This window comes from Dendropsophus ebraccatus, chromosome 6 (genome assembly GCF_027789765.1).
Source record: "Dendropsophus ebraccatus isolate aDenEbr1 chromosome 6, aDenEbr1.pat, whole genome shotgun sequence".
NCBI classification, from domain to species: Eukaryota; Metazoa; Chordata; class Amphibia; order Anura; family Hylidae; genus Dendropsophus; species Dendropsophus ebraccatus.
The window spans coordinates 36,087,310-36,209,205 of NC_091459.1; the positions used below are offsets into that span (position 1 = coordinate 36,087,310).

A 121,896-nucleotide genomic window follows, 5' to 3' on the forward strand; every position below is an offset into this window, starting at 1 on the left:
ATGTTTTCCAGACAACCTTAGAGCTTTATCCAAGTTCAGCAGCCCCAGCTGAACAAATACCGAACGTTCGGGTTCGGATCGACTCGAATCCGAACCCGGTTTGCTCATCTCTAAAAAAGGTACTATTTATTACTTATATAAACTGCAGATGCTCTTCCGTTCTACAAGGAAATGTATGTTGGTCTCTAGATAATCCACACATATAAACTATTCTCGTTTTCTAAGTATGAGCCAGCACAGGAAAATAAATCGGCAGAAATGATTGTGCTTTTATTTGCTGTTTTTGAAAACATTTTGGAATTTTTTTTTTGTTGTTATTGAAATGTCTTAATTCCTGGCATCACACCTACACTACCCCCACGTCTGTGTGGCTTCCGCTACTGCTCTGTGTTTCTTAGTACCCCAAACAGCAGGCTTGTGTAATGATGGCAGATTAGACAACGATCTATGAGACATCAATATCACATTGGTGACGAAGCGTTTGTCATGGATGTTGTTATTTTTGTCTTGTGCAAGGAATTCGCTGTCGGCTTCTTATTATGTAATCCCGTTTATGTAATTCCATACTTGCTTGATATTCTGGAAAGATTTGAAAACAGATCTGACAAAGCTTTTGGAAAAGTGATAACAGCAGCTTTTTAATGTCTGGTAACACTATAAATAAATCAGTGGAACAAATGAGCAACTCTGAAACTTCTTATTTGTAATCACATTCCAATTAGCTTAATGCTTTTAGTGTTCGGCGTGGTTACCGAAAGTTCTACCACTGAATATTACTGTACATGAAGACAACTTCTTTCCATTGGACCTATATTAGGGCGCATACACATTATAAAGAAGAAATCTTCCTCTGAGGACCCCCCAATAATCCAAAGCAATGAACCCCTTACAAAAGGCATCTGAACCCAATAAGTGTCTCTCATAACTCTGATGAGGTCAAAGTTTGGGTGGGCACACTGTTAGCAGGTCACATATTTTGGCACATTGTTAAAAAAGCCCTTTAGTCTTCTGAGTTAGATGCCTTTTTGATATGCTTGAATAGGTAAGATGGCTTGGCCAGTCTTATTAAGGATCAACGAATGTTGATGGGAGTTTTGAAAAGTAGATTACGTTTATGTACCAGCAATGTGGACTCTCACCTGCTTTAATCTGTTTAGCATTGGCTAGGTTGGGGTGCAGACTGGTTTCTACCCTTATCCCAGGCCAGTAAGTTGGAAAAATAAGGAATCTCTGAATGATCCAGACCACCAGTTGAAATTTTTGGCATACAAGGAGTTTTCACATAGCTGAAGTTCAAAACATCTTCTCTACTTGTATCTTTGAAAATGTCTTTCACAAACTGTTGAAACACAGGAATGGCATCCCAAGATACTTATTGTGACCTTCCTGGGTACTGAAGGTTGTTTTTCACTTTCCACATCTGCATGACGTTCCAATGATTGGCAATTTCCTGGTGATTAAGTAACTTCTTGAACGTTTGGCGTTACTGGTGTCTACATTAGTTGGATGCCGGCCAAACGAATCCTGTAAAAGATTGATACAGCCTTGTATCCATGTTGTCCAGGCAGCCCTAGGGTGGCATCCCACTTCTGGATTCAAATGCTGAATGTTTGGGTTTGGAGAATGTAGCAGGTCCGCTCAACTCTATCAGCCAAGTTTATGGATCTCTAACTTTGTAATGTATGTTATGTCTGTGAATGGCCCCCTTCCCCGTGCCCCACCACCCCCACCCGTGTACCCGGAAGTGTGGTGCGCTATACATACCTGTCACGTGCCGACTCATCTCCGATCTTCAGTCAGTGATTTCGTCTTCGGAATCCCTCCGAGCGTCCTGAGTGCCGGCCGCCCTCTGCCGTGTCATCGGCTGCCAATCGCGGCTGAGCATCTGATGACACTGAAGGGGGCGGCCGGCACTCAGGACGCCCGGAGGGATTCGGCCGGGCCGTCCAAAGACGACATCGCAGACTGAAGATCGGAGACGAGTCGGCACGTGACAGGTATGTATAGCGCACCACACTTCCGGGTACACGGGTGGGGGTGGTGGGACACGGGGAAGGGGGCCATTCACAGACATAACATACATTACAAAGTTGTATAACTTTGTAATGTGTGTTATTCTGTGAATAATTGTTTACCGCCGCACTACCCCTTTAACTAACCTTAGAATGTGGCTTTTTTTTAATTAAAAAACACTTCCCTTTCTAACCTTATTTAGTCCTTTAACATATTTAAAGGTTTTAAATTATATCCCCCTTTCCCTTCAGACTATACAAATTTAGACCTTTAGGTATTTGGTGACTCATTTTAAGGCCCTAAATCCTTCTCTCCTTAAGTCTTTACTAAAAAGGAACTGTAAATATAGAAGACATAGAAGCTAGGAAGTTTGGTTACTGCAAAAACTAATCAGCAATTTTTGTGCACAAGCCCTATTGTTGCAACAAGGAGTTCCGTGCATGGACCTTGTTCTATGGGAAATTTCAGTGGCAACCCAAAGTTTCACCATCAGTTGGGTCTGCACTTGGACATTTCAAAGGTTGCACTGTGACGGTCATTCTTATTTAAAGGTTTTATTATGTCTCTACTTCTCACTTCTTTCCTCCAGACAACTTATGGATCTGAGCTTGGAACTATCCTATTTAACATGTGGTCTACACTAGCGAGTACTTGGATTAAACCAAACAAGTTTGAACATAACTACGTCATATGCCTGATTTAACACTAACATATCACTTCCTTATAGTTAACACCACATAGAAAATCCTCAGCACTGCCCAACAACAAGCGCTTGTAAACCACATAGTCATGTATGAATAGTGGCCAGATGAAGCATGCTACTGGTGGTGCTCAAACATATGAAATAGTCCTCTTGTAGAATCCAGTACATAGAAAAAATAGATATGGCACTCACCAATTGTAGCAAAAAATTCTGATTCTTTATTCTTGGTAAAGGAATAAAGCATCTGAATTTTTTGCTACAATTGGTGAGTGCCACATCTATTTTTTTCTATGTACCAGATTCACTTTCTTATAGATTGGCGCTCTTTAGATTGAGCCTTTCCATGAGCCTTATGAACGTGAACTGTTTCATCATTTAGCAGCCGTTGATCCCGTTGCATGGATGGCTAACAAGCATTCTAAAGAAATAAACTGTAGTAATTTTTTTTTTCAAATACTGCAATTTATCTAAAATGTCTGTGTACACCCAAGCCAAGTGATAGACAGTTACCAGTTCTCATTTGGAGCCACTGAAGATATAAAACCATTGGCTGCATGCTCGAGTCACATAAAGTAAAACTGCATGGTTACTTTATGTTGTTTCCTGGGGGAAGGGGGGGTGGGGTTGGATTTTGCTCATCTCTCCTAATAACCAAGTCCCTTGTCTCTACTGTTCCCAGTCACGCAAGAAACTTTCAAGGACTCTTTGAAATGGATTTAACTCAAGTGACACGCACTGTTTGCAGAAGATCCCACTTAATACGCTGTGTGGCTTTGTATCCTTTACTTCTATTACTTGCATTAATAACAATAAATAGCAATAATAAAGGTCAATGTATAAGATATCACCCCTAAAGTGGTTATACATCGAACAGACTTTTGAACATTTTTTTTTTTTTTTTCATGTTCAGAATGATGTCAAAGCGATCCGAAAGCAGATGCTGAGCTTTCACTAACACATTTGTCCGAGGCGTGGGAAGCTACATGTCAAAGTTTCCTTTTAATTAGTAATTATTTTCAGATGCTTTGGCAGTACATTAAATAAACCGTTCTAAAGATTTCAGACTTATTTTTTTCTTCTTAAAGAACACATTGACTGTAATGTGGGAATTTCCTTTACTGTGGTAGACTACTATGTAGAGCACACAAGTCGATGATTTCAACTAGAAATATTAAATCTCAGATACTAGTTAGGTACCTGAAATAAGCTTGGCCTCACTAGATCTTTAAAAATATATGTATATTTTTTTTACTAAATCAAAGTAGAGTTCATTTGTAAAGCTCAAATAAAAGTGGGTGTTGCTAAAAGTAGCCAATCAAATGTCAGCTCTGTTGTTCTTCTAGACCAGGGATGGGGTAACCTGCAGCTCTCAAGCTGCTTAAATACTTCAATTCCCACCATGCAACTTTGGCTGTCCAGGCCTGATGGAAATTGTAGTTTTGCAACAGATGAAGGGCCACAGATTCCCCATCCCTAGACAATTATCGTAAATGCCTATTTGAATGTGAACAATGATTGCATGTATATCGCCATATATGCCAGTCATTGTATTAGTAGAAGCAAAAAACAAACGGGGCGCTTCCTTGTGTAATAAATTAAAAACAATAAGTGAGAAGTCTGTATTAAAACCACTCACCGAGTGGAGTTGTGCTATGGGATAGGCACAACTCTACAGTAGGCTTCATAAGATATACACTGCAGCCAGGTCGGGGCACCAATAGATTGAAGTGTGGAAGTGCAGCAATAGTGATCCAGATAGGACCAACGGACCAAGAGTTACTCGTGAGGACCAGCGCAGGTGTGAAGTTCACAGGAGTGTTCAGCGTGCATTCATCCTTGATGACAGGTATCACGCTATGACCAACTTCACTAAATGGTGAGTTTATTTGCAACTAGAGATGAGCGAACCTCGAGCATGCTGAAGTCCATCCGAACCCGAACGTTCCGCATTTGATTACCGGTGGCTGCTGAAGTTGGATAAAGCCCTAAGGCTATGTGGAAAACATGGTCATTGGCTGTATCCATGTTTTCCAGACAACCTTAGAGCTTTATCCAAGTTCAGCAGCCGCCACTAATCAAATGCCAATCGTTCGGGTTCGGATGGACTCGAACCCGGTTCGCTCATTTCTATTTGCAACGTATTTCGGTCAGAACGCTTTTCAAATAAACTCACCATTTAGTGAAGCTGGTCATAGCATACCTGACATCTAGGATGTATGCACGCTGAACGCTCCTGTGAACTCCACACCTGTGCTGGTCCACAGAGGTAACTCTTGGTCCGTTGGTCCTATTCGGATCCCTATTGCTGCAGTCATTGTATTAGGCTTATAGACCAATGAACCTTATGATGAGTGATGGAGCCTTACAGGGATGAGAGTTAAAGTCAATCTTGAAATTTTATAATATAGAGCACAGTGGTTAGCACTTAAGCCTTGCAGCACTAGGGTCCAGGTGCAAGGGCAACTTCTGCAAAGATTTTGTAAGTTCTCTTAGTGTGTTTCCTCCAGTTTCCTTCCACACCCCAAAACATTAAGATAGGAAAATTTAGATTGTGAGTAGAGATGAGCAAATTTACAGTAATAATGAAGCAAAGTGATTCATTATCTCTGCAATCTGCTCATGAGCCTGCTGCCTTTTAACTCTGTGCCGCTCCTCCTTGGTGTTGGGAAAAGCTGGATCCAGTCCTGGGAAACTGGGAGAAGCACCCGTGAAGGAGCAGCACTGAGTTAAAAGGCAGCAGGGTGATGAGCAGATTGCAGCGTTGCTCATCTCTAATTGTGAACCCCAATGGGGACAGGGACCAAAATTGACTATGAAACTATGTTGTGCGCTATACAAACAAAAGAATTATTATTAACATAGAAATACTTAAGTATGGCATGGTATCTAACATTCTCACACAAGTAGGGGTAAAAATTGTGACCTCCAAAATCTACCACTATAGTATCTCTTTGTACACATGGATCATGAACATCAGAACCTACCGAATCTCCAATTTTAGATTGTAGAAGGACTTCTAGGGAACAATATGTTGCCTCAAATGGATTGCCTTTGGGTGCACTTTGTGCATGGCCAAGGGGGTGCATGTATGGAATATCTGTGTGCATGAGCCTTTAAGGCCCTATTACGCAAAACGATTATCGTCCGTTACATAATAGAAGGCAACGATGCGCCGACATGAACGATGTCGGCTGATCGTTGCAGTCGTTTCTCTTTCAACATGTTGTAAGGCAAACGACTAATATAGTAACAATTTGCTGCCATCGCCCCGTAGAATAGGAGCCGCGGCAGCAGACCGCTGCTATCTGCTATGGGCTGCCCGGACGATCTAGTGATCACCCCGGCAGCACCCCGTTCTCACCTGCCCACTGACGACGCATGCAGTAGCGTCGGCAGCAAGCGGGGAACGAGGAGCAAACAAGCGCTAACCGTGCATATGCTCCTCTCAGTAGCCCCGTGTAATAGGAGCTTTAATCTCACTGCTATTGTTTTAGGATAGATAGTGCCATTATGCCTGTGTGCCCTCCAGTACATAATTGAGTGTTAGGTTTAGCCTCAGTGGAGTGTTTAATAAGAAGTGAAAACACAGCAATATTAACAGCTCAAAAATCACAGTCAGCAAAAGTTCAAAGCTTGGCTTTGTATATTCACCAGAGGGATGCAACCAGTTTTTATAGCATGTACATAATTGGTATAATTACGGAGCCCATATCTTAGAGTAAAGTAATGCTTCTATAGTAACGTACTCCCCCCCCCCCACACACACACATTTATAACTGTTTCCAGCTTTGTAGAACAAAGGCAGCTGTAATCAAAAGGGTTGCTGAAAGGTGAACACTTTCCCTTGATTACACAGTTGGCCACCTAGGACTGATTTATTCAAATTTTTTCAGACATACAGAACAGTGATTCTTAGGGTATGTTCTCACTACGGAATACGAGAGGATATATGATATTCTTAAGCTCAATCCGCCATCCGCCCAAAGAACTGACATGTCAATTCTTTAGGTAGTCGGCAGATTGAGCTTGAGAATATAATTGAGTCAATGGGACAGGCGGAACATTCCCCGCCACACGCTCTCTGCTTGAAATATCCACTTATATTCCATAAAGGTTGTTTCGAATAAAACATTTTTTGTGAAGTTTTTTGTTCAAATTTTTAAGCCCAAACCAGAAATTTATCAAATTGAATTAAACTAAATTAAAATCTGCCCCAACAAAGATATGAGGGGGGGGTGGGGGGAGCACAGAAGATGCATACGGGCCTAGGTACCCAAGGCAGCTTACATGCCTGAAATATAATAACAGTACTATAATTGACACAAAGTAGGTGGGAAGGCCTGTTATCTGTTATGTTTTTGCTTTAGGCTACAGTTACAAAGGCTGACTTCCTATAGAACATAATACAACAATATATTTAGCAATTAATTCCTCTATTTCCACTTATATCTTGTAATAAAAATTAGGAGTTAAAGGGGTTATCCAGGGTTAGAAAAACATTTCTGTCCTCAGAACGTTTGTGGTATTACAGCTTGATGAAACGGGGCTGAAAAACCCAAACCTAAAGGGGGAATTTATCATTCAATCTAATAACTGCGATTTGTCTGTGTGCCGTCTTCTATTGCAGGGTTTTTGTGTGAAATTTATCTGTGTGTTTATCTATATGTGCAAAAAGCTTTGAGACATTTTACTTTATAAATACAAAGGTACATGAAAAGCAAGTACAACAGAGAATATTAGTGTAATTAAAAAAAAAAAAAGAAAAAGCGCAAAAGCAAATGATAAATTTCCCCCAAAAGGATGACAGGACTGGTGCAGTTTTGGGACAAAAGAGAACACTTTTTTCCCCAGTCCTGGATACCCCTTTAGGCATTCTCCAAATATGACATCGTAACCTGATTGTATAAGGTCCTAGCACTCATTCTTTCATACCTTCTGCCAGTTTCTCAGATACCTGGGCTGGCAATGTGGAATGGCTTGTGGTAAAGTGGTAGGAATGTGCACTTTTGATTTTAGACTAAGGGTACTGATTTGTTGTCTATAACACCACATTCACTTCAGCTCTTAACTCCTCTCACACAATTGAACACACAGACTGAAAAACAGAAAATAAAAACTCAAATAAGAAAGGCCACTGGTAAATCCCCAAGGGAGACTTTAATACATACAAAAAAGCACATTTAAGCAATTTTAAGGCTGCACACACTAAACAGGACCACTTCATTACTTTCATACCTTGTGTCCTGCAAGCACAAAAAAATATTACCTGTCAGGGACGGGGAGGCAGGGACAAGACACGACAGTGAGCTCTAATGCTGGACCCACCAACTGTCCCTACCTACTTGCCTCAACTGTCCCTAGGTGGCTGAGGACAACCACAAAGATGTTCCCTGTGCTAGATAAGTGCACACAGAACAAGACAAACAAATAATATGGGATAGTCAAACAGGCAAGGTATACCACGGTATGAAGCCTAATAGCCAGCGCTGAGAGACTGCCTCAAGCTTTCTTTTATGCTAACCAAGAGCCCGGTCCGGATCCCCATTGGACCGGCGCTCTGATCTTCCAAGTTGCAGACAGGCAGAGAAACCAGTCAATCACACAGACTACTCAGCTGCATAATCAAGTCCAGCAGAACCCAGCTTAACTCCTGAATTGCCAGAAGCGGAGAAGCAATCGTGTGTGGCACACAAAAGCAAACATCAGGCCCAGCTCACACCAGGCTACTGCACATTCCTGAAATTACCACTTTAAAGGGGAAGTCCTGTGAAATAAAACAAACAAAAAAAAAACCCTAAAAGGCAGGGGATGGAGGAAAAAATAAAAATAAAGATAAGACTAAAGTAAACTTACCCATCCCCATATCTCCGTTGTACTGCACCCCCCTGCCTTTCTTATTTTTTTATTTTTATTTTATTGTACCTTCACCTTTAAAACTTCCCCTTGGTTCCCCTTCTCCACATCACAGCTGAAGACTTGGCCACATATGGTACCTGACTGACGTCAAAGAAAATCATCCTCTGGAACTCAGTACCCATAACAAACAGACTCCCCCCCCCCCCCCCCCCCCACACACACACACACCTTGGAAGCCTTTAAAAGCAACATGAAAAGGCACCAAATGAAGAAACCCTCTGCAGACAATCAAATATTCCTAGTTTCCAACACAGTTTATTTTTTTTTGTTCCGTTATATGTTGTTGACAAAAAAGTTATTTTGCTATGAAATTCATTCTCACAAGGTCAAATCTGACCGTTGAGCAATATAACCTTCATTTGAAGAAACATCTGTGTTGTACGGAAAGAGATTACCTTTTTAATTCTGATTAGTAGAATTCTTTGTTGTTAAAGGGGTTATCCAGTGCTACAAAAACATGGCCACTTTCTTTCAGAGACACCACCACTCTTGTCTTCAGTTCAGGTGCAGTTTGCAATTAAGCTCCATTCACTTCAATGGAACTGAGCAGCAAACCCCACCCAAGCTGGAGACAAGAGTGCTGTCTCTGGAAGAAAGTGGCAACGTTTTTGTAGCACTGGATAACACCTTTAAGACAGAAGAAAAGCAGGAATGCTATCACAATGAGAACAATTTGCCCTAATGATATCAGATTGGTTAGTAAGGTATATGAAAGGGGCCTACAAGACTGATGTTTATGTTGGGTGGTGGTGTACCACTGCCTCCTGTCAGGTTTGATGAAACACATCTACCACACTTTAACAAGGTGCATTCAGGTCGGATTAACAGCTAATGGCTGAAGGAGATGTAACTATTTAGAATACGTTATATCCGCTTCTCAAATAGTGAAAAATGATTGTGCTGATCAATAGGTAGTGCTCTAACTAAAAAAAAAACAACTGGTGTAACCTCCCCAGAGTAACCAATCACAGTTGAGGTTTAATTTGGTGACAACTTGTTATGCTATAAACCCTGAACTGTAATTGGTTGATATGGGCAAATTACATCAGGTTTTGTTTCATAGATCGATAAATCTGAGCCACTGTTTGCTTTTTTTATCGTACACCATAGCCTTCACATTAGGCGTGTCAAGGTTGAAGATGTTTTCCAGGCAGGCATTCCAATGGCCTCTGGTCCCAGTGCTCATCACTTCCTCTAATGTGTCAACACTGTAAAAACTGCCGGCTCACACAGTCAATGGCTGAGGTGGCCCACTGTTCAGTGACTAGTCGAGTGGTCATTTCCTAGTGTCTACACATCAGAAGACGTGGAGATCAGTGTGGACAATACAGAGGGAATTCATTCAACATTTCAGGTAGAACAAGAGTGTACACATCATAGAGATGGCAACAGTAGTTGGTGACTGGCCCATTCAAGAATGTTGGTGGCTCAGGTAGGCTTCTACTTCAGCCCCCATGGACAGGGTGGATCTGACTATGAATTTAGAATATCATTTTCTATAAAACCAACAAGCTGTACACAAATGGGTGAATCAAGAAAGGCTGTATCTGGAACAAACCTTGCAAAAACTGCAGCAAATATTAAACCTCTTGCATGGATGGTGTCGCTCAAGAGGAGTAAACTCAACAAATAGGGGTATCTTTTGGAGATGGGAATACCCCACTCACTTGAGTGTGCACTAAGTTCCAAACTGGGCCATTAGGAGATCAGGCACTTGGGACATTTGTTCTCCAAAGAGGTCTATTATTGTTGGGTGGATCGGTCAAAATGGTCTGGTTACGCAACGTTATCCGAACCTTTACCTTGGCTGCGGAAGTTGGATGCCACCCTAGGGCGGCCAGGAAAACATGGATACAGCCTATGGCTGTATACCCAAGTTTTCCAGGACTCCCAAGGGCTGCATCCAACCTCGCCAGCCACCGGTATATAAATGCCCAGTAATCCGACTCCATTTGCACTCATCTCTACTGGTTATGTACCGTATATAGATTATTCTAATCCTTTTCATGTTCACATTCGTTATGTATTTATTTGTAGTTTCATACATTTGGCAGATTGGGGGACGACTTTATACATTCATGTAAGTGGTCTAAGCTCTGTGGCTCTTCAGCTGTTTTGGCAGGACGTTCTGCAGCCTTTTAATGGCTGATTAGTATTGGTATCCTGCCACCTGTCAATGTATAAAGGCTTATTCCTAGCCCAAAGAGAAGCCAGGTAAATACACCATACTCAAACTTAAATGATCACAAGTCGATATAAGCTCTATTACATGATGGATGGCTCATAGACAGACAAACAAAGAACGTCAGGAGACTGCCAGAACATCTGTGAGTAATGGGCAAAAGATTGAAAAGGTGAGTCCTTTTTTTTTTTTTTTTCAGAGCATTTTTTTCCCCTTTTAGAGCATTTTTTTCCCTTTTAGAGCATTTCTCGCTCATTTTCTTTCTTTTTTAAAACTGTCAGACAGCCCCCTTTAATACAGTTACTGCAGTAAGGATTCAAGGATACACAAATTTATATTTTTGAAAATATGCCACGAAAAAAAAAATGATTGAATGATTGAAGAGAGAGTTGTGAGAATCTGCTGTTAGAAATTTGATGCACAATTTACATACGCCTATAAATATATTTTGCATTCTGGAAAAGAAGCATAGCAATAATAGATGCAACAAAATGTAATACACAGACAGCTGTTTCATTACAGACAATTGAAAACGTTCCCTTTCTAATGAATGTAAATCATTGTAATAACAATAGTATGGGATATAGAGATACTTTTCTATTGATGGGAACCAGCAGCACAGTATAGATCTACTGTGCAGACCGCGGAAAATGCTGCGGCGGCAGCAGTAGCTTTACAAAGGGGAAAAAGATGTTTTATTACGCCGTGCAAGGCAGGGAGTTGGCCAGCAACTGGTCTTCTTGGCGGGGAGCAGCTCTCTGCCTGTCTGCGTGCTCTGGGGGGATGACTGACAGACAGAAAGGCCACCAATGGGTCTCTCTGCCTGTCAATCATTTCCATAATGCACGCTGTCAGGCAGAGAGCAGTGACTAGTTACAGGTGGCTTCCCGTCCAGATGACTAGTTGCCACCTCTCTCCTGGCCTAATAAAATATTGTTTACCCCTTTGTGAAGCTACCACTGCAGATGTGGCTGGTGAGCTGCACAGTAGATCTATACTGTGCTGCTGGGAACCATATCAGCACAATCACACGAATTGGTTTCCTTTGAAGTGTTACTGTCGTTTTTTTTTTGCAGAAATCAATAGTACAGCCGATTTTAAGAAACTTTGGGTTTATTAGACAAATATGCCATAATCTGCATTCAAAAAGACTTTTCCCAGCCCCCCCCCCTCCCTCTCTCTTTCTCAATCACTGCTCATTATCAGGAAATCTCGACTTTTACCTCAGTCAAGCCCTGTTTAACCTATGGAAAGGGGAGGGGGGAGGAGGGAGATTAGTCGCCAGCAGAGAACAAAGGATTACACAGCGGGACCTGTGTGAAAGCCGGTATTCAGAGGTCAGTGCTGACTTCAGAGGAGATAGCCTGGTGATGTAGCTGTAAATTAACTCTTTGTTGTCCTGTTTTGGTGCCTCATCTCCCTCAACCCCTCCCCTCCCCATAAAAGAACCATGAAGACAGGGGGGAGAGCTTCAAACTGCTTTTTCATGATAAAAATTCATTTTTCGCCTAATAAACCCAATTACAACGTTTTTTTAAAATCGCCTGTACTATTGATTGAATAAATAAAAAATGAAAGACAGTGACACTTTAAGCTTACAGCAAAGAGTCTGGTTATGTTCCTTTTGGCAAAGTAAGTGGAAGGTACTGAGGCAAGTGTAGACCAAGATATACAAAATATGTCTTACAAAAAATAGGTTCAGTATAATGGAGAGCCACATAAATGAGCAAGTAAAATAACAAAAAAGTGCAAACACAACTGTAGCTAGCGCATCACATTTTTTATGTTTGTTTTAATATAGCGGCAGACAATGTAACTTCATTGTTCCTATGAGCAACTGCATCACAGTTTACAAGTTAGGTTTTTTTTTGGTACATCAATGACTAGGAATTTTTTTTTGCAGATAAGTGCCATTTTAGCCCATTGGCTGTGTCTGATATTAGAACACATCTGTATTAGAAGAGTATTCAGGGTTTCTTAAAAATCGTAAATTGCTGGGGCAGCATAAAAATTGAAAGATGAATAAAAGAATAAGCTATACATATCTTCCACCTGTTCCCCCACCACCCATCTCTTTTGCCTGCTCCTAAAATGAGGGCTCAGAGCAGGACCTGCCTGTTTAGCCAATCACTGGCCGAGTCAGGATACAGCTGCAGCTAGTGACTGGCTGAGTAGGCAGGTCCCGAGCTTAGCTCTCATCTGAGAAGAGGTAACTAGAGGGCAAAGAGATAAATAGGAGCTACAGGGATCAGGGGTAGGTACAGTAGCTATATTTTTTTCTTTCTATTTCTATGTGGCCTAAGCATACATTTTAAATATAGATAAAAGAGATAATTTATTTTATTTTCAAAAGGATGGATCTGCAGTACTAGACCTTCTTTCCTTAAAGGGTTACTGTGGCAAAACAAATTATTTTTTTTTATAATTCTTTCATAAAGTTAAATAATTTTGTGATATATATATATATATATATATATATATATATATATATATATATATATATGGAAATGTCATTTTTAGCATGTTTTCATTGACTGTCAACAGTAAGGGGCTGCCACCGAGGGCTGTGTTGGTAACTGCAGTGCTTCAGAAGCCCTGGTCCTGGAACAGCTAGATATACCGCATGCAGCAGTAGTAGCAGAAGTCACATGCAGAAGTTTAAGCGATACCTAACTGTGCTTCTAAAGCCCTGCAGTTCCTGACCCAGGCTCTTGACAGCAGAGTCAGTGTTGGCTCTTTCTACTGCCAGTCAATGGAAACATGAACAAAAAAAAAACCTCTAAATTTAAATTTTCTTGAATGAAGTTGCATAACTTAAAAGAAATGTAAAAAAAAAAAAAAAAGTTTGCCGGAGTACCCCTCTAATATTATCATATTATCATCCAGGATAATCTGCTTTTCAATCTATGCTTTTCTAGACCTTAATTTTGTTGTCATTAAAGGTGTAACACAAATGACAGCATGTTCCAAGTAAGGGTTTATAGACAATAAATAACTATACAATAAATGACAGATTCAGAGATTGTGGATATGTAGAAAATGAAACTTTACAAAGTAGAATAATTCTGACGTTCTAACTGCAGGGCAAGTAACGGGGTATCTCCATTTCCCACTCAGTAATAAACTTATCAGTGGTGGTCCTACCAATGATACCACCACTAATCACGAGAACGCAAGGAAGTCCTCTGGGTCCCAGTGGTTGGACTCCCACCAGTCAGATTTTGTCTCCAACACTGTAAATAGGGGTATGTTTCGGAGATGGGAATACCCCACTCACTTGAGTGTGCACTAGGTTCCAAACTGGGCCATTAGGAGATCAGGCACTTGGGACATTTGTTCTCCAAAGAGGTCTAATATTAGTGTTGGGTGGATCTGTCAAAATGTTCGGATGCCACCCTTGGGCAGCATGGAAAACATGGATGCAGCCTATGGCTATGTTCACACAACGTAAGTTCCGTGGGAATCACAGCCGTTCTTACAACAGCCGTGATTCCCACAGAACTTACATAGTGCTGCCTTCTGAGGAAATCCCATCCGGAGTGTACACACATAGTATACACTCCGGCTGGGATCCCTAGTGGCGCCGTAAAATACTGACATGTCAGTTTTCTGCGTCCGCTATTCATTGAATAGCAGCCGCAGAAAACCCTGTCAGTGCACACTGTGGAGCGAGCGGCTCCGGCCGCACGCACTATAGTGTGCTGTGGGGAGTTCTGATGTGGGCGCGCACGGATGCACAAACATCAGAACTCCGTGGCACTAAAGATCATCCAGCCGCTACTGAATGATCATTTCTGAGATCGACCGTTCCGTGTCACGGAACGAGTGGTCTCTTACGTAGTGTGAACATAGCCTATGGCTGTATGCCCAAGTTTTCCAGGACACCCTAGGGCTGCATCCAACTTCTACAGCCGTAAGGAATCAAAGGCTGAGTGTTCTGTTTTGGATAACATTGCCAACCCAAACATTTTGACATATCCGCTCCACACTCTCTACCTCTTGGAAGGCAATGTTTCTTGGCCACAGGTAGCAGCAACTAATGCACACCAGCACAAGGGATTTATCTGACAGATTTCTGAAGCCAAAGACAGGAATAGATTTGAAAAGAAGAGAAATCTCAGTCTTTCCTTTATGACCGGTTCTCTGTTTATAGTCTGTTCCTGGCTTTGGCTTCAAAGATCTGTCAGATAAATCTCTCTTTGTAAACGCACCATTAGTCTGATCTAGATTTTTTCATGATTTGCCTGTGACTGGAGCAATAAATGAGCAATACGTCACTTTACACTTCAAAAAATTACATTTCCCTTCTATGGCAAGGAAAACTATAAAACTTAATGACGACTGTAAATGTAGTTGTATAGTTCTTTTACATCTTTCACATTGCTAATTATAGATTATTACCATAAATGCAGTAATAAAAAAAATAGTAGTCCATTCAGCTTACAAGGTGTTAAATGCAGGTTACTGATGGAATCGGATAAATCTGTATTTCAGGTTATATTTTAGGAATGAGGATGCTTGCTGTACACTTCTGCTGTATGATACCTAGAAGTGTATTGTAAACAGGTACTCCGCCAGCACTGAACAGCTTTGTTGTAAGTGTTTAGTAAAGCTGAGACGCACATTTACTGCAGTATTCAGAACTGACTTCTGCATAACAAAATCAGGCCAATAATTTTTTTCCCTTTTAATATAATACTAAACCCTGGCTGTACAAAGTAAATCAGTGGGGATAATAATTCAACACATTTGCTACCATAAACTAGAAGTGGGGAGGCACATACTGTCCCTGGCTCGCGAGTACGTCTGTTTTTGGCTAGGACTCAACAGAAAGCCTCCAGAATATTCTCCATTTTACATGAAGCTCAAGTGGTGGCGGAGCAAGAAACACTTCAAGTTCTGAGGACAATCTGACTTCTTGTTCTCTGGAAAGCGGCCCCGCCAACCAGCGAAGCCATCGTAGAACATCCTGTCCAAGTGTAAGGGTCTTTTTTTTTCCTTATGCAAATCTTATCCTTCAGTCAGTGGGTTGAGGAACGATAGTTATGTGGAGAAAGTTGTCCGGGTAGCTGAAATGTTCGCTTAGCCATTGCAGTGGGGTCTCCAACAATGGTTCTATGCCATGAATCATCACCTGATATTTCTTTTCTCCATCTAGAAACAAAGACATTGAAATAAAGTCATCAAGTAATAAAACATAGGACACAAGTTGGACATAATGGTAATCATGTATGAAAACTAGTTTAATAGAAAAAAATTAGATCACAATGCATAAAACTGAAATGTATAGTTTGTAGCGTGCGTAAACTCTATAATATTGCACTAAAAGTACTACGAACCGAAAAAAAACAAAAACAAATGGTAAATACTAGAGTTGCACAAACTTCAAACACGCTCGGGTTTCTTCGAACAAGAGCACATGCCGAGTGATCGCTAGATCGTCCGGGCAGCTCATAGAGGATAGTGGCGGTCTACTGCCGCCGCTCCTATTCCACAAAAGCGACGGCTGATCGTTGCATTCTATTCCACGGGACGATTATTGGCCGTAACGGCCGATATCTGCTGAATATGGCCAATCGATCTGTGGAATAGTGCCTTAAGACTAAGGAATGCAAAGATGTTGGCACCCTGGAGTGGCGGTGCTTGTGGATGACCCTAAAATAATTGTTAACTCTATATTCGTTCACTCTAAGGTGAAACACAAAATGCCAAGTACACTGGGTCTTAAATATAACACTGAATACGAGATTCATGGCAGCTAGATTTACAACCAAACTAATTACTTATATAGGTTCACACAAACTATAATCAGTACAATGACTCCACAACAATTTTCTTATGATTTAGCTAATTTTAAGAACAATTATAGAAAAAAAAGAGTGTTTGTGACTCAATGATGACCATCTTGTCATGCCTTACAAATTCATTTTCAATTATTCATCTGACAGTCTCCAGAACTCCAACTGCAGGGGCAAAGATGCACTGTGAGCTGTTTGGTTAAAAGGGCTGAAAACTGAAGCTGAGTCACTCTGTCTGCCCAAACTCCATGGAATGCTTCCTCGAAGGAGACGTCTCAAGCGCAGTATACACAAACTTCATAAATCACATTCATTATTGGGAAAAGTTATTTTCCAGTGGCTCTGGTGCAATTAAACATTCATACTAAAAACCTTAATGGACAGATAGATGCGTCCAGCTCCCCAAAAATGTATAATGCACATTCCACAGAGCAGACAGATTGGGAACCGGGGTTAGGAATCCATCTCAGTGACTTAAAAGGCATTATCTTTATAAATCTGTTGTGGTTTTTAACCACCATTGCTGGAGAAGAGACACTTTATTTTTACCTCTCTGCTGGGACAAAAGCAAATTACATAGAGGAGACTTAACGAAACACAAGGCTAACCCAGAAGAAGAGATCTCAGCGCTGGAAACCACTACAAAACTATCCGTCTCTTTAGTTTTACTTTCTATGAGTATGCTACTACAAAGTACACTTCTGGCAAGATTTCTCCCAAATTTTAAATAAAAATATTGTATCTTGGAGAATTTTTTTTTAAACTGATCAATATAACAAAAACAGCTACAGTAATATTAGACCTAAAATAATACTTACAAAGCATTTATTTCTTATAAACTGGTGGAGTCCATAAATCACCACTGTGTAGTACGGATCCTTGTTTGGGCCAAACAAGGATCCGTACTACAAATAGTGACGTCACTCACCTCCTCAGTTTAAATCAATGCTAATAGGAGTCTTGTTGATTTTTCAGAGCGTTCCACCAGCAGGGGCGCCTCCACAACAGATTTTTGAACACAGGACTCCAAGGGGACTTCAGTACGACATCCAACAACTCAATCAGGAGCCAATGAAAATCCCCACTGCGATCGCTATACGCAATACAAGCCGGCAGGTATTCAAAATTATTTCTTACCGGCAATGCATGCAAGTGTATATACAGGGTGACAACTGTTTTAGCCTCTTCCTTTTTATAGTCAGGGGACCAAGCTGTATTTGCGCTGAATGCAACTTTATTTTTTAAAAACTTTTATGCACTATGGGCCTCGGGCTTCAGTGACCCCTCTCTATAATTTTAGATGGTCTCCACTTTGTGGCTAAGTTGCTGTAGTTCCTAAACGCTTTGACTTTTCAAAGATACCACTCATAGGTCATTGTAGAAGCAGTGCCATCCTATTTCTGTGCCATAAAGGAATTCAGTGAACTGTTTAGAATGACCCATTCTTTCACAAATGTTTGTAGGGCAGACTGCATTGGTTGGTGCCAGATTTTATACACCTGTGAGACCTCTTATAATACCTGAACTCAATGATAAAGAGGTAGCATCCTACATCTGTCTATGCAACATATTTTGAAATTGGTACTCTAACATCAAAAGTGTGTAAAAGAAAAACCTTTGATACATTCCCTATACTAGGAAGTTATGGAACCTTTAATTTATTAAGTAATTAAAGCTTTATTTAAATAAAAGTAGAACCCCCTTTAAGTACAGTAAAAGAGGCTAAAAATACTTGTTCTCACATTCTATCCAACAATTAAATGACAGATGACCCCTGTTAACAAGGATGTTTTGTTTAGCTTGGCCAAACTTACTTGGAAGTAAAATCATCATTAAAAGATGAGCAAACTAAACTTCCTAATCAAAGATTTGTTCCAAACTTTGCAAAGTTCGGAACAAGTTCAGAAAGATGGCACCCGCACACCTAAAAATCACAAAAAAAAAAAGTTTTCCTCACCTGCCTGTCCTCCCCCGGGTCTCCTTTTTTCAGCCATCTCCAGCTTGTTTAGCCAATAATTGTCTGCAACTGGGCAGCACCGCGTGGTCTGTCACTACTGTCTTGAGAGTGACAGCCCACTCAGCCAACCACTCGCTAAATAGGATGGGACAGCGTTGTGGCCAGTGATTGGCTGAGAGGGCTGTTACTCTCATGAGATGAGGAAATTTTTTGAACTGCACTGCAATCATTTAGCTTTATTTATATATATATATATATATATATATATATATATATATATATATATATATATATTCAGATTTGCAAAGTTAGTTTTTTTTTGGCTTTTTTTATTGTAAATATTTTACAGTAAGTTTGTAAATGCTTATGTTCAGGGGTCACACAATCCCTTTACCAATAAAATATCTTGCCAATTAACGTGTTTCTTTTATCCTTAGATCTGGGTGACGCAAACAGCCAAATATTTTTGAGGTAGTATGATGCGGCATAACGTGTGTAGAATGAGGGGTGGAAGTTAAAGGAAGACACACGGCTTGGTTCTGGTAAATGAACTGAACTGACGAAGCTGTACTGAGGGGGTGTATGGAACAAATAGTAGGTGGTATGTACAAAGCCATGAGTTAGCCGATTAGTAAAATATCTTCTAAAAAATAGGGGTAGTAGTAATAATAATAATACACTATCATGAAGCTAATTCCAAATAATGAACTGGGCTAGTTGCCAAAAGAAAGTGCAAAAAGCAATCTGCACATATATCATCTGCAACATAGATCATCACACTTAGCACAAAACAAAATAAATAAAGATCTGTTCTAAAAGGTTGACAGTAATGGTCCAAGGGTTAAACTTAGTTAGTATGTATTCCTCTAACCGTGGTTGTAAGAGTCATTCATCTTAAACAGTAATTCCTTGTGAAAAATTAGATAGCACATTAACCCCTGAAGGGAACCTGTCACCACTCCTGACCTCTCTGTTTTAGTAAATACTTCCCCATGAAATAACAATTCTGCAAACTCTGTGCCATTCCTGTTATTCCTACTGCAAATGTATGGGTTTTTACTAGAGATGAGCGAACCGGGTTCGGGTTCGAGTCTATGCGAACCGGGTTCGGGTTCGAGTCTATCCGAACCCGAACGATCGGCATTTGATTAGCTGGGGTTGCTGAACTTGGATAAAGCTCTAAGGTTGTCTGGAAAACATGGATACAGCCAATGACTATATCCATGATTTCCACATAGCCTTAGGGCTTTATCCAATTTCAGCAGCCACCGCTAATCAAATGCCAAAAGTTCGGGTTCGGATCGACTCGAACATGCTCCAGGTTCGCTCATCTCTAGTTTTTACCAGTTAGGGGTTTATTTTTATCATTTTAAAAATGTATATTTAATTTTTTTTTCCATTCACATTACTTATTCTGCTACAGATTAGGGGACAAGTGTTGGAGTGCTGGGACCCCCACTAATTATAAGGACTGACAACACAAATTGTAAACAGCCATTGGAAAACTGTTATTGAAGGGGTATTCTAGGCAGGCAAAAATTAACCTTCCCCAATGCACCATCCTAATACCTGATTTTGTCTAATAAGCATGTGTTATATGTATGGCGCAGTTTCCCTGAATTTTGCCCAGACACTTGCTCACTCTGGATGCACAAATTTAACTGATCTTAATCCTTTCCATATTAGAGCAGTCCTCCCCCCCTCCCTCAGAAACAGAGGACACATGGTCGTTGTGTCTGTGGGCCAGGTTAGATATACAATGCGCTAGCTAACCTGGCCCACAGATGACATCGGAAAAACAATATGCCCCCTGTGTAAGTAATTAACAAGGCACACAGCATGCCCGGAAATGTAGTTCCCCGGGCAGCACCCTATTGGAAGTCAACGAAAACCACAGAAGGGACGGTTGGACAGTGTGGAACTGCAGAAGAGGTGTCAAAGTGACTCTGGGCAGCGGTAAATGAACCCGCAGGAGTTTGGGAACTGATTCTCCCATCCCCCGAGTACCTTTAAGAAAAAAATTATTATATATATATTTTTTTATTTGTAGAAGCTAGGAGAAACTTACTGAAATGGCACATGTGAAATACTTGAAGTTGTGATTAGTGATTAGGGCAGACATATTGTCGACATCTTGTCTTTGATTCCTTTATTTTCAAATTCCTTTGAGGCCTAAGACTAGGTACACACTGCGTTTTTGCTGTTCGTTGAACAGATTCATTAGTAAATTTTACTTTTAACGTACAGAAAACAATGGTCAACCATGTTTTTGTGTATCTGGAGGAAAAAAGAAAAAGGATCCGTTCCAATACTTTTTTTTTAAATGGAAAAAAATGGATCATAACTGATGGCCCACAACTGCATTCGTTTTTGCATTTTTATCCCCATGAAACGGGAAGCAAAAATGCAGTGTGAACCCAGGCTAATAAATATGCTTGTTATAATAAAGATTTTTTTTAAATTGGATAATGAAGTATTTGGCTATGTTCCCACACAGTATTTTTGCTCAGTATTTTGCAACCAAAACCAGGAGTGGACTAAAAACAGACAGGTTATGTTCACACACTGTTGAAATTTAGTGAATTGCCGTCATTTAATGGTAAATAATAAGTCATTATTTTAAAACAACGCCCATTGTTTTGAAATAACGGCTGTTATTTGTCGTTAAATTAAAACCATCCACTAAATATCAAAATACTTACTAAAATACTGAGCAAAAATACTGTGTGGGAACATAGCCTTACACAGTATCCACTGAAATGAAATGGGCAGCTATGTGATACATAGACACATGTAGTCTTGTTTTCAGTAGCAATAATATATAATGTATCTGAGTAAAACAGGCAGAAATACCGAGCGGAACGCGCATTGCAGACTCCAAACAGAATCCCGCCTGCCTCACTGTCTCAATGTGATGTCTCGCACACTTGTGCTCTCAGCTCAAAGAATTGACATGTCCATTCTTTGAGTGGAGAGCGGAGGTGCGTGAGACATCACATTGAGACAGGGAGGCAGGCGGGATTCCGATTGGAGTCTGCAATGTGCATTCCGCTCAGAATTTCTGCCTGTTTTACTCAATGTGAACAGGCCCTAACCCTAGATAACAGAAGGATTTTCTTGCTGGCTTTCTTTTCTTAGTAGCTAGCCTGACAACATGTTAGAATTAAAAAGAATGTTATTACAGTGACGGTATTACAGATACATTATATATTATTGGATAACCTATAAGGACACAGTGCAGGGTAAAATAGAGATGGGTGATGCTCCTAAAGCCATGCCTAAAGTATATTCAGCTAGACGAATGGACTGATCTGCAAGCTTTCAAACTATGAGCAATAAACACCTTATTTCCTAACTGAAAGCAATTGTGGATTCCTGAATATTCCATTACTGTGCAAGCTTTCCTAATCACACAATACATTACTGTAGAGCACTTGCAGCAGCTACTACATGCAGAGATATGGTACTCTGTTACAGAGGAACATGTATAACATATAAGGTAATGTTTAATTTTCCAGTTGCTTGGTCCCCGAGTATAGGTAGAGTATGAAAGTAGAGAATTAAAGTTTACATTTCAGGACGGATGAAAAATTGTGCACAAATACAATACTATAAGAAAGATGAATGATACTTTTCTACCAGGCCCCGAAAACTAGATTCTGCAGCGTTTATATAAATAAAGGAAACTGTTAAGAGAAGAGGAAAGTATACTGAATTACTTCTTTCTCAACAGGTCACACAAGACAATTCCAGTTCCTGAGGTCAAAAGGAAGATCCCCAGGTCCTTTCCTCTCTGCAGCTTATGGCTTCCCTAATGTAATCTGCTAGGCCGGGCCATTTAATCACTGCCTTGTTTGTGCACACACTGTATAAAAGACAAATGTCAGGATTACATAGTGTCAAGGCTCGTGCATTAACCAGACTTTCTCACTGCTTGGGATTGGAGGTTGATGACATTTAGGCAGAAAAACAAGAGTCTGAAAGCTACCTTTTAAGCACATTCAGGCCAAAAAATATACATCAAGAGACAAAAATCTAACACGTGGGCAATAAGCATTTTATGGGAATAAATGCTCCTATCATTGTACAAAAGGTGTGGTAATGAAAGGTTACTTATTCATCTATACAAACCTTGTGTTACAGCGGCACCAAAAAAGTAAAAAAAGAGAAAAAGTTAAAGAACAAAGAGATTCTACAAGGACAATACATTTATTAGTGCCCTTTATGGTGAGGTTACTGTCTCTTAGGGCCCAATTACACAGGACGATTATCATGCGAAAAATCGTTATATAGTTCGAATTTAAACGATAGTAGTTCTGTGTAACTGCAGGCAACGATTGAAAAATCGTTCGCATGCCGTTGATTTAGATCTAAACCTAAAATTATCGCTAATCGTTTGCTGTAATTCCACATTCGTTCACTCAGGTTCCGCACTTTTCCACTAATCGTTCAGTGTAACTGCACATTGTTCATTGTTTTGCTGGGATCAGAAGGAATAAACGATCGCAATAACAATCGTAGTAACGTTCGTAACTAACGCCCATTGTTCTGTGTAATATGGTGAACCTCGTTGGCGATCGTTTATCGTTAATCGGTAAAAATCGCTCTGTGTAATAGGACCCTTATTTAGTATGACAGACGTCTAATCTTGTAATAATTAGAGATGAGCGAACCTCGAGCATGCTCGAGTCCATCTAAACCCGATCGTTCGGTATTTGATTAGCGGTGGCTGCCGAAGTTGGATAAAGCTCTAAGGTTGTCTGGAAAACATGGATACAGCCAATGACTTTATCCATGTTTTCCACATAGTTTTAGGGCTTTATCCAACTTCAGCAGCCACCGCTAATCAAATGCCGAACGATCGGGTTCAGATGGACTCGAGCATGCTTGTAATCTCTAGTCCGATTGTTCGGCATTTGATTACCGGAGGCTGAAGAAGTTGGATGCAGTCCTAAGGAGTCTGAGAAAACATAGATATAACCATAGGCCATATACATGTTTTTCTGGACTCCCTAGGACTGCATCCAACTGCTTTAGCCACCGGTAATCAAATGCCGAACAATCGGACTCGAGCATGCTCCAGTTGCGCCTATTTCTACTTCAGACAATTAGAGAACAGAATAATAAGGAACATTAGAGAGCTGTCTGAAGATATTACATGTCAGTGTAATCATTATCACTGCTGACAATATCATCAAGATGGTAAATGCCCACTAGACATGGTCCACATTAGGTCCGACTAATGGTGACCAGATGAATAATGTAAAATTATAAAAGTTTTTAAAAAGACCCAACGCGTTTCGGAACCGTACCGGTTCCTTTTTCAAGAGTCATATAACATTACAGGAGAGACACACAAGACAACTTATCAAAAAGAAATAGTGATGTCAATAAGATAGGTGGAGCTCATCCACCCATCAGGGTTAAGTCCTAAAGTGCTTCACAAAACATATACAGTTAATGGGTGGAGTAGCTCCACCTATCTTAATAATAATAATAATAATAATAATAATAATAATAATAATAATAATAATAAATTTATTTGTATAGCGCCAACAGATTCCGCAGCGCTTTTTTTCTATGCATACAGTACAGAGGTACATAATACGCAGTTAAATTGGAATAAATAAGAACATAGTAAAGAAAAATAACAAAAATACAAAATACAGAGTATAGACGAGACCTGCTCGTTGGAGCTTACAGACTATAATTTTCATAGACACCAGGCATAAGTGCTTTATTTGTCCATGGTCCAGCCATTGTACATAATTAGAATTACAGGATGAGCCAGTAACAACGCCAACGTCTGATGCAGGTAAACATATAAAGTGCAGGAACCGTCAGAGATAGAGCAAGGGAAACAACAGAAGGGGGAAACAGTTTAGGGAACGTTATAAGCGAGCCTGAAGAGATGAGTCTTCAGGGCACGCTTGAAACTGTGGGTATTGGGTATGAGTCTGATGTGTTTGGGTAGGGAGTTCCAGAAAATTGGTGCAGCACAAGAGAAGTCTTGGAGGCGGGAATGAGATGTTCTGATTATGGAAGATGTTAAGGTTAAATCATTTGCAGAGCGCAGAGCACGGGAAGGATGGTAGGTGGAGATGAGGGAGGAGATGTATGGAGGGGCAGAGTTGTGGAGGGCTTTATGGGTGAGGGTGAGGAGCTTGAAGTGGATTCTGGATTTAATGGGTAACCAGTGCAGTGACTGGCACAGAGGAGAGACATCGGTATAGCGGCTAAAGAGGAAGATGAGTCTGGCTGCTGCATTCAGGATAGACTGGAGAGGGGAGAGCTTAGACAGAGGAAGACCGATTAGTAGGGAGTTACAGGAGGCAAGACGGCAATGGATCAAGGCGACAGTCAGAGTCTGAGCAGTGTCAGTGGTGAGGAATGGGCGGATTCGTGAGATGTTTTTGAGATGGTGATGACAGGAGCGAGTAAGAGCTTGGATATAGGGAGTGAAGGATAGATCAGAGTCCAGCAAAACCCCCAGACATCGAGCTTGATGCACAGGAGTGATGCTAGTACCACAGACTGAGAGTGAGATGTCGGGTTTAGGTTTGTTAGAGGGAGGAAATACAAGAAGTTCAGTTTTAGAGAGATTAAGTTTGAGAAACAGAGAGGTCATAGTGTTAGAGAGAGCGGATAGACAGTCACTGGTATTTTGCAGGAAGGCAGGGGAGACGTCACGGGAAGAAGTGTATAACTGGGTGTCATCAGCATAAAGATGGTATTGGAAACCAAACCTGCTAATGGTCTGTCCGATGGGGGCTGTATAGAGGGAGATGTTCCTTTTTGGTACAAGTTGTGTTGTGTGTCTCTCCTGTAATGTTATATGACTCTTGAAAAAGGAACTGGTACGGTTGCAAAACACGTTGGGTCTTTTTAATAAACCTTTATGGTTTTACATTATCTAGTTACCATTAGTCGGACCTGCGCCTGGATCCCCATTGTTGGGGTTTGGTGGTGTTTTCCTTATTATTCCCTTGGTGGAGTTCGGGACGGGCTGCAATTGACAGGTTTATACTTTCCATGCTATTCCGAGAGTTGTGCCTCCTGTTTAGCACAACTCTATCAGGTGAGGGTTACCATATTCTATCCCTTCACCCCTTTTTCCAGCTGATCCACACCATGGAGCGCTGTCCCTTGTTTTTCTTTTTATCCTTCCAGATTGACACCAGGATCCTCCGGCATAAATAAGTGATTTTTACTACGATGTCAGCTTAAGTTGTTACGTTTTTTTATGTTTTGGTCCACATTTTACAAGAAACCAAAGAAGACCAATTTTGGTCCACATTTTACAAGAAACCCAAACCACCCAACAAATAGCATCTTTAACTAATACAGTTCCAGACCTGTGCCACTTTTATCTTGCATCATCCCAACCCACTCTCTTTCACATATCTGGCCTGCTGCAGGTGTACTTCCACAGTTCCAAGATGACTTGTGCAGCATTCCGCTCTGAATCTATTTTGAATTTGGCACAGCATTAGGCTTTTGAGCGCCTGTTCTATCCACTCCCCAATGTGTACAGCTATACCTTATAAGACAGAACTTTTCCATAGTTCCCATCTCCAGTGAGAGACCCAATCTATGGCTCTAGACATGACGTACACAGCCAAATAAAACTCATGTAAACCAAACAAGCATATGAAAATTTTGTTTCCACATTTAACCATTGACATAAAACATGGTTAAAATAAAGCACTACTGTTACAAGGTCTCCCTCTCTTCCATGAATTTTGAAAAGTCATCCTACAGTATTGTACAGTTCTCTTCAACTTTTCTGTATTTGCAAGCATGTTAAAGTGCGTAAAGATTGGCTGATAACCATGGACTCCTAACGGTATAATCCCATGACCAGACATGGTTGATAAGACCGCTTTTCCCAGGCTTAACCACCAGGAAATTCCAAGCTGTGGGATAGTTAGGTTTTAATATTCAGTCATGGGGAAACTAGTCACTGATGGTTACTGGCCTAGGCTGGATATTGCTCTCTGTGAATTACTAATAACACTATTCATTCTATTCATCATACGTTTCAAGAAAAATATGCTGGCATAAAACAATACGTGTTTCTATACTAAAGCTCTTCCTTTGATTAAAGGGTCTGCTGCCAAACTATGGGCAGGCATGAGCACCCTCAACAAAATGCTCTATTATATACTCTAATGGCAAACACATCTCTTCAGAAGACAAATTGTAGGTGACAGTAACTTAGAAAAATGATTATTGTGCATAGTAATGCACTATAATTATTTTTCATCTAACACCACGTTATGCTTTGAAAAAAGGGTTGTCCTACAAGATCCTCTGGATAGGGCATAATTAATAGATCATAGGAGGTCTGCCCGCTGGGATCCTCTGTGATCCCAAAAACAAGGCGTCAACTCACCCCTCCAAATGTGAGCATGTTGTCCGCCGCTACATTAATTTACCATGGGAACTGCTTGAGATAGCCAAGCATTGTATTTGTCTATCTTTGGTGGCTCCCACAGAAAATTAATGAAGTGCCGATATGCATTCATGACCATCATTCCACTCTCCAGGAAGACTTGGGGGGCTGTTCTCAAGATCGCAGGAGGTTCCACCAGTTGGATTTCCCGCAATAAGTTAGGGGATAGCTTGATTTTGTCACCAAATTCCCATAATTATGTGGCCTGGTAACCATTGGCTTGACCTTAAAATGTAAAAATACTACTACTACAAAATAATAATAATAATAATAATAATAATAATAATAATAATACAGGGCATAAATCAGTAAGTGCAATGATATGGATACTATAAAGCTTTATTATCCATATACATCAATTGCACAAAGGAGTTTAAACCTGAAGCCTTCTTGACGTTTTTATATCTTGAATATTACAATTGTAATTAAATGTATCAACAAAACAAAACAAAACAAAAAAATCTATAAAACTGCCATATAAAAGAAAGGTAGACAGAGTTATTCAGACTATTTCTGGTATTCCGAGAATCTACTGATGTCATCAACAGAAACCTTTACCTGGCTCAGGTGAAGCCAGGATTACAGACAAACCCTTTGTGTGAAGTAAACAGTTTCCATCTTAAAAGGAAAGCGTCTCAGACAGGGGCAATTTCCTCTAGAGTTTCTCAGTCATAGCTGCTCTCAAATTCCACCTTCTATTATTTTCTACCACAGTTATTACTGGTTACTGGCCCTTTAAATTACCTAATTAAGGCAAAATGTAACTTGTTCTGTTGTTCCATACATTCATGAATGAGCATTCTCTATTTTTATAAATGTTAAATGAATATTCATCCAAACTAAAAGGTGTTCACACACACATACGATAGCGGTTCTGTTGGCTTAATGTTTGCCACACTCCTGTGGAATTAAAGGATTGTTGCTTTAAAAACAACGCGTCTGATTCTGCCATATCACATATCACTGCAAACACATTTTTCCCAAAGAAACTATGTTCCTTTGACTTTTATGAAACAGAGGTGTTAACACCATACAAAATCTGTGGTTGTTTCTGCAAGAAAGCAGCAGTTTTTCGAAACTTAGACAATCCCTTTTAGATTTTGGTGATATACAGTACACCTCTGAAAGCTAAAATATTTGCAGTGGTAAGCCATTAAACTGTCCTGCTTTCTGGCTTATGACCTACTGTACCACAAAATTTTGGATACCATTAAAAACACCATATGAAAACAAGACACGCACAGGACAGGATACTATTATAGTTGCTGCAATAAGAATACACAGTTGTATTAGGCTATGTTCACACGTTTTTTTCAGCTCTGTTTAAAATGACATCCGTCATTTTGAGTCTTAATTAACGGACATTTAGCAGCCTGGTCTCCCCTTAGTGTAATGACTGGTGTTTGTACATCATTGTAGTTTGGGGTTAGTAATTGGCCTTTGGGTGCGGCTTAATAAAAGTCCATTGAATTTAATAGTAAAAACGGAGAAAGAACGGTGAGAAAAGAAAAACCCATAGTCTCACTGCTCTTACAGTAAAGACTACCCACTTTTGCTGGTGTAGAAACTTGTTTTCCTCTAGACGTAGACGTAGAGGGTTCACCCTGGTTACACATACAGTCCTGGGTACAATAGAGATCTCTGTACTGCCCCCTAAATGGGGCTGGAGTATTAATCAAATTTGTTTAATTCAGTCATTATCGGGGGTCACAAATAGATTTTTTTTTTTTTTAAATCACAAATTCAATGTTCAAAAAAGAGCCAGGGACTGCGGTGCCACACAACCCAATCTTAGCAGTGCAGAAGCAATGAAGCAGAAATGTCCTGTGTCACTCTGTTTAAAGGACAACTCAAGTGAAAAGCTTTTTCCCAGTAATTGAAACACATTACAAAGTTATATAACTTTGTAATATGCTTCAATCACCTATCTGCCCCCCTTCCATATCTTTTCCCCCCTCAAACCCCCACCAGAAAGTGAAGTAAAACTCATTCTTACCTAATGACTGTTGACCCCAGGCTGTTCTGTGGCAGCCATTTTGTGACAATGACATCATCAAGGGGGAGGAGGGTCTATGCACTGTTAGGCCAGCCTCCTTTGTCAGATGACTCAGGTTGCTCAGCTCTGATTGGCTGAGCAAGCTGTAAGTTCTACAGAGTCAGTTAGACATCACAGGAGACAAAGTGCATCATGGGAAAGCCCAAACTAGGAAGTGAAGAATAAATGAAGACACCGGCTGGAGTTGTCCTTTAATTTTTTTCTTTGCTGCAGCATGTAGGCGACCCAAAGTTCACTTACATACTGCAATACAGGAAGGGTTAAAGAGCAGAACACAAGCAGATTTTAGCTTCATCCCTCCGGGACTGTTCCTTTAACCTCTGTTCTTGGGATTGTGGCAAGTTAGAAAATGTGCGGTCAGGGAAAGCTGGGTTGATTGCAAAAAGTTTTGTGTAGGTAGCAATAAAAAGAATGTTTTAAACAACTTGCTAAATGAACAGCACATTTACTGGTGATAGTCGCTAACTATAATATCCTATAATTCACACACACACACACACACACACACACACACACACACAAACACACTAAGGACCCAATGGTACATTCCAATCCCTTTACTTTGTACTAACTAGTTTGGGCCTAAACATTGTAACACATGAGAGATTAAACAAAAAACAAAACAAAAGAGGGGCACTGCTCGCCAAGAAATTAAAGGAGGTGATAATATTCAGATCTTCAAACAGAGGGGATAATAAAAGCCTTCTTTCATCTGCCAAAGAGGAATATCTTACCTCTTCCAAATCTTCAAAGAGACATGTATAATAGCTGCCTTTTCATACACATGAAGCTGCAGGTACCTTGTCTCTTTTACCTCTTCTTTGCTCCACCCCTATGGCCTGTCAATTATTGACAAGAAAAACCAAGCTTGATCCCCTGCACGTTGCTTTCTTCTATAAAGTTCCAATGTTTTGTAAGCGCTAGATTCCTAAGTGTCTGTGGTTTTCCCTATGTCAGGCCGCAGACAGGTGTCTTTGCAGGCACTCTCATTATCCCTCCTCTGTGCGTGCCGCCATACAAAGTGATACTTACAGACATAAATAAAAGCTGAAAAGACTGTTTTGGAGACTGATTTAACAAACATAGACCTCATACACCAAGTACTAGTTAAAGGGGAGTTATGAAAAGGTCCCCTATCCCATTTACAGTTCTTTGTATATGGAGCTTAAAGGGGTAGTGCGGCGCTAAACATTTATTGACAAAATAACACACATTACAAAGTTATACAACTTTGTAATGTGTGTTATGTAAATATAACTGTGCTCAGCCAATCGCGGCTGAGCAGCTGATGACACGGCAGAGGGGGGGCGGCACGAGGGACGGCTGGAGCAGTTCGGCCGGCCTCCCAAAGATGACGTCATTGTGCCAAGATGGCGGCCGGGGATCGACAGTAATGCGGTGAGTATAATGCACCACACTTCCGGGGTGGGGGGGAACACGGGGAAGGGGGCCATTCACTTACATAATACACATTACAAAGTTGTATAACTTTGTAATGTGTGTTATTTTGTGAATAAATGTTTAGAGCCGCACTACCCCTTTAAAAAAGAAAGTTAGATGTCCTGAACAGACAACCAATTCATCCCAATAATCTTAATCTATATAGCATCAAGATATTCCAGTGCTTTACAATAGAGGAAGTAGCAAACAAGTAAAATGACAAGTAATCAGAACAACTACTCAATAATAAAAGTTTATGGCTGACAGAGACAGGGCCTGAGCAGCAGTTTTCCTGTATGTACAGTATGTATTATTGAGTAGCTATACTAACATAGTAGCCCAGATTTACTAAGAATGGCTTGGTTATAGTTTTCTGTCACATGCAGAGGTTAATTATATCTTAGGAAACCCAGAGTAAAGAGTTTAAAAGGTGATAGTAAAATTCTTCAGCTGGTAGGGGTGGCGGGAACATAATCAACAATCACTACTTACCTATCCCCATGCCTTTTCAGTGCTGGATTGCCGCTCCTGGACTCCTGCGGGACACTACTTCAGTCACTGACTGGCTGAGCATGCAATCCATCAGCCGGAGCAGGTATTTTCTCCCCCCCATCCCCATCCCCCCGAGTGACGACATCAGAACTCTGGGGAAAAATTCCTTCCGGTGACCGGGTGCTTCGGGAAGAGGTAATTAGTGGTTGTTTATTATCTTACCCAGATAGCTGAGACATTTTTTAACTCGCTGGACTTCTCCTTTAATATTTCTCCGGACAACCTTTTTAAGGCTTTGAGATTAAGAGGAGAAGCATTTTACACCGCCATTAAGGTTTCTCTTTTCTCAAGTCTGCCATACTGCCGAAGAATACTCCATGGGGGAGATTTATCAAACATTTCCACTTTTCATTTTCACTTTCCAAAGAGTCTGTGAGAATGAAAGGGGGACTCTGATTGGTTGCTAGGGGTAACTGAGCCAGTTTCACTTTACACCATGTTTAATAAATCTCCGCCTATATGTTTAAAGTTAAAGATTATAGGTGTTATCCAAGACTAAGGGGAAAAAAAGCACCACACCTGTCATTATGTTTTGTGTAATATAACAATTCAGCTCTATTCACTTCAATGGAGTTGAGTGGCAATACCACACACAAACTGAGGACAAGAGTGGTGCTGTTTCTGACAGAAAGCAGCTTTTTTTTCAATTCAGCATAACCCCTCTAATTAGGTAAAAACCACAAAAGTTCAAACTATCAGCAATATAAAAAGAAACAGCTACTAAATGCAAACACTTTATCAACTGTAAATGATATATGTAACTGAGGACAGGCTGCACTCGTACCTTCAGGTGTGACTGCTGCAGGACATACTTCCTTTATTAAATCACCAAGCGTATGTGGCTTCCCATCATTGGCAACTGGCCGGAACAGCTTTTGCAAAAAAGGACGTTCACTTGTTGTCTGTAAATAAAGTCGGAGAAATGGTTAGTTCTACTATATTCTAATGGCAATGAAGATATAGATATATTTATCAAAGCAAGAACAGGCGAATAATGGAGCAACCCCCACAAGAACCAATCAATGTTCTGCTTTGTTTTTCCAAAGTTCCTCTCAAAAAAGTAAGAATCTGACTGGTTACTATGTGTCAGACAGAGCTGGCAGCAGAGAGCACTGGGTCAGACTGAAAAGAAAACAACATTTCCTGCAGGACATATAGCAGCTGATAAGTATGGAAAGACTTGAGATTTTTAAATAGAAGTAAATTACAAAATTAATATAACTTTCTGAAATCAGTTGATTTGAATGAAAAAGCTTTTCGCTGGATACCCCCTTCCCGCCGAATCACATACCGGAACGTCCAATTCTGCATACATTCCTACAGATGGACGTATCGGTACGTGACAGGGATGACACGGGCGTAGGAGCCGGGCACCTGACGAAATCAGAGCCAAGCCTGGATCTCGGCAGTTAACCCTATAGGTGCTGCCTGCGATCAGTGCAAATCGCAGCACCTATAGTGCTAAACGAAGGGAGAATCCTCCCTTCGTTCCCAGTCAGGGCTGTGCATTGAGATCGCACAACCCTGATGGCTGCTGTGACGTCAGGAGGCTTCCCCGAAGCCTCATGTGTCACAGCTACGGAAGCTGATCAGCTTTGCCTATTACAGGCACATTGCATGGCAGTGCAGATTAGCACTGCAATGCAATATGCCTGTCATCAGGCAATTACATAGTGAAGTCCCTATAGTGGGACAATGAAATAAAGTGTTAAAAAAAAAAAAAACACCAAAAAATATTGCTAAAGTAAAATTCATATATAATCCCCATAGCCCCTTATACAATAATAAATGTTGGTAGATAAAAATAAAAAAGTACACATATTTAGGATCGCCATGTGCCTAATGACACTGGCAATAAAATTATTACACATGGGTGACCCCATAAAATTTAAAATGAGAAAAATACCAATTTTGTCATTTTTTTTCATGAAAAAATTGCATTTCTTTGCAAAATTTTTTTTTGCATATTGGCCAAAATTTACTCCTAACCTAAATTACAATACGTCACAAAAAACTCTCTCAGAATCAGAAAGAAAAGTTATAGCATCACGTAGCTACAACCGCATTGAGATAGGTTGGATATAAAAAAATTGTCTCTGGTCCTGAAGGGGTTAATGGAGCTTGTTTCATGCCGTTAGTGAAGTTCATACCCTGTGCTTCTCCTGACCGTTTTAGAGATTATGGGCATCTGAACACTCGGATCCCAACCAATTAAAAATTTTTTTTTTCTAACGACAAAGACACTTTAAAGCGACTCTTTACCCAAAATCTACCCCAATCCCCTGACAGCTATCAGATAGCTGCTTTCAATCCGAGATCTGTCCTGGGGTCCGTTTGGCAAGTGATGCAGTTATTGTTCTAAAAAACAACCTTTAAACTTGCAGCCCTGTGTCAAATTGGCACGGCTTAGAGCACCCATGGATTTCAACACCCCTCCGTCCCTCCTCCCCACCCTCATCATTAGGAAAGCCCCTAGAACAGGGGTGTCAAACTCGGGCCATTCAGCTGTTAATAAACTACAATTCCCATTATGCCTGGACAGCCAAAGCTTTAGCTCTGGCCGTCCAGGCATGATGGGAATTGTAGTTTTTTAACAGCTGGAGGGCCTGAGTTTGACACCCCTGCCCTAGAACAATTTCTCCTATTCATCACCTGTGTGAGCACTGCACATGAGCTGGATTGTTAAGGCACCTGTGCAGTGTTCATACAATTAAGGAATAGGAAAAATCCTGTCCTGGGGCATTCCCAGTGATGAGGAGGATGGGGAAGAAGGATGTTGCAATCCTAGGACATAAACACTCTAGGGCATGGCCGTTGGGCACGGGGCTGCCAGTTTAAAGGTTGTTTTTTTGGACACCTGCTGAACGGACCCCAGGACAGATCTTAGATTAAAAGCAGCTACTGTAGGTACAAACGGTTTGGGGAGGGGCAGATTGTGAGTACAGAGTCGCTTTAATGTGAGGGGCAAACTGATTTCTAACAAAACCGTATTTCTTCAATGGGAATCCATTTCTCAGGAAAAAGATCAAAATCATTTTATCAGTTAGTAATCTCACTGTGAAAGGGAACCATCTAGGAATGAGGTTTCTGTCTGTCTAGCATCTTTTCAGAGGATGGAGGGAAGGGTACTTGTTTGATGTGAACGTGTTTTACTATGCATATTATCCACTAAATAAAAAGTAGACACTGAATTATGAAAAAATCTGCCTCATCACATAGTGATAGTAAAGTATACATTTCCTTATAAGGATACAAGGCCTAAAATAGAAAGCATATGCCACTATAACTTTTTCAACCAGAGAACTCCCTCAACTTGATCATTTCTGCCTACACTTCTGCTTTAGTGATGTTTCAGGTTATTTTAGATTTTTTTTCTAGAAGTATAGACTGACAAAGCAGTAAATGGGTTTTCTGGGAATTTAAAGGGACTCGGTCACTAGGTTTATGCTGCCTTATATGAAGGCGGCATAAACTAGTGATATAAATGCTGAACATATCGGTGTATTACATTCTCCTTATATGCAGAACAGAATTCTTGAAACACCTCTTCCCCCCGCCCTCCAGCTGTTGATTGACAGCTGGCTGCCTATACACAGCATGGATAGATAACTGCCAATCAGCAGCTGGTGGGTGGAGTTTTCTGGTTCTCATGAATATCCAGGACTACTGAGCTCCAGCTCATAATGGAGCGGATAACTTATCCTCCAAGTTAATCAGGAGGATATCTCTGAATCAGCTGCACAGAACAATGTAAGTGATACATCATTCTGTTCAGCTTCTCTGTCACTAGTTTATGCTACCCTAAGGTAGGATACCATAAACCTGCTGACTGAGCCTCTTTAAGATTTAACACGAGAGATGAGCAAACTTCAAGCATATTCAGGTTCGTTCAAACCCGAACTCTCAGTGTAAACAGGGTATGTGGCCGATAGCAATGTATTTAAATGGCCCCACAAACAATACAAGGATCATTCGTGCGGCCTTGCCACTGGATTCCTGGTGCCATGTAAAGGCACTACAAACAAGCACCCATCTTGCTTTCCGAACTTGAACGGCCAAAGGTTGTTTAATGTAAAAAGGCGTGAAAGCGGTGGTAAGATATTTGGTGACTGATGTAAAAACTCGCTGGCTCACGCTCCTTTGAGTTGCCTCTTTTTGGGCAATTCTAGGTGCGGCGCTACAGTATCATCAAAGTATTTTACATACAAAAAAATCTGTAAGAAAACGTATAGTAAACAGGCTGGTAAAATAAGATCCTAGTAATGTAAAATATTTAAAAAGGAAGGCTGAGGTGGACAGGTAGTTATAGACACTTGTATGCTCCACCTTTGTAATAATATAATCACTAAATTGCTTCCTTGTACGTCATACTGAAAATGAATAGAGTGGAATAAAAATCTAAACATGTTTCATGAAAGCTTCGTTGCAATGGACGTGAAAATGATTGTGACTGACATGTCTGGAACATGTCTAATTTTTTTTTAAAGCAATTTAAAGGGAACCTGTCACCCCCCCGTCCCGACCCCCCGTTAGAGCCCCCTATACTCACCTAATCCCGCTTCTGGAGGTGGTCGGGTGATGAAGATCTCAGCCGCTGCAGCCCGGAGAGCGCTGAGAGATGAGTCCAACACCCATAGAGAATGACAGGAGAGTCCAGCGCTCCGTCATTCTCTATGAGCGTTGGACTCATCTCTCAGCGCGCGCGCGCCGGGCTGCAGCGGCTGATATCTCCGTCACCCGACCGGATCCAGAAGCGGGACCCGGCGGGATTAGGCGAGTATAGGGGGCTCTAATGGGGGGTCGGGAGCCTGTCACCCCGGCACGGGGGGTGACAGGTTCCCTTTAAAAGGAGTCATTTAAAATATTAGAAATGACATATGGTAAATAGTATTGTAACATTGTCTGTAAAGAGAGCCCCAACAAAGACCAAACACAGGAAGTCCCGGCCATCTCCGCTCACAGAGAAGGCAGTCATGTGATTGATGGACACATTGATCCATGACACACTGTACTGGCCAGGACGTCCCACAGTTAGTCTCTTTTTTTCAACCAGCACGAAACTAAAAAGCTGCCCTCAGGAGACTGGACCTGGATACAAGTAAGTATAGCTTTGTTTTAAAGCATGATAGCTAAAACAAAAAATTATAAAGAATGTAAACTGCAAACCTGCTTTATATCAAATCTAATGTAAATTTAGGTTTTGAAAGTTATCTAGATCACTTTTATTTCACTTTGTTTATATCTTTATGAATTAATTGTTTGATGAACTACAATCATGCACACATGTATATATACTGAGCTCTTGGAGCATTTTGAATCACTGCTTGAGAAAGGCTACACATTGAGCCGAAACGTTGCAACTGGTGTGAATAAAGTGTGAATTCTTTTTGGAAGTGCGGTCTCCATCTTCTCTTTGGATATTGCTGTAATTAAAACACATGACAAAGTTATAAAACTTTGCAATGTGCTTTAATCACCATTTTGCACCACTTCCTTATGCACCACTTCCTTATCGACCACGGGATCTTCTGCTACCGCCATCTTTGTCAATATCATCACTAGTAGAGAAAGGCTGGCCTAACTAGTGTTCTTTAGTTAGGTCAGCCCCCCTCTACTATGTGTTCAAATGACTCACAGCTTGTGTGAGTGTGTTTTTTTTATTGATGGAGCTGTCCTTTAAGTTAGCCCTTGATGTTTGATTTGAAGTCTGGCTAACAAATGGTGTTTGTGTCCAATTCATCCCAATGGAGTTCAATGGGGCTGAGGCCACAGCTCTGCACAGGCCACTCTATGTCCTTCACATCAAACCATTTCCTTATTACTAGTGATGGTCTGAACCCAAACGCTCGGCATCAGATTCCCGCTGTCTGCCCGCTCTGTGCAGCAGGTGGATACAGTGGAGGACCGCCTGGAAAACTGGCATACAGCCTATGGTTATGGAATCATTTCCGAGGGTTCGGATTCGTACGAACCTGACCTGAACCAGGTTCGGACCATCCCTACTTACTACTCTTGATCTTTGCACTACGCAATAGTATTGTGTACATGTACATGCCTTGTACACTATACAGTATATTTTACTGAAAAAAAGAGTGCATGGGGAAAAGCTTTTCCTGAGGCTGTTTTTACACACAGATTTATCTGACAAATATTTGCAGCCAAAGCCAGGAATGGATCTTAAAATTAGAGAAGAAATATTAATCTGTTTATAGCCTGTTCCTGGCTTTGGCTTCAATTATCTGTCAGATAAATCGGTGTGTATAAACACAGCCTTAGTTTAACCGCATAGTGCTGCATGCCTAAACTAAATGATACCACATAAAGCCAGGTATATCAGGGAGATTTCCACAATTGCTACAAAGGAAACCATAAACAATGCCCACCTGTTAGAAAGGAAAGAACAATTCTGGAGGTGTTTACCACCTCGGCAGCCCTCTAATTACATTGTTTCACAGGCCCTTTAAAGGGAGAGAAGGATTACATCTGTAATCCTAGAAGGGCATGCAATGTATAATAAGTATACGACACAGTAAAAGAAAAAAGGGTTCTGCTTGGAAAGGGTACCATATTGTACTTGTAAGAACTAATAGAGTTATCATTATCCTAATATTTTCAAGCACTGTACCATGTCTATTGGTAATAATAAAGGAGAGGCCAAAAGAAATATAAAAAAATAATAAAAATACTGAAATTTTACAATACACTACCATCCAGAATACATGTGATTTGATGTGTAGGAAACCCCAGACCTTGCACACTAAACTTAGCTACAGACTACACTGTGCATGGCTCAAGTAGTAACCTACAGAGCAGAAACAAAGAAAAAGAGAATACGCTATGGAGAGAGAAAGGAGCGCTGCACCTCACACCTATGGCTGACACTAATGCCTCTCGGCCACATTTAAAAACCAACGCCAGATGGTTGGTATATAATTTGATCAAACCATATTGCCTAATGTACCACGTGCAGGTCTCCTGGTTCACAAGTCCCTACACTAACTCAACACTGTCGGTCAGTGAAGCAAGTGCAAGCAGGGAAGGAAGGCCATTGAACGGCCCTTCAACCCCAATGTCACAGGATAAAACCCCAAGGGCCCCCCCAAACCCAGCAGGCACCACCGGTGGCGAAAGCTGCCACCAAGCAACACAAGCGTGAACAAGAACTTACTACTCACCATTGCTCCGGCAGGTAGAATGGGAAAGATAGGAGGTACGTGCCATGTGTGCACAGGTGCCTCCTGCTAATTGGGGTCACATAGGTCTTACCTGGAGGAGTGCTAGCCACTCAGAAAAGGGAGAAAAGTAAAATACTACATGGAGAGAGAAAAGAGCTGCTGCACCTCACACCTATGGCTGACACCAATACCAAAGAAAAAGAGAGTAGGAAAGGTTTTTTTTAATCTTGCATGTGCCAGTGTAGTTACACAGCAATATTACCTGACCATAAAAACAGCAATAATAAGTTTTCATTTATGTAGCACTAACATACTATATTTCTGCATTGCCCGATATAGGGCCGTGCAAGGACATGACGGGCACTAATCAGCGAGATCCGTGCTTGTTTGCAGTGCCTTCTGAAGGCACAATCAGCCAAACTACCTGGACTCACAAATGATCCCTGCAACATTCGTGCGGCCATTTAAATATATATTATGCCAATAAGTATGTATTTGTGGAGTCAGAAGACCTTAAGTATATCAAGCAGCAGATGTCAAAGGTGAAGCAGAGCAGAAAAGCCGACAATATCCAGCAATGCACACAAAGAACGAGACCTAAACTCACTAATGTTTACTTGCTGCTTCAGTTTATTGAAGTCTTCATACGGGGAGGGTAATAGGTGGAATAGGTGTGCGTGTGTAGCCTGGTGACAGAGCGTTTTGAGTACACAGCTCCTGGACGAAAGAAGGGTATATAACCGAAACAGGTTGTCACAAGGCTACACGCCCACACCTATTCCCCTGCCTGTATGAAGACTCCAATAAACTGAAGCAGCAAGTCAACATTGGTGAGTGCAAGACCCATTCATTGTTTGCATTGCATTTGAATATATTGCTGTCGGCCGCGGACTATATTGATATATTTTAGTGTGTTAGATGCAATCAGCCAAAGGTGTATTTTGCTCCTCACTGACACTGTTACATGGGCTGATTAAGAGTTTCTAGCCGAAATATGGCCATGTAAGGATTGCACATTTTATTAGAAAATAATAATAATAATAACAATAATAAAAATAAAAAAACTTACATCTAAACCAATATGATAAATAAAAACTATAGATCACAGCAAAGAAATGTATCCCCCCCACCACCACACACACTTACACCAATCAGTCCTTTGTTGTTGTTTTTTTAGCAATACCTAACTCCTTAAAGTAACTAAACCTCCAGCAATTCCTGACTTGGTAAAGGCATTGTAAGTAAGAAATAACATTGCAAAGATCTTCTTGAGCCAGATTTTTTTTCTTTTAGCATAAAAAGCTGTACACTGACGTTATTGTCCACAACTGTGCACCAGATCAAACCGTGTTCTCTTCTGCAAGCCATATATCATCCTTTTTCCTCGAGCAAGGAGAATAAAATTAAATTCCAAAAAGAAATGAACTTTTATTAATAAATGAAGAAATTAAGTATACAGCATTACCCTGGCCTCATAAAACCGAAGACATAACTATCTGCAGTATGGACATATGGTTGCTTTTATCATCACAGCTACAGGGCAAGTATTCGCTGGTGAAACCAGGATAGGGTGTATTGTTAACCCTTTAGCTGCTTATTTTAAGATTCAACTTTTTTCACTTTGCTGCTGGGGAGCAGAGACAAAGAGATGAGCAACCCTTAGGTATGTCTGAGCCCAAATGCTCGCCATTTAATTACCGGTGGCTGAAGAAGTTAGATGCAGCCCTAGGGAGCCCTTGAAAACATGGATACAGCCACTCGTATATTTTCAATTAATCACGGCCGTTCTTGCAAACTGCAACACCGTCCGCAATTAATTGAAAATATACATTGCATTGAAGTCTATGGAATCCCGGCTGGATTGTATGCACTCTGGCCAGGATTCCTTATAATTACAGAGAACAATTATAGTTTAAATTCGAATTATAGAACGATTTTTCGCACGATAATCGTCCCCTAGTGTGCCCTCATCTTGAAAGCAGGAGACACGAGTTTTGTTGCGGAACAAAGCACCGAGCTTGCGTACAGCCCCTCCATTCATTGTCTATGCAGCTGGAGATAGTCCAGGGACTCTTTGATGAAAAGTCTGGTCTAATTACAAAGCAGAAGCCACAAAGATAACAGTGAATTTTCACAAGCAGTTTTACACATGTTGCACAGTATATCAAATGCATTTGAGAATTTATTTAACTGCAAAAAAAAACATCAATGGTGGGAATGATCCGTGTGTAATAAACTATATTTAAAAAGGGAGCAAAAAGGCTGATTCAGCAGCGAGACAAAGCAGTGAAACTTACATAAATGAAAAGTTTAGCATTCCATGCTCCTGTTGAACCATGTCTAAAATTCCCACAAAGTATTACAGTAAACACATGATGATTATCAGTCATCGCTCTCTAAGTAAGGAAGTGACACAGGATAGTGATTCATGAACGACCCTTTTATTACCATGCATGTGATGTCAGCAGAACTGGATTGACATGGAGGATGGATTATGCTTCACAGTAGCTTTCTCTTCCGTCAATATTACACTGCTAGACAGCAGTTTCTCACACAAAAAGACGTCATAGACACATACACCCGATCAGCCATAACATTAAAACCACAAGCCAATATTATCTTGACTCATCGCTATTTTTTTCCCTAACCGTAAGAAAAGGCTTTTAAATAGCTGACGTGATAATACAGAACCCCTGTATACTTAAAGAGAACACATATATTGTCATTCGACTTGTGCTGGAGATGCAGCTCTGCCCCCAGCTCACTGCCCCACATCTGGTATTCTTGCCCTAAGCTGGTTACGTTTCGTAAACAAGTCACAAAATTAGACATATGCTCAGTCGACATCCCTCTCACCATCCCTACAATTCGGTTGTGGCTAAGCACTGCTCCCTCAAGGTTGTCTGTCTGAAAACATCCCACAATCCGGCAGTGGATTTAGAAAATAGACCCATCAAGAGCTACATTTCTGTCCACATAGAACTACTGGATCACCTACTAGAAATTACTTAACCCAGCGGCCTAGCTCCTGTGACACTGAACTAAACCCATCTATTTCATCTTTATTACCCTGTTGGAATCTTCATTCATTCATTCATGAATAATAACACTATCAATTTAGAGTTATACCACAACTACATTAAAGGAAAAGTCAGGTGAAAATTTTTATTTAAGTATTGTATTGCCCCCCAGAAGTTATACAAATCACCAATATACACCATATAAAATGGTGATGTCACGACCCGACTCCCAGAGCTGTGCGGGCTGTGGCTGCTGGAGAGGATGATGGCAGGGGAATGCTCAGTGTCCCTCCAGTGTCCTGTGTCCCTCAGTGTCCCCCTGCCATCATCCTCTCCAGCAGCCGCAGAACGCACAGTTCTGGGAGTCGGGTCGTGACATCACCATTTTGTCCAGGAAGTGACATCACCATTTTATCCAGAAAGTGAAGCCTTGATGTAGTAGTAAGTGCAGGGAAAAAGCACTTTATAAGCATTTCCCATAATATGTGTATATTGGGGATTTGTAAAACTTTTGGGGACAATACAATACTTTAATAAAAAAAAATGTTGCTGGACTTCTCCTTTAAGAATATCCTCTGCAGTGTTTTTCACCGGACGCTTTGATCCAAAGGTTTCTTTTATACCTCGGTTAATTTATTTATTTTTTTATAAATTTTACTCTTTCTATACAAACTGCATGTTACAATTTAGAAAAATTGAGTGTGATCATGAAAGGTGTCAGTCTTGCCACAGCGAACAAAAGAATTAATAAGTGGGCCTTGAAATAACAATGGAGGATCAACTTTAAATCTCCAGCTTGTAACCTAAACCATTCAAGAGAGAAGATGAGGGTGGCGTAAAGCTGATCATGTAACTATTGAGTTACCAGTAAAGGTGACTCACTGGCAGGATGTGACGGATCCGGGGGATTAAACTTACATGTCCAAAGACAGACTACATTATATGCCACCTTTTCAATTAAATGTTTAAGAAGGGTAATAAATTATTGATGTGGGAGTGATTAAAAAGTAAAAACCAAAAATCTATAAAACAGTAATAAACAAAGTGATGTCCAAATATAGAAATACTTAACACATTCACATATAAAGGGGGACGGCAAATACTGTGCAAGTGATATGGATCTATAAAAACCTCATACGCTTGATCATCTTTCTCTATACAATTCAATGCAGTTGCAACTGTTTAAAGAATTTAAAGGGTCCTCTAAATCTAAACACATTTGTCCACCAAACAATGCTGCTGGACCGGTCTTATAATTTACCTTTTTTTTTTCTTCTTCATTAGCATCAAATAAGTCTGGAATTCTACAATCTCAGCACAGAATTAGCAAAATAATTAGAATATGACCTTGTTTATATGTCCTGTGTGACAAAGATTATGAAGCAATGCACATGTTCTTTATAGGTGGAGGGTGAACCCTCATGATATTTTCCTCGAAAGAACTCAAGGGAACATCGCAATCATTTTGCATTTACAATTTGTCTTCGAACTAATATAACTTTGAACTAATAGGTAACTTTTAATATATGAATTAGAAAACAATTTAGAGCCTATACCTACCTGTCCCTGTTTCCTGTTGTGGGTCTAAAGTTGAAATGGAGGCTCTGCAGTCAGTGGGGGACACCAGTGAACGCAACAGGACACAGATTGCGTGTGGAGAGGTAAGTATAAGTTCTTTACTATTTTCTATATCCCAGCAACAATATATTAAAACTTACCAATTGCCGGACGCATAAAATATTATAGATCTCCACAGTTAACATGTCAATCTTGCGTGTCATGCTCTTAAGTGGGTACTCCAGAACTTTTTGTATAATGCTGCCCTTATAATACAACATAATAAACATCCTATTCTTATCTGCTTCCCCCAGTGTTTTCGGGTCCCCGGCTGACCAATGCCACTCCCAGGATAAACTAACAGTCTTAACAGTGACAGCCCGCTCAGCCAAAGACCGAATGAAATGGGACAGCACCGCAGCCAGTGATTGGCTGAGTGAGCCGTCACTGCGGAGACAAGTTCATCCCGGAAGTGGCATCACTCAACACGGAGACACGGGGGGAGCATGATAAGGTAAATATAACATGTTTATTATGCTGTACATAAGAGCAACATTATATAAAAAGTTTTAAAGTTCTGCAGTAACCCCTTTAATGGTAAAGAGTTGACAGAGGAATTGAGAGACACATTTATTATATCAGATACTTGTCTTCTCCTGAATGTTAGAGTTAAATATTATCATCAATTCTTAGGGTCCTATTAGAAAACGCATTAGATGCAATGTGTTTTCTAATTATCCTTATCCCATTGCATGTCTTCACTCATATTTTTTTATTTATTTTACACTGGACTATTATCCTTATTTCTGTACTCCTGTCTCTCTTGAGGACCTGATTCCCCGTTATTTGTCTATTATCTTCTCTTCTCCTAGGGTATAGGAGTTTTTCAGGTTCACCTAGTCAGGCATCATTTGCAGTTGATCTCACACTTTTCTCTTTGTTTCCTATTAGAAAAAACGATTTTTAACAATTAACCACAAACTATCACAAACACGATTGTTTATTGTTGAGGGGTCCTCCCTGCTGATTTTTGGCCTTTGCAAAAGGACTCAACTCTAAAATGAAATTGTCCAATAGAGAAAGGTCTGTTATTCTCCTGAACACTGTTATTACAGCTTTTCTATATGGAACAGCCCCCATAACAACAGCTCTTATAGCAGTATTCTGGGACTACATTTAAAGTGAATTGTGTACATCTGGTTTTACCCTATTTCTTTCTAGACAACATTGCTGGACAGCTCTTCACCTCATAAACTTCAGCAACAACTTAATTCCTGGGAAACAACTCACAGCGATCTCATATCCTTAAGAGTAAAGAAGCCGTCATAGTGGGTCCTTATTCTTAACACCGCTTGTTGTGATTCATGCTTCCCAGAATAGGCAAAAACAATGTTTGAGGTCAAAGTAACTTTTTTACTGTAAGACAATGCTTGTAATATACAACAGGGAGGGGGAAAGTTGTTTTTTTGGGTTTTTTTTTTTTTGCTAAGAGTTATTTAAATATTTCTATTATCATTCCCCAAAAATTATTTAAATGATTGACAAAATTTAGTAGGCTAATTTTAAAGAGACTCAGTCAGTAGGTTTACGCCTCCTATGTAAAGGTAACACACACTAGCACCAGAAAAGCTGACAGAACGATACATCACTTACATTGTTCTGTGCAGCCGATTGGGAGATATCCTTCTGATTGATGAGGACCGCACACTAGTCCTCTCCATTATGTGCATGTGCTCAGTAGTCCTGGATATTCATAAGCACAAGCACAGTCTGCCCATCAGCTGCTGATTGGCAGTTGTGTGCCTATACTGTGCATATACTATATAGACAGGCAGCTATCAATCAGCAGGTTGAGGGAGTGTCCCAGCACGAAGCCAATTCTCCTGCATATCAGGAGAACGATTTAACAGACTGACGTAAGCAATAGATTGTTCTGTTCAGCACTTCTGTCACTAGTTTATACTCCCTACTGACTTGTCAGTGGAAGATGGAAAAAAAATAGAATACAGCAGCAGAGAGTGGAAAAGAGCAGGCGGCCCAAAAATCGGAAGGGAATGTCAGAGAGACATATGACAAATTTTAAACAGTCCGGGTCTGAGTATTCAGACTGCGACTGACTAGGAGAACGAGCTGGAAGAGGTACGCGCGCAGCCCATTTATTCCCAACTCTCTACATAACCCAGATGGACTTCCAATGCAAGTCTATGTGGCCATCTAGGTTTAAGATGGCAGGTAGAAAAGCAAGCGGCCTACTGATTGGTAATGGCAGTATTAGACTGTCCGATCACTATAGTAAATTAGCGCTGATCTGCTAGATCGGCACTCATTTACCGAGCCTATTATTGTGCACCAAGGGCTGTATACACTCACCGGCCACTTTATTAGGTACACCTGTCCAACTGCACGTTACCACTTAATTTCTAATCAGCCAATCACATGGCGGCAACTCGGTGCATTTAGGCATGTAGACATGGTCAAGACAATCTCCTGCAGTTCAAACCGAGCATCAGTATGGGGAAGAAAGGTGATTTGAGTGCCTTTGAACGTGGCATGGTTGTTGGTGCTAGAAGGGCTGGTCTGCGTATTTCAGAAACTGCTGATCTACTGGGATTTTCACGCACAACCATCTCTAGGGTTTACAGAGAATGGTCCGAAAAAGAAAAAACATCCAGTGAGCGGCAGTTCTGTGGGCGGAAATGCCTTGTTGATGCCAGAGGTCAGAGGAGAATGGGCAGACTGGTTCGAGCTGATAGAAAGGCAACAGTGACTCAAATAGCCAACCGTTACAACCAAGGTAGGCAGAAGAGCATCTCTGAACGCACAGTACGTTGAACTTTGAGGCAGATGGGCTACAGCAGCAGAAGACCACACCGGGTGCCACTCCTTTCAGCTAAGAACAGGAAACTGAGGCTACAATTTGCACAAGCTCATCGAAATTGGACAGTAGAAGATTGGAAAAACGTTGCCTGGTCTGATGAGTCTCGATTTCTGCTGCGACATTCGGATGGTAGGGTCAGAATTTGGCGTCAACAACATGAAAGCATGGATCCATCCTGCCTTGTATCAACGGTTCAGGCTGGTGGTGGTGGTGTCATGGTGTGGGGAATATTTTCTTGGCACTTCTTGGGCCCCTTGGTACCGATTGAGCCTACCTGTGTATTGTTGCTGACCATGTCCATCCCTTTATGACCACAATGTACCCAACATCTGATGGCTACTTTCAGCAGGATAATGTGCCATGTTATAAAGCTAGAATCATCTCAGACTGGTTTCTTGAACATGACAATGAGTTCACTGTACTCAAATGGCCTCCACAGTCACCAGATCTCAATCCAATAGAGCATCTTTGGGATGTGGTGGAACGGGAGATTCGCATCATGGATGTGCAGCCGACAAATCTGCAGCAACTGTGTGATGCCATCATGACAATATGGACCAAAATCTCTGAGGAATGCTTCCAGCACCTTGTTGTATCTATGCTACGAAGAATTGAGGCAGTTCTGAAGGCAAAAGGGGGTCCAACCCGTTACTAGCATGGTGTACCTAATAAAGTGGCCGGTGAGTGTATATTGCTAATGATATCATACAGCCCTTGCTTTAAAAGTTTAATATCAAAGTTCATACATTACCTCTCCACGCTCCCCAGTGTCTTGCTGTTTTTTCCCTGCAGCTGCCGATGTAACTGCAGAGCCGCTCTCTGAAGTGACAGGTTGCTCAGCCAATCACTGGCAGCGGTGGTCCTGTCCCGGCCAGTGATAGACTAAGCAGCTTATCCCTTTGGAGCAGGCATGTCCAAAGTCCGGCCGGAGGGCCATTTGCGGCCCGCGTTCCGAACTTTTACGGCCCCCCAGGTATCCAGCTTGCTATTACCTGCCTGTGTTATAAAGCATATAGCATGTAAAATGGTCGGCCCTCGCACATGTTCACTTCATCAAATTTGGCACTCTTCGAAAAAAGTTTGGACATGCCTGCTTTAGAGAGTAGCTCTAAGGTTGCACCAGAAGCTGCGGGGAGTGGGGAGAATACACTGGGGAATGTGGAGAGGTAATATATTAACTTTATTATTTTCTTTACAGATTCATTAGCAGTCAGGACCTAAAGACACGATCAGCTGATGATCGTTGTCTTTATTACATGGAGCGATAATCTGCCTGATTTGGCAGATTATAATTCTGTGTAATAGGGCCTTAAGGCTAAATTCACACACCTGTGGTGCAGTCCGCGACCGCGGCCCGCACTATAAACGTGCATATGCGTAGTGACCCATGCTTCACGGAGCACTACGTTCACACTCCATTGCCATAGCAATCCGTTCAGCAAAAAGCGGTCCGCATTACATGTCCGTTTTTTTGCGGAGCGCATCGCGGCCCTGTATACACGTACGGACGTGTGAAGGGGGCCATTGGATAACATTGGTGACTGCGGACAGAACAACGGATGTGTGAATGTAGCCTAAGGGTCCAAACATCCACACCCTGACCGATACACGTTACTTTTTTTAATCACCGGAACTCTTAAATGTTTTTCTAATTAAATGTACATTTGGCTCAAAAAGACATTTTCAGAAGGAACATAGGGTAAAGATAAACAAAATTGTAAAAACCCTATATCTTAGGAATGGAGGGATGTATCAATGTATCTGATGGAGAAGTGCTATTTATTCAGAAAGTCTTGCATAGGTTTAGTTCAACCAATGGATAAACCATTCAGATTTTGAAGAAATCCACTCTGCATCAAGAAGGTAAAGGCCATAGTACACAACTAGTCTGCTTTATCGGCACTAAGTTATAGAGCCTATTACACGTCTCGATAACTGTGTTTTCTTTTAATCAGCCATCAGCAGCGTATAGCAGTCTCCTATTACGCAGAAAGATGTGCAGCCAATGGCGGATTATTTTTTTACATGTTCAAATGTTCGTAAGATGATCGCTGGCTCTGTTACAGGGGCAGATATCAACCTGATGTGGCAGATAATCTCTCCGAGTATTAGTGTCTCACATGTACAACATACAAGTATAATCTCAGGTGAAAGTACTGTACAGTCAGTGATGACTAATGTACTACTGCAGGGGTTCTGGCTCTTTTTAGAACTACTCACTGGTTAGAAAAAAAAATCCCACAATCATTGTCATTCAGGCAGAAAAAAAATGTACAGCCTAACACACTGCAATGACCAAGCAAGTTTTAATAAACTAAAAAAAAAAATCCCATATTGCTTAAGATTCCCGCAGTGGTAATGAGTGAGTCTGTGCACTCAGCGTAAGGTACAGTGGTTCAGTTTTTGATGTCTTGAGGAACCGAGGCTATAACACACATGCAAATACTCTCACAAGTGAAGACAGGATAAAGACCAAGACACAAGTCAGACTTTTATGGCTCACCTCATACGTGACCTATATTCCTTTATAGTTGTAGAAGGGGGCCTGAGCACAAAGAAAGCGTAAAACCTCCACTACAACGCAACAATTTAAAATGAAAGTATATTTCTGTAGAAGCTATAAACCTTTCTAATATAAAATGGTCTTTGATGTGTTTTGTTCTCACTGGTACTTTATACTTAGATAAAACTAAACTATGCTAACCACTTCAAGAACAGATGTGTGTGCTCTTTACGTAGCCCAAACAAGTTAGCATTTTTGCTACATAGATATTATTCCATTACAGTACTTTCTAACAAAAAAAAAAACAACAACCAATTCACCTTGAAGAGGAGAAAGGAGAAGTCTAGTGAAAATTTTTATTAAAGTATTGTATTGCCCCCCAAAAGTTATACAAATCACCAATATACACTTATTACAGGAAATGCTTATAAAGTGTTTTTTTCCCTGCACTTACTACTGCATCAAGGCTTCACTTCCTTCATAACATGGTGATGTCAGGACTCGACTCCCAGAGCTGTGCGGGCTGTGGCTGCTGGAGAGGATGATGGCAGGGGGATGCTCAGTGTCCCTCCAGTGCCCTGTGTCCCTCAGTGTCCCCCTGCCATCATCCTCTCCTGCAGCCACAGCCCGCACAGCTCTGGGAGTCGGGTGGTGACATCACCATGTTATCCAGGAAGTGAAGCCTTGATGCAGCAGTAAGTGCAGGGAAAAAAGCACTTTATAAGCATTTCCCGTAATAAGTGTATATTGATGATTTGTATAACTTTTGGGGGACAATACAATACTTTAATAAAAACTTTCACCGCACTTACCCTTTAAACTGCATGAAAACGACTGCATAGTCACAGTCCCATTCCCATATACCCATCAAGCAAAGTCAGCTGAAAAACGATTAGGGGGCATTCATACATTCCCAGGCACAGTCCGTAAATATGGCACAACTCCCGACATCATCATTCATCATGATGCCTGGAGCTCTGAAACAGTTCAAATCTTTGCATTACTGTACTGACATGCTGTGTCAGTACATTAGCGCAAAGATTTAAGCGGTTCCGGAGCTCCCGGCATCATCATTATGTTCCGCAGTACACCGTACGCATTAACAGACGGTAGGCGGAACATGTGAATGCCCAGTGTACAATAATTTTTGAGCACAGCGCTGGAGAGCAGTAAAGTGACCACTTTTTTCCCTTTTTTGGACTCTCCGCGATTTTTTTCCCCCTATACTGTGGATAGGGGATAAGTTGACTTTTTTTTATTTTCCTGGAATCCCTCTTTAAAAAGAGAGGCTACAAGGATCCTGTTAGAAAGCGAGAGGCTGACTATAAATAAGAGCTGATCTCAGTGGTCTGCATAGTCTACAAAGCCTTTACTATTTAGAGAAGCAAAACAACTTGAAGTTATACTTGCTATGGCAAGTTCTGCCATAGCAGAAAAATGAATTTATAAAATACCAAGTTTTATATGGTTTCCTTTAAAAATGCCTACTTTTTTTTTATAACAGAAATAATACATTCTTCTCTATTTTCCTCTTATTATGTCTGTAAAACAATGTAGGTCAAGAAAAGGGTTAGCCATAAAAGTTCTGTAGTTCTCGCTAAGTGGCTTGTCCTCTATGCCGTCTTCCGTTACTCATGAGTTCTGTTCTTTCATAAAATTTGCATATGAATTCAGAAAAGTTTGACAAGTGAAAGGTCACATATTAGAAAGAGACATATGAAGATAGAATACTTTAGTAGCAGAAAAGAATTCCATTAATGGCAGATGTAGTCATTGTTTGTACCTTATACAACTGACCATACACATTTACATTAAAGTCGTCCACACTGGCTGACCAGCTAGACCAGAGATAGGGAACCTTCAGCCCTCCAGCTGTTGTGATACTACAATTCACATCATGCCTGGGCAGCCAAAGCAAAGCCAGAAATTTGTAAGTTACTTTTATGAAAAAAAATCTCAAGTCTTCCAGTGCTTATCAGCTGCTGTATGTCCTACAGGAAGTGGTGTATTCTTTGCAGTCTGGACACCAGGAGAGGTTTTCTATAGGGATCTTCAACAGCTCTGGACAGTTCCTGACATAGACAGAGGTGTCAGCAGAGAGACTGGAAAAAATACACCACTTTCTGCAGGGCATACAACAGCTAATAAGAATACACCACTTTCTGCAGGGCATACAACAGCTAATAAGTACTAGAAGAATTAAGATTTTTTTTTTTATAGGAGTAAATTACAAATCTCTGACACTTCCTGGCACCAGTTGATTTGAAAGAAAAAAAAAATTGGTGAACCACCCCTTTAATACTAGTGACTGACATGAAATTCAATATCTACTGTACTGTAATTCACATAGTGACAATAACAGGGGGAAAAGAAGAGAGTAGCTAATACACGGTTTATGACCTTGAGATAAAAAAAAATAATGAAAAAAAAAAATAAGCAGCAAACATGTGGCAGGCCGTGCGCTATTAATCAACTCCTGTACTCTGGAATTAGTAGACATTCGCAGACACTTCCTATATGTTTGCCATATTCCCAGACCATGATGTCATATCCCATTTTCTCATTGTCCTGTGCCACAACTATCTGTATACAATTTATTTTCAGACGTCTGATCAGATATTAGGTGCTTTCCAATATAACTCACAACTCACAGAGTGTTTCGTCTTTCAAATAAGGTTACTGCTTTTGAATAATTATTCTTATTCTTTCATATCTAATACTGTAATGTCCTATAAGAATGTCTTTCACATAATATGCTCACACAGCTTACTGGGAAAGAAATTTTTGCTCCACAAATCAATTAATTAATGATTTAATGTTGATTTTATTTTTTTTTAAATCAACAGGTGTTTTGTTCACAAGTAGTATATAGAGATGTAGCGTGTGTTAACTTGAAAAGGGATAATTTTAACCCTGGCTATGTGTGTGTGCGTGTGTGTGTGTGTGTGTGTGTGTGTGTGTGTATAGCTATTAGGTGTCCCCCTTTCTGTTTAAGGGCGGGTTCACACTACGGAATTCTCGCGGACAATGTCCACGGAATTCCGTCAGCTGGCCGCCCGCACGGGCACATGCTTTTCCGCCGGCTCCATAGACACCATTCTATGGGCCGGCGAATTCGGCGATCAGCTGAAAGAAGTGACATGACACTTCTTTCAGCGTATAGGGGAATACGCCGGCCCATAGAATGGTGTCTATAGGGGCCGGCGGAAAGGCGTCCAGATGTGCGGGCGGACAGCTGACGGAATTCCGCGGACATTGTCCGCGAGAATTCCGTAGTGTGAACCCGCCCAAGCTGTGGACCAGCTAACTCTGTGCCGATATTTGGTCTTCTCTCAGTTCAAAAGAAAAGATCAACCACAGGTGGTCCCAGTCCCTTGCACGCCAACAGATACGGCTTAGTATTGATACTCAAATTGTTCCTCAAAATTTGTGGTATTGAGCTTCCACAAATTAGGGAAGACTTTTTAGATGATTTTTGTAGTGTCTGTAGGAATATGTCCACATTCGTTCAGAAGAGCACTTCCGCTCTTCTTCATCCGAACAATATTTGTTGGGGTTCTGTGTGGGACAGATGAAGCACACAACCACAGACTTTGCTTTGTGCACTGGATAACCCCTTTAAGTCTTTCCTGATATGTTTTATGCCTGACATCCCCTACCATTTTTGTAGTCCGTCTTTGGACCCGTTCTATTTTATCAATGTCCTTTTTGTAGGTGAGGTCTCCAGAACTGGACACAGTATTCCAGAATCCCCCTAAATCCTTCTCCTCTGCAGTCTTTGCTAACATAGAACTGCCGATATGACACTCGGATACAGGATTGGATTATCATATCGTCAGATCTGCGTTAGCAAAGAGAGTGTGTGTGTGTGTGTGTGTGTGTGTGTGTGTGTGTGGGTGTGGGGGGGGGGGGTGACAGTATTACTTTAAACATAAGTATACATACCATACATATGGTCACAGACAGAGATCAGGCTAACAAAAAAAATCATGTTTCCACCCTTTTACACCCACAATATATTCTAAAACAGGACTGACAATATAAGAGATCCTGAGATTACGCGTTTTATTTCGCAATTCTTCCGACACATAGTAGCTGCTCTGTCAAGTTGTCCTTTATAGTCTGCCTATAAAGTTTGGGTTCTATGGTCCAATCCTTATGGTCTTTGGCAAACTTCAGCCTGGCTTTCCTTTGCTTCTCATTGATGAAAAGCTTTTTTCTAGCGTTACATGACTTGAGCCTAGATTCTAGGACACGGTTACGAACTATTCTTGCCGTGCACTTCACCCCAGCTGCCATTTCTTTTGTAGGTCACTTGATCCTGTGGTTGCTGAGTGACATTCGACTAAGGGCCCTATTACACAAAGCGATAATAGGCCAAATCAGGTCGAATGAGCCAATTATCGCTCCGTGTAATAGAGACAACAATCATCTGATGAAACGATCATCGGCTGATGGTTGGTTTAGTTCAGGCTAGGCGTAATAGCGATGCACGGCCTATGGCTGACGATTGCCCAAACACCTGATACCTTAACTCTTCCCACTCCTCGTCTATGTGGCTGCAGCCACTAAGCGGCCTGTCAGCCTATCAGGGGCCGCGGCGGTCCCGTCCTGTGATTGGCTGAGCGGCCTGTCAGTCGACAGGTTGCTCAGACTCTGCTGCTGCCGGGAGCAGGAAGCTGTGGAGCACAGGAGAGAAAACTGGGAGCAAGGAGAGGTAAGGTATCAGGTGTCTGGGCAAGGACCGCATGGACATCGCTAATGATGTCCATGCAGCCCTTACTGCCTGATTATTGGGTCGTCTATTAGGTCCAGCAAATGAGCGCTGATCCAGCAGATTGGCGCTTGTTTACTAAAATGATCGGGCCATAGTCAGTCCACGTAATAGGACCCCAAGAAGCAGGTCATCCTGGTCAACGGAGAGTTACTTTCGCCCCCTGCCGGTCTATAGCTTTATTCTCCCCAATGTCCGCTGCTTGACCTTGTTGTAATGAACGGCAGTCTTCGAAATTGTAATGATGGAGGCAACATGACCCTCATTATCACTCTGGTAGTAAAGCCAGAACTGAGTGCTTCTTTTCCCCACTCAAGACTTTACTTTTCAACTCCTTTGGCGTGGTTATTTTTTAATTTACTTTTGGGCTACTCCTAGCACTCGTTTTGCCGTCCAGCTCGTCCTACTGCAAGAGGATTGTGAAGACCACAGCAGTGTTTCTTTATACTTTTCCTCGTTAAATACGATTTGGTTCAGGTGATCACTAATCAGAAGCACTTTAAGTAGAATGAGGTGGACTCTTGAATGGAATGGCTATCAGACATGTAGAGATGCTGATTTTTAGAAAACTGTGCAGTGGTCTCTTAATTGTTGCTAGAGCTGTATACATACATATATTTTTAACTTTAACAGCCAGAATAAGCATTCACTAAAACTTGCCAATACTAAAGGAAACATAACATAGTAGTAAACAACAAACATCTGGACCAATACTAGGAGGTAAAAAAATGGAAGGTAGAGATACACAAGAGTGTTCAATATGAGAACAATATTCAGCAAACTGAAAGAGTAACATCAGAACTGAAATAATAATGACACCTGGGTATGCAAATACCTTGAATACTAACATAATCATACAGGTCAACGCAAGCTACAAGAAAAGGTAGAGAAATACTAAAAAGAACGATGCTATTAAATACAGCTGGTCTGGTAACAAGTATGTGTATGAACGGTTTCATCGTCAAACGCTCTGTTTCCGCAGCAGTAAAGACAGTGTTTGTCCTTAATCCATGCAGTGCAGATGTGCCCTCTTGAGGCAACAATGAGCATTTTGCAAACTTCTATCTTTGTAAAATTATACTTAAAGGGAACCTGTAAGGGGGATTGACTCTACTAAACCACTACTACACTGCAGACTTTATGAACAGTGCACCAACCTTGTCTTTATCTTGATTTATGGTTAATGCAATCACCCAAGAATAAAGTTTTAGAGGCATTTTTATCAAGGGTTTTTTTTTTTTTTGCTCTTTTTACTGGCCAATATTGAGCTTTTGTGCACAATGTATTTTTTTATGTTTGCTAGATTTCTAATTGTTCAATTGTAACTTTACTGCAGCCCATAAAATGTACCACTTGCTCAAAAAAAATGCTCAAATAATACATTCCCGCCATTATTTTTTCCGCACCGCACGCAAATTAACCCCCTCCCACTGCTGCACAGTAAATAAAGTCACTGCAGCCTATGCCCAAGGCTGCAGCAACGTTAATTTACGATGCAGGATGACACAGGCACAGAAGCTGTGCCTGTGTCATCCGTGGCAGGTCCCGGCTCTCAGTGAAAGCAGGGTCTCAAAATGGGGTCAGCGAAAGCGGGGTCTAGTGCTTACAATTTCACCTATAGATACTGCATTCGGCATGACCACAGCATCTATAGGGCTTCGGACAGAGAATTCTCCCTCTACATGGAGACCTTATGATCCCATAAGCTTAAGTCCAAAACGACCTGGGCATTGAAGAATGAATGACCCATGGTCGTGAAATGGTTAACTATGCAGGCATCAGAACAAAAAGCAGAGTGCACTCAGTTATATCACTGAACATGTAATAATACTCAACAGGGAAGATTCATGGCTGTCAATCATGCCTGTCAATCATGGCTGCTGAGCAAGGTTGCATTCTCTGGACAGTACCTGTTATGGACAGAGGTGGCAGCAGAGAGCAGTGTGTCAGATTAGGAAAAATACACCTCTTCCTGCAGGACATATAGCAGCTGATAAGTACTGTGAGGCTTGAGATTTTTAAATAGAAGTCATTTATAAATCTGTATAACATTCTGACACTAGTTGATTTGAAAACAAATGTTTTATTCCTCTGGGAGTACCCCTTTAAAATTATTAATTATTATTCTCCAGTGATTGCATACACATTAAAACAAGCTAAAGACAAGGTAGGTGCACTGTTAATAAAATATGTAGGGTAGTTGTGGTTTAAAAGCGTCAATCCCCTAATACAGTGCTTCCCAACCTTTTCCACCTCGGGGCACCCTTTGGAAAAAAACAAATTTCCTCGGGGCACCCCTACTAAATAATGTTCTACAAAATAAGAAAACCGTCATACAGTGACTCACAGGTGACGTCTTCTTTGATCTGAGGAGTCACTTTCCCTTTTCCTCTCCATCCAGTCCAGTCCTCCATGATAATTTCTTCCAGCTACTTTTCATCTCTTCAGAACCTGCGAGACAAACAATTTAGGCTCCGCACATTTCTAGCAACTTCCTTTCCTTTCTCCCTCCTGTAGGCCCCCATAGTAACTGCGCTGTTTGGTGTTATGTGCAGTAAAGCGACTAGGAATGTGGGATGCCCCCTGTATGTAGGATCCCCTGCTGTGCCCCCATGAGCTAATAACGCCCCCAGAGGTGCCCCCATAAACTAATAACGCCCCCAGAGGTGCCCCCATGAGCTAATAATGACCCCAGAGGTGCCCCCATGAACTAATAATGCCCCCAGAGGTGGCCCCCATGAGCTAATAATGCCCCCAGAGGTGCCCCCATGAACTAATAATGCCCCCAGAGGTGCCCCCATATACTAATAATGCCCCCAGAGGTGCCCCCATATACTAATAATGCCCCCAGAGGTGCCCCCATATACTAATAATGCCCCCAGAGGTGCCCCCATATACTAGTAATGCCCCCAGAGCTGCCCCCCATATACTAGTAATGCCCCCAAAGGTGCCCCCATATACTAGTAATGCCCCCAGAGGTGCCCCCATATACTAATAATGCCCCTAGAGGTGCCCCCATATACTAATAATGCCCCCAGAGGTGCCCCCTATGAACTAATAATGCCCCCTGCTCTGCCCCTAAAAAAAAAACAAAAAAAAAACATCCTACTCACCTAATCCACGCTGTGGCTGCAGGCAGCAGCTCTCCTCCTCCTCTTCTGGCTCCATCTTGCGAGCCGCGGGGACGGGACCTCCGGCAGGCGTGATGATGTCACATCATCACGCCTGCCGGAGAGGTCACGTCCTGGCCTCCCATAGGCTGCTGGTATGAAGTGCTGGCAGCCTATGGGAGTTAATGTAGGAGCAGGATGATGACACTTCCTGCTCCTACATTATGCTCACTTTAATGTTCCACCCGCTCAGATTGTGGGCGGAACATCAAAGTGATCTGTGCATCCCGAGAAGCTGCGCGGCCGCAGCTTCTCGGGATGCTTAAAGTGACAGCGCACTTTTCCCACCGGGATCCTGCGGCACCCCTGGCGGGTTCTCCCGGCACACCAGTGTCCCAGTTGGGAAACGCTGCCCTAATACATATATTTTATATTTTTTTTTTTATAAAGGGCATAACATTTCCCAAAAAGCTCTACAGATGCAACGAACCTAAGGTCTTACAAAAAATATTACCTAGTTACTTCTAGCGTCAAGCCACAGAGGAAACATCAAAACATATTATCCAAGTTCAAGGAAACCACCTGAAATCAAGTGCCATGAAAACAGCATGTAAACACTGTTAGGATGTAGCCTACAGTAACCATAAAGGAAATTAGACGTGAGCAAATTTACAGTACAAACAAAACGACTCACTCGGCAATCTGCTTATCAGTCTTCTGCGTTTGAAGTCCATGCCACTCTGTGCTGCTCCACCCCGGGTGCCTGGAAAAGCTGGATCCAGTCCTGGGAAACATCTTCCAGGACTGGATCCAGCCTTTCCAGGCACCCGGGGGAGTGGCACAGACTTCAAAGGCAGCACGCTGATGAGCAGATTTGCTTCGTTTGTACTGTAAATTGCTCATCTCTAAATGAAATCCATCAGCAGGTTTGGTCATCCTAACCTGATGAGAGCTCCTTACTGGGGTCAATACACAGGGGCACCATTAATAGTGCGATTCAGTGCACAGTTTTTATTTAAAAAAAAAAAAACTGATTTTATTAATATGTCCATAAGAAATCAAAGCAAAGGAATCCATTAATGAAACTGATCACATTATAGACCTGACAGACAGTTTAGCTTCTTATTACATACAAAAAAACGCAATAAAAACGCAAATGTGGAAACACAGAAGAAATCCATATAATCTGGGGAAATGAATAAACTAACAAGCCCCACAAAACAAAGTGAAAAAGCTATTTAAAAGTTTTGTTACTGATCGGTTTGGCTCAAAATACGGGTGTAAATGTTTTGAAGCAGCGAGTGGTTAACACCTATTAAGAACATGATGATTTTTCTTTATAAAGTGAAAAAGACTGAACATTACAAAAACAATACTTTTGACTGTACGATAAACCTGCGAAGTGCAAGTGGGCAACTGCTTATACATCAGGTAGCTTTCATGATAATAGCTGCAACTTCCGTTCCCAATTAATCATTAGTTTCGGTTTGAGTAGATATTTTTGCCATTTAGCAAACACATCAGCTCAATTATAATTCCTTATACGTCGTATCAAGATATTAAGAGGGTTCATCCAGGCTTACAAAAAAAAAAGTCTTTCTTCCAGAAACAGCACCTCTCCTGTCCTCAGGTTTTGCAGCTCCGTTCTATTAAAGTAAATGGAGCTGAACTGTAATACCACACACAACCAGAGGAGAGGGGTGGACGTAGCTGTGCTTTTTCCAAGCCTAGATAACCCCTTTACAGTGCGTTCACACGTACAGGATCCGCAGCAGATTTGATGCTGTGTTCAGTTATTTAGTTATATTGATATCAAATTTGCTGCGGATCCTGTACGTGTGAACGCACTCTTAAAGACCTACAATGGATAGGCTAGAGACTGGGCTACAACAGAAACTGAAATCACACAGGTATAACAGAAAGAGCAGGGGGGAAAAAGCAAAAAACTATATATCTCAAGTGTGACTAGTATATAATGTTAATCATATTTATTAGAAACAGGAAAATGTACATGTTTTGGGGCTGAGTGGGGCTGCAGTACTCATTTTTAGGGGTGCCCAGGTGGCAGCATCCTACAGCTAACTCCCAGCAACTGTTGTGCGCTGCTAAGGCAAGTAATACAAAATTGCCAGAAGTTCCATAAAACTTCAGGGAGTTTGTTGTGGGATGCTGCCACCTGGGTGATATGATAGCCTTTAAAAGCTGAAATACTCATTCCTAAATTCCCAACACCTCATCCCTACGTACTCATCCCCTAGGAGGGGCAGAACACCTGTCAAAATGATGGGTGTTCTGCTCCTCTTTCAGGATATGTCACCTACATCTTCTGGCTGTGTCTTCTGCTGTACTGCAGCCTCCACTGATGCTCGCCCATAGGAGGCAGAGGTAATGATGCTACTGCATCACCATTAACTCTTTACTCACAGTGGGCTTGGCGCTCTGCACCTGACCTATAGAGTGTAAATACCAATTCAACAGATTTACATTATTCCATTATAGTTCTTGAACTGCTCAGGTCTGGAACAACCTCCCAGAAGGGATTGTGTTCGATAACAGAGGTCTGAGTGTAATCCCCCAGAATAACACAAAAGATGTATCCAATGATACACCCTGGATAAGTTAGTAAGTATCTTCAGTGATTTGCAGTCCAGTCATTTTTGTACATGTGCTTTTTTGAATTTGGAATCTGAATGGGCTTCCGAACATGCATTCTCCCCACCACGTCACAACTATAACTGATGAGACAGAGCTTCCTGCTGCATCTTTACAGCCCCGTCTCCAGCACGAGACCCAGCATAATATAAGTCAATAGCTTAGCACTGGGTCTCACATTAAAGATGGGAGCTATGCTGAAAAATGAGACATTACACTATCATGCATAGTGCTGTACGGCAGTTTGAATTATCCTATTTATATTGAAACTAGTATGTTATACTGTGGCTGTGTTTGTGTTTAGTGTTGCAATGTGTCATGTGATACTTACCTATGCCCATGTGACGTGTAGCCTCACCCTGTTTGGGGCATTCCCAATTTAGTGATTCATGAGGGATTTGGCATATATTCTAGTTCATTTCATTGTGCAAACATGCTGCCATGATTAGGGGTTACCTGCGAAAAGCGTGGCCTGCGATTTTACCTATTTTTGTATAAAGACTTTGGAATTTTTATGGAAGCTGTGGATCCCCTTCTCTATTCTTCGTGACTATAGGTTATCTTTTACATTACATGGGTTATTACAATTTGTTTAGCAGGACAGCTAGGGCTGTAAAAGTACTAACTGTGCTGTACTCTCCAACATAAGTCCTCTGTGCTGCCCTGGTGGTTCTGTTTTCTTACCATCATGATGTCTTATCCCACCACTTCCGATCACACTGCAGTGGGTTCCAAAAGGCATCGGCAGCACATCATGGAGGCAAGTAAACAAAAGCACTTTCAATGCAACGTTCAAAATAAAACACTTACCTGGTATATCCGAAAGGGTATATAACGAAAGCCTCCTTCCTCTGGCGAATATTCCATAAGTTTTCGATTTATGGCCCAAAACTGGTCAAACTTATCTAGGATGCAAAAAATATTTATATATAAATATACATATTGTTTTCACTCAATCGGAAGTTCTACTGAACTATGGAAACACTATGACAACACTGCTAAACTGAAATAGTTTCTATTAAAAAGCAATGATAGATGTCCAAATACCAGGACACTTTATTCATTAGAATTACAATACTGTTCCCGCATGGTGAAAGGCGTAAATTAAAAAAAAAAAAATCAAACACCCGGATTGATGAGTTCTTAAAATTATATATATAAGAAAAAAATGCATACAAAGCAATCAAAAATTTTCTTTACACCAATATGATACGAATAAAAACTAGAGATCTTGGCCCAAAAAATGACACCCCAACAGCTCTGTAGGTAGAAAAATAAAAGCACTATGGCTCTTAGAAGGCGAGGAGGAACATTGCATTAATTTGACCCGGACACCTGAACATCAATGACCTTGGTCATGAGGGGGTTAAAGTGGCCCGATGGTCACTGCATATAACACAAGCTCAAGAGCTGAATCCGCTCTATATGCAGTGATTGTCAACTGTACGTTACAGCTGACACCTGTCTGTATACCAGGGACGGACTTTAATCTAATCCTGGGAGGTTAACCCTGTGCATGGTGCAAAAAAAAAAAAAAAAAAATATTTTATATATTATATATTTATTTTAATAATAATACCAAAACACCAGAATTGCAAAATTTTGGTCATAACATCAGATAAAAAGCAAACAAAATGTCCCATTTTTTTCCATGATAAAATGAATGAGGTCATTGAATAGGTCTATTTGTCCCGCAAAAATTAAGCCCACCTATGGTTCATTTAATGGAAAAATGTAAGGTATGACTCTTTGAATGTGAGGAGTAACAAATTCACAAAAAATCTCATATGGGGAAGGTATTTCACCGGTTCTAAGCTACCAGAGAGAACCTGTGAATGCCCCCTTATACTGTTTGACTATTGCTGGTTAGTTATATCATGATACAAAAACAAATCTGGAGTGATTTATCAAGGTATCCTTATACATGTGTTTATAACATCAGTATACAGTATTTTGTAATAAAATTAACATAAACTAAAAAAAAAAAAAAATATATATATATATATATATATATATATATATATATATATATATATATATATACACATATACACACACACACACACACACACACAGTATACATAAAAAAAATTCAATAATCTGCGGGTTACATTAGTAAAAACATGAACAAAAACAGAACGAGACAAACAAACCAGAGATCTTAAAGCAGCCCATGCTTTGTCATACCGTAAAGTGTTTGTAAAACCATTTCTAATGATCTACAGTAATGATGAATCAGAGCCACATAATAATCGGAGTACTTACTGCTAAATAAAAACTATACGGGGGTGTTTGAAATGTCAATTTTAGTTATGTTCACTAAAAATCATGACCAAGCTTTTTATGAACTCTGAGACGCCAGAGACATTCCTTCCTGATGAAGACTGTAAGTTATTCACACAATGAGGTTGTATTATAGATGTCCAGTATAGTCGATTTATGGACAATATGAATATATTAGTGTCAAATAGAATAAATTCATATTTAGCAATCATTGTCCGGATCGGTCATAAAATGTTATTTTTGTTGCTCTATATAAGCCTACAGTGTACCTGTCATTAGAGAAACATTTAACATCACAGAGATATATAGCAAAGGTTTTGATCTGTCAGGAGACTATCCACCCTTCAGGAAATCGAGCAGAGAGTCTCCCCAAACACTTTGATAGGGACTGCTGGATAGAGATCGCTGCAAGGCAGGGAGTGAAACTCACTACTGTGTGCTTCTCCCCGCCTGTTCTCCTGGGGGGGTTGGGGGGGGGGGGTTCTTGGCAGTGAGAAAAGGTGGTGCCTGTGCCACACTTAAAGGGGTTGTCCGGCAAGCAGAATGCAGCTAAAACCTTCTGCCTGCCGGTGCTAAAACTTTTTCTCTCCCCCATTCCCTTTCAAGTTGCGATCATTGCATGGACAAATCATGCAGCATGCGATGTCCACTTGCTACACAGTGTTTCCGCAATATCTGAGAAAATGCAGCTATTTGACATTGCGTTTGGGTGTTTTGCCCACACACAATGATCGCCCTGCCCCTTCATATTTTGAAAGCCTTACTTCCAAGATGTAAAATTCCAAAAAAGCGAGTGCCAGGACGCAGAAGGCTTCAACCGTCCTCTGCAACCTGGACAACCCCTTTAATATTTCAGCAAATGTTATGTCAAGTGCAAAAGCTTCAAGCAGGTGTGTGCTGCATAGAGGTTTCCCATGAGGGAGGCAACTGGCTCCAAATGTTTATGGTGCAACAGGACAAGGACCCCAAACATGCAGCCAATGTCATGAGGAACTATCTTTAGTGTAAAGAAGACCAGGGAGTCCTGGAAGTGATTATATGGCCCTCACAGAGCCCTGATCTCATGGGGTCTGTCTTGGATCACATGAAGAGACAGAAGGATGGGAGCAAGCCTACATCTACAGTTCTCCTTGCCGAGGTCGTTTAAAAACTGGGTGTTCGTATATCTAGATTACTTGATGCTGTTTTGAAGGCAAAGGGCGGTCACACCTAACAATTATGTTTATTCACTTTACATTTTGTTGATTAGAATAAGGAGAGAACTACTAACTCTTCTATTTTTTTAAAAGAATTTTCACTTATTTTTCCACACCTGCCTAAAGGTTTTGCACATTATTATATTTAAGCATTCATTTCTATTTATTGTTGGATATCACAACAATAAATCGAGGCATAACTGCTATTTTCCTAAACTGCACCTAAGCAGGGGTAAGAAAGTCACAAAACCACATCCTGTAGGTAACAAGTAGACATAACCATAAGAAATAATACCATGTTGTTAGGCTGCGCTCTACACACGTAAACCAAAGCTTTCGACAAAGGAAAGTACTGTATGTTTTCGATTTGTGTACAGAGTGTTTTGTCAGCATTAACAGATTTTTATTTGCATTCATCAAAAAAGAATTTCACCATGGATTATTCTGTCAAGTGTCGCTGTCGTTTAATTTAAAAAAAATTTCCAGAAATCAATAAAACAGGTGATTTTAAGAAACTTATTTACAGCTACATCACTGGGCTATCTCCTCTGAAGTAAGCACTGACCTCTCTGACCTCTGAATAGCGCTTTTACACAGCTCCCGCTGTGTAATCCTTTGTTCTCTGCTCTCTGCTACCAACTAATCTCCCTCCTCCCCTCTCCATAGAACAGACAGGGGCTCGTCTGTTGCAACAAGACGTGATTTCCTAATAATGAGCAGTGAATCAGAGAGGGGAGAGGGGGGGGACCTGGGGAAAGTCTTTTTGAATGCAGATAATGCCATATTTGCCTAATAAACCCAATTAAAAAGTTTCTTAAAATCGCCTGAACTATTGATTCGTGCAAAAAAATTAAATAAAAAATACGACAGTGACAGGACCAGGTCTTACTTAGATTGCTACTTGCTGCAGATTATAAACTTTTTTAAACGAAAGAGAAGAGCATTCCCCGCACTAACAGCAGGTTAGAAGACTCTGACCCATGTTCTCATAGAGCGCAGACCACTAAGTATGAAGTTATAAAGATGTAAATTAGGCAGTTTGGTTCATTCGGGGTTCAAATGAACTAATGAGTTATATACATTTACAGTGTAATTCTATATAAAAAAATATCACGTCTTCCAGTACTTATCAGCTGATGTATGTACTGCAGGAAGAGGTGTATTCTTTCCAATCTGTCACAGTGCTCTTCTGCTGCCACCTCTGTCCGTGTCACAAACTGGACAGTAACTGTCATGGACAGAGGTGGCAGCAGCGAACCCAGTGTAAGACTGAAAAGAATACACCACTTCCTGCAGGACATACGGCAGATGATAAGAATTGGAAGACTTGAGAATTTTAAGAAGTAAATTACAAGTTTATATAACTTTCTGACACCAGTTAATTAAAAAAATTGGTTTTCAATGGAGTTTCCCTTTAACCTCTTAAAGGGGTTGTTCGGCGATAAAAAATTATTCACAGAATAACACACATTACAAAGTTATACAACTTTGTAATGTATGTTATGTCTGTGAATGCCCCCCTTCCCCGTGTTTCCCCCCACCCACGCTAGACCCGGAAGTGTGGTGCATTATACTCACCGCATCTCGTGTCGTCCACGGTCTCCGATCGTCAGCAGTGACGTCTTCTTCGGGAGGCCGGCGGATATTTCCGAGTGCCGGCCGCCCTCTGCAGCGTCATCCGAAGCTCAGCCGCGATTGGCTGAGCATAACTGTGCTCAGCCAATCGCGGCTGAGCGGCTGATGACGCGGCCACGTCATCAGCTGCTCAGCCGCGATTGGCTGAGCACAGTTATGCTCAGCCAATCACGGCTGAGCTTCGGATGACGCTGCAGAGGGCGGCCGGCACTCGGGAAGATCCGCTGGCCTCCCGAAGAAGACGTCACTGCTGAGGATCGGAGACCGTGGTCGGCACGTGACAGGTAATGTATAGCGCACCACACTTCCGGGTACACGGGTGGGGGTGGTGGGACACGGGGAAGGGGGCCATTCACAGACATAACATACATTACAAAGTTGTATAACTTTGTAATGTGTGTTATTCTGTGAATAATTTTTTATCGCCGGACAACCCCTTTAAGGACCCATGAAGTAGGGGTACATCATGGAATCCTGTCACTTAAGGACCCATGCCGTACACGTACGTCATGGAGTCCTGCAGTGCTTTGAAGTGAACTCAGGAGCTTAGCTCACTTCAAAGCATGTGGGGAGCGGCTGCTCTATGCAGGCAGGTCCTCACTGTTAATGACGGGCCACCGCTGTGCTCCTGTCACTGACCGATCGTTGTATCTGATTGCCAGAGGTCTCTTACCTTCCTCCCGACAGTCAGATCGGGGATCACTGTATAGAGCCTGCACAGGCAGGCTCTATACAATGATCGCAGATTACACTAATCAACGCTATGCTAAAACACACCATAGCCCCTACCGCAATAAAAGTATACATCACCCCCCTTTCCCATTTTATAAATAAAACACATAAAAATAAAAACATAAAATATACCGTAGCATGCGTAATCGTCTGATCTATTAAAATAAATCAATATTGTACCCGCACGGTGAACGGCGTAAACAAAAAGCAGTAAAAAAAAACCGCCAGGATTGTTTATTTTAATTTTATTTTATTTAAAATAAAATAAAAATTGATCAATACATCTCATCTACACAAATATGGTATAAATAAAAACTAGAGATCATGGCGCAAAAAAATTATACCCTATACAGCTGCGTATGTGAAAAAATAGAAACACTATAAGAGTTAAAAAAGGGTAAATAAAATAGTAAAACATTAGAAAAGCTATATAAACTGCATATCGCTGTATTCAGACTGACCTATAGAATAAAGATAAAATCTCAGTTTTACTGTAAAGTGCATTACATAAACACAATTTGCAATCCCAATTTCACCCATAAATGATATTTTGGGGGTTCCGTCATACATAGTATGGTAGATCACCTTACAAAGTTCACCTCTTCCTGAACAATACAAGCCCTTACACGGCCCTGTAGCTGGAAAAATAAAAAAGAGTTATGGCTCTTAGAAGACAAGGAGGAAAAAACGAGAAAAAAAAACGATTTTGGGCTGTCCTTAAAGGGTTAATTGTGACTACTTTTGGTTTATTTTCTTTACATATGTGCTTTCTGTGCTCGAGTCAGAAAATGACCTTTGCTGTGTAAACGTCTATTCAGTCTCCTTCCCCCAGTTCTGAGCTGCTGCTTTCTGCTGAACACACGAAATACTGTGTGTGAGCCTCTCTCTCCATCTCTCTCTCTCTCCTCCCTCTCTTTTAAGACAGCTGATGTAAACTAATGCCTATCTGTAACTTTACCTAAGATTAACCCTCCCAGCATTACAAAGAAGCTACAAAGTTGCAGATAAAGTCTTCCAGGGACTTCTTTAGGTGGAGACAGAGAGAAAAGCGCAAACACAGATTTTTGTGTCTTTAGCAGAAAGCAGCAATTCAAAACTAGGAAAAGGAGACTGAACAGCTATTAACAAGTATGGAAGGGATTGTTAATCTCACCATGAGCAGCAACATATGAGGTTATGTTTGAGTGGAATATCCCTTTAATGTGTCACATAATGTACTTGAAAACCTTTACAAATGATTTGTGGTGTGGATATATAAGTTAATATAATCAAACTTTGGTTTGTTTGGGGGGAGGGCGGCAGTTTTTTTTTTTTTATTGGTGCCATGTCTTTCTGAACAACATGTAAGTTGAGGCATCCGTCACAGTGACTGCAGAAACTCATTTCAATGACTCAGAATTCAGAATATCCATACGTAAGACAAATGGCTTTGATCTCTGAAAAGATTGGAAGAAATACAATAATAAGATCATGTTTGTGTGCGGTTATCTAAGGCGGGGTTTCCTATTGGTGCCAACTGCAAAACAATCCTTATGAACTAAAATCAGATTGTTGTGGAAAGTGAAAAAAGGCTGCAAACAGTTGCCTATGTAAATATTAGGGTTTTGTGGGCTGCAAACTCCTCTAATGCCCTCTGGCCGCTGCTGACAGCTTTATACCTGTGTGGGGTAATAGGTAGAAAGCTTGTCAGACCATAAAGTAAAAACATTTATGCGCCATCACTCAAAGTTAAGGCCCTATTACACGGAACGATTATCGGACGTTATGCTGCGTTTTTATGAAGCATAATTCGCCCAATTGATCGTTTTAACGATTTTGAAGCAACAATTTGGTTTTTATAACGATCAGCGTTTAGACGAATATATCGTTAGAAAAATCGTAAGAAAAATCTTTAATGCAATCGTTTTTAAGCCCACCTTTTACATAGGGTGAAACTTTGAAAGACTGTTTACACGAAACGATCTGCGAATTTTTAGCGACCGATTTGAGAACATGTTGAAAGATCAAAATGAATGATTTTTCGCTCATCGCTTGATCGTTTGCTGTGTTTACACTAAACAATTATTGCTCAAATGCGATCGTTATTGCCAAAATTCAAACGATAATCGTTCCGTGTAAAAGCAGCATTACGGCAAATAATCATCCTGTGTAATTGAACACAACGATTAGCCGACATGAACAATGTCGGCTGATCGTTGTTGTCATTTGTCTTTCAACATATTGAAAGACAAACGACTCGTATAGCAGCAATCTGCTGCTGTCGCTCAGTGGAATAGGACCGCTGCTATATGCTATGGGCTGCCCGGACGATCAAGCGATCACCCAGGCAGTGCCCCTGGCTCTCACCAGCTCGACGTGTGTAACAGCGGCGGCGGCAGCAAGCGGGGAACGCCGTTCATGCTTGTTTGCTCCTCACAGTTGCCCCATGTAATAGGGGCTTCAGAGTTGAGTGAACTTTAAAGGGAACCCTCCACCATGAAAATGCTGCCTAAGCTATCGGAATCATGTTATAGAGCAGGTATAGCTGAGCAGATAGATAGACATATTCTATCTATATGCAAAAAAGGGGTCTATGGAGTCTCAAAACATGGGAATATCCAGATATCCCTCCAGAGAAGGAAAGCCTGTTGCCACAGGGTGCCTCCCAGTGGGGAGATCACCAAACCACCCTGATACGTAGCCCCTTAAAGGGAACCTGTCATCCCCCGTGCCGGGGTGACAGGCTCCCGACCCCCCGCTACAGCCCCCTATACTCACCTGATCCTGCCGGGTCCCACTTCTGGATCCGGTCGGTTGACGGAGATCTCAGCCGATGAGGTCTCAATCACCCGACCGGATCCAGAAGCGGGACACGGCGGGATCAGGTGAGTATAGGGGGCTGTAGCGGGGGGTCGGGAGCCTGTCACCCCGGCACGGGGGGGGGGGTGACAGGTTCCCTTTAAGTCCCACTTGGTTGCGAGTATTGCAACATAAATAGGGAAATACCAGGGTGGCCACTTTTGCGTCAAAGTCTAACGAATATTGCGACATGACAAGGGTTACCGAGGCCAGGCATCCATCCACAGACAGCTGTTTTGGGGTATTTGGCCCTTGTCAGTGTGGAGCAGGCTACCAGGGGCTACCTGGTGTAAATATGGTACACTAGTAAAATATAGTATGAGAACTGCTAAATTTACCCTTTACATCTATGAAGAGACGTCAGAATGCAAAAAGGGATGACAGTGTCACTCTAATGGTGCTGATTTGAAGTCGCAGATTCAAAGCAAATCAAATCTGCTGCATATATATATATATATATATATATATATATATATATATATATATACATACACACACACACACACACACACACACACACACACTCGATGCTTTAGCATGGAAACATCAAATAATGATATCTGCTGCGGATCCTGTACGTGTGAACGCACCCTAAAGAGGTATTCCAGGAAAAATCAACTTTTCCCCTATCCATACAGATGGTATGGACCATTGGACCTGTGGAGAGCTTCGACCTGTGGATAGGGGAAAAGCTGATTTTTTTCCTGGGAATCTGTCTCTAGGTTTATTATGCCTTAAATGAGGGTAACAAACTAGTGACAGAAATGCTGAAAAGATTAGTGTATAACTTACATTGTTCTGTTCATTTGTTCTCCTTATATACAGGTAAATGATATTTTCTTCCCGCACCCCTCCCCCTGCCATCCAGCTGCTGATTGACAGTTGACTGCCTATACACAGCAAAAGATAACTGCCAATCAGCAGCTGTGGGTGGAGTTTTCTGCATCTCATGAATATCCAGGACTAATGGGCTCATGCACATAATGAAGAGGACTACTTATTGTCCATGTTATTCAGGAGGATATCTCTAAACAGCTGCACAGAACAATGTAAGTGATACATCAGTCTGTTCAGCTTCTCTGTCACTACTTTATGCTACCCTGAGATAGGACACCATAAACCTGCTGACAGAGTCCCTTTAATTCTACTCCAAGTGAATTATCAAACTTTAAACCAGATAAGTGTTTCCATAAATACAAAAATTATATAGAATCATGTATTACTGATATAAAAATAAAGAAGATCACACACATTTTTCTAATGAAAGTGTCAGTCACGGTAAGGAAAGTGACTATCACCAGCCTGAAATGATTAAGATAAGAATGGGAGACAGAAAATCCCCAGACATGAAAACAGAGAAGGCATGATGTCTCTGTAGTCACCGGAGTACTTGTACACTTCAAAATGAAAATAAATCACGGGTTACATGACGTCATTATACAAACTAACATCAACGTGGTTGCTTTAATGTGAATAAATGCAAATACCACATTCAAACAAAATGTATCCCCCCCCAATACACAAAATCGAACCACATAACATAAATATTAACAATGACTTCACTCTTGACCGACTCTAGTTGAGATATTTTCCATGTTACAACATAGTAATCCCTAAAACAAATGCCGAGGTGTGCATGGTCTTCTATAGGTTAAAGGCAACATATAGAGCCATATTGGCTCATAAAGAGCCAAAGCAGAAATTAGTTATGAGACAGAAGGTTAAAGGGGTTATCCAGCGCTACAAAAACATAGCCACTTTCTTCCAGAGACAGCCCCACTCTTGTCTCCAGCTTGGGGCGGGGTTTTGCTGCTCAGTTTCATTGAAGTGAATGGAGCCTAATTGCAAACCGCACCTGAACTGGAGACAAGAGTGGGGCCGTCTCTGAAAGAAAGTGGCCATGTTTTTGTAGCACTTGATAACCCCTTTAAAAAGAAGACACCTGTGCCATGGAGGACAACAATGCACAAAGTTTAATATCCACAACACACTACAATTCTCTACAGGAATCCCCACTTAAAGACGTTGTCCGGGCAAAATTAACTTGCCCCCTATCCACAGGATAGAGCGCTGGTGGCCGCATACCATGTCCGCTTGCCAGTTATAGAGGGAACCTGGGACATGATGTGCAAGGCCTGCTGTCAGTCAGTGGCCAAGATGGGACCTCGCTACGGACGCTGACTGGCTGAGCGGTCCTGGCACGTTAACGCCCTGGTCCCCTCTCTATCCGGAGAGGTGGTACGCGACCAGCGCTGAAGTCAGGAAGGAAAGTCCAGGTTTTTCTTGGCACAAAAATCCACACAGCCCAGAAGTCTCCTATAAAGTGTATTTATATTTATTATTACAGTATTATTTTTTTTCTTATTGTTCTAGGCATTTAGACCAGAAGGCATGGCCGAACAAGGACAATTAAACCCAAATACGGTAAATTTTAGGGAAAATGTTCTACTCTGCAGCTGGAAAAAAAAACATGTTTGCCAAAATAATTGAATGAAAATCTGTGAATGTGTTGATACATGCAGATGGAACTGTCATACACTAGACAATGATTTCTTTTAACTGAAGAAAGTAATTACAACACATGAAAATGCATAAACTCCTCTTCTGAAGCCTGAAGAATAACCTTACATAAAAGCACAGCATTGTTTGTGAATTGCGGAAGTAAGGCATAAAGTGACCTAGATGGCATGAAACAAGTGCGGCTGCCTAACCCTGTACAGTGTACCTATGACATGTGAAAATGGCATTGCCCACAACCACAAACAAGTATAAGGTGGATTTGAAAAACAAAAACCCAATTGAAGTTACATTCTCCCACCCATGGAAACCACATAAAGAGTCTTGTTGCGCCTGTGTTTTCGATGGATCTCTTCCAGTTGTGGCCATAATTGAGCTGATGCACTGGTAAATGAAGTCTTCTCACTTGTGAAATATTCGAGCTGCCTCTGTTGTGAATGTGAACTAACAAAGTCAACAGCAAATAATAAAGTCAAGCAAGTGTTCAGTAATAACTTGGACTTCCTCCATCTTGTTAGGAAACATGTTCTTACACGCGAGTCAGAATACTTATAATTCATCTTCAAATTTCACAAAGGGACAGAGAGGGGATATATATCATCTAAGGCAGTCATGTCAAACTCTGGCCCGTGGTGCCACCATTTTTGGCCCGCCAGGCAACTCAGAGTTTTAATTACATCTGGCCCGCCATGGCTATTATATAAGAAACTATGGGGGAGGGCTGGCTACTATATGAGACTATGGGGGAGGGCTGGCTACTATATGAGACTAGTGGGGACGGCTGGCTACTATATGAGACTAGTGGAGAGGGCTGGCTACTATATGAGACTAGTGGGGAGGGCTGGCTACTATATGAGACTAGTGGGGAGGGCTGGCTACTATATGAGACTAGTGGGGAGGGCTGGCTACTATATGAGACTAGTGGGGAGGGCTGGCTACTATATGAGACCAGTGGGGAGGGGTGGCTACTATATGAGACTAGTGGGGAGGGCTGGCTACTATATGAGACCAGTGGGGAGGGCTGGCTACTATATGAGACTACAGGGGAGGGCTGGCTACTATATGAGACTAGTGGGGAGGGCTGGCTACTATATGAGACCAGTGGGGAGGGGTGGCTACTATATAAGACTAGTGGGGAGGGGTGGCTACTATATGAGACTAGTGGGGAGGGCTGGCTACTATATGAGACCAGTGGGGAGGGCTGGCTACTATATAAGAGACTAAGAGGGAGGGCTGGCTACTATATGAGACTACAGGGGAGGGCTGGCTACTATATATGAGACTATGGGGAGGGCTGGCTACTATACAAGAGACTATGAGGGAGGGCTGGCTACTATATGAGACTATGGGGGAGAGCAGGCTACTTTATAAGAGACTATGGGGGAGGGCTGGCTACTATATAAGAGACTATGGGGGAGGGCTGGCTACTATATAAGAGACTATGGGGGAGGGCTGGCTACTATATAAGAGACTATGGGGGAGGGCTGGCTACTATATAAGAGACTATGGGGGAGGGCTGGCTACTATATAAGAGACTATGGGGGAGGGCTGGCTACTGTATGAGACTATAGGGGAGGGCTGGCTACTATATGAGATTATGGGGGAGGGCTGGCTACTATATAAGACACTATGGGGGAGGGTTGGCTACTATTTGAGACTATTGGGGAGGGCTGGTTACTATAAAAGAGACTATGGGGAGGACTGGCTACTATATGGGACACTTGGGGGGCTGGCTACTATTTGGGCACTATTGGAAGGGCTGGCTAATATGTGGGGCAACTTTGGGGGGATTGACTATTATATGGGTTATATGATAGCAATTTATCATATCATTTATCATAGTGCACAGGGCTGGGGGACACACACCACTGACACACCGCACGCTGCTCTGACAGTGCCAGCACCTCAGCATTCACACTCGAATTATTATCAAGGTTGGCCCGCAACTTTGTCCAATTTTTTTAATTTTGGCCCACTATGTATTTGAGTTTGACACCCCTGATCTAAGGGGTTCACATCAAGTTTGTGCTGTATATCTGGGATATCTTTAAAAACATATTCTGACGTATACTGTGGTGTAGCTATAGACTTTACAAATATATGAATTGACAGAGCAGGGATCTTTCTAATGATCTTCTTATACTAAGGCCTGTAACAAAAGAAAGAAAGAATAGGACATCCCATGTGTCTAGAGGGAATAAGGTTTCACCATTGAACCTATGGAATTCAATGTTCTAGAACACAGTTGGTTTTGTCGCTCTGTGTAACAGAAGAAGAGGCAGCAGACCGCCACTGACTTCAATTGGCCACCCAAACTACGTAAGAATTGTTCGGGTGGCCCCTCCCACTGCTCCCTGCCTGTGCATGTAATAACACATGCAGCGAACATGGAAAAAGGGGGAAGCGAGCGCTGAACTGACAAGTCAGCACTCGCTTTCCCTGAAACATCGGGCTGAGCAATAGGGCCTTTAAACTAACCGGAGAAACATCTTCCTCCTTTGTTAACTTGTTCTCTACCATCTGCAGTTTAACAGTCTTCTGTCCCTACTTACATTTGTGCCACTGAACACTAATAGTCCCAGCATTCCACCTAGGGCATGGAATAACAAGCTCAAGAAGATAAAGCCATTTCACATTCAGCTGGCTTACGCAGATGACTATAGTCAGAGAGATACCCAGTGGGGAACCAAATTGTAACAGCTTTTTTGACAAAATGACTTTATAATTTCCATTTTTTGGGAAAATACAATATAATGAGTGGAAAGCTCATATATGGAAGCCTAATGTAACTCAAGAACACAATTACCTGAAAATGCTTCATTTCTTATGCCCATTATAATCTGCACTGCTCTAAGAGGGAGAGAAGACAGAAGACTTTATATCGTGAACAAATCTTTGGTTCTGGATATAGAGAACTGAACAGACGCTAAAGGAATTTAAATGTTGTCTCTCTGTTTCAGCCCCAATTTTAACAGTCCAGTTTCTCGACAAGCAGCAGCAGATGTATCTGTGCGCTGTGAGTCACTTGTCACACATGCTACTTTCTTTTCTTTTCTTTGTGGTAGTTGACAGTGTTTCACTGGGACATTAGAAATGATCGCATACGAACAAAAACACCAGCTTTATAAGAAATATACTGAAAAGAACATTCTATCTTGGTTTCACTAGCTTTTCTTATTTCTCTTTTGCAAATTGCTGAGAGATCCAAATTAGCTTTTGAAAGTTTTCGAAAGATGTTTCATAAGCTGTTCTGTATGTTAGAAAGTCGGTCAACAGTTTCTAAGATGTGACAAAACATCCAATACTCGTGTGCCGCTTCAGCCCAGAAACAGAGGCAGTTTGAACTAGATGTTTTAAAATAAATACGCCATGAATATCAAACTCTAAGGGCCCTTTTACACAGAAAGATTATCTGACAGATTATCTGCCAAAGATTTTAAGACAAAACCAGGAACAGACTATAAACAGAGACCAGGTCATAAAGGAAAGCCTGAGATTTCTCCTCTTTTCAAATCCAGTCCTGGCAGTTTCTCCCGAGTACGGAAATACCCCACATGTGGCGATAAAGTGCCAAGCGGGCGCAGGACGAGCCTCCAAAGGGAAGGAGCGCCAATTGGCTTTTGGAAGCTGAATTTCACTGAAAAGGATTTCAAGGGCCATGTCGCATTTACAGAGCCCTCGTGCTGCCAAGACACTGGAAACCCCCCACAAGTGACCCCATTCTGGAAACTACACCCCTCAAGGAATCTAACAAGGGGTGCAGTGAGCATATGGACCCCACTGGTGACGGGCACAAATGTGGAACAATGTGACGTAAAAGTAAAAAATTTCATTTTTTCACTTTCATGGCACAAATGTGCCCGTCATCAAGGGGTCCATATCCTCACTGCACCCCTTGTTAGATTCCCTGAGGGCTGCAGTTTCCAGAATGGGGTCACTTGTGGGGGGTTTCCAGTGTTTTGGCAGCACGAGGGCTCTCTAAATGCGACATGGCGTTCATCATCCATTCTAGCCAAATCCAACCTCCAAAATCCAAATGGCGCTCCTTCCCTTCGGAGGCTTGCCCTGCGCCCACATGGCGCTTTATGTCCACATGTGGGGTATTTACGGACTCGGGGGAAATTGCTCTACACATTTTGTTTTTTTTTCCTCTTTTAACCCCTTGTGAAAATGATAAATTCAAGGCTAAACCAACATTATAGTGTAAAAAATGTAATATTTCATTTTCACGCCACATTGTTCCACATTTGTGCCCGTCACCAGTGGGGTCCATATGCTCACTACACCCCTTGTTACATTCCCTGAGGGGTGCAGTTTCCATAATGGGGTCACTTGTGGGGGGTTTCAACTGTCTTGGCAACACAGGGGCCTTTTGAATGCAACATGGCCCCTCGAAATCCATTCCATCCAAATCCAGCCTTCAAAAACCAAATGGCGCTCCGTCCCTTCGGAGGCTTACCCTGCACCCGAGTGGCGCTTTATGTACACATGTGGGGTATTTCCGTACTCAGGGGAAATTGCGCTACACATTAAATGTTTTTTTTTTATCTTTTAACCCCTTGTGAAAATGAAAAAATCATGACAAGATTAATGATTGAGTAAAAATTTTACAAAAATTACACTAAATGTTGGTCTAGCCTTGATTTTTTTTCCATTTCCACAAAAAGAAAATGAACACAAAACGTGTAGGGTAGTTTCCCCTGAGTACGAAAATACCATACATGTGGACATAATGTGCCATATGGGCACAGGGCAAGCCACCAAAGGGACAGAGCGCCATTTAGAGGCTGGAATGGAGGATAGAGGCCATGTCGCAATTACAAAGCTCCTGTGCTGCCAGGACAGTAGAAACCCCCGACAAGTGACCCCATTCTGGAAACTACACCCCATAAGGAATCTAACAAGGGGTGCAGTGAGCATATGGACCCCACTGGTGACGGGCACTTACGTAGAACATGTGCCGAGAAAATAAAAAATAAAATTTTTTTCATTTTCACGTCCCAAATGTGGCCGTCACCAGGGGGCCATATCCCCGCTGCCCCCCTTGTTAAGATTCCTTATCGGGTGTAGTTTCCAGAATAGGGTCACTTGTGGGGGGTTTCTACTGTCCTGGCCGCACAGAGGCTTTGTAATTGCATCATGGCATCCTCTAATGGGAATGGTGGCCATACCTACTTAGCTGGGGAAAAGGGACAATTCTAATTTATTTGGGGGTATTAGGCCAATTATTAGTTTATAAGGTTGAAAATGACAGGTGTCCATCAAATTCAACCTGTGTTGATCCAGAGGAAGGAAAAAAAAAACCCTCATAAGGCAAACGACAGTAGGGAAAAATTCCTTCCTGACTCCATAATGGCGATCAGAATAATCCCTGGATCAACGTGACCCCTGAAATAGGAATAAGGGACAGAATTTAGATAATGTAGAACCCCAGTGACGTGTGGTGCGCCTTGGAGCGATCCAGTATGCAGAGGCCGAGGGGATCAGGACAGGTGTCAGACTGGTAAATGGTGTCCTTCCTGATCCCCCTGTTACACCACACTCTGCACTTCTTCTGGGGTCTCCCGTTCTCCAGTGTGGGGGACGTCACCTGGAAAATGTTGTCCTGGTGCGATACGGGGTCCTTCATATCCAGAAGCGCTGGGTCCGCTCCATGGCTGCTAAAAATAAGGGCGCTATTACTACTTCTGATATGTTCGGATCGTGCCGCAAGCTACAGGGCAGCGAGGGACTGGAAGAGGGGGTGCTGGTATAAAAGTTATCCCCGTACAGGTGGTAACCTTTATCCAGCAGTGGGAAGATCAGTTCCCGGACGATCTTCCCACTTGTTCCGAGGATGGGGGGGGGAGGGGGCATCTGGGGGCTGGATTCGGGTGTCCCTTCCTTCATACACTCTAAGGGTACGTGCACACTGCGGAATCGCGACAGATAACCCTTCGTGCATTCCGCAGTTGGCACCCGCCGGCGGACTGATGCAGGCGCACGTCTCCGTCCGTGTCATAGACTCCATTCTATGCACGGGCGGATTCCGCTCTCCGTCCAACGTGTTCATTCTTTGGACGGACGATGGAATCCGCCCATGCATAACATGGAGTCTATGACACGGGTAGAGACATGCGCCCGCATCAGTCCGCCGGCGGGTGCCAGCTGCGGAATGCACAAAGGGTTATCCTTCGCCATTCCGCAGTGTGCACGTACCCTAAATCTGTAAGTGTACCCTGAGGTACTCTCACAGAGTTTGTAGAATTTCACTCCATACCGTCATCTCTTATTGGGACGGTACTGGCAGAAAAGACGTGTCTGGGGGGCAGCGTACGCTACGCTACCCCCCAGACACGTCACTGGATGATGAGGATGATGAGGATGAATGGAGGAAAGAAGGATCCCCCCATTCATCCTCACTGGCTGTTTCGGTGTCGGAGGCAATAACGTATCCCTCTGACGCCGAAAACACCCTGGGGGCCATCTTTATACGGGGATTGGTATATGGGGTATGTAGTGGTGTAGTGTCAAACTTTATTCAATGTAGTGTGGTGTAATGTAGTGTTTTTTACGTGTTTTTTTCCGGAAAGTATAAAAAAAAAAACCTACGCCAACAAAGGAGTTGCTGATAAATGCCGCACTTATGTGCGGCACTTATAAGCAGACCGTGGCAATAGAATATAGAAAACACCCTACGCCAAAAAGGAGGAGTTGCTGATTAGCAGCGCAAGTGCGCTGCTGATCAACACTCAGCGGCGATTGGGTGCAGGAAATAGAAAAAAAAAAGTTTGAAAAAAAAAAACTTTTTCTACATTCTGAACATCCCTGTAGCTGCTGATAAGTGTATTACACATATCAGCCGCTAGAGGGCAGCAGAGCGCAAAATACGGAAAAAGCCGACGCTGGAGCCGAAAATAGCCGAGAGAAGCCGAACGTGACGTCACGGAAGAAGCCGAAGACCCGAACGAACCCGAGGACGCCGCGAACCCGGAAGACGCCGATCAGGAGCCCGGGACAGGTGAGTAATGTACAAATACCTGCTCTGGACCCCTCGGCTACCTAGCTGAGGGGTCCAGGGCAGGTATTTACTATTTTGTGGGACTCTGATCGCCGTGCCACCGGCCCGATCGCCGTGAACGGCTGTCCGGTACCGGCCGGCCGTTCACGGCGATCGGGCCGGTGGCACGGTGACCACCATTACTTTTTTACAGTAATGGCGGTCGGTGCCGTCCTCGGACAGCACCGACCGCCATTTTTTTCCAGGTCAAGGTTCCGATCGCCGCTATTGGCTGATCTGAATTGATCAGCCTATAGCGGCGATCGTAAGCACGGGGGGTGTTAACCACCCCCCGTGCTGTGAAGCTAAGATGGCCTGCTATGATTTATAGCAGGCCATCTTCCCCAATCGCTGTGTGCGAACACGCAGCGATCGGGGAAACATCGGGCGTACGTATATGCCCGTTTGCGTTAAAGCCCACCCTGCGGGGGCGTATACGTACGCCCGATGTCGTTAAGGGGTTAAAGGGTTTGTCTTTTCATGTGTTCATTGGATTTGTTCCAAGCTACCTACAATGTTCGGGCTAGATTCAGGCCTGTGAAACTGTCCAAAAACATAAAAGGTCTTCCTGTGTATAGTCCAATATTTCATCAGGTCCTTTAAATTTAAAGTAGGTCAGAAAGTTCTGATAATGGCTGATAACGGAGAACAACAGTGGGCGTAGACATTCATATATATATAGAATAAAACAGTTAGCGAGTGCTGTCTACATCAGGGAAGGTCTGGATCTTTGTGGACACCCAAATCATCTTCCTTCTTTTTTGTAACAGACACAGCGCACAGATTAAAGGGAGCCTGTTTACGTCACATGACAGCTTTTACGTAGTTACAGAAAAGCAGGCGGGCAACCTGATCCAGCTGGGAAAACAGCAGCTGAAAGTCAAATTTTTGGATAACTGCTATAAATATAAATAAATGCACACAGTAACACATTACTGGTGGACTCATTGCTAACAGAGCACAACAATACTACAAAGGGATGTTCATCAAAACCAGTACAACGTTGCTGCTTAGTATCACATCCCATTGTAGTTGATACACTATCAAGGGGTTAAACCACCATAAAAATGACTACGTTTTCAGCATGTTTCTTTGCTGCACCTGGAAACACATCATCCGTCATACTGCAACAGAAAGATGGAGTTCACTACTTGTCTGAGTCACTGTTTGTCAGCAGATGGAAGACACCAAATGCCATGTGAAGCCCACATGCTTTCACCAGCAGTACTTCTCGGAACCCGGCAGCTGGCCCATTTTTATCATTTACTTTTTTAGTACATCCACCAGGTCAAGAGGTGATCCATATAAAAGTGTCACAAAAGTCTAGATTCTCTATTAAAAAAAATAAATAAAAAACCCCTAAAGCTTGATCTTAAACTGAAAACAATGTCTAATTAAATAATATCAGTCATGAACACAAAGCAAAAATACATCAGGCTTATGAATCTATAGAAATGTATTTTTATATTTGAAGCAGCTCTATTAAGGGGAGATCCAGAGTGGATGGCGTGTCCTTAAAGGTAACCTACAGGGTAAAAAAGGGCACATAAAACTGCTTGCACCACACTAACTGCATGTGATTAAGATATGTCTTACATACATCCTCAGTGTCATTCCCGTGCAGTTAGTTGTTTACTCCACAGTCCAGTAAGCCCTGCCCCACCCCTATAGCATCGATCCACCCCCAGCCGGCCTGCCCCTTCTAATGTTTATTAATGGAGAAGGCTGGATCATCGCTATGGGGGCAGGGCAGCGCTCCTAACGGGTGCCCTAGTGCTCCAAACAGTCTTACCGGACCATGGAGTAAACCAGTAAGTGCACGGGAACCGCGCCGAAGATGAAGGTAAGAGACATACCTTCAACCTTGTCATCTCCTAGGGACATATCAGCTGGTAAGATTTGCCTGACCTGTTCCCCTTTAATTTCAGAAACCCTGTATATTGACAAAAAAAATTTACACATTTTGGTTCTGTCATTTTTTTTTTTTACCAGTTGACATATAGAATTTGTGATAATCTTGTGACCTAAAGCACGTGGACCAATAGTGAAGAATGAGGGAAACAACTCATTATTATGGGAAAACATACCATTCTGTAACCCCATCCAGAGCTGCTTGTGGTCTTTCTTCTGCATTTCGTTTATAATTTGACTTTTGTGCTTCAAAGCATCAGCTTCCTTTACAGAGGACATGAAGTGTGCTTCAATCACATCTTTGGATTGGCAATGCAGAAGGTCTTTTGACGGAAAATTCTGTCATGAAAATAAAGGGAAACAACGTTCATTAATGAGGAACTATCATCAGTAAACAAATCAGAAATCACTAATGAAGCTCAAAATGACTTAGAATACCGAGAACTATTCACTGACAATTCTAATCTGGTTTCTAGGAGCTGCAATGTGGATGCTTTTACCGGATAACTATAAAGCATGGCTTGCCATCTGGTCAAGCACCAATAGACACCAAGTAGACTGTTGGTAGTTCAGCAAGTGCTGTAAAACAAACTTTACTGCGCGCGACTAAGCGAACGGTGTCAGGCTGCCAGACATCATGGAAACGGGTCCTATGTGTTACTGCATGGAAACTAGTACAGGAGCTTGGCGTATATGGTTTACCCATCATTACCAGGCCACACACAGCTTAGGCTACAGACCAAAAGAGGGCTGTGGCCTTCAATGGGATTTTATTGAAGGGGTTATCCAGGATTTGAACAACACAGATGCCATCTTCCAAAAACACCACCACATCTGTCCTCAGTGGTATGTGGTATTACATATCCCAATTAACTCCAATAGAAATGAGCAGCAATAACCACATATAAACTGGTGCCACTGTTTCTGGAAGAAAACAAACAGGTTCCTCATCCTGAATAATCCTTTTAAACTTTTGATACTTCTGAGGTTTTGATTAGTAAAAGTCTGGGTGCAGTGACCCCCCCCCCAACCATTCATTACTAAAGAAAACAGTCATGACGTATTACATAGGATTCTGGCAATGAAAGTGATTGCATGTAAAGAAGCTTGTGTTCCTCAAAATGAGAATCTGTAATTGGTTACTATCTGATTTTTGACAATCTATTATACCCAGACAAAGGACCACCACAGACCACAGGATCCTTTCCATCCTCTAACCTGTCACGTCTTGTTCTAATTTACTTACTTATTCTATTCTCTTTTTGATATGTTGGTTATGGTTCAGTTTTACAGCATATGTGACTGGGGTTCGTCTGGTCATCTCAGAATAGAATAATATACAATCCTGTCATATTACCCAAGGCATGTACTGTCTACTGCAAGGGCATAGTATGTTAGCATGAGAAAGTGCCCTATCTCTGCATGCGTCATTGTATATGGTGACACACATTTAGCAGAGATTACAGTCAATGAGCAAAATGGACAATATGTAACCAGTGAGTGGTTTACCAGACAGACACTTTTCCACTTCTCTAAAATGTGTGATGCAATTCAAGCTAAGCCTAAATACAATATACACTAAGCTCTTTCCCACACTATCACACCACTGTCAGTAAGAAAAAGTCTGCTTTTCAGCTACAGTAAATGTGAAACTGCCTTGACAGTCATTTTAGGCAGTCACCGAAGGGCAAATGTATGTCAGACAGGAGGGTACCCCACTCTGGACACCCCACTATGGAGAAGAGTGAAGAGCTGCTGAGTGTTATTAACCTCTACATAATCAGACAGTCCTCCTAAAGGGGTAGTCCCATCTCCGCTGATATGGTTATACTTGTTAAGTTATATATTTTTGCAAATTCATTTATTCAGCATAACTATATTAGTTGAGATGGGAATACCCCTTACGGAGGATTGTCTGATTATTGGAAAGGTTGGCTCCTTCTCATGATATGCTGCTCTTTCCCTCCCATTCTTGACAGCTCATTGTCTAGGTTGCCGACCACCACGCTGCTATAAAAACAGTGGTCTGGCCAGTGTATAAAGATATAATGTAGCTGTATTGAGATATAGGGGAGATTTATCAAACATGGTGGTGTAAAGTGTAACTGGCTCAGTTGCCCCTAGCAACAAATCAGATTCCCCCTCTCATTCCTCACAGGCTCTTTGGAAAATGAAAGGTGGAATCTGATTGGTTGCTAGGGGCAACTGAGCCAGTTTCACTTTACACCATGTTTAATAAATCTCCCCCTAAGGGTATATTCACACGGGCGGGCTCGCAGCGAGATTCTTGCTGCAAGCCCGGCAGGTCCTGTCAGTTCCCATAAACTACATACTTGCTGCGGTCTAAACGACCGCAGCGAGTATGTAATTATACCGCGCTTAACCCCTTCTACTCCCGCCGGCTGTAAGCAGCATACATTACCTGTCCTTGCTGCACGGGTCCGGCGTCCTGCTCTCCCGTCCGGCGTCCTGCTCTCCCGTCCGGCCAATTAGTGTGTTGCCCAGCCGCAGCCACTGATTGGCCGGGCGGGAGAGCAGGACGCCGGACCCGTGCAGCAAGGACAGGTAATGTATGCTGCTTACAGCCGGCGGGAGTAGAAGGGGTTAAGCGCGGTATAATTACATACTCGCTGCGGTCGTTTAGACCGCAGCAAGTATGTAGTTTATGGGAACTGACAGGACCTGCCGGGCTCGCAGCGAGAATCTCGCTGTGAGCCCGCCCGTGTGAATATACCCTAAGTGTATATGCATGTGCATATCATTTTATTCCTTTCAGCGCATACGTTAATTGGACAGAAAAATGCAGCGTGAACCCAGCCTAACAAAGCAGTTAAAGAGATTCCCTAGATCATATCACCTAGATTTTCTTCTACTAATTAGGGCCAGATACCTAAACTTGTTTTTTTTTTTTTTCCTAATGTTTCTATTTTCTGACTGTAAATTTCACATTTTCTACATTGTTATGGGGGGCTACCATCTTACCTGAGCTTTTTTTCACAGCATTTAGTGACATGCTTTACAGCAAGACTTATTTCTGAGCGGAATACCGCTTTAGCAAAAAAGCTTGATTTTCAACCAGTGCTTCTCAAACTGTGAGGCGGGCCTGACCAGTGAGGCGCCCCCTAGTTGTTGATGAGGCCCAGCAGGGGAGCTAGTTTTCACAAAAGGAACTATGATCTGCACAGTCCTTTTGCTGTTTGCAAAAATCTCCATTTTAGCAACATTATTAATTTATTTTGTACTTGCTTTATTAGTATATAGAGCTTGGGAGACAGGTGAAAGGAAACCCTAGCATTATTTTCAGCTTTTAAATGGACTTTCACCACAGATAGTGAGGCCCAGGCACCCTCTTGGTCAGTCTGGTGAGGCCCCGGCATTGCCTTGGTCTGTTGGGTGAGGCTCCAGTAGAAAAAGTTTGAGAAGCACTGTTTTAAACAATAGGTCATTTACTGGTGAAACATTCCCTTTAAAGTAAAACTTAAGAGCCTTTTACACTTTAAAATTTATCATTGCCGGCCACACTTCATCCTGTGTAAATAGGGTTACCTATGGCCGGCAACAATAAAACTGACAGCACAGATAATTATATATATATATCAGTTTAAAGATAAAAGGACGCAGGGCATACTTATATCTGTGCTGCTTGTGATCCGGGTGTCCCATCCTCAGGCCTTCAGGAATGATTGACATCCGGAGGAGGCAGAGCCTGAAGATACTGGAGAAGCCAGATGCCATATAACAAACAGCGTGGAGTATAGACTGCTGGTTGTGATATAGACATTGACATCATAGATATATACATATCTGTGCTGTCAGTTTCAAGGGCTTCACGAATGATATAGTGATTGTTCGTGCAGCCCAGGCGCTTGATTTCTCATGATTGGCGCTCGTTTGCAGCCCCCACAACCAAGAAATCGAGTGGTCTAAAAGGACCCTTACTCTTTTTGTGTAGTACAATTCAGTGTGCCTGTTCTATATTCACTTTTTCTCTATTTGTTTATCTGTATATCAACTCTAGGCACTGTAGCACTGTGCTATACAAGAAAACCCCTGGCAATGCAGATACTGGGTCATCAAAAAAAAAAAAAAAAAAGAACTGAAGAACTACAAGAAATGCTTCAACCCATACCTGGCAACGTAAGAGGAGGGGGAAAGTGAGTGAAAGATACCTCAGTGGAATAGGGCCCTATTCCACTGGACGATTATCGTTCGCTTAATCGTTAACGATTAACGATCTCAAACGACCGCTATTGTGAAAGACCTGAAAACGTTCACTCTTTTCCATGGAATGATAATCGTTACTTATGATCGTATTTGCGATAGTTTTTTTCTTCGCTATTTCTTCGCTATTGCGTTCGTATCTACTGCGAACGACGTCTTATTCAATGCGATCGATTGCGAACGTTTTGCGAACGAGCAGCGATAAAATTAGGTCCAGGTCTTATAAAGCGATCAACGATTTCTCGTTCGGTCGTTAATCGTTAACTGCATTTCAAGCGAACGATTATCGTTTAGATTCGAACGATTTAACGATAATCTGAACAATAATCTTCCGGTGGAATAGGGCCCATAGTGTCAGTGTTGGCTATAGCTACCTATAGGAAAACTGGAATATGAACTGCAACCAACAGAGCCTCTTGTTATTAGATGCCAGGATAACACAGGGCAGTTTGTTATAGTGTTCATGCTTCATTTTTAGCCAAAACAAGGAAAGAATAAAAGAATCAAAAACTGCAACCGACTGTCCTTCAGTAACCTGTTTTTTTGACAGTTGTCATACACGGCCAAATAAACAAAACATATTATTATTGGAGTGCAGAATCAAAATTATAGCACCTATATGAGATCTATGCGTGCAACATAGTGGAACAAGTGACTCAGAACTAGAGCCACAACTTCACATACTGAGAGGGAGGTTACATCTCTGCCTGCATCTACCAGTACAGTGGGTTTTTTTTTTTTTTTTTTTTTTAATAAAACCGTTTGGATGTTATCAAAGTCGCTCAGTGAATTCAGAGACAGAAAACATGTCAAGTCATGCCCCGCAAGATAGATTCTGAGATGACTGAGTAAAACAGTCCGGCCTCTGTTTTTAGCTGAACACTTTCATGGTTCAGTAATCACCTTCTCAAAAAGTTCTTAGTCAGCATTTTAGCTTCTCGTTTTGCGTCATCGTGCACTTTTGATTTACGCATCGCAGAGTTGCCGAATAATTCTTACAGGGATTTTTTTTTTTTTTTGTAGGCAACGATTCTGTACATTATCAACAAAATGTACGAATTACAGAAAGGCACGACAAAAAGCAAGATGGAAGTGATCGATCGAGTTTAACCACTATTCTTACATCCCTATAAAAGGAATGCCATAGTCACCGTCATTCATGATTCATATACAGTCACAGTGGGTGTACAGCAGCAGCAATGGAGGCGGAAAAATTATTTGGGATTCCAAGTGACAATGATGTCAATAAGGGGTTTCATGAAACAGATATCTGTAGTGGGTAAGGTCAGTCAGAAAACATGAAACATGATGCACCAAAAGAAATTCATACCGGGGGGATAAACTACAGCTTTTTCTGACAAATCTGCATAATCCATCCTGAAACTTTAACATGACCCACAGATAAATCGGCGCTGGCGCAGGGAAGCCGGTGTTGCGGTCCTTTTTTTGAACCGCGGCCCAGTCCCTGTGTACGGCACCGTTCTATCCACGGGTACCAGCCGGGGCTGAAGCACTGGAGGCGGGCCGGGCCGCCCCCAGTGGGGGAAAATCCCCTCCCCTCCATGATGCGTTAGAATCAATGGAGCCGCGTCATAGCTTCAGCCCCGGCCTGGTACCCGTGGATAGAACGGCGCCGTAGACGGGAACCAGGCCGCGGTTCAAAAAATGGACCCCAGCATCGGGCTCCCTGTGCCGGCGCCGATCCTGATGGTACATTCGCTTTAAATCAACATTATACATAAGGCCACTAGGTGTCTTCCTTCACTGTGCATGTGTACAGCTGCTGCACGTCCACATTCAGTAGCAGAGAATCCTGGGGGTGCTCACATTGTATGGTCAGCTCTCCTGTCACACATTATACTACAGATATTTGGTTATTAAACAAAAAAAAAAAAAAAACAAACATAGGAAGTCCCAGTCCTTTGCGTTCACCCAAGGAAAGAAACCTGTTCATCATGCAGGTTGTATATCAACTAACAAAGCTAATTATATGATCAACTCCGCATGGTTTCCAGAACACAATACTCTTTGTTATGCAACAATTTAGTGAGTATAATGTCACTGTGTGGTTACTGAGGTTTTGGTGCAGTGTGATAGGATAGTTGACCATACAATGCGAGCACCCTCAGGATTCTCCGCTACTGAATGTGGACGCAGAGCAGCTGTAGACATGTCTAGTGAGGGGAGACACCTAGTGGTCATAGGTGTATATGATTAGGTACATTGATTTATAGTGTGTAAAACAGAAGCCTTTTTTTGCACATATTCGCATTGGTTGCAACAGCAGAAATTAATTTGCCATCTGTGTACAGAAAATGCAAGCAGGGATAGTAAGTGGGCTTTCGCAATGATTTCACCATAGGCAATAGGTATACGTCAGCACTCCAGTTCCTATGTATACTCAGCATACTGGCAGTGGCCCCATTCACTTTACTGGCCTTAATGTAGTTAGCTGGTGACTATGTTCAGACCATTTCCTGCAGGTACAATCGCTGGAATAGGCCCTTGCATGTGTTAGAGTCAATGACAATCTATTTCCATCTCAACTCCAGCTCATATAGTTATGTAATCTATCAATGTATAGTTGAGTAGACATGTCATACATATAATGGGTGTTGGGTATTTTATATTAAAAGTAATATTTCATTAAAAATTCTAAACATACCTTAAAGTGGACAGTGATGCTCCAAGGGAGGGACGTGTTTGATGCGTGCAGATCAAAAAGTAAGCCAATCGGGTAATGCCTTAAAACAAGAACACATAATAGAAGTAAATAAAGACAAATTCAGGTACACTTGTATTGTATTTTATAGCGTGGTTGTGAAGCGTCTGGCCAGTGGACTTTTACCTCCCCAGAGAAGTCTGAATATCTTCTGGAGAAACCAGCTTTGTTAATAGACAACTATACAAATGATTATCTATGAAAGAAATTCACACCATCACACCATGTTAAAGGGGTACTCCAGCCATTAAATTATATATATATATTATATATATATACACATACATAGCCTTGGTGTCCTCCCGCGGTGTCTCCGGGTCCCCTTCTCACTTTCAAGATGGACTCATCTCAGCATTGACAGCCCGCTCAGCCAATCAGTGACTGAGACAAGACAGTACTGCAAACAGTGATTGGCTGAGAGGCCTGTCACTGCCAAGACAAGTTCGGGAGCATTTAGAGCGGGACAGGAACATTTAGAGAGGGACAGGAAGACACCGCAGGAGGATACCGGGGGAGCGTGATGGGGTAAGAATACAATCTTTATTATGTTGTACGGAAGGGCAGCAATATATAAGAAGTTTTCCAAAGCCGAAGTACCCCTTTGAATAAAAACATTTGCATATAAAACCTTATATATGATCCATAGGCTATGCTGTGTTTTGTTGTGTTTTTTGGGTAGTGGTGGATGCGCTTCCCTATGCAAGGCACATACATATGTATTACACATACCAGTCAGGCATAAGCCAAAAGGACACTTGGGTCTATAGGAACCAATGACCTATTCGACATATGCACAAGATGTACTTCCTGTAGCCTACACAAAAACATGGTGTAACAGACTGTAATAAAGAAGTCATGATGAAATGTTGAATTAAATTGGTTAATAGTAATTTTAACAATCCAATGTATATATCACAAAGAAATAAAACTAAAGAAAAAGATTCACATTACTGTGTGTGGTTCCGATTAATGTAAAATACACTGTACTGAAGTACCGTAAGATCCACCTTGGCTTTGCTTGACACATTTATCATAATCATGTCATAAAAACATAGGACACAGACTGTAAATGAGTTCATGTATTATGACCCAGGGCACAGCAAAATGAAAGCCACATGCGCCATCTTGTGGAGACTTCTATTAGTGCAGCGACTTGCTCATTTGAGTTCTCCACTTGCTTTTCCTTGTCCTTTTCCTAGTAATAAATGTCAAGCTATGTTCAGGCTGAATAATGTTATACAGTGTTAGCCATAGAAAGCAGTAGAAAAGTCTCTCTCATACGGAGTATCTCTCATTGTAAGCTTTCAGGAGTCTAGCTTCCTTCGTCAGACAAGATATACAAAACTGAAGAATACAGACTTAGGGCCCTATTCCACAGTAACGAAAATCGGCCCCATTCGGCCAATTATCGCTCGGTGGAGTAGAGAGAACGATCAGCCGATAATCGTGTCATCGGCTGATCGTTCATTTAGGGCCAGACCTAAAATCATCATTCCCCCACCGCGCATCGCTACAGTGGAATAGTGGTGTGCGGCGGGTGACCGACGATTTGAGAAGCACAGCATACATTACCTGTCAGGTCTTCTCCTTCACTCTGTCTTCCTCCCCGGGTCCTGCGCGCTCTGGCTTCAGAATGGCCTGTCAGCTGACGGAGAGCTCAGCCAATCACAGGCCGGGACCGCTGCGGCCTGTGATTGGCTGAGTGACAGGCCATTCTGAAGCCATAGCGCGCGGGACCCAGGGAGGAAGACAGAGCGGAGGAGAAGACCTGAAAGGTAATGTATGCTGCAAGGACATCGGTAACGATGTCCCTGCAGCCCTCGCTCAACAATCATCGGGCCGTGGAATAGGCCCAGTAAACGAGCGGCGATCTAGCAGATCGGTGCTAGTTTACATCGTTGATCGGGCCCTGCTTGGCCCGAGGAATAGGGCCCTTAGGCCATGTTCACATGGCGTATAGGACCGGCCGTTCCGTGACCCGGCCAGGTCACAGAGCGGCTGGTCTCAGAAAAGACCATCCCTGCCGGTACTGCAGTGATGATCTTTCCGACCGCAGTGCCGCAGCGCGCGCCCGCCCGCATCAGAACTCCTCACGGCACACAGTGAAGCTTGTGGCTGGAGCCGCTCGCTTCATTGTGTGAACTGACAGAGCTTTCTGCGGCCGCAATTCACTGAACTGCCGCCACAGAAAACGGATATGTCAGTTATTAGCGGCGCCGTATGGGATCCCAGCCGGAGCGTATACTATGTTTATACGCTCTGGCCGGGATCCTATAGAAAAGCATGCGGCGTTCCTAAGCGTACAAAGTACGTCCGTTGTTGCCGATTGCAACAACGGCTGTACTTTTACGCTGTGTGAACATAGCCTTATATACACACTAGACAGAGATCATCAAAGGATTTTAGAAACTTTAAAAATAACAAAATGCAATATACACAGGTTCAGGGAAGAAAAAGAGTGCTGCACCTCACACCTATGGCTGATACTAGTACCTCTCGGCTGCATAAAAAACATCAGAATTCTGTATGTGAATTGATCAAGCCACACTGCCCCATGTACCTCGTGCAGGTATCTGATACACATGGGTCCCTACACTAAGTCCACACTGTGCCAGTCAGTGACCACCACCCCCGCAGGCGTGCACAGTCAGGGAAGGGAGGCCATGGAACGGCCCTGCAACCCCCATGCCACAGGACCAGACCCAAAAATGCCACACCAAAACCCAGCCAGCACCACCGGCGGAGGAAGCTGCCCCCAAACAGCACAAGTCTGGATAAGGTATTGCACTCACCATAGCTATCAAAGATAGAATGGGACAGACAGGAGGGATTAAAACCATGAGCACTCAGGTGTCTCCTGCTAATTGCGGTCATGTGGGTCTCACCAGGAGGAGTGCAAAACACGGAGAAAAGAGAGAAATAAAATACGGTTCAGGGAAGAAAAAGAGTGCTGCACCTCACACCTATGGCTGATACTAGTACCTCTCGGCTGCATAAAAAACATCAGAATTCTGTATGTGAATTGATCAAGCCACACTGCCCCATGTACCTCGTGCAGGTATCTGATACACATGGGTCCCTACACTAAGTCCACACTGTGCCAGTCAGTGACCACCACCCCCGCAGGCGTGCACAGTCAGGGAAGGGAGGCCATGGAACGGCCCTGCAACCCCCATGCCACAGGACCAGACCCAAAAATGCCACACCAAAACCCAGCCAGCACCACCGGCGGAGGAAGCTGCCCCCAAACAGCACAAGTCTGGATAAGGTATTGCACTCACCATAGCTATCAAAGATAGAATGGGACAGACAGGAGGCCTCCCTTCCCTGCACGTGCACGCTTTGCGGGGTTGGCGGTCGCTGACCGACACGGTGTGGAGTTAGCGTAGGGACCCGTGTGGACCAGAGGACCTGCGCGGTGGTACACGGGGCAATATGGCTTGATCAATTCATATACAGACACTCTGGTGTTGATTTTTAATATAGGCCTAGCAGCATTGGTATCAGCCATAGATGGGATGTGCAGCGGTTCCATTCTCTCCAGTTCGTGTTTTGCAATATACACAGGGTCTGCTATTCACAAAAGGTCAATAAACTAAACCTTGTAAGGTGTGACAAGAGGATGCTAAGCTCTTGCTGCTGTTTGCTATCAATATGTTCAGCACATTCTTGCCTTACAATTAAAGGAGAAGTCTGGCAAAAAATTTTATTAAAGTATTGTATTGCCCCCCAAAATTTCACAAATCACTAATATACACTAAGTGCAGGGAAAAAAGCACTTTCTGTTCCAAACCCACTCAGCAGGTGTAGTAGGGTCTCCTTTCAGCCAATGAGTGGGCCTAACACGTCACTCCCCAGATCCCACTCAGACCTAGAAGCGTCCGGGGACTGGAGCGTAGGACAGTGGACACCTGCGCTGGAGCCGGGGAGGTAAGTTCATGTTGTCTTGTTCTCCCACCTCAACCCTGGAAAGCTCCAAGAAACACTACATTTCTGCAAAAGGGGAAGTTAACGACCAGGTGTCCCTTTATTATGTGCAGTCATTTGATTTGGACATAGCAAGAAGTGTGGTGACCAATACTACTTTTATTTCTCATTTTTATTATTACCTACTCTGTCCATTATAGCACTGAGCCCCCCCCCCCCCCCCCCCAACCAGCACTAATCTACAAGGGAGTCTGATGCTAAAATACTACAGGAAACACACTAGAAAACTAAAGGTATACGGCATCTACTGTATTTGAGTATACTATGAGTCCTATGGTAGAAACAGGTTTGGTGTTCTATTACGTACAACAACATTCTGCGCAACCTATTGTACAGGGAACTGTTACACAGCTCTATATTATTCTATACCATACCATGGCATTAAATAAAGAGCCCTTTTATATATCTGGATTTCCTATTTACAATAAGTGGACAAAGCAAATGTATGTATAGTGCTATAACAATGACTGTATATGAAGTTCTTTTGGAGTGAAACCTCACAAAATGAAATGAAAGTTTAAGAACACGGTGTACTAGAGAAAAAGACTCAACATGGGATAGTGAAAGCATTAAAAATAATTTCTGAAACTCCGGATCAGTCCTTCTGACTAAGAACTATCTGGTAAGAGAGCGACAGTTGGGCAGTGCACTATAGTCAATGAACTTTCACAGTTCAATAGCAAAACATCATTTCTAGAGTGAAAACACAGAATGAGGGCAAGCGATCAATCTCGGGGTACAGATGAAGAAAATAGTCAATATTAGGCCGGCAAAGCTTTGTGAACTGTCCTTATAAGACAGGCTGAAGAATTGGGGAAGTATCTGAGAGGAAATCATTAGTCAGCTTTGTCTATATTGAAGCCTTTGCAAAGTACTAAACGGCTTCTGCACGTAGTAGTGTCACCTACAGCTTGTCATAGTACTGACACAATGGCCGACAGGAAGGTCCTATATATACTGAATCAGTGTTCATCCAGGACATTGCATTAGACCAGGGATGGGGAACCTGTGGCCCTCCAGCTGTTGAAAAACTACAATTCCATTATGCCTGGACAGCCAATGCGAAGTTTTGGCTGACCAGGCATGATGGGGATTGTAGTTCTGCAACAGCCATCCCTGCATTAGAGGAACACTTTTGATCTGTTAGACTATTTTGTCATGGTCTATTTTGTTATGGTCCTGAGAAAACCTGTGAAGTGGTGCTTGGCCTCTGCATCCTATCCCTGCAATAAATACGAATCACATGCACCAGTAAGGGCTGACAATTCTACTCCCCAATTACACAGGGCGACTAGAGAAGACTTTTTACACAAAGCAACAAGTAGTGGTCGGCACTCCGATATGTGGTGGTGCCTGGGCCAAGGCACAATACATCAAAAGAAATTCCCGGCACTCGCCAAATCTTCTGCAAGGTGATGAATTTATTTACAAGTGCAATACAGACAGACAGATAAAGGACGCGTTTCGGAAACGAGACGGTGGAAGGTTAATGTAATTTATGTAATTTGTGTAACACTAACTCCACCCTTAGATTTGGTGTTACTAATATATGTGTATGATGTTTGTTTCTGTATTTGTATTTGTAAATCTTCAGTTCATGTTTTCTTTGTAGTCTATATGCTTTAACTGTATTGTTTACATAGTTACTAAGGTAGCGATGTGTGCGCTCATGTGATGTCCAGCTGACCGCTATTCCACGCCTGTTGTGATGACGTAGGAGGGAGCGCCTTAGTCCGGGATGAGATGACGTCTGATTTGAGCGTCCATCGCACGTATAAAGCTGATGATCGTTTGAGCATATTATAGACTTGTTGAGAAAGGCTACACGCCGAAACGCGTCCTTTATCTGTCTGTCTGTATTGCACTTGTAAATAAATTCATCACCTTGCAGAAGATTTGGCGAGTGGCGGGAATTTCTTTTGATGTATTTTTACACAAAGCGACCTGCGAATTTTTAGAGAACAACAAACGACAATTTGAGAACATGTTGAAAGATTACAATGAACGTTTTTCCACTCCTTGCTTGATCGTTCACTGTGTTTACACGAGCCGATTATCACTCAAATGCGATTGTTATTGCAAAAATTCAAATGATAATCATTCCGTGTAAGTATACTTTAAAAAAAAAAAAAAAAAAAAACTTTAAAAAGATAAGGACTATCCAGTACAAATTCTATGAACTAATGACCATAATGGCAAAAAATGGCCGAGCCAACATCATTAAATAATTATTGATTACGTAAAATCAGCGAGGTTTTGCTGGTGCGTGGGTATCGATCACGGTTGGTTCCACTATTTTTTTGGCGTATGACACAACATTAATAAACATTAAATATAGGTTTGTATTTTCAACCACTTGTTCATTTTTGTTAGTGCCCACTGGAAGAAAAGCTACAAGATATGCGATACCTCTGAAAACAGAAAATAAAAATAAAAAATTCCCTCCAGCTACTTGAATAAAGATCTGTAGGTATAATGACTAAACTAGCGAAGTATCACTGAGGATAGGACGACCGCCACAATGATTGATCGTAACTAACCACTGTCGTTCCGTGTATTATGGAGAACAATTTCAGGTCGTGTACAAAAGCAATCATTTATTTTTAATCGATAAAAACAAATAATCGTTCTGTTCACACAGCCAAAAATCATTTCAATTTCCAGTTCAAAAACAATGCAGTTTCAACTAAAATAAACCAGAACATCTTACCAATGAGAAGGGCAGCCGCGCAAAAAGTAAATTAACATGTCACTTTTTTTTTTTTTTCATAGCAATGGGAATGTCAGGTCCCAACCGCACTGCACTAAAGGTGGCTCGGGAAGAGATGTAGTGCGGCACTGCAAATGATCAAGGTTATTGCAAGCCCTAATCCAATAACATCCCACAAGGAGCGAATTAAAGTGGTACCCCCCCCCCCCCCACCAAAAAAAAAACTACTTCAAATGAACTGGTGGAAGAAAGTTATAAACATTTGTAATTTACTATTTTCTATGGGGATTTGCTACTGCTCTGGACAGTTCCTGTCATGGACAGAGGTGGCAGCGGAGAGCACTGTGTCAGACTGTAAAGAATACACCACTTCCTGCAGGACATACAGCAGCTGATAGGGACTTGAGATTTTTAAGTAGAAGTAAATTACAAAGCTGTTTAACTTTCTGACACCAGTTGATTTGAAAGAAAACAATTTTCACTGGAATACCCCTTTAACCCCTTAAGGACTGGGCCAATTGTCACTTTTGCCTTTTAGTTTTTTCCTCCTCGACTTAGACCCATAACTCTTATTTTTCCACCTACAGGGCCATGTGAGGTCTTGTTTTTTTCAGGAACAGGTGTACTTTGTAATGGCATTTTTCAATATGCCATAAAATGAATGATGGAATCCCCAAAATATCATTTATGGGGTGAACTTGGGTCAAAAATGCGATTCGGCAAATTTTGGGTGGTTCCATGTTTACATAATGCACTTTACGGTAAAACTGGCATTTTTTCTTTATTCTATAGGTCGGTCTGAACACAGTGATATGCAGGTTTTCTAATGTTTTACTATTTTTAATAGCAGTTAAACCTTTTTTTTGCAAATAGACATATTTAAAATGGCCCTATTGTGAAAATGTCATAAAAAAAAGCAATCTCTGCGGGGTTTTTTACCACTTTTTGTTCACGTCATTCACCGTGCAGGAATAGTATTGCTTTATTTTAATAGATCGGACGATTACGCACGCTATGGTGTATAATATGTTAATTAACTTTATTCTTTTTATGTGTTTTATGTATAAAATGGGAAGGGGGGGTGATTTTCACTTTTATTGGGGGAGGGGCTTTGGGCACTTTTTTTTTACACTTTTACATTATTACATTAGATTGCTAACACTGATCCCTGCTATGCCATAGCATAGCAGGGATCAGTGTTACCTGTGATAGAGGCTGCCTGTGGCCTGCGGCAGACTTTACTAGAAGATCGAACTGCACAGAGGAAGGTAAGGGACCTCCGGCAGTCAGATAGCAGCCGATCCTCCCCCGCTATGGGGTGAGCCCAGCTCGCGAGCCCGCTCCAGGGCGTACATTTACGTCCTCCTGCGTTAAGGCACAGGCAGCGGGGGTGTAAATGTACACCCGTGGTCGTTAAGGGGTTAAAGGCTTAAAATGTGTACCAAAACATTCTCTTTTTTATCCCAGCTGTAAGAGTGCACACAAGAGTTTTTGCCATGAGCCAGTGAAAAACCCTAAAAAAACTGCTCCAACCACATTTCAAGAACAAGGAGGATGCAAGTCTTCAAATTCAAGGGGTTAACAAAAACCATGTGGTGTGTTCATATAACAGTTCTGTGCACTTATTCTGCTGAATGTATTGAGCACTAGGGACTATTATTATGGAAGTTGCAAACCACTGTATAAAAATACAGCATGTACACTGTGTGTACAATCTTCTTGCACTGTACGAACACTCATTTATCAAACTTGGTGTAAAGTGAAACTGGCTCAGTTGCCCCTAGTAACCAATCAGATTCCACCTTTCATTCTGAGGGATAAAAGGTGGAATCTGATTGGTTGCTAGGGGCCACTGAGCCTGTTCCACTTTACACCATGTTTGATAAATCTCCACCATTTTCTTTTATTAAATATAAAAAACTGGTAGTAATAAAAGATTTGCACAGTTGCAACATTAGTAAATCTGGGCCTAGCTCTTTAGGGAACTCACCATTTCAGAGGAATGCCTTCAAATTCAAACCAAATCTCGCCAATGTCTTCGGTCCGCATGACTTTCTGGAAATGTTTTTTCACCTTATCAGTAACCAGGGTCAGATAGCTCACACGAGGTAGGAGCAGCTGGAAAGGAAATATTTCTAGATAAATTATCCAGTGTCTACTGAGCATTCACTACATAATAAAGATAAATATTTCTTATAACGAAAGGTGAACAGGGTCACATTGGCCTCAGCTTGGGTGCTACACAGCAAGGTTTCCACTTACATGCTAAATAGAAGAGCTCAGCAGACTTTGGTATTCCATACAGAGGCATCAAACAGAAACACGCATGCATTTAAAGGGAAAGTGCCACCAGAAAATGGCCTGTTTAAATCAAGTTTTTATGGTGAACATATTTTAAAGTGTACCTGTCATTGTAAGGACTTTTGATATGTCATAGACATGTCAAAAGTTTTGATTGGTCTGAGTGTTCAGACCCTAACCAATCGGGAGAACAAGCCAGCCGGGAGAGGACCGCGGCTCTGTGTCACATGATGAGCCGAGCTCATGGTATAAGTCTATGGAGTTCATGCTTTTTTGGGGGGGACATCACAACCCATTTTTATGTTTCCTCTTTATCTTCTAAGACATACAACTCGTTCATTTTTCCATCTAAAGCAATATTTTAAGAAGAAGTCCTGTGAAAATTTTTATTAAAGTATTGTATTACTCTGCAGAAGTTATACAAATCCTCAATATACACTTATTACGGGAAATGCTTATAAAGTGCTTTTTACTACTGCATCAAGGCTTCTCTTCCTGGATAACATGGTGATGTCACTTCCTGGATAAAATGGTGATGTCACGACCCGACTCCCAGAGCTGTGCGGGCTGTGGCTGCTGGAAAGGATGATGGCAGGGGGACACTGAGGGACACAGGGCACTGGAGGGACACTGAGCATCCCTCTGCCATCATCCTCTCCAGCAGCCACAGCCCGCACAGCTCTGGGAGTCAGGTTGTGACATCACCATTGTATCCAGGAAGTGAAGCCTTGATGCAGTAGTAAGTGCAGGGAAAAAAGCACTTTATAAGCATTTCCCGTAATCATTGTATATTGGGGATGTGTATAACTTCTGCGGAGCAATACAATACTTTAAAAAATTTCGCTGAACTTCTCCTTTAACTCCTTCCCGCAAGAGGATGTAACTGTACGCCTTTGTGCGGGTGGGGGAGTTCAGAGCAGGGCCGTGCGGCGACCCTGCTCTGAACAGCCGCGGTACCGGGTGCGGAATGTAGCCCAGGACCGCGGCTATTAGCGGGCACGGTCCGATCGCTGTGCCCGCGAATCAAGTGATCAGATGCAGCTGTCAAAGTTGACAGCTGCATCTGAATACTTACTGCAGCCTCATCCCTGGTGCCTAGTGGGGAGATCGCCTCCCCGTGACGTTGTCACGAAGGAGCGATCTGAGCGTCTGGTGCCGGCCGGGGTCTGCGCCGTAATGGCGCTGATCCCGGCTCGGCATTCTATTGCTTTTTGGTTGCAGCAGCCAGAAGCAATAGAACAGTGATCTCATCGATCTATGCTGTAAAACTATACAGCATAGATCTCTATGAGAGATCAGTGTGCATATACTAGAAGTCCCACAGAGGGGCTTCTAGTATATGTGTAAAAAATAAAAAAGGGTTATTAATAAAAAATCTCCCTCCCCTAATAAAAGTTTCAATCACCCCCCTTTTCCAATTTTATAAATAAAAAAAAATAAAAAAAATATGTTTGTTATCGCCGTGTGCGTAATCGCCCAAACTATTAAATTATCACATTCCTGATCTCGTACGGTAAACGGCGTAAGCGCCAAAAAATCCCAAAATACAAAATTGCGCATTTTTGGTCGCATCAAATCCGACCCACATGTAGGGGGAAGTGTACTTTATTTTGGCCCTTCAAAGCCTAATATTAGCCTGCTATCGCGTCACGCTATTTTCCATTATATAATTAGACAATATTCTGCAATTGCAATTTTGCTACAGGTCCAGAGGTAATCTGCAGTTACACCAGATGCAGTCTCGCTGCAAGGTTCTCGGCTATGCAGTGCAGTACACTACTACTGTGTGCCCCCTTGGTTATAACACACAGGAGGCTGAACAGCTGGGATCACACCAGGTCAGCATCCTGTTGAGAACAGATACCAACATGTACAGCAGTGGGTGCTATTTATTTGAATGGTCTGAACACGTTCCAGTATCTGGATCTAATCAGTAAAAACAAATCTAGGCGAAACATTTCCTTTAAGGGGTTAAATCAAGAAGAACATTCACTAAGGGAGTATCACATAAGCCATTTCACTTGATATACTCTTTACGCTTCATTTGAGAGCATTTCCTACCTACCCTAATAGGACTTACATAATAGGGTTCAGCTTCCCTCTCAGTGAGCTCATCCTGATATAAGGTGAAGCATGTCGGTATTCGCCCTGACCAGACATCTCGGAGCACATCCTTGTCATCTGTCATTCTTCCGGCTGTTGAAGCTGCACATATAGACGAGCTTGTTTCATCAGTTATGTGACAAAAATGTTATCTGAAAGACAGAACAATGACTTGTAGGTTAGAGCACCCCACCCAGATGAGCCCGGGGGGGGGCACAGCAAGGCCAAATTCACATCACATATTCCTTGGGGAGTTTAGTTACTGAATATGCATGGGAGCTATGGATTTATAAGGAAGACCGTGTCCCTTTAGTTGTATTACGTGTCAAAACCGGGAGTGAAACGTGCTGCTTCGCTTTTCATCCAGTTTTTTCTAGTAATTGAAGGGGCTCTCTGAGACCCCCCACTAATCGAAATTTGTGATGTGTGTGCAAAGTGTCATACGTTTATTTAAATGACAGTAACACTTTAAAGGGGTTGTCCAGTGAAAATCTTTTTCTTTAAAATCAACTGGTGTCAAAAAGTTATATAGATTTGCAATTCACTTATTTTAAAAAATCTCAAGTCTTCCCATACTTATAAGCTGCTGTATGTCACGCAGGAAGTGTTGTTTTATTTTTAGTCAGACACTCTGTTCAGTGCTTTTCAGTGCTCTCTGCTGACATCTCTGGCTGAGACAGGAACTCTGTCTCGGTTTTATATGAATCCCCATATAAAACCTCTCCTGGTCTGGACAGTTCCTGTCAGAGATTTCATAGAGAGCACTGTGTCAGACTGAAAATAAAACATTTTCTGCATGACATATAGTAACTAATAAGTATGGGAAGACTTGAGATTTTTGAATAGAAGCAAATTAAAAATCTATATAACTTTCTGACCCCAGCTGATTTGAAAGAACAAGATTTTCACTGGAAAACCCCTTTAATATTAAATCAGTGGGCGGTGTGGAACAGAGGTTGGCACAATGTCACACATTTGGCGGGACTGCTCCATTCTACCTCGGTTCTGGCAAGCAGTTTTTGAGATCCATACACAGGTCACAGGCAAAGTGATCGCCCCTACAACAAGCTTAGCTTTACTATCCTTGATACCCGGGCCTGTCTCCGCTGTTAGAAAGAGGCTGCTGCGCCACTTCTTGATAACAGCTCACACAGTCATACCATGTCACTGGAAGGACGTTACTCTTCCTCCATTGCTGAGTGCGTGAGATGGACTTTTTATACAGAATGGAAACCTTGATGTGTGTCAGTGGCCCCCTTGGACTAAGTACTAAGAGGGCCCTCTCCTTGCCCAAAGATTGGCATGAGCACCCCTCCTGGCATATGTTTACTCCTTGTGGTGCTGACAGTACTGGATTCCCCCCTTTCCTTATCCCTATCTCTACCCCCTTCTTTTTTTTCTTTCCCCTTTTTCTCTATCTCTTCCTCTCTTCTTTCCTTTCTGTTCGTCTTCATGCTTATTCTGCTTATAGACCAGAGTCTGTTGTTCTACATTGCTATGTACATTTATACCTGGAATCCCCAGAGGGCTGGATGCCACTTTAGGGAGTTGTTCCATATTTCTTCTAGTAGTTCTGTATTGTTATGTTTTATTGGCATATTGTTTTGCTAAGTCAATTGAGCATCAAAGCATTGTCCAGTATGGGGTTTATCATATTAGCCCTCCTGTAGTTATTTGTATAACTGCTTCACCTTATTCTCTACAAGTTACCTTATTGTTATCATGTGTGTACTTGGCATTGCTTGTTCAATATGTCTTCACAAATAAAAAACGATTTACAAAAATATATTAAATCAGTGGGGTGCACAAGTACACAGAGCTAGAGGGGGAGCTGTGTCAGTTCACTAGAGCGGAGCTTTAACTGTTTCAGAGAATAATGATTTATGATGCAGTAAGTTCCAACATTTCAGTCTGTGCCATATAAGCTGCCTACAGACCGTATATATGGAAATGCAGCCTAAGGCTGGGTTCACACTACGTATATTTCAGTCAGTATTGTGGATCCTCATATTGCAACCAAAACCAGGAGTGGATTAAAAACACAGAAAGGATCTGTTCACACAATGTTGAAATTGAGTGGATGGCCGCCATATAATGGCAAATATTTGCTGTTATTTTAAAACAACGGCTGTTATATTGAAATAATGGAAGTTATTTACTGTTATATGGCGGCCATCCACTCAATTTCACCATTGTGTGGACAGAGCCTTTCTGTGTTTTTAATCCACTCCTGGTTTTGGTTGCAATATGAGGACCACAATACTGACTGAAATATACGTAGTGTGAACCCAGCCTAAGGCTTTCTGACTCTCCTGTAATATATGTATGCAGTTGTGTGATTCGGGCTCTTGTCTCTGTTATGCAGGTGCCACAGCTTTGTTAAACAGATGACTGGCAGGGTTGCAAGGTGTGAGAACCCCAACAACCTGGTGTTCATCACCAATACATTTCCCATGAAAAACACTTTTAGGGTGCGTTCACACCTACAGGATCTGCAGCAGATTTGATGCTGTGTTCAGTTATTTAAATGAAATCTGCTGCAGAAAATCAGCTGCAGATCCTGTAGGTGTGAACCCACCATTAGGAGGTAAAAGCATTGGATTGGGTTGGATTTTTCGTGGATAATTTTGCTAAAAAATTCAATAAAGAATGGACAGGGAGATAAGGTACAAAATCTGCACCAAAACATGTTGTAGGTTTTCTACAGTAGATCCCTACAGATTACATGTGACCACTTAAAGGAGAAGTCTGGTGAGGCCCTCTTTTCTTTTTTTTTTTTTTTAGCAAGTGCTGAGGAGGGGGAGGATAAAAGAAATAATATGCTCTTACCTCCCCCCCTCCAGCGCTAGTAGTCGCATACTGCCGATCCAGTCCCCAGCCACTTCCTGGCCCTAAGTGGGGACCAGGGTGGTGACGTGTGAGGCCAGCCAGCAGCTAAGGTGGGACTCTAATACGGCGGACCTCACACCGATGTCACAACATGGGTGCCCAGTGCTGAAGCCAGGGAGGTAACAGCATATTATTACTTATAACTTTTCCAGACTTCCCCTTTAACCCTGAGATTGGCTGCAATTGTTGGCAGGACCAAGTAACCCAAGACAAGACGGCAGACTTGGGAAGCCACATCATAGGAGCAAAAGCAAATGAATGGAAGTATTTTTTCATCAATATTATTATTTTAAGGTTCGGCTGGTGTAACACAAACATACTATACTCACTTCCTCTGGTCTCTGCTTATTCTAGGTCCTGTGTCATCCCAACCCCACAGGACCTGCCCATAGTATCACTGATTGGCTAATAGTGCGTTTACACAGACAGACTTAGCTGGCAGATTTTGAAGCCAAAGCCAGAAATGGATTTGTAAAGAGGAGAAGTCTCAGTGTTTCCTTCATGACCTGATCTCTGTTCATAGTCTGTTCCTGGCTTTGGCTTAAAGGGGTTATCCAGCGCTACAAAAACATGGCCACTTCCCCCTACTGTTATGTCCAGTTTGGGTGGGGTTTTGAAACTCAGTTCCATTGAAGTAAATGGAGCTTAATTGCAAACCGCACCTGAACTGGAGACAACAGTAGGGGGAAAAGAGGCCATGTTTTTGTAGCGCTGGATAACCCCTTTAAAGTGACTGTACCACCAGGCCCAGGCTGAAGCACTGGAGGCGGCCGACCCACCCTTAGTGGGAAGAAACTCCAGCGCCTCCATGGCGTGACTTCATTAGAATCAATGGAACCCTATCATAGAGGGGCTAGGGTTTCCTCCTACTAAGGATGGGTCGTCCTGCCTCCATTGCTTCAGCCTGGGCCTGGTGGTACAGTCACTTAAAACAATCTGTCTGTGTAAATGCACCATAAGCGTGCAGGTCCTGTGGGGATGGGACGACAGTGGAGCCAAAGGATCTAGAGACCAGCAGCTGTGGGGACTGAAGGGAGTATGGTAGGGAGTATGGTAGGGTTATCCTCTGTACACCACCCAGCCTAGAACCAGTGATTAGACCATTCCGGTTTTTGTTGCTATGTGAATATGCAGTTATCTGCTGAGGAGATGACATCTCCCATAGTCAGAGGCTCCACAGCTCATAGAGTTACAATAGGAACACCCAGCAGAGTCTCAGAATCCTATTACTGCATCATTACCTCTGGCTCTATAACTGCTGCAAAACTACAACTCCCAGCATTCCCACATGGCATCAGCATACTCAGGCGTGCTGGGAGTTGTAGTTTAGCAGCAGCTGTAGGTAAGATAAGCTGAGTACCTGACCCCTGACATGAGGGCGAGCTGTGAGGGCGAGTACAGATTCCCCAGGCTGCCCCCCTTCCCTCCGCCGGTGCTGCCGGTTACATACAGACACTGGACCCTCTCAGCATTGCTCCCACGTGTGAGCGCCGCCGGTGTGTACCGGGACACACGTCTACACGGCCGCCTACACTGCTACAAGCGTGACAGCATGAGGTGGGCGTACACCCGACCAAGCGCCCCAGTTACCCGAATTTCAGGCAGTGTTCTTCCCCGGCACTCTCAGCAGCTTCCGGGTGCTATTCATAGCTCCGCCCACCAACATTACGTCATCATCTACGGCTCGGGAAGAGGAACATGAGAGTTGTGGAGGCAAACCTGTCATTACACACGTATTCTGAGGAGGCTGCAGCAGCGTACTGAGTATGTGCACTGTGGTAGGTGTCTGTACTCTGCACTCCCATTACCTGTTCCCCCCTCCACCATTCTCCTGTGCACGGCGCATCAGTGGGCGGGCAGTCTCTGCTGTGACGTCTGCCCTCACTGAGGAGCCCATCCTACCTTCCCTCACATCCCATAATGCGCTCTGTCCAATCACAGGACTGCACCTTGCCCCGCCCTCCTCCTGTCTCTGCCACTAGGTATAAATCGGCTGTGCTGTCAGTCACTCTTCCACTCTGAGTGGGAATCCGTGTGTGACTGTGGTACCTTGGGCCCACCCTCCATACACCAGCTGTAACCAGCACCACACCTTTCACATTACTATGGCCATTTTGCACAGTGCAGTGTATGTGACCAGCGATGCGAGCTCACTGCTAGTAACTTGTCAGTCACAGGTTTCTTGAAAGGAGAAGTCCCATACAACTAACAAATGGCAGGCAGGGAGCTGTGGGAACATAATAATGGAAGTACACTCACTTGTCCCCGTGCCCTTTTAGTGCTTCTTTAAAGGGGTACTCCAGCTGGGGGGGCACTTTTTTGCTGTGACCAGCGGCGGGTCCCGCATCACAGCGCTCCAGTGGCCGGTTCCCGGCAGCTTCCGGGTGTCAGACGCGGGCCCGAGACGATACGTCTCGGGTCCGCTCAGCCACTCAGTGACAGAGGCGGGATCTGAGCGGACTTGAAACGGATCCCGCCTCCTTCACTGAGTGGCTGAGCGGACCTGACACGTCACGTCTCGGGCCCGCCTCAGACACCCGGAAGCGGCCGGGAACTGGCCACCATAGCGCCACGATGCGGGACCCGCGGCTGAATCCCTCGGCCACCTCCTCCCCGGTCCCAGCAAAAAAGTGCTCCCCCGCTGGAGTACCCCTTCAAACCTATGGAATTCAATGTTCTAGAACACAGTTGGTTTCATCGCTCTGTGTAACAGAAGCAGAGGCAGCAGACTGCCGCTGACTTCAATTGGCCAGCCGAACTACGTAAGAATTGTTTGGGTGGCCCCTCCCACTGTTCCCTGCCTGTGTGTGTAATAAGGGGAGGTGAGGGGACGTCTTTTCCCTTGGCCGCCTCCTCCCCGGTCCCAGCAAAAAAGTGACCCCCCCCCCCCCCCGCTGGAGTACCCCTTTAAAGGGGTTATCCAGTGCTACAAAAACATGGCCACTTTCTTTCAGAGACAACAGCACTCAGGACTCCAGTTCAGATGCGGTTTGCAATTAAGCTCCATTCACTTCAATGAAACTGAGCAGCAAAACCCTGCCCAAGCTGGAGACAAGAGTGGGGCTGTCTCTGGAAGTGTAAATCTCCCTGCGAGTCTGGCAGGTCCTGTCAGTTCCCTCTCACTACATGCTCGCAGCGGTCTGAAAGACCGCTGTGAGTATGTAATTCTGCCGCCCCCTTAACCCCTTCTGTTCCCGCCCCGGCTCCCGCTCCGCTGTGTATATACATTACCTCTCCTCGCTGTACGCGGTCCTGGCGTCCTGCTCTCCCGGCCAACCAATCAGTGTGTCGCCCAGCCGCAGCCACTGATTGGCTGGGCAGGAGAGCAGGACGTCGGGACCCCGTGCAGGAAACAGGTAACGTATATACAGACACAGTGGAGCGGGAGCAGAAGGGGTTAAGGGGGCGACAGAATTACACACTCGCAGCGGTCTCTCAGCATCCCTCTGCCATCATCCTCTCTAGCAGCCACAGCCCCCACAGCTCTGGGAGTCGGGTCGTGACATCACCATTTTATCCAGGAAGTGATATCACCATGTTATCCAGGAAGTGACATCACCATGTTATCCAGGAAGTGAAGCCTTGATGCAGTAATAAATACAATACATAAATAAAGGCAATACAATACATAAATAAAAATTGCGCTGGATTTCTCATTTAATGATATCCAACAGATGCAGGCCTCCTGCAGCTCGTCCAGCTGCAATGTAACATACTTGGCCAATGGATCACCCACTCAGCCAATCAGTGACTGGGACGGGACACAGCTGCAGTCACTGACTGGCTGAGTAGGCAATCCATCAACCACTCCGTGACATTACAGCTGGAGGAGCCAGGGCTGAGACATACACAGAACCTTGGCGAAAATGACTTCTGGCAGCTGTGAGATAGACCTGAGAGCAGCGCTATAGGGGCACAGGGACTGGTAAGTATACTTTATCTTCCCACCCCCAGTAATGCTGTACACATAAATAAATGATTCAAAAGGTTATCAGTGAAAGTTGTGTAGACTTTCAATTTGGAGACAGTGTCGTCTCCCATTGTGGTCTGCAGAACAATAATTTCCAAACACCCAAGTGTCCAACGCGTTTCTCTCTCCTTTAAAGGGAACCTGTTACCCCCCGTGCCGGGGTGACAGGCTCCCGACCCCCCGCTACAGCCCCCTATACTCACCTGATCTTGCCGGGTCCCGCTTCTGGATACGGTCGGGTCACGGAGATCTCAGCCGCTGCAGCCCGGCGCGCTGAGAGATGAGTCCAACGCTCATAGAGAATGATGGAGCGCTGGACTCTCCATCATTCTCTATGAGCGTTGAACTCATCTCTCAGCCCGCGCCGGGCTGCAGCGGCTGATATCTCCGTTACCCGACTGGATCCAGAAGTGGGACCCGGCGGGATCAGGTGAGTATAGGGGGCTGTAGCGGGGGGTCGGGGGGTGACAGGTTCCCTTTAAGTTATGTGGGGAGGGTTCATCAGGGATATAGGGTGACCCGTATCAATCCTGGATTGCCGAATGTTGGTCTATGGGTGTCAGCACAAAAGGACATCTGAAAAAATTATAAATGTTATACAGTATATATAGTGTGTTGTAGTGCGCTCACCTGTCCTGGTGAGATAAGTGAGTCTAGACCTGATGAATCCAGACTGTATTAGTCGTGGTCAGTATATGGTAGCTGGTATCTTGTGTGACTTAGCTATAAATACACAAAAGGACACCTTGTAACCATCTGGTACAGTCAGGTCTGCCAAGTGCAATGAGTCAGAGAAGCAGGGGCTTACAAATGTGTAGTTACCCAGATAAAAAGATGATTGTGTCCAGATAGAGATCTTGGTTACTTAGGGCCCTATTACACGGAACGATAATCAGCCCTATCCGGACGATTATCGCTCCGTGAAATAAACACAACAATCAGCCGATGACGACGATCTCGGCTGATCGTTGATATAGGTTTGGAGCAATAATCGTCAGGTGCCGACCGTACATCGCTATGTGTAATAGTGGTGCGCAGCCGGGGGCTGACGATTTCCTAACTGTATATATTACCTATCCATGCTGCATTGCTCCTCTCCTTCTCCCCGGGTCCCGTGTGCTCCAGCTTTAGAGCGGCCTGTCTGAGCTGGCAGGCCGCAGCCAGTGATTGGCTGAGCGGACTGTTAGCTGAGACAGGCCGCTCTGGAACTGCAGCGTGCGGGAGCCGGTGAGAAGCAGACCGCAAGAGGAGCCCTGCAGCATGGATAGGTAATGTATACAGTTTAAGCAATGGCTGCAAGGACATCGGTAAGAATGTCTATGCAGCCCTTGTTAAACGATCATCGGGGCCATGGAATAGGCCCAGTAAACGAGCACCGATCTAGCAGATTGGCTGTCGTTTACAGTTATTATCGGGCCCCCATCGGCCCGTGTAATAGGACCCTTACGGCCCTATTTCACGGGCCGAGCAACAAGGTAAAAGAGCGCCGATCTGCTCGATCTGCTACATTTACTGGGCCTATTCCACGGCCCCGATGATCGTTAAGCGAGGGCTGCAGGGACATCGTTACCAATGTCCTTGCAGCAATACATTACCTGTCCGGGCTTCTCCTGCACTCTGTCTTCCTCCCAGGGTCCCGCGGTGTAGCATCAGCTTCGGTGTGGCCTGACTGAGCTGTCAGACCGCTCAGCCAATCACTGGCCGCGGCGGTCCTGGCCTGTGATTGGCTGAGCGGTCTGACTGCTCAGTCAGACCGCTCCGGAGCTGCTGATGCTGCGAGCGGGACCTGGGGAGGAAGATGGAGTGAAGGAGAAGCCCGGACAGGTAAAGTATGGTGCTGCTTCTCAAATCGTCGGTCGCCGCGCGCACCGCTATTCCACCGTAGCGATGCGCGGTGGGGGACCGATGATTTTAGGTCTGGCCCTAAATGAACGATCAGCCGATGACACGATCATCGGCTGATCGGTCTCTCTATTCCACCGAGCGATAATCGGCTCCCGTGGAATAGGGCCCTTAGTCTGCTGGTGCACTACCTGGATTGCACTATATACAGGGTCAGTGTTGAAAACTAGAGAAAGAGAGAGAGTAGAGGTAAGATGTTTCTGAGTTAGTGCTAATAGAATAGCACCATTCCCGTGTGGGTGTTTGGAAATTATTGTTCTGCACAACAGGAAATGACACTGTCTGCAACTTGAAAGTCTACACAACTTCCATTTATAATCTTTTGAATCATTTATTTCTGTGTACAGCATTACTGTTTATTTATGCCAATCACTTCATGTCTAACTGCTTGTGCCACTGTTCCTATATCTGTAACTAGAATAGGGACAGCCCCCTGCCTATCGGAGTTTGGGGGCGCCCAAATCAGGGGATCTCACTTCTAGTGACGAGGCAGGGTATAACAGGAGGGGCACCACATGTGCACCAACGAAGATTTCTGAGTATGCCTTTTTGTGTTTGTTTGTACGTATCATAAGTACGTAATAAAAACATTCGTTATTTACAAAAAGTTGACATACTGTGATTTGACTTATTCATTTACTTTGCTAAGATTAGAATTGTAAAATTGCGTGCTCTACCTATCACAGAGTCCACGTAGCGACACACTACCAGAAAGGCCTAGTCTGAGTCCAACATACTCCTCTCCCAAACTTATTCACAGGATTAGGCATAACAAGACCTATAGAAAAATAATGGAGCATTGTCCCCACTGTTAATCTGAGGGGGATACGTTCCCCACGTTCTTGTGACCACTGGGACCCCCACCAATCAGCTTGATATCCCCAATCCTGTTGATTTTAGGGGGGGGGGGGGGCAGCTACCTAGGCCACACCTGGATGTATGTGTGAGGGGGCACAATCCTCTGCCTTGCCCCTGATGCTGCCCACACACACAAGAGCCACTGGGTTGTGTATATATGATGTATATTTATGGTGGCGTCTATGATGCTATGATTGGTGTGTCACTGTCACTTGAAAAAAACCTTTTGACAAACCCTGCAGATGTAGGTATAAACCTTACGATGCATGTTTTTTCTTAGAGATATGAGTGTCCCTTTCATTCAGGCATATGGACATACATGCAGGAGTTCTACTATCCACTGCTCCATCCTACTTGCTCTCATTGTGCAGGTGATAGATCTGTGTAGCAGGCAGATGTCCAGCTTTATTACTCTGCAATATGTGATGGATCCCCAACTCCCAGGCATAATAAGTTACACCAAAGAACGCAAAATAAAGACACATCACATTGTAATCAGGTGTCAAATGGGCCCAATTTTATTTAAAATTACATGACACTGAAAATGGCAGACCCCCGACTCACGAAGAGTCAGCCTCCAGCACTCAGGCGAGGAAAAACACCCTGTGGGGGAAACCTCGAGGGAGCCATGGCTGGAGAGTTGCCCCTCCCCTGGGCTTAGAGGGTAATACCATTCTATAAATATAATAAACTGGATGTGCGAGAGATCTGTCTGCAATATCTGTCACCTTATTGATGGCAGATGTATCTTTTCTCCCTCACAGATCCAGGTCCACTTCTGAAGAAGGTGGAGACTTGATGAAGGGGTAGTCTAAAGCAGACCACCCCTTTTCCCCTGCTAGAACCTCCAAATTATATCAAGGGTAGGGGGCAGTAACGTAGTCAAGCTCAAGGTCTTCTGGCGCATCCAAGATGGCACTGATCAGGGCGCGGTGCATTGCTTTATAGAACCTTCCTTATGACATAAGCGCTTGTCATCACAGTGCATGGTTGCCATGGTTACTGCAGGTAAACACATCTGAAGCACTAACCCATTAATGACTGGCGATGCGCTTTACTGCAGAGTGAATAACAATCAGTGAGTGAATAATGAACGAGTGAATAACAATCAGCTTATAGTTAGGCCACACTAAGAACACTAAATAATATGGTTTGATGTGACCCATAGCAACCAATCACAGCTCAGCTTTTGTTTCTCAAATTACTCTGGTAAAATAAAAGCTGAACTGTGATTGGTTGCCAACTTAGACAGTCTAACTAGCCCATAACTTGCAACCAATCAAAGCTCAGCTTTAATTTTATAACAGCTTATTAAGATATGAAAGGTAAGCTGTGATTAGTTCCTATGGGAAAATCAGACCACGTTAAAAAAAATTGTTCAAATGAAATGGTGCCAGAAATTTGTAATTTACTTCTATAAGAAAAGTCTCCAGTTTCCAGTACTTATCAGCTGCTGTATGTCCTGCAGGAAGTGGTGTAATCTTTCCAGTCTGACACAGTGCTCTCTGCTGCCACCTCTGTCCATGACAGGAACTGTCCAGAGCAGTACCAAATCCCCATAGAAAACCTCTACTAATCTGGACAGTTCCTGTTATGGACAGAGACGGCAGCAGAGAGCACTGTGTCAGACTGGGAAGAATACACCACCTCCTGCAGGACATACAGCAGCTGATAAATACTGAATGACTGGAGATTTTTAAAAAGAAGTGAAATACAAATTTATATACTTTCTGACACCAGATTTAAAAAAAAATTTAATTCTACAATTTTTACAAAAGATGCTGCAGCAAATTTACTACAAATCTGAACCAAGATTATTGAACATTTTCCTGCTTTTTTGTGTGCGTGTTTTTTTCAGCTGTTTTCTCATTTTTGTTCAATTTACTATTGGCATTTTATCCCCTGTGTTTTTTTTATCATTTTTTTTATTAAGTCATGTGATTCTTTATCATGCGGAATCTGATTTGCTTATAGACAGTAAATTCATTTCCCCCTATAAAATTCTATGGCAAAACATTAAATGCATAGCCTGCCAAAACAAGAAAAAAAATGCAGAGAAAAATGTCCTGTTGGTATTGTGTTTATCTTTTCCCCATTGACTCTCAGCTACCATCTCAGAGTTTTTGACCCCCCAAAAATGCCATATGCCAGATTGCAATAGTCGATGAGAACTTGAGAACTTCTCCCAAAGTTAGGGCCCTATTCCACCGGACGATTATCGTTTGCATAATCGTTAACCATTAGCGATCTCAAACGAATGTATTGTGAAAGACCTGAAAACGTTCACTCAGTTCCATGGAACGATAATCGTTACTAATGATCGTATTTGCGATCGTTTTTTCTTTGCTATTTCTTCGCTATTGCGTTCGTATCTACTGTGAACGACCGAACGATGTCTTATTCAATGCGAACGTTTTGCGAACGAGCAACGATAAAAATAGGTCCAGGTCTTATAAAGTGATCAACGATTTCTCGTTCGGTCGTTAATCGTTAACTGCATTTCAACCGAACGATTATCGCTTAGATTCGAACGATTTAACGATAATCTGAATGATAATCGTCTGGTGGAATAAGGCCCTTATTCACAGGATAATAAGCCCTATAGAGAATTAATAGAGCACCGTCCTCATTGTTTATTTGAGGGGGACACTTTCCCACATTCTCTTGACCACTGGGACCCCTACCAATCAGCTTTATATCCCCTATCCTATGGATTTTATGGGGAGCACCAGCCCGGCCAGTGTCAGACTGGGGTACCTTGTCAGTCACTCTATGCAAACAGCATAACATGCCACTTAAGTTTCTTGAATGGAGAAGTCCCATGCAACTAACAAATCTCAGGTAGGCAGGAGGGTGCAGGAACATAATAAAGAAAGTATACTTCTATACCTCTTCCTTAATTATATATAATAACCTCCTGCAGCATCTCCAGCTGCAACTTCACACTACTCGGCTGATGGATTGCCCGCTCAGCCAATGACTAACTGGGGATGGACACCGCTACAGTCACTGACTGGCTGAGCAGGCAATCCATCAGCTGAGTATGTGACATTGCAGCTGGGGCCGTGAAATACATGGAACCCGGTCGAAAATGACTGAAGATGACTTCCTGCGACTGTGGAAGAGAGAGCGGCACAGGGGCACGAGGGCTGGTGAGTATAGTTTCTTTATTATGTTCCCAAACCCCCCTGCCTGCCTGTCATTTGTTAGTTTCACAAGACTTCTCCTTTAAAGGGAATCTGTCAGGTGTAATTCGTGTTCCAAACTGCTGACACTGTTAGATGCTGTTAGGTCAAGGAGGCACATGGTACCTTCAATATATTTGTCTGAGCTTCTATATAGTATAGAAAATATTTTGATTCTCTGGTACAAAGAGTGAAAGATGCTTCTCCAAGTTCCTGATAAGCTACAAGCTGAAATGTCTCCTCCCTCCCTGCTTAATTGACACCTGGGAGTCCCCAGCAGGTTTAGGTGTGGGAGAGGGAGTTACAAATGAGTGCACATAAGGTGTACATACATATTGCATACAAATATGCACAATACATACACACATCATACACAGATAAAAAAGAAATGCATGTTACCTATATGCAAACAGAGTACACACACATGCAAAATGCACACACCATACACAGCTATGAAGAAATTACCCATGTGCATACATAGTAAACACACAGAGACACATGCACAATACGCGCATCAACACATCTAAACAAATGCACATTACATATATGCATAGATATTACACACTCACATGCACCATACACACAGACTCACATAATATACATACATCAAGTCCACATACACAGATTTACCTCTGGTACAGGAAAGCACCAGGTACAGCTCACATGCTGCTCCAGGGCCACATTGTGCAAGCTGCAGCCTCTCTCCCTCCTCTCCTCCGGTGTCCCGACTGCCAGCAGCGGCACACAAAGCAAATGGAGGCAGCCTGAGAGGAGGAAGTGGTGGAGGGTCCCAGTAGAGAGTCTGTGCTAAATCTGCACACTACATGCTACTGCCTGTCACCCTACTTACTTCCTACCTCTGTATATGATGAATCCCCAGATTACTTGATAGAGGCAGTGAGTGACCAGATGAAAGGCATTTGCAGCAGTGATGGGGGGGTTATGTGTCATCCTGGAGCTGCTAAACAGGGAGACCCACCTCCTGCTCAGGGGCCCACCAAGCGGTAGGGTCCACCAGGGGATTCCCCTGCTCCCCTGTGGGCCAAACCCTGGTGGGGATTGCCACCACTGCTTTCTCCCCATGCTGTAACAGTCACTTGAGTCGTGACTTGAACTGTCCAAAGCAAGAGAGGTTTTCTATGGAGATTTTCTACTGCTCCGGACAGTTCCTGGATGGACACAGGTAGCAGCAGAGAGCACTGTGTCAGCCTGGAAATAATACACCACTTCCTACATGACATGCAGCAGCTGATTAGTACTGGAAGACTGGAGATTTTTTTTTTATTTTTTTTTTAATAGAAGTAATTTACAAATCTGTATAACTTTCTGATATTAGCTGGTTTTCTCCATAATACCACTCTAAGAAAAACCTTCCATACTGTAAATTAATCATAAACCATATATATGTCTGGACTGATGACAACAAGTGAACAGACACATGACAGTTTACTTCACTAAGTTCCTGGAATATTTTTGCTGTCAAGTGTATTTCTAACCTCACGCTACAATGATCCTGTAACATTTTTGATATTGTTACCAACCATTGTCTAAAGCCCTCACAGAAATATCTAATTCACTTTGATATAGGTCAGAGACAAATGGTGCGTTTACACAGACAGATTTATCTGACAGATCTTTGAAGCCAAAACCAGGAGCAGACTATAAACAGGGATCAGGTCATAAAGGAAAGACTGGGATCTATCCTCTTTTTAAATCCATTCCTGGCTTTGGCTTCCAAAATCTGTCAGATAAATCTTTCTGTGTAAACGCACCCAAAGGGTCCATTTACACAGAAAGATTATCTGACAAATTATCTGCCAAAGATTTGAAGCCAAAGCCAGAAACAGACTGTAAAAAGAGAACAGGTCATAAAGGAAAGCCTGAGATTTCTCCTCTTTTCAAATCCATTCCTGGCTTTGGCTTCAAATCTTTGGCAGATAATCTTTCTGTATAAATGGACCTTTAGCTAAAGCTTTGGCTGTCCAGGCATGATGTGAGTTGTTGTTTTGCAACAGCTGGAGAGCCAAGGGTCCCTACCCCTGTCCTAGAGCCTCCTTTCAATTGTACAGTTCCCCCCAATATATCATTCTTTCCATCTAATATTGTAATCATTTGCATGTATCATCATTAGGCCCTGTGCACACAGAGCAAGAGCGGCGGAATTACGCAGTGGAATTGTCCGCCGCGGAATGCCACCAGCCTCTGTGTCATAATGACACTCTATGGGTGGCTTGCGCGGTTCCTCTCCCCGCGTTGAAGAATGAACATGTTAATTCTTCAGCGCCGAGAGATGCAGCGTGCGAGCCTCCCATAGACTCTCATTATGACACGGAGGCTGGCGGCATTCCGCGGCGGACAATTCCACCGCTCTTGCTCTGTGTGCACGGGGCCTTACATTCACATATATAACGACTACTTGTTATTTTAATGGTAAAGGAGTGTATAATATTGTCCATCCTATCATCTGCCCTGTTTATTTTCCTTCCAAATGCAATAACATTGACGGGTTAGTGAAACATAAGAGGCTATTATTTGGATGACCTGGGTGGAATGTGTTTGCTTTCATTGGTGGAAATGTTGGCATCTTCCTGTAACATGTTGTTTTCAGAGCCCAGAGGCCTTGTACTGGTTTGTCCATTGTACTGATTAATCAAACACACAACTCCACAGTTTGTAAATTGTCGGGAGCGGTAAATTGTAGAGAGGAACAAACTTGACAAAAGTTCAGGTTTGCATGAACCTGAAGGATCCGCATTTGAATCCTACTGCCTGGAGAAGGTGGATGCAGCCCGAGGACTGCCTGAAAAACATGCATATAGCCTATGGCACACCTGAACTTTTAGCAAGTTCGCTCATCTGTAGTTATTTGTAAATTTTTCTGAACTACTGATGATCCTTAAAGGGAATCTGTCACTAGGTTTATGCTGCCTTAAATGAGGCCAGCATAAACTAGTGATATCAATGCTGAACAGATTGGTGTATTACTTACATCATTCTGTTCAGCTGTTCTCCTAATATGCAGGAGAATAAGATTCTCGCCACATCCCTGGCCCACCCTCCAGCTGCTGATTGACAGTTGACTGCCTATACACAGCATGGATAGATAACTGCCAAACAACAGCAGGTGGGTGGAGTTTTCTGCCTCTCATGAATATCCAGGACTACCGGGCTCATGCACATAATGGAGAGGACTACTTACTGTCCATGTTTTTTTTTTTTTGGAGGATCTCTTCAAGTCAGCTGCACAGAACAATGTTAGTGATACATCATTCTGTTCAGCTTCTCTGTAACTAGTTTATCCTACCCTGAGATAGGACACCATAAACCTACTGACAGATTCCCTTTAAATAAATCACCCAGATTTATCAAGCTGCCTAAAAGCAGCGTGATAAATCTGGGTGATTTATTTAAAAGGAATCTGTCAGTAGGTTTATGGTGTCCTACGTTTTTACTGGGGAAGCTACCTCAGTTTGAACACAGCCTAGTTGTGTATTGTATCCCAATCATTTCCAATGTGTTCCAATGTGTTTTTATATATGTGTTATGATATATATATATATATATATATATATATATATATATTTTTTTTTTTTTTTATAAAACTTGGGTCAAAACTGGAGATGTTTTAATTTCAACTGGACATACCATTAAAGGATAGAAACACACAAGTACAATAAACTACTGACTCTTGTGAAAGGAGGAGAAAGGGCCTCGTCCCCAGATATGTCCACCAGGTGGCAGTGTTTGACCTCACATTCATACTTTACTATAAAACATTGCATGGGAGTTTGAGAATGAGTTTATGAAGTATTATTTGAAGACTTGATGGTATCGCATAGAGTGTACATATCTGACAAGCAGGGCCGCCGATAGGGCAGTACAACCGGTACTGCCGTATGGGGCCCGGACCCTTAAGAGACATGGGGGGGGGCCCGGCGGGCCCGCCGGCCGCCGCCTCCCGCCCGACCGCTACCCCCCCACCCCGACCGCTACGCTAGGGGGGCCCGCACGGCCCCCCTTGCCACCTGGGGGGGGGGGGGGGGTTGTGCCGCTTCGGTCCGGTGAGCTTCCGGCACACGCTGCCTCTATCACTGGCCGGAAGCTCACAGCTGCAGCCCCGCGGTCCTTCTCTCCTGCTCGGCAGCGGCGCACGTGACGTCATCGCGCCGAGCAGGAGAGAAGTTCCTGGACCGCGGGGCTGCAGCTGTGAGCTTCCGGCCAGTTATAGAGGCAGCGTGTGCCGGAAGCTCACCGGACCAACGCAGCATGGGAAGGGGGGACCTGCCTCACCTGCCTCTGCTCCCTCACCTGCCTCTGCTCCCTCTGCTCCCCTGGCTCCCCCGGCCGCTCCCTCTTCCCCCAGCCTCTCTTCCTGTACCCCCCCCCTCCAGCCTCTCCTCCTGTACCCCCTTCCAGCCTCTCCTCCTGTACCCCCCCTCCTGTACCCCCCCTCCAGCCTCTCCTCCTGCACCCCCTTCCAGTCTCTCCTCCTGTACCCCCTTCCAGCCTCTCCTCCTGTACCCCCCCTTCCAGCCTCTCCTCCTGTACCCCCCCTCCAGCCTCTCCTCCTGTACCCCCCCTCCAGCCTCTCCTCCTGTACCCCCCCTCCAGCCTCTCCTCCTGTACCCCCCCTCCAGCCTCTCCTCCTGTACCCCCCCTCCAGCCTCTCCTCCTGTACCCCCCCTCCAGCCTCTCCTCTTGTACCCCCCCTCCAGCCTCTCCTCTTGTACCCCCCCTCCAGCCTCTCCTCTTGTACCCCCCCTCCAGCCTCTCCTCCTGCACCCCCCAGCCTCTCCTCCTGCACCCCCCAGCCTCTCCTCCTGCAACCCCCAGCCTCTCCTCCTGCACCCCCCAGCCTCTCCCCCAGCCTCTCCTCCTGCACCCCCCAGCCTCTCCCCCAGCCTCTCCTCCTGCACCCCCCAGCCTCTCCTCCTGCACCCCCAGCCTCTCCTCCTGCACCCCACAGCCTCTCCCCCAGCCTCTTCTCCTGCACCCCCCAGCCTCTCCTCCTGCACCCCACAGCCTCACCCAGCCTCTTCTCCTGCACCCCTCAGCCTCTCCTCCTGCACCCCACAGCCTCTCCCACAGCCTCTTCTCCTGCACCCCCCAGCCTCTTCTCCTGCACCCCCAGCCTCTCCTCCAGCCTCTCCTCCTGCACCCCACAGCCTCTCCTCCTGCACCCCACAGCCTCTCCTCCTGCACCCCAAAGCCTCTCCTCCTGCACCCCACAACCTCTCCCCCTAGCCTACCCTCCTGCACCCCCAGCCTCTCCCCCAGCCTTTCCGTCAGCACCCCCCCAGCCTCTCTGTCAGCACCCCCCAGCCTCTCTGTCAGCACCCCCCAGCCTCTCCTCCTGCACCCCCTAGCCTCTCCACCAGCACCTCCAGCTGCTCTCCCTGCCCCCCAGCTGCTCCTCCTGCCCCCCATCTTCTCCCCCTGCCCCATCTGCTCCTCCGCCTGTCCCCCATCTTCTCCCCCTGCCACTTCAGCTGCCCAATCTTCTCCCTGCCACCCTAGCTGCCACCTATCTGCTCCCCCTGCCTGACACCCCAGCTGCTCCTCCTGCCCCCCATCTACTCCCCCTGCCACCCCAGCTGCTGCCCCCGAGCTGATCCCTCTGCCCCACATTGCTCCCTCTGCCCCCCCAGCTGCTCCCCCTGCCCCCATCTACTACCCCTGCCCCTCTCACCCCAGCTGCTCCCCCTGCCCCCCATCTGCTCCTCCTCCTGCCCCCATCTACTCCCCCTGCCCCCAGCTGCTCCCTCTGCCTCCCCAGATTCTCCCCCTGCCACCCCTAGCTGCTCCCCGTCACCCCAGCTGCTCTCCTTCCCCCTGTCACCCCAGCTTCTCCCCTTCACCCCAGCGGCTTCCCCTGGCACACCCAGCTGCCTCCCTTCCCCAGTCACCCCCAGCTGCCTGCTTGCAGACTAGTTGTGGTCGGAGAAGTCTTCTTGATTGCTGCGCCAGATGGAGAAGAAAGCAAGAAGCGACGGCAATCGGAGAAGACGTCACCGGTGAGTCATTAGTAACTGCACTGTAATCACTTCTATAGTGTGCAGAGCCTGTGTACCATTGGGGTCTAAATGGGTCAGTGTATTGTTTGCAGTAGTGTACTGACACAGCCCCGCAGTCACTACAGTACACTAGCGCAAACTTTTAAACTAGGACCCAACTACAACAGCCGCAGGCACTACAACTCCCAGCATATGCTGAGGGCTGCAGACTGTCAGTAAATGCTGGGAGTTGTAGTGCCTGCAGCTGTTGTAGTTGGGTCCTAGGTGCATTATACACTGGATGCTTTATAGCATATAAGAATACATAGATCTGTGGGGGCTCAGTGTAGGGACGTGACCCCAGAACATCACTAATAGGGGATAGGGGGAGATGTTGTTGTTCTATACCCTATTAGTGATGTTCTGGGGTCACTTCCCTGCACTGAGCCCCCACAGATCTTTGTATTCTTATATGCCACAAAGCATCCAGTGTATAGGACCCAACTACAACAGCTGCAGGCACTACAACTCCCAGCATGTACTGACAGTCTGCAGCCCTCAGAGTATGCTGGGAGTTGTAGTACAGTGTAGACAGATGTATTGCTGGACCTTCAGGGCTGATGGTTGTCACCCACAGATTGCAGCCACCAGGAGCCTCTGCACACAGTGATTTATTACAGGGTTGTCCTCTCAGAGACTACAACTCCCAGCATACCCTGAGAGCTGTATAAATGTAGGGATTTGTCACAAATACAGATGAATTCAGGAAAGGAGCGGGTCAGCATGTCGTGTCTCACTGGTTCTATATTGGTGGCCCCAGGTGCCCCAGTCCGACACTGGACAGAAGCGGCCCCCGAACTAAGACGTCCCCGGCCTCCTTCCTTCCTCCATCACATTTGTTTGATGAGAACAGCGGGCATCAAGCAGAGCGACACCCAAGTGCCAGGGTATATACCATGCATGTACAGTAATGGGGGGGGGGCACCTCAGCGTGCAAAGTGCCTAGGGCAGCATAAACTCTAAATACAGGCCTGGCTGCCGGCACTTCATACCAGCAGCCTATGGGAGGCCGGGCCGTGACCTCTCCGGCAGGCGTGATCACGTGACGTCATCACGCCTGCCGGAAGTCCCGTCCCTGCGGCTCGCAAGATGGAGCCCGAAGAGGAGGAAGAGCTGCTGCCTGCACAGCGCGGATTAGGTGAGTAGGATGTTTGTTTTTTTAGGGGCACCTCTGGGGGCATTATTAGTTCGAGGGGGGCACCTCTGGGGGCATTATTAGTGTATGGGGGCACCTCTGGGGGCATTATTAGCATATGGGGGCACCTCTGGGGGCATTATTAGCATATGGGGGCATTATTAGTTCATGGGGGGCACCTCTGGGGGCATTATTAGTATATGGGGGCACCTCTGGGGGCATTATTAGTATATGGGGGCACCTCTGGGGGCATTATTAGTATATGGGGGCACCTCTAGGGGCATTATTAGCTCATGGGGGCACCTCTGGAGGCATTATTATCTCATGGGGGCACCACTGGGGGCATTATTAGTGAATGGGGGCACCTCTGGGGGCATTATTAGTATATGGGGGCACCTCTGGGGGCATTATTAGTATATGGGGGCACCTCTGGGGGCATTATTAGTGTATGGGGGCACCTCTGGGGGCATTATTAGTGTATGGGGGCACCTCTGGGGGCATTAGTAGTGTATGGGGGCACCTCTGGGGGCATTATTAGTGTATGGGGGCACCTCTGGGGGCATTATTAGTATATGGGGGCACCTCTGGGGGCATTATTAGTATATGGGGGCACCTCTGGGGGCATTATTAGTGTATGGGGGCACCTCTGGGGGCATTATTAGTATATGGGGGCACCTCTGGGGGCATTATTAGTGTATGGGGGCACCTCTGGGGGCATTATTAGTTCATGGGGGCACCTCTGGGGGCATTATTAGTATATGGGGGCACCTCTGGGGGCATTATTAGTGTATGGGGGCACCTCTGGGGGCATTATTAGTATATGGGGGCACCTCTGGGGGCATTATTAGTATATGGGGGCACCTCTGGGGGCATTATTAGTATATGGGGGCATCTCCGGGGGCATTATTAGTATATGGGGGCACCTCTGGGGGCATTATTAGTTCATGGGGGGCACCTCTGGGGGCATTATTAGTATATGGGGGCACCTCTGGGGGCATTATTAGTATATGGGGGCACCTCTGGGGGCATTATTAGTTCTTGGGGGGCACCTCTGGGGGCATTATTAGTATATGGGGGCACCTCTGGGGGCATTATTAGTATATGGGGGCACCTCTGGGGGCATTATTAGTTCTTGGGGGGCACCTCTGGGGGCATTATTAGTATATGGGGGCACCTCTGGGGGCATTATTAGTATATGGGGGCACCTCTGGGGGCATTATTAGTTCATGGGGGGCACCTCTGGGGGCATTATTAGTATATGGGGGCACCTCTGGGGGCATTATTAGTATATGGGGGCACCTCTGGGGGCATTATTAGTTCTTGGGGGGCACCTCTGGGGGCATTATTAGTATATGGGGGCACCTCTGGGGGCATTATTAGTATATGGGGGCACCTCTGGGGGCATTATTAGTTCTTGGGGGGCACCTCTGGGGGCATTATTAGTATATGGGGGCACCTCTGGGGGCATTATTAGTATATGGGGGCACCTCTGGGGGCATTATTAGTTCATGGGGGGCACCTCTGGGGGCATTATTAGTTCATGGGGGGCACCTCTGGGGGCATTATTAGTATATGGGGGCACCTCTGGGGGCATTATTAGTATATGGGGGCACCTCTGGGGGCATTATTAGTGTATGGAGGCACCTCTGGGGGCATTATTAGTGTATGGGGGCACCTCTGGGGGCATTATTAGTATATGGGGGCACCTCTGGGGGCATTATTAGTATATGGGGGCACCTCTGGGGGCATTATTAGTATATGGGGGCACCTCTGGGGGCATTATTAGTGTATGGAGGCACCTCTGGGGGCATTATTAGTGTATGGGGGCACCTCTGGGGGCATTATTAGTATATGGGGGCACCTCTGGGGGCATTATTAGTGTATGGGGGCACCTCTGGGGGCATTATTAGTGTATGGGGGCACCTCTGGGGGCATTATTAGTGTATGGAGGCACCTCTGGGGGCATTATTAGTGTATGGGGGCACCTCTGGGGGCATTATTAGTGTATGGGGGCACCTCTGGGGGCATTATTAGTGTATGGGGGCACCTCTGGGGGCATTATTAGTGTATGGGGGCACCTCTGGGGGCATTATTAGTGTATGGGGGCACCTCTGGGGGCATTATTATTGGTGAACATATACAAATCAAACAGCCCCCCAGAACCTCGAAATTCAATAACCCCAAACGGGGCATTGCCTAGTACTCAACAGCATTCTGAATACAGGGGAACCCCTACCCCACTCTTGTATAAGTTTTAGTCTCCATCATAATGAGCCCCGCTGGGCTTGTAGACACGCTATAAATTGTACGTTGCAAGGGTGAGTATAACACACTGCATACAGAGCACAAGAGGCAGCTATACAAGTAAGTGTCTGTATGGGGACATTTACATTGCACCTTGTTCACATTTAGTTTCTACAATTTTATAACTGTATAACAGAGGTTACATTTTAAGCCACTGGGGAAAATGGGGAATATGAGCCAGTTCTCTAGAATTGATCGGAATCAAATTATACCTCCCAGCAAGGCGTGGGGCGAACACACTATTTTTTTTTTATTAATGTGGGGGGCCCAGACACTTTGGTTGTATGGGGCCCCGAAATTCCTGATGGCTGCCCTGCTGACAAGGCCTATTTATTATACTGTTTTGCAACAAACGGTGACATATGACAGGATAAAACATGTTTGCCGCCTGTTTTGGCTCTTGGCTTGCTATTCCCAGTCAATCCCTGTAGTCACGAACAAAGCCTCCTGGGCCAAAATGCAAAATCTGTAACAAATTTTATAAGATGCCAGTATACGTATAAGCTGTTTTATTGTTTTATTTACAAAGAACTGCTTATTCTGCAATAGCTGGCAACCTTAGGGGCCCCCTAAAATTATTAGATATCAAACATCCTATGATTAACAACTATTGACGTGGGCTCCTTTAAATCACCAGGGTCGCTTCTCAGTTTCATGGTATTGTTATAGATTCTGGTGTCCCGTACAATTAACCTTTTATAAAGGTGTCCTAGTCTATAAGTGCCCTGATGACCTTAACGTTACAGGTGATAGAAACATGTTGGAAATGAAGCAGGTTTTAAAGCAGGAAGAAGTGCACATATATGCTTATCACTCTGTTGCTGGATGTGGATACTCTGGCTTGTTGAATATACAGTGGTATCTCGGTCTCAAACTTAATTGGTTCAGGAAGGTAGTTTGAGAAATGAGCTGTGTTTTCCCTTAGGAAATAATGTAAATGTGTTTAATTGGTTCCAGCATCACCAGAAATACTCATTTATTACATTGAAAAGTGCCTAGTTTAATCATTACAGTACAGTACAGTACAGCACAGAGCGGCACTACAGGACATTTTAAACAAGAAACAAAACCAGGAATAATAGTACAGTAGTTACCAACTCCTCAGTCATCCTTTATTGTATAGTGCTCCCCACCCCAGCACTGTAACAGATGGGAGATGGTGGTGCACTGACTGTACTACTACTGTACTGTATATGCACTCCAGCAGTCTTATACAGTACAGGATGGGAGATGGTGGTGCACTGACTGTACGACTACTGTACTGTATATGCCCCCCAGCAATCTTATACAGTACTGTACAGGATGGGAGATGGTGGTGCACTGACTGTATGACTACTGTACTGTATATGCCCCCCAGCAATCTTATACAGTACTGTACAGGATGGGAGATGGTGGTGCACTGACTGTACTACTACTGTACTGTATATGCACTCCAGCAGTCTTATACAGTACATGATGGGAGATGGTGGTGCACTGACTGTACGACTACTGTAATGTGTATGCACTCCAGCAGTCTTATACAGTACAGGATGGGAGATGGCGGTGCACTGACTGTACGACTACTGTACTGTATATGCTCTCCAGAAGTCTTATACAGTACAGGATGGGAGATGGCGGTGCACTGACTGTACGACTACTGTACTGTATATGCCCCCCAGCAATCTTATACAGTACTGTACAGGATGGGAGATGGTGGTGCACTGACTGTACTACTACTGTACTGTATATGCACTCCAGCAGTCTTACACAGTACAGGATGGGAGATGGTCTCAACGTGACTTCCGGTTTCCGGCGCGCAGGGAGTTCTGGGATGCGCGCGCTGCCGGGGATAAGACGCGACACCCCCGGCAGCCGCGCAGCAGCCGAGGACAGACCAGGAGAAGTGAGAATCAACGTGGGAGCGCGATGTCAGGTGAGTTAAGTTTTGTTTTTTTTATCAGCCTGTACGGGTGGGGGGAAAGGAGGGGGGCATCTATGAGGGTGGGGGGAAAGGAGGGGGGCATCTATGAGGGTGGGGGGAAAGGAGGGGGCCATCTATGAGGGTGGGGGGAAAGAGGGGGCCATCTATGAGGGTGGGGGAAAAGGAGGGGGCCATCTATGAGGGTGGGGGGAAAGAGGGGGCCATCTATGAGGGTGGGGGGAAAGAGGGGGCCATCTATGAGGGTGGGGGGGAAGGAGGGGGGCATCTATGAGGGTGGGGGGGAAGGAGGGGGGCATCTATGAGGGTGGGGGGGAAGGAGGGGGGCATCTGAGGGTGGGGGGAAGAGGGGGCCATTTATGAGGGTGGGGGGAAAGAGGGGGGCCATCTATGAGGGTGGGGGGAAGGAGGGGGCCATCTATGAGGGTGGGGGGAAGGAGGGGGCCATCTATGAGGGTGGGGGGAAGGAGGGGGCCATCTATGAGGGTGGGGGGAAGGAGGGGGCCATCTATGAGGGTGGGGGGAAAGAGGAGCAATCTATGAGGGTGGGTGGAAAGAGTTGCCATCTATGAGGGTGGGTGGAAAGAGGGGCCATCTATGAGGGTGGGGGGAAAGAGGGGGGCCATCTATGAGGGTGGGGGGGGGGAAGGGGACCATCTATAAGGGAGGGTGGGGGGAGAGGGGGCCATCTATAAGGGAGGGTGGGGGGAGAGGGGGCCATCTATAAGGGAGGGTGGGGGGAGAGG

General features: G+C 43.5%; 1 protein-coding gene across 5 annotated transcripts; it reads right to left on the reverse strand.

Annotated features, from left to right (window-relative positions):
• Positions 1-15,722: 15,722 nt before the first annotated feature.
• ATG5 (autophagy related 5) lies at positions 15,723-101,721 on the reverse strand. Of its 5 annotated transcripts, none has more exons than XM_069974790.1 (8): positions 101,634-101,721; positions 96,914-97,088; positions 94,523-94,650; positions 85,779-85,857; positions 79,069-79,231; positions 59,552-59,646; positions 31,857-31,974; positions 15,723-15,968 (listed from the first exon to the last, which is right to left on the reverse strand). In XM_069974790.1, exons 2-8 carry the CDS (start codon positions 97,019-97,021, stop codon positions 15,832-15,834), a joined length of 828 nt encoding a protein of 275 aa, XP_069830891.1. In that variant the 5' UTR covers positions 97,022-97,088; positions 101,634-101,721; the 3' UTR covers positions 15,723-15,831. The 5 variants fall into 5 exon arrangements, with proteins under 5 accessions (XP_069830891.1, XP_069830892.1, XP_069830890.1 ...); XM_069974791.1 differs by lacking the exon at positions 101,634-101,721 and adding an exon at positions 101,545-101,568; XM_069974789.1 differs by lacking the exon at positions 101,634-101,721 and adding an exon at positions 101,416-101,509.
• Positions 101,722-121,896: the final 20,175 nt, after the last annotated feature.

Excerpts from the sequence above, each read along its gene's own strand:
- ATG5 (XM_069974790.1), bottom strand. The coding sequence starts at position 97,021 with ATGACAGATGACAAGGATGTGCTCCGAGATGTCTGGTCAGGGCGAATA. Across the intron at positions 79,232-85,778 it reads GCATCACTGTCCACTTTAAG|AATTTTCCGTCAAAAGACCT; the intron begins GTATGTTTAGAA and ends TTTTCATGACAG. Across the intron at positions 15,969-31,856 it reads TGCAGCAGTCACACCTGAAG|ATGGAGAAAAGAAATATCAG; the intron begins GTACGAGTGCAG and ends CTTTGTTTCTAG.